The 116167-nt window shown below is 38.3% G+C and overlaps 7 protein-coding genes across 7 annotated transcripts; 3 read left to right on the plus strand and 4 right to left on the minus strand.

The window, feature by feature from the left end:
* Positions 1-1753: 1753 nt before the first annotated feature.
* On the minus strand, positions 1754-41473 carry LOC139114023 (uncharacterized protein C11orf98 homolog). The gene is made up of 4 exons (XM_070675496.1): positions 41258-41473; positions 2933-3054; positions 2296-2393; positions 1754-1949 (listed from the first exon to the last, which is right to left on the minus strand). The coding sequence occupies exons 1-4, from the start codon at positions 41297-41299 to the stop codon at positions 1876-1878; spliced, it is 336 nt and encodes a 111-aa protein (XP_070531597.1). The 5' UTR covers positions 41300-41473; the 3' UTR covers positions 1754-1875.
* Positions 5083-9673, plus strand: LOC139114021 (1-acyl-sn-glycerol-3-phosphate acyltransferase alpha-like). The gene is made up of 5 exons (XM_070675494.1): positions 5083-5399; positions 7464-7600; positions 8040-8215; positions 8606-8786; positions 9371-9673. The coding sequence occupies exons 1-5, from the start codon at positions 5185-5187 to the stop codon at positions 9541-9543; spliced, it is 882 nt and encodes a 293-aa protein (XP_070531595.1). The 5' UTR covers positions 5083-5184; the 3' UTR covers positions 9544-9673.
* Positions 12706-34551, plus strand: LOC139114022 (1-acyl-sn-glycerol-3-phosphate acyltransferase alpha-like). Its single transcript, XM_070675495.1, has 6 exons — positions 12706-13007; positions 15623-15759; positions 25337-25512; positions 26720-26815; positions 30020-30095; positions 31034-34551. The coding sequence occupies exons 1-6, from the start codon at positions 12823-12825 to the stop codon at positions 31192-31194; spliced, it is 831 nt and encodes a 276-aa protein (XP_070531596.1). The 5' UTR covers positions 12706-12822; the 3' UTR covers positions 31195-34551.
* A 1155-nt stretch (positions 41474-42628) lies between the features above and the next one.
* On the minus strand, positions 42629-51393 carry LOC139114025 (leucine-rich repeat and IQ domain-containing protein 3-like). Its single transcript, XM_070675499.1, has 6 exons — positions 50740-51393; positions 49366-49556; positions 48860-48992; positions 47758-47915; positions 46554-46806; positions 42629-45959 (listed from the first exon to the last, which is right to left on the minus strand). The coding sequence occupies exons 1-6, from the start codon at positions 51103-51105 to the stop codon at positions 44640-44642; spliced, it is 2421 nt and encodes an 806-aa protein (XP_070531600.1). The 5' UTR covers positions 51106-51393; the 3' UTR covers positions 42629-44639.
* On the plus strand, positions 49788-57244 carry LOC139114026 (N-glycosylase/DNA lyase-like). Its single transcript, XM_070675500.1, has 6 exons — positions 49788-49834; positions 51836-51946; positions 53522-54242; positions 54481-54675; positions 55396-55455; positions 56892-57244. Exons 1-6 carry the CDS (start codon positions 49803-49805, stop codon positions 56967-56969), a joined length of 1197 nt encoding a protein of 398 aa, XP_070531601.1. The 5' UTR covers positions 49788-49802; the 3' UTR covers positions 56970-57244.
* A 961-nt stretch (positions 57245-58205) lies between these two features.
* On the minus strand, positions 58206-87633 carry LOC139114024 (hamartin-like). The gene is made up of 20 exons (XM_070675498.1): positions 87580-87633; positions 81889-82071; positions 81418-81521; positions 79839-79988; positions 78825-78969; positions 77911-78062; positions 77421-77494; positions 77051-77175; positions 75210-75890; positions 71831-72623; positions 70906-70952; positions 70022-70155; positions 69214-69377; positions 68444-68540; positions 67443-67538; positions 66041-66185; positions 65471-65559; positions 65049-65117; positions 60685-62842; positions 58206-59813 (listed from the first exon to the last, which is right to left on the minus strand). The coding sequence occupies exons 2-19, from the start codon at positions 81995-81997 to the stop codon at positions 62228-62230; spliced, it is 3789 nt and encodes a 1262-aa protein (XP_070531599.1). The 5' UTR covers positions 81998-82071; positions 87580-87633; the 3' UTR covers positions 58206-59813; positions 60685-62227.
* A 1178-nt stretch (positions 87634-88811) lies between these two features.
* LOC139114027 (uncharacterized) lies at positions 88812-94923 on the minus strand. The gene is made up of 2 exons (XM_070675501.1): positions 94554-94923; positions 88812-92813 (listed from the first exon to the last, which is right to left on the minus strand). The coding sequence occupies exons 1-2, from the start codon at positions 94667-94669 to the stop codon at positions 92390-92392; spliced, it is 540 nt and encodes a 179-aa protein (XP_070531602.1). The 5' UTR covers positions 94670-94923; the 3' UTR covers positions 88812-92389.
* Positions 94924-116167: the final 21244 nt, after the last annotated feature.

Here is a 116167-nt window from a genome sequence, read left to right on the forward strand (position 1 = left end):
GTGTTATAATTTTCTCAACGGAGATTATAATGATGTCAATTTCTTTGCACTGAATGAAAATATCCTTAGTGGACTGAATGACAGCCTCGATTGCATTTGAATCTTTGTTTTTGATTAGCTGTTCAAGTTCCTTTGCGGTTGAGAAGCACAACCTCGCCCATTTTGCCGAAGGCTCGTCTCTCTGACCATCCACTATCGTTCCAACGGTTCCGAAGACCTCTCGGCCATGGTCACGTGACAGGGCCCTTTTGGAAAGACTATTTATCTAGGGAAAGTCTTTGAAAAATACCCACTGACGTCACATTTTAAGAGAAAATTGGGAAGTTGGCACCAGACGTATCTACTTTCCCCTGACGTGACTTGTTCTGGCCAATATGGACACAGAATGAGCGTGTGGTATATTATCAATATATATGATACAGTGAGAAGAAGATGCCGAGCAGAGTGTGCAGTGAATTATCTTGTATCTCTTTGTCTCTTCTATTGTGTTCTTTGCGAGCCTGTGACCTTGATTGCTACAGTTATTTGCTGCTATTAAACTTTCTAGTTTCTCACACACGGTGAAGTTTCGAGTTCCCTTAAATTGAGGAACTACATCGTGAGGGAAAAAAACAACCGCAGTATCTGCAAGTGTCCTTTTTGAGTACGCGCCAAGACCGCAAGAGGGAAGATCGTGCTCAGACCATTTAGTGTGTATACACACGTCTGGGCGCCACAGCGAAATTGCAGCCAACAAGTGACTATGCTCAGACCTTGTTCTGATAGTGACGTGATTGTGGTGGCGCGTTCGCTTTTTGGGAACAGCTTTTACTGGTTGATTTCATTCAAGGACTGACATACAAATTCCTAAAAATGAGCAAAAAATATATAATTTTCCACCACAATCACGATACGTCCGATCACTAGCGTGACTTTTTTATATTTGCATAATCCGGCTATTATAGGGGAGGCTCCTGTTTAAACATTTCTGTGCTTGAACGGAAACCAATATTTAGATGACCGAAAAGCGGACTGTGCTTTCAACTGTCTGTTCCCAAGACGATATTTGCCTCGAGCTGACTTAGGAGTAAAATTGAAAGAAAACAACCGTTGGTAGTGAACAATTTTGGTACTTAAATTTCGGCATCGAAAACTTGTTTTATTTACTAATCACGTATTTTTTCTCGTGTTTTCTATAAATTGTTTAAATAGGAACTGCTTAACGCGCATTATTACTCACTGAATATACTGTTAAAGGGATACAGTCGTCGGAACTGCGCTCAAAGGTCGTATGGGACCCGTACCACCAATGTAAACACTATCCACTGCACGATGGTGATTGATGAAAGTTAAAACATGTCTGTCATAATCTACATCGTATAATTTAAATTTTGCAGCTATGATGATGAGATGCATCTAGATATCGTGCACGAAATACATAGTTTGCAAACAAGAAACGCGCACAGGCGCAGTTCCGACGACCGTTTGCCTTTAAATTAAATAAAACGTTTCAAAGGCTTTTCCTGGCATGTTCCTATCTCAGGGACGTGTGTTTCTCTACAGTAAAATGAATATTCTCTGGGTATTCTGAGACGAACAACTGACAAAGTCATTGTCATGGTGAAAGAAGACCACGTATCCACTGGACACAGATTCGAAGCATACATCGAACAAATAATTTGGTTCAATCGTAGAGGCTTTATACATTTCATAATCTGGAGTTTCAGCTGTTCTGGAAAAGGAACCGTCTTAAAAAAAAGGCAACGGGACACGATTTTTCGACGAAGCTTTAGAAGACTCGGTTTTATTGGAAGCTTCATAAGATACAAATAGATAAGAATAATTATGATAATATCAGACGAAAATTGGAGACAGCAGAGCCAGGAATAAAATGTATCATGTCGTTTCCTTCATCTCGACGTCTGCGCTGCGAGTGGCCACCGACTTAGATTTTGGCGTGACGAACTCAACTGAAAGAAGATGGAAAAGAAAAGAATCATGGTGAGGGTGACATAAGAAGTGATAAGCCCGCTGAGCATTTACTTAGTATACAGCACAAAATGTCTATAATAACTAAACTCAAACGAACTGTTTAGGTTGTTCAAGTGAACAAGGCTGTCTGAGTGTGCAAATACCAGGGGTACAACATTTGCAAAAAAACTTAGAAATCGGTACGGACTTTGGGAGCTGAAAATATATCGCGAAACCACGATATTCCTTTCGTGTGACTCAAAAATATCAAACTTATTGTCTGCATGCAATCCAGGCTCTTACAGATATTTTGCAGAAAATCAAAACAGCTCAATGGATCCCTACCGTCCATTTCACTTCTTTCTTTCTCGTTTCTCAGGACAGCTCGTAGTAGTTTCCGCTTTCGCTTTCCAGAGACTTCGACATTGGCGCGTGGATTCGTCCTGTCATAGTCATGATAGAAAGCCAAAAGTGTTTTATCAGATATCCTGCATTGTCACGGCAAAGGTAAAAATGGCATTACACACGCCTCAAAACGGAAAGCTTTGCTCAAACCTCCCTGGACCGAACGACAATCCACTATCTTTCAACATGAATAAGAAAAATCCGAGACGACACGGCGCAAAATGTGAAATTAGAGAATAACCTAAAATCTACATAAAATTGAAATTCAAAATGGCCTAGTTGTACTTGACGTTTACCTCTATAAGGAAAATATGTTTTATCTTAAAAAAAACCCAACAACAGACGGTTCATTGAAGACTTCATTCACTCAACGGATTCTAAATTAGGCGCTTTGTACCTTTATATTTGATAATCCACGCATGCGCTCAGTAAGTTAACAATTTCGCAGTTTAAAAAAAAAACCCGTCCCGTATCTGTTTTGCTTCTGTTGTCACAGAGTGCTTGCAAACACGCGCGCTCATGTTTACATTAATATTGCAGAAAAGTTACAGAAAATTGTCTTCTTGTCGAGTCTCACCGTCTTTTCTTCAACTGTGTAGATCTGATGGACTGGTTGTCGATTAACGATTGCCTGTATTCCCTTCGTAATCGCTTCAATTCCTTTTTACGTTTCTGGACACGTTTTTCGTTCTTGTTTTTCTGCAAGTTTGGACATAAATAACAATATGTAAATGCGATGAAACGACAGCTGGTACTTGAATGCCGAAGATCATTGTTTCAATTGAGTCTGAAGTTATACCATGTAGGTAGGAAGAGATAGAGCTGGAGATACCTCCATGGTCATACTGACCTTGTACACAGTGTTTGTTTGTTTTTTGTTTTTCAAGTGGAGTTTTAGAGAGCGCTGAATACAGATACAAGGTGAAGTAAGGGAGGCAGTCGTCGGAACTATGCTCAAAGGTCGCTAGGGACCCCTACGACCGACGTAAAAACTGTATCTAGGGTACGTTGGCGATTAATAAAAGTTAAAACACGTTTGTTAACAATGAACATCTTAAACTTTAAATGTTGCAGCTATGTTGGCTTGATGCATCTAGATATCACGCATGAAATTCATTGTTTGTAACAAGAAAGTCGCACACGCGCAGTTCAGACGACGGTCTCCCTTTAAGTTACCTGGCCATCGCAAATTACTGAACAACCTTACAAGGGGAACGAGATGTGTCTGCCATGTTTACGACCACAGGTTATCGTAATGTTGCTTGGATAGTCGTTCGAGGCGGGCGGCCGCAGGTTGCCGTTTACTTGGAAAAATCTCTATTTTTTCCAAGTAAACGGCGACCTGCGGCCGCCCGCCTCGAATGACTATCCAAGCAACATTACGATAACCTGCCATGTTTACGACTGGTACGTCAGCAGTACCCCATATCCAGCCAAGTTTATCTGTGACTATCAGATCAAGTTTGTCAAGACATTGAGGCATAACATGTCCAATATGTTGCATTTCAACAAAGACTTGGACATTTGAAGGCCCCTGAAAACAGAGAAAACACATCTTCACCGACTAAACCTGCTACAGCATACCATGCCGAGTAGGTGCAGGTTCTGGCGTAACTGACCCGGCAGATGGGGAAGTGAAAGACCTGACAAGATATCGATGAGGATTATCACCGATTAGCTAATGTAAACGTTTGTCACAGTCCCTCTATCCATAGAGGGACTGTGCGTTTGTATAGGCCCTGCGTCGTCGTAACCATTGGCCTGTCTGCGGCGCATGCGCCAAATAGTTGGACATACTGAATATCCGGCACAGAACAGAGAAGCAGATGTAGTACGGCGACGTCTTTACTTACGCGGTATTCTCTCGCTGTCGCCTCAGAGACGACAGCGAGAGAATACCGCGTAATTATAAACGTCGCCGTACTCTGATTTTAATCAAATTGGGCATTAATTGGCATGATTGAACAATTTTGCCAGACACTGTGAATGAATCTGAGAATCACCATGAATAGAATCGAGTGAAGGTGTAATGTAACTTATAGCATGGTTATAGTAACAAGTGTCAAACTAAATGTCCCTTGAACAGGGGCAGTCAACAATACTCTTTGGAGAAAAAAATGGTAATCGTATGCGATTTTTTGGCGGGCGGGAAGTATTTTTCTCATATGACTCTGGGTGGGGAACGGACGATATTCATTATCTTGGGAGGACAAATTCATTCGTTTACACAGAGAAAATATCAAAAGAAAACAATAAAAACACAAACAGCCAGTGGGTGTGTATGTTATTCAAATTTCAGAGATTTGCAAGGCGGGCGACGATGAGCATTTTCTAAATTTTTTTTAGATCCGTTGTGTAACTGCTTTTCCATAATATAGTGAGCGGTGATTTTTCTTGTGTTGTATTGAATTCTTGTTATTTGAATGCTCGCGGACAAAATAAAGCACGCCTTCTTGATAATCATTTTACGCCATCGCCGATCTCTGCCCCGAGAAAACAGAAACGATTGTGTATTCAGTCATAGAATATGATTCAATAAAGTTCACAACTAACCGAAAACTCGTGTTTTACCATAGACAGTAGGAGCTAGACTGTCTGTGGTTTTATACAAGCCATATAGCCGTTGCTCTGTCTTCAGAGAGCAAAGTACTCGTTGGCAGGTATGGTACGAGCTACTTTGTTTTTATGGTACAAGTGAGGTCCGTAGCAACAACCAATGGTGTTCAGGCCGGGCAATCTTGAGAAAAACTATTGGTTTAACCACGGAGGTAGCGGCTTAACCATTAATATAAATTACGTCACTCAGTTCTCTGTGGTAGCACTGTCATCATGGCTACTGGGGTCGCTGTCACAGGTTTGCAAGCTTTATCGGCGATCCAGCTGTTCGTTGTGATATCGGCGGCGCTTCTGCCACTGGTGGTGTTCCTCAACAAGACATGGCGTTTCTACATGAAGTATTTCTTGTACAATTGGTGTTATATGATTATGGGCGTTTTGGTGGTACCGTTTACTCTGATAAAACCAGGCGACATCAACAACACACGGTGAGTACGCACTCGGTACCTGCGGATAGTTGTGATCGTGTAAGGATGACGTGGGACATCTATGTCACTTCGAGTCACCGTTTCTCATACGGAAAATCCATCACATTTCTTGACTGGTCAAATCTGATACCAAGTGACACGCGGAATTTCTCACCTTTGGAATGAGTTTCAAAGTGTGTTGACCCAAAAAAGGTCGTCTTTTATGTATCTAAAGACGGACAAATAGAAAAGGCATTGGATTGCGTCACAAGGACTGAGAGATACCGTATTAAATTGTTCAAATCACAATGTGTGAACTCTACACTAGGATGCTCTTCTGGCTCAGGAACGCCGACAATGTGTAGCATTCCCATTCTGACAGTGGGTTTGCTTACGGGCGTGCCGATCGAACACCTTGTGGCAATGGCCCTAAACATTCAACGTGCTGACGAGATTCAAACCTTTCAACCTTACCTAAAGTAAGGCCAAAGGAATTAAATTCTTTGTTTTGCGTCTACTATAAATGGGAAAAGGTACGCGTCTAAGGGGCTGAAAAACACACACAAGAAAATTAACACAATGTAATTTGATTGCAGCAAATAAAAAAATTATAACAAAATTTTAGTCCAGAAAAGCAAGGCGGTTAAGTCCTAAAATTACCAATTCAAATACAGTGTGTGTGGGTTTTTTCATGAAAACCTTACAAACCTAGGCGAGTGGAGACGCAAAACAAAGAATTTAATTTCTTTGGCCTAATATGCCATTTTATTGATTTCATTGCCAAAGTTGATCGACCAGAATGAACGAATTATTCTCCCCTCCGTTACCGTGAACGTTAAAGCTTTGTCCTAGAGCCATGTCGTGAAGTGACAACTTACAGAACATAGAAATGCCAAATACAATCGCATATTCGGTTGCTCCAGAGTGTAAAGTATGATGCAACACTCGTTCTTCTGACGGTCAAGTGGCGTGTACCTTGTACAACACTGCCCTCGCGTTCGACGCTAAGTAACACGTAGAGGCTACACCATCACCGCGTAACATCAATCCACGAGAACAAACTAAACTGTTACACCATATACTTTTTAACGTACACTCTCCACTGATAACTAATCATTCTCTTCACATTTGCATTTTGATATTCATACCGGGGGTGAGCAAGTCATTTTGAGATCCACTAGCCCATGTGCATAGCAGCCGACATGACATCAAAACTGGTCCGATTATCATATCAATTCAAGGTAAAACATTACCAAGTCCGTGAGACAATCCTGAATCAGTTATAGTAAGTGGTAGTACCAGGTGTCTGGAATTGGTAAATGTGCCCCACTATCATGCTACACCCGTCAGGATTCCTCAACATCTGCCACAGACCGATTTGAAAGATCTTATGGGTTTATCCTTGTCTCACTAGTTTAGATGCTGATGTGCCATGCCTTACACGGAAACCCTCATATGAATCACAAGCCCAACAGTATATTTTAGAACTGAGACACATACTCATAAAAATCACGAGCCCCACTCTGTACAGTCCATTGGTAGATGTTTTAACCTACATGCTGACGCGTTTAAGACAGTAAGACTTAAACTTTCGCTTAAACTTGCCTCAATGAAATTTCAATCATTCTCTTACCAAATCAACAATGAAAATTGGGGGTCACCATGCAAAGTTTGGAACTAGCTAAACAAATTCAAAATGGCCGTCATTCCTGCGTTAACTCTATGGGGAAAAATGACATTTTGGACTTTCGAAAAACTAAGCCGGTGAAAGTTTTTCCTTCTCAGAGAGCTTTAAAATGAGCCCCCAAAAGTGGTAGATCAGAAAAGAATTGTAGAAATTTGAGATTACGACTATCTGTTCCCGAGACGCGTTCTACCTTAATACTCCGTTAGGCTGGTAACCCCCTCCCCCACAAGCACACACAAAAACCCCCACTGGTCCTGCCATAAAAACTACTATCTAATGACTTTTGGCTTGTGGATTTGCTCACCCCATGCACAAAAATGAATGCTAATATACAGCGCGTCGAGGATAAAAAACTCACTAAACAACGTGAAACGTAAAATTTATATGTTCTTTTGCAGGTGGCCTTCGCTGTTCGTGAAACATACTCTGAAATACTTATTCGGAATAAAATTGCACCTGCGACACACTGAGCGCCTTGAACTGCACGACACATACGTCATCGTGTGCAATCATCAGAGCACTATTGACCACTTAGGTAGGTGGACTTTTTTATCACGCCAGTCAGGACCTCTTTCATGGGTGTCCTCGTTAAGTTAGGGGATCCATGGTTGGTGTAGTGTCAGCCTATTCTGTTGACTTGCAAGTAGTAATAATGCCAGAACATTTAGGCCTACTGTGATATTGTTCATTATCGTGATAAATCCAGTTCCGTAACATGATTAACTGTATATGTTTATGACGGATACGACAAGAGCTTATTTCGATAGACCAGATAGGAAATATTTTTCCAATAATTCACCCGTGTAGATCATGTTTCAGACTTCTCTTTTGTAAAACAGTTTAGCAAAATTATTCCGCTAAATTAACATGCGTGGTCTTTCCGTAGCTAACGATTGTCTCTTAATGCATGGCATCAAAAACATGATGAATAAACACTATAAAAATCACTAACTTAAGAAAAAAATCCTGCCTAGCGATGATGGAGATTTGGCCCCAGAGATGTACTGTTATCATGAAGAAAACGCTGAAATACGCTGGGGCATTCGGGCTGGCTGCCATCCTTTGCGGAGTGATATTCGTAGACAGGGACAACAAGTCGCAAGCGAACAGCGCCCTCAACGACACCGGTGAAACGATGAAGAAAAAGAAGGTACCAAGTGGGCGAATTCGTATCGAGACCATAATAGTTGGGGGGGGGGGGGGGATTTTCGGTCGGGTCTAGTGCATTTTACCTGATATGCTATACTGCTGATACTTTTGACTGTGAAACGTAATATTAACGGTAAATCGTGTAATATTACGGTAAATAGAGTAACAAATTAACCAATAGGCCTATTTACCGGAAATTAACCAAATGGCCGCCGAACCTGTCAAATTTATCATTTTCGATTTCACAAAGATACGCTTTATTTACTCCTTCAGCTTTAAACTGAGCCCCTACAAGAGGTAGATCAAAATAGTATTGCAAAAGTTTGAGAGTCTAAATTATCTGTCCTGGAGGCGCATTCTACCTTAACGTTTCATCTTCGCATCTATCTAGGCTAGAGTATGGATATTTCCCGAAGGCACTCGAAGAATGGAAAGGACCTCTCATGAACCCATGCTGCCCTTTAAGAAAGGGGCTTTTAATTTAGCAGTTAGCGCTCAAGTACCCATTGTTCCTGTGGTGTTTTCGTCACAGTCCTCGTTTTTCAGTTTCAAGGACAAGGAATTCACCCGAGGTACGTCATATACACCCCAAAAATCAAGTGACCCCATGCCGCGACGTAAACTACCGGCTGACATCTTTCGACCAATAACGATTTGACAAGAAGGAGACCGGACAGATATTGGCCTCTAAATATTGTCACGTGCTTAATGGCTTGTATCGACTAATTTTCAAAGTTGAAGAGAGTAAAGCATATGCGGTTTCCTTTTGTGATAATAGAAAACATGACACTATCTTCCGCAAAAAATCCTGACAAAGTGAGAACGATTTATGATGTTAAAAATACCACGGTGAAGTTCATCTCGAGTACCAAGCTACATCTAATCAATGGCACACTATATGTGTTTGTATGAGTCAGGTACGTCACAAGTACAAATTGGTACAAAATAGTACAAGATAAACACATATCGTCTTGTTTATTTATTCGATGTATGAAGTCAGCAAAGGTATTGAGTTTCTAGTACTAAAAATGCATGATCAGACAATAATCATTGACATAAATTGAGAATATGAAAATTATTTCCCGCGCTTTTGTAGTCGCTTCCGTAAATCGATCAAATTGAACGAAATTTATGACTTTGATCTCGTCACATACAGGTGAACACACGGTGACGGTACTGGACCCCGTTCTGACTGCAGGGCGTACATTGGAAGATGTTCCACAGCTAACAGAGGAAATCAGACAACAAATGATTGACGTCTTTGAAGAAACATCCACCTCCCCATGCGAGGATCAGATTGAGCAGAACAAAGACGCAAAGGAAAATTGAGTTGGGGGCGCTGCATAAGTGGAGAACGGACTGGCTCTACTTTGATCGCGTCGTCCAGTGTTACACCACATGGTCGGCATTGGAATCTACGCACCGTTGAGCAGAGAAAATATTTTGTCACATTGAAAGAAGACGTAAACGTGTAAAAAAAGAAGAACAGTACGAAAAATCACTTAAACCTTCATGAAACTTACGTATTTTTGTTTGAAACAAGGACAAAATTTCTATAATACTTTGTCATTTTAAGTTATCATAATTTTGGTTTCATATCATTTGTTACTCCATCGATTTTCAAGAATGCCGAGTGGTCCATTGCCAAATGAACTATCAATTCGTGGATGTCATGATTTCTAGTATACATGTACCAAAAAATTGCGTCATCGTAACCCTGAGTAACGGTATGAGAACAACTTGAGAGCAGGCTAGGGCAATTTTCTGACATCAGGTGTGACTGAAAAACAAATCGCGGAAACAGACACACGTGTAACCGCACGTATACCAAAATGGTAAATCGGTCGTCTTTAAAAAAGTGTATTATGCTCCGATTGAACCTGTGTTGCAATCTGTTGACTCGAGAGACGAGCACAAAATGGACGGTATTTTAGTAGAGTCATTTGGACACAAGCTGACTTGTGTGTTTACGAACTATGAACTTCAGTTATTTCACAAATTTCAAAATGAGTATACGCACAACTGAGTAGACTGAAAGATTCAGTCGTGTGCGGGCGCTCCGGTGCACTGCGACCTACGATCCTCGCACACGACTGGATCTTTCAGTCTAACAACTGAGCAGCATTCCGACAAAGTAAATTTGAGTTTGAATATCAATATGTCACTGAGGCGCACCCTTTAACTAACCTGACCTGAGGAATGTGGTTTTTTTTTTAATTTCAACAACACTGAGTGACCTACCAAACATCTTTCTGCGTATGTCTGTCAGGACAAGAATATTCAAATCTGAATGTTTTCCAGTTTTGTGGATTTACCTTAGGTAGCTCTCACTATGGAGACAAACATCATACAGGAATTTAACATGTTACATCTTTCAACGAAATAACAACAGTTTAAGACCTTTTTTTTGGTATGTCTTTTGTGTGTTTACCAAACAATCCACTGGATATCTGTAAATACATACCCATCCATCCACCCATCCATCCACCCATCCGTCCATACATACCACCATCGTACTGTCCTCACGACTTGGTTAGGTCGGAGTAGCATAGTCTTTCTGCCCTGAGAAAAACCCTTGGATAGAGAAGTTGTACAAATACGCACACATAAATGTGAATCAAAGTATACTATACATAGCATCCATTTAAACACATATTTAGATGTATGATATAAATATATACCATATCCAGTCTCACAAGCACACTCTCTCCGTGTGCATATGAATGTACATAAACTGACCAAACAAGTGAAGACTTAAACCATGGTGTGGAGGGTACCATACAGTTCCTTATAAATTATGTTTAAGTTATTAGGGTCTTATGTTTCGACATTCATTACTCATGTTTGTTATTCCACTCAGGGTAGCAATTTGTCAACTCCCTTCCTGTGTGTACAGATAAAATTGTCTGGATTACGACATTGACTCACGGTTTTGAGGCGAGTCTGCAGCTGAACCTGAATCCCACAGCATACCAACATGCTTTCGCACAAACGCTTGGATTAACGACATTATGAACGCGTGGCTTTTGTAAAAGTAAAATGCATAAATAAATTCAAAATGATGGTAACGAGGAGAAATAATATGGACAACTGAGTCATGCTCTATAAAAAGCCTACAGCGAATTCAACCATAGTATGTCGACCGAGCAAGGGTCTGTGATTGTGTTAACCACTTGGTCAGGTGACGACATGCGCGTGTGTAACATTGTAGGTTAGCAGGACCTTGTCGTCTAAGTAACAATTGGTCTTCGTGATAAGGTTATAGTGCAGTGCAATCCTTCATATCCATTGTGGCACTCACCTTTGAACAAAACAATGCAGTAACCTTGAACGAAACAACGCAGTGACTGTTCTACCGCCAGCCAAAGGTCAAGTCAGGTCGCTTATACTACGGCCATGCTCTCTCTCTCTCTCTCTCTCTCTCTCTCTCTCTCTCTCTCTCTCTCTCTCTCTCTCTCTCTCTCTCTGTACTTTAGGAACTAATTTGACAATACTTTAGCTACACATGACATGTATTGTATTACTACTCGAATATGCGTAAAATAAAGCTGAACAGCTATTTTGGAGAAAGTAATCTATGTTTTCATTATCTCCATTCCGCATTGAGCACACTACCCACCTGGAAAGACACTGGCTTAAAAAGACAACGCACACATGGAGGTAGAATAATGGATTTCGAGGAAGGCACGAAGATAAACATTTGAAAAAGGGAAGAGACTGCAGTCAAAAGTCATTGCATTATAACTAAAACGTGTCAGTCTCGTATTTGAGTCCTTTGTCAATCCTTTTCAAGACAATAATTTTTAAGTTGGGTTTCTCTATAACTTCCTTAAAAATTTATCAGCAAGTCAAAGCATATACAGAAATCTCGAGGGCAGGAGAGCGCAAAGTTTCATACAAGGATATATATATCAAGTTAATCCATTCTGCTCATTTGTGATCGTTTTCAAAAACGCAATCGAAATTTTTTGAATTTTTTGAAGCGTCTCTTTCTCACAGTTTCGATTTATTCTGTGCAAATATGATGGAATACGTATACGGTGGGCATGAGAAAGCTACCCCTGAAAGAACATCCTCTTTGTTTTGTTTTTTTTTTGGTTTTTTTGTGATATGAGTTAGGGCGAATGTGTTCACTGGAAAGTCACATCAATGTAACTCTTCACAGCAGTGTTTTCCACTGGTGAGCGCTGGATAAACCCACAACATTTAGAAATGGTGGTGATGCTTGTTCACTATTACTATCCAAGTTTTACACTGAAATGTTATACTAAAGGTCTTGCACTTCAAAAGTGAAGGTACGCCGTATACTTCACTCATAATAATATATCCCACTGGCGTGTTCTCCAAGGTTGTCAAACGTACCTATTTCCATGGTTTTGTAAAAACCTCAAACCGAACAAAAATCTCATTGTGTTTCACAATTCAGTCTGAGGAACGTCCTTCAGAAATTTTAAGTTTAGCTGCGGGTTCCACGGAGCTCCCTAGCTTACCGAACTTTTATCATACAACCGCACAGCTCGTGAGCCTACCTATCTACGGGCCCTGCCTCGGCAGACGTACATACATTAGTACATGCAACGAGACGTATGAAAGTATCATACGTCGGCGATGGAGATAAGCTGGCTACAGATTGCGGTAATCGCAGTATTACTACTGATTCCTATACTGTACGAATGTAACAAGACGGTACACTTCTATGCCAAATATATCGCGTATCAGGTGATGATTCTTGGGGTCGGACTGATCACGATTCCGCCTTCGTTGAGACGGCCAGGGGATGTGACCAATCAAAGGCAAGTTCCACACTTTAGTCTTTACTCATTGTACGCTTTGCATCTTCTACTCGACTCTGAAATCCATCGAAATCTAAGCTCTGTTTGTCACATATCTTCAACTCTGAACGGCCCAGTTCCCGGTTTTCGGCGCCGAGTGAAAACAACATGTGAAATATCGATATAACAGAATAATTACTACACCGATCGAACTCCGCTCATCTCATGCGAGTTATCGTACGTACAGTGTAGTAGTGTGCTGTGTAAGCATATGGAGGGCAGGCAGTATACTAGCTCCGTAGGGACTTGCAATTTTACCCCACGATTTCAGGGGAAAAAACGGTCTCCGAGTCAAAAGCTGGCCGCCGCGATAGCCTGACTGAATTTACTCAAAATACTATCATCGCCAACATTTTAATGCTTTCCCTTTCGTTGACACGTCGGGCAGTCGAGCCTGGCAGCATTGTGACGGATTGATATTTAAATATGAAAGACGGCGCTGTTCATTCGATTCAGTCACATGTGCGCATTGTTTACAGCGGGTCATTGAACTTTGACACAACATATGAGTGATCAGTGGATCGCCACTTTGACATCAAAATTAATACTTGTCATATTTGTTTTGCGGTGAGAATGATGTGCTTTTCATGTTGAAGGAGAAAGTCCTACTAAAAGGAACATTTCTTTTACATTCTCAAGTCAGAAATATTTGTATATAGGCCCATGGACAAACTATCACAATAAATTAAATCTAGGTCCCCCAGAAAATGATTATACTGAAAACAAGTATACATATACTCAAATTCATATATATATATATATATATATATATATATATCTCCAAGTGTACAGATGTCACCATGGAAAATTACAGTGCTCAATGCCAAAAGCAGAGGTATCATAAATAACTTCGTACTTTATTATTATTACTTTGTACTTTATCAAATGTCTTTAGAATTATAATGAGAGGCTTATGGTATGAACATTAAAATAAACATCTGTCAGTTTATAATAGCTGCACATTTACATTTTTCACTTTGGAACACAGATGTTCTGCTGTTTATTGAAATACCTTTACCAGTATAACACGTCTTATGTCAGTATTATCTCAACGACATTTTCACCAGTGGTTGGTTTTCTCTGTAAAACATTGAAGAAGTCTGTTTATATCAATTGTGTTAAAAGTACACGTGTGTGTGTGCCAGATTTAAGCTTTTTTTTTTGTGTGGCACATTATCTGAAACCCTTGTACTGTGATAGTAGGCTGGCTGATTTTGTTTTCTCAGGTCATATGTGTTTGGTTTGGACTTCTGAACTGAGAGTCAAAGTCTTTCAGGGTCATCCCAGTGTATTTAGCCATTTTATTGTTCACACAGAGATTGTGACCAGACGCCATTAAATTTCACAATTAACCACAAATTGTGATTTCCACCAGGAAACACTGAGCTGGTTTTGGAATGCTGGATTGCAGCAAATTATCTAATCTTCAGTCCACACACTGAACAAACATGAAAATATGAAACGTCTTTGCATCCCCATTAACTGTGTTGCTCCAGCTATTTATAGGTACACACAAACGATTTGTTCAAACATAAAGAATGTTTCCTTTGCTTGTATCCACAATTTTGTGAAATTTTGCAGGATCTTTCACTCAAGGGTAGTTCTAACATTAAAAAATTTTGCCGTAGATCATGAAAGTAGGAAAAGTATGATGACAAATCACACTGCACTAATACCAAGATTGGCTTGGTGACTGATGAAGGCCATTCATGATACCTATTACAAGCATACACAGATTGCAGAGAACTCTGCTCTGTCTGAAGTCTGTTTTCTTGACTTGAAGGTGAATAGTAACATGTACATTACACATGGTCAGTTTGCAAAGCACACGTGGCCTCTTGTGCTGTATTATATCCCAGTATTTTTTTTCCATGCTTTCTTGCCACTTCCTTCTGTAGAAGTCCCACTTTGCAATTGAATTTGAAAACTGTAGAATGACATATATGGTAGACCATGGAGGTGACAGCCCTGGTTTATTAAAATCGTAGCGATTTCATTGTGTCATGGTGGTGATGGTTTTTACGATGCTACGTCAGCCATTACCATTGTCATGACAGGATACAACAATTTATGTATTTTATCTAATTATGTATTTAGTCTTTATCGTGTAAGAGATTTTTGCTAAAGTTCATGGTTCCAGTGTTGCAGCCAAGATGCACCCTTGCAAAAATGTCCACAACACAGAGCCCATTAACTCATATTCTCATGTCCTGAACTATAAAATATCAAAGCAACTCTTTTGAGCTTCTTCATGTCCACTGTGTTTGGTGTCGTCTGCAAGTTATCAGTCATTGACAGTGACCTTTGTTTTCGCATAATTACTTTATGGCTGATATTTACATACTTTCGGAGCTGTGATTGGAAGTAATTAAAATGCTGGATTTGATATTGTAACTTGCTTATAGTCCAAGTGAAATCAATCTGATTGGCAGATACAGATTTTTTGCAAAGGGAAATAGACTGTTTAATTTGCAGTATCCATCCATCAGTTGATTTTGACAACTGTAAGCATCTTAAAATGTACAAAATATCCCCAAATATCATGGTTATGATGTGTATTTTCTTTTTACTCACAGCTGGGCATCATGGGCCACCAAGACATTTGTAAAACCGATGTTTGGGATTCGTATCTCAGTGGAGGATGCAGAGAACCTGAAAAGCGACACACCTTACATTGCCATCTGTAATCATCAAACTTTTATTGATTTTGTGGGTAAGTGTTTATCACACTACAGATTATCCACACTCATATGTCAAGATTGACACTTAGAGGCCCCTCTCTGTTCCCAGCAAAATCTTTCTCTCGTAACTTGTAAATGCACATTGCACATGTATGTGGAAAGACATCCAATGGTACATTACAGTTCCTGATTTATGAAAGTTTTTCTGGTTACTATGGGAGACAGCCTAAAAGCAATCATGATTGTGTTCTTCATCAGCTAATATAGATCACTTTCTGTTGCATGGTTGAGTTATTATTGAAATTCTTGAAGTCATTTGATCCATTACCAAGTTAAGAAACTTATATCATACAAGTATATTGATGGCGCAAATACAGCAATCTGATTGGTCAAAACGCGAAAAGAACCATTGTATATACCAGGCTGTTATACGTGCAAGCTCTCGTCAAGAGCAAAAATCCTTTTTTGACCTTCCAAGTTCCATGCCAGAATTTCATTATACTGTTATGATATAATAGTGATAAATCACACCCAGCGACGGTACACCACTCAATTTTGACCAGTTCACTTCATATATGCACTCACTGTTGCTCGTGCATATATGTCGTGAACTAGTCAGAATAGAGTGGTATACCATCACTGGGTGTTTTTTATTGCTAAAATGTTTTACTACATCAAAATACAATGTACTGGTACACTAGAAGACAGGTACTATTACTTTATGTAACATGATACTTTTTCGCAGGATCTTGGTCATCAGGAGATAGACTTACATTTCCAACATCAAGAAGCTCCAAACAGTTGCCTTGATGTTTTATAGTTCCAGAGCAATCTGTTCCAAATCACTTGGCGAGATGCCAGATAAATGGACTGGCCCTGTTCACCAAGTTTCGCCAGCCTTTTTCCCCCCATCTTAAATTTCTCATCCGTGAGGGATGATTACACCCTCTGTTAAACCCTCCCCTTATTTGTCGCCTATTTGAAGAAGAGTTTGGAGGCACTGTATAAATTTCAGTCAACAATTGATGTTTGTAGAACGACCTGTTCACGGTTCAGTGTCTTTTATTTTTTTCAAAATGCAAAAGGTCTAAAATGTCTATGCTGTAACAAACATTTTTAACTCTCCGTAATTCCTTCAGTAATCACTTCTATCCTGGCAGTGGCCATCCAAATGAAATGATCTAGCCTAACTTAACCCTTTGAGAGCTGTAATTTTTCCCACCAAAATTATAGTGATATATTTTACCAATTTTTATAAATTATTTTGTAATTCTTTTGAAAATTTTGGACCAGGTCGACAGTACTTATTGTAAACTCCAGTTTTTGGTCAAAATTTTTGGAAAAATCAGAACAAAATGTTTGGACATGAAAAAGATTGGTTGGGTTATATTTTATATGGGTTTGGCGCTCAAAGGGTTAATGCATTGATTTATTCCCAAGATAAAATGAGAAGTTTCTGGATCTTGGATGATACATTTATCATAATTGTGTGTACGTATACCACAAGTAGGCAAGATGTTTGTACGGAGAATGACCTCCAGAGTTCATCATGAACACAAAAGGTGTTGATTAATTCACTGTATCGGCTTTTTTATGTAAACACCTCTCACTTCAAGGCTCATGTTTTCCCCATCACAATACTCACTGGAAAAGAGAGAGCAAAGGTCACATCCCCTTTCGCCTTTGACCATTCAAAGTTTTAGCTGGTTTTGTAATACACACAATGCAGTGATGTCACACTGGTTTCATGTCAAGGTTGGTCAGGCCACAGTCCCTCCACGTGGTCAGGCATGTCAAGGTTTGTCAGGCATATTTACTTGAAGGAAAAAATTGGCCATTTTTCATGAATTTTGTTTGATGCGAGATACTAATTATATTGTTTGACATGTTGAAAGATACTGAATGAATGGGTGACTGCAGGAATGAATTAATGGTCATGACCATTAATTCATTTTCGCGATGGTTTCATTGATTGTGTCTAAAACTGGGGTGGAATATCATGGTCACCCATTCATTCAGTATCTTTCGACATGTCAAACAATATAAAAGTGTCTCGCATCAAACAAAATTCATGAAAAAAAGGCCAACTTTGTCCCTTTTATGCAAATGTAGTGTTTGGTTTGGTTTGGTTTCTTATAATATTCGGCAAATTATTCAGTACAAAGAAAAAAAGATCACAAAAGACACCTCACTGAAAATAACAATTAAAAAAAAAAACTTGCTAAGGATTACACAAGAAAGTTAAAAACTTATTCCGTTTTGGTCCTCAAATTAACATAGACAAAGAAATCCAAGCAGCTCCGATGAAAACTAACAGAAAATACAAAACTTCAAATGACAAAAACAATACAAGTAAACAAGCAAAACACACATTAAAACAAAAAGAACACCTTCAGCCTTCAAGTTTGAGTATGGGTAAATTGTAACCTTCTATTTGAAAGCCTGTAAACAATGATTTGAGTTATGTACACTACATGGAATATCATTCCGCAATTCAGGAATGAATGTTTTCCAGGTCCATGAAAACTAAAGGACGGTAATCAAACAGAATATGAACTTGATCTGGTGTTGTATGAATGACAGTTTACTGTTATATTAAAATCTTTAGTGTCATTGCATCATGTAGGCCTGTGCATGTAGTGTCTCTGTGATCAACAGCATAAACACGTATCAGAGAAGTGATGCAGTGTGCACATCAGACATGTCAAAAGTGCAATGAACTTTGTCAACCTTCCATCTTGATTCACCCTCCATCCTGATTATACATGCATTGTTTTACAGGCCAGTTGTTATCATTAGACACAAATAATGTGATTGAAAACCCACAGGGTCATCAGTGAAAGGGATTGAGCAGATTAGTCCCTAACTGTCCTGAGTAGCTTTGTTGTGTATATAAAGAGGACAAAAACGACAGTGTGTGCATATCTTTCATCATCACAAGTGAGTCACAGCACAGTCTATGGTTGTTTGAAGCAACCTTTGGTAGCTCACGGATCATCTGAACTGTAATTTGTCAGAATGATAAAGGATCTCATGATGCTAGCAGGGTATCTGACCATAGTGATGTTAATTAAGATTTCTCAATTTGACCATTGTTGTATACCAAGGTCACACCCGGTACACATAATATATCACCCATTGTTCTATTTACCATTTGATGGATTTTGCATTTTGTATCACAACTCTGGACATGTACATGTAGCTGCAACGAACCGGATTTACCTCTGAGTGTATGCATTGGTCTATTGATTAAGTTTTTCTGTTTATTTAGTATGATTTATGAAAAGTAACAAAAAAAAAGCCTACAGTCTGGGATTTTGTGGATGAAACAGATGCCACACGTATACAAGCATCAACTCAATAGTTGTTCAACATGGCAGAAGAATAATTATTCAGCCAATCTGGACAGTCTGTATGAATGAAATACACCCGTGCAGTACTTAGTATGTCTCTATAGGTTTTAATGTTTGTACCAGATGATTAATTTCATCAATATGAAACAATCATTTCACGATGATGTACTCATATAAATCCCCAAAATTATGCACACATATTACTGTACATCCAGAATAGGCACCTGTGATCAAATTTCATGAAAATTTGACTTCTCTACTGTCTATGCTCAACTTATTGGCGTCAGTACTGAAAAAAATTAATACTGATTGCTGTGTCACGGCGCTCCAGTTTCATCAGTCATACAGTAAGTAAATATTTGTACTCTTTTGACAAATTTACACTAAAAGCATAAAGTTGCCAACTCATCACATTTCTTGTTATGAGGTTTGCCCAAACCAGATAAACATGATTTATTTTGACATTTTATCTGAAAAACAACTGACAAGGATTTTGAGGACAGGGGCTGAGGAATAAGAAATCCAAAACTCTGTATTCAGGTGTACAATTACATGTGTACATGTACACAAAGAAATTGCATGGAGTCTTATAAAAGATACGCAATATCTCCCAGAAAATCTTACTGTTGAAATTAGTGGTCTGCAATTCCTGGTTCTCATTATCAGTGCTTTTTGATACTGACTGATGTGATGCTATTGCTAGTGACTCCCTATAAACATTCTCCGTGTTAAATCATTACAGTTGTGTCCAGTTTATTCGGAAATAAAGCTGATAAAAAGTACATTGGCGATGGATGAAAGTTAAAACATGTTTATCATGATGTACATGTACGTCCTGAAATGTAAATGTTGCAGCTATGTTAACGTGATGCATGTAGATATCGTGTATGAAATACATTGTATGTAAACAAACAGACACAGTTCTGAACAGCCCTTACCTTTCAGCTAGTTTCCTGTGGCAATTTTCCCTTTTTATCCCAGGAATTGATTGTAAGTGTGCTGGTAATTTAGCGCAGGAAGGGATCAAATCCCTTGCATAGTGAGTTTACTACATCCGATATCGACCAAGGAAATGGGCAATTTCCTCAGCTGAGAGAAAATATCCCAATGGCTGATATCGTATCAAGGTTCAAAGATGCTTGTTTCTACAGTAATTTCAGAGAATTGCTTGTCCATAATTATAATTCAAACATTACACAATGTAGGCACATGTACTGAAGATCTTGCCCGGGAAGAAATTTTTAGCCCTGGCTATAACTTCTTGCAGTGTACAAAATGTGTGACTCGATAACGACATTGATATTGAAATTTTTACAGGGAACAGTTACAGTATACATGTACATGTAGTTCAAAGTGGATTTTCGTATGAAGCATTGAAAATAGGACATGTCCCTGGTGAGAAAAGTCAATCAGAAATTAATCTCCTGCAGACAGAGATCACTTATCAGATAAAATGATAATTGCAAAATATTAGGAATTTTTCATTGTTACTCATCAGAACCTGCACACCCTTGCAACCCCGGTTTTGAATTGCTAAGTTCAATGTTGTCATTAAGAACCAATGGAGGTGTTCCAAAGATGGTGGTACAAAGAGGTAGATTATCATTCATGGAATACAGGTGTCCGGAAATCCTTGCTATGTGTCATCGCTGCTGTTTATCTGTGACTTTGAAAAGTACACACCATCAGTTTACACAGTGATCAGCTATTATTCATGATTACAAGGACATGTATCAACCAAAACATCCATGAATGACATAATAATTTAGGCATAATTAGTTAAACACTAAAACAATTAAAATGTTGAACAGTTACTCATGCATGTACAGTATACATGTATATGTCATTAAATGTCATATTTCACCTAATATGATATGAATACAATTTCACATTGTACAAATATCGAAACATGAAAAGATACCTGTGGATGATATTTCACATTATATGAAATATTAGAAAAAATACCGTCAATGACACTGTACCTTCTCTAATGTGTGGCCAGGTCAGGTAATTGGTTGTTGGCATGGAGTTGTTGGTAAATAGTTGATGATGTAGGGGCATGAGGTGGGATATGGACCCAAAGAACCCAAAAGATGATTAAATACATCAATCAAAAAAATTCTAAGCTACAGTATAAACTGCCTAAAGATAGTTCAATGTGGAAAAAAGTTAAATAATTCAGAAATAAGAATTAACAGTCCAAAATAGTAATGACGCACTTCCCTACTGACCTGAGTGCATGTGAAATACACAACCTGGCATCTGTAAATTAAATGTATACCAAGTGATCATTTTAAGTTACTTTTAACTGTTTTTAATGGATTTTCCAAAGAGTCCTGTGGAAATGATGAAAAACGCTTATCTGGTCTTGTGTTTGTAAAACCTCATGGCTGATAATTGTCACAGTATTGAAAAAAAAATTGAAAGTGAAGAAATTACTGTTTTTAATAGGCATATTTTCCTTGAAATACATGACCGTGTAAAGAATATATGCTAAAAGTGTTTAAGAGTAAATTTCTTTTCAAAAAATAATTAATCTGTGACCAAAGGATTTTATTCTTTGAGTTTACAAATTCAAACATTGCAATTTGTTCAATCATCTTGTCAGTGCAAAATTTATAAAATGACTGAAAAAAAAAAAAATTGGCAGAATTACAGTCTTTGTGATGTAAAATTATGGGTTGACATCACGATAATTGTTAATCTGTTCAAAGTACTACTATACTATAATTAAAAAAGAAAAGTTCATGCAGAAACGGTAACATATATTGTCCGCAATGTAGTGTTAATTTTGACTTAACATCAAAATATGCCTTTGCTGGATACCAAATATATAGGGTGAAATATTAAAATCAGCCATGTTCAGCAAAATACACACAACAGCATTGATCCTTTTCTAATTTGATTTGATTTGCTTATGTTATCCTTGTATGACAGTCAGTACAATATGGAACTTGAACACAACACAGTGAATAAGTATGCTGTAAATGAAATGGTGTGGCTGCATCCACATGCAGCAATAGGAGTGCCTTTGTCTCTCACCCCTCATTTCCACCTGTCCCATCCCTGAAAAAATAGTTTGGTCTTATATTTATAAATTTATAATTTCTGTATTTGTTAAAATGTGCGCATCTCAAAAACTTTTGATCATAAACATTTTCAGTTTTTTATAGCTGACCAGTCAGTTAACCTGTTTATTTTGAATATTTGCGCATTTTTCCTCAGTATTTGACATTTTCAGAATACCTTCTTATTCAATTTGTCATTTTCTAAAAGTTAAAATGCTCCTTTGTGTGGTCAAGCTTTCCACAAGCATCAAATGTGGTACTTCATATAGGAAGGTCTGCCTCTAGAGGGCGGGCATCATGAATAGTGTTTGTTAGTTATTTCCTCCACATAAACTTCTGATTGTACTGTAAACATTGAACATGGCCGACGTCCGATTTTCCTGTCTAAAACTTTCACTCATTTTCGTTCATATGACTCTGAAACTCCAGAAAACGATTGGGAAGAAAGAGTTATCTTGAAATATTGAGGTACTCGCCGATATTTTGCAAAATTTAATGAGAAAAAATGCAAGGAAAATGCCGACAGGCTAACACAATGACCGTTTTCAGACTCGAGTACTCAGAGGCATATGACCATCTGCAGATTATGCAACAGGCCCATATCACGTGAGGCCATGAGGGGATATCCACGCAACTCAGTACCAAACACTAGCGCACAAAGAGTGAGCAAACACAAAGTGAGTACCCATAACGTCAGCTCAGTAGTCTGTAATAGATCGTAGTCAACTAAGAACCTTGGAGAAAGGCTTAACACTGTGGCTATGCCGCTAAGCATGCTAAGTCCCTTTTGATTTTTGTCACAGCTCAAAATCGTTCTCCTGCACCTCAACCTGAACCATGAACACCCCCACCAATTTATGATATGACCCATCACAATGGCATGACGTCACGGATCTTGACAGACGGAAGTATTGACAGACGGAAGTAGTTGACACCAGCATACTGGTTTTCAACTCTAATACCTTCTCTGTCTATAAATAGACACGAAATATTAGATAAAATGACATCAAACATAGACGTGCCCTGGTGTCTGTGGGCTTAATTATGTTGTTATGAAATGAGTACAGCAAATTCAGCAAAATTTGTCTCGGTTTGATGTTGCATGAGTTGACTGAGTGCGTTCAGATCAGTGAGATTGCATAATAGCCGTGTGATCACTTGGCAAGCGCTAAACTACATCTGGCCAAAGCAAACATCTGAAACATAGTGCAGGTGAACTGTGAACGCTTAATACGAATAGGAGACTGGGAATTAATGAATTAGTGGAAAATGTTTATTGAAACATGAAAAAAACGCCAAGCGACTAGTGGGCTAGCGCATTGAAACAGAGAAAATGTCATTGACAACATGGTTTCTTTATAGAATATACATCCCTGTGTGCCCTGATATGAACAGTGAAAAATGTAGGGTAGGCTGTGAAGTTTACAAATCCCCTGAGTTTAGGTATAATTGGGCTGTATATATTATTTCAAGTATATCATTGAAACTCATAGAAATGGTAATTTTTGAGTTCATTGAATCAATTGGAGTACAAACAGTTCAAATATTGAGAATTAAATAAGGTTTCACAAAACACATACACGATAGGTGGAAGGGCATCAGAGAAATATACTGGCCTGTACGCTACTCTTACGAAGCTCTTTGTACGCTGCTGAACAGTATGATGAAATTCAATGAACCATGTGTGCAAGTCCATATTTTAATAGTCCTATTGAAATGTCCCTGAATTATTAAACAGAGAGAGCGAGCACTCAGACACCAAAAGTGTTTTTTGAAATATAGTGTGCATTATTATTATTCATGATCTGAGATCACGTACTGAAAGAGATAGAGTCCATATTTCGAACATAGGATGAAAAATTGCATTCTGGTCCTCAGTCCTTGATTCACAGTTCTGTCCGGTGATAAATTTTCATGCTTTGAAGAATTTCAGTTAGGTCGTTTCTGTGATGCATAAATAACTGCATATATCTGCATCAATGACAATAACACAGTGGATTTCGTTACATATGATAAGCTAAGCGGGGTACACCAGCTGTGTGCCATGGTAATGGTTGTACACCCCAGGCATTCCTGTAATCCATCAATTGAACTGAAATTATTTGCAACGTGTGTAAATATGTGGAAGAGGTATTGAAATTTGCTCAATATACTTTTATATTTGAAAGACAAACTGAGGCACTGCGTATTTGAACAACTGTGTTGTCAGAGTGTAGGATGCAAATAATGTGGAAGTTTGAACTTGATGATTTTTTATAACATCAATTAGCGCTTGATACACCACTTCATAACATTCACAGAATGCATTCACAGATTAAGAAATTTTCAGGATGTCTGCACACAAGTTGAAACATTTTATTTGATATGGCTCCAGCAAATTCAGACTCAAAGAGGAAACATAATGTCTGTTGTCTTGCATATTCCTGGTTTTTGGTCAAAATTCTTTTGCCTACATGTGGTGTTTGTATGTCTTGCAACTTGCATCAATCCTTTCACCCCTATTTCTGTTTGTAGAATTCCAACTTAACTTTGTAGTGCAATAGGGCTTTACCACAACTGAGTAATAAAAGGGTAGTAATCAACGACTTCTTGTTCGGTCATATAGTTGTAACTTTTGATCATTATTTTTTCACTATTATATCAATTCCAAGTTCTTGTACTTGTACTTCTTCTCCCCAAAGCGTGTTGAATCACCCACATCAGCGTTTATACATGCAAAGTCCACTGTTATTTGTCTAAATCTGAGTTCAAATCCAGAGCAGAATTCACTTGCAAGCAATAACACAGCAGTCGACTAACCATGTACAAGCAGACTTGACAAGCTGAATACTACAGTGTATCTCATCGTGCTTTTAGATCATGAAACTGTAATTTATGTGGAAAAAAAAAAAATAAAAAAAAAAAAATATCTATTAGTTGAGATACAGGCAAGAGAGTAATACAATGTACTTGGTATGTCTCTATAGACATACTATTCATATGGGTATACCCTTCATGATCATAGTCCCTCTTGCTATGCTCAAAAAGAGTGAATATACAACACCTTGTATTTAGAATTTCACGTGACCTTGAAAAGAATTGGAGCATCATGACTCACTACTGAACAGATCTCACACTGTCCAAAAATCCCTAAATTATATTACATTCCAAAATGTATTCACCAGTACAATTCTTTCTTTTTCCGCCAGGAATGATGGAAATCTATCCGGAAAGATGCACGGCGCTAGCCAAGAGGTCCTTACTCTACACAGGAACCTTTGGGCTCGGAATGTGGTTATCTGGTATCATTTTCATCGACAGACACCGGCCAGACAGAGCCAAAGAAACTATTAACAAAACTGTAGAGATTATGAATAGGAAAAATGTGAGTCTATAATAATAGTAATTAAGTTGAAAATTTGATTATCGTAATTGTTTCGCAGCTGGCAATGCCATGCCTACTGCAGTTGTCTAATGAAATAGTTTATATATATAAACAGCATAGAGTGGACAGTATACCTCTTGAATCTGTTTATTTGTGGTACTCTGACAGTATTTAAAGTCTCTAAAGGAAATTCATGAAAAATGTGACAAGATTACTTTGGAAATATATCTGCCCAAGAAAAATAATACCTGCCGAAACAGTTTTGTCTCTCATATTGCATCTTTGTGCTGGGTATACCTCGCCTCAGATCAGCGTACCAAATTTGATAGTTATTGCTATCAGTCCATCTGGCATCTTAAATACAATATTTCACCTTCCAGCCAAATATTTACCTGGTACGGGGAGGCAGGTGGGTAGTTATTTCCAAATTCCTTCTCTGTTAAATTGATTCCCCGTCCCTCTTTCTTTACTGTGACCAAAACCACATTGTCTTAAACAACCGATAAATGATATCTGTGCTGTGGAATACACGACCTGATACCAATTTGCATATACATATAAAAAATTACTGAAAAATTAAATTGTGATTCCTTAATTTTCAAAGCATCCACGATTATTGTGATGGGTGATATTTGTAGTGGAAGGTGTTGTTTGATTGGAACGTTCCTACACAGATTACTCTAAAGTGTGATAAGTACATGTAATCCATTACAAGGCGAGTCAGTTCCTGTGGCGTGATGTACCCGGTACATCATTATCAAACCCACATCAGAAACAATGGGTTGTGACGCCTGCATCACCTACTTGTATGGGATCCTATACTGATAAAGTCAAGAGTTCAAATACCGAATGATTCCAGAAAAAAAAAAACTGTATCAGTATGTAGCTTATAGTATGAAGGGATTGGGTGAAGCATAAAAAGGCATGCATACCACAAAGTTCTCAAGGATACGCACATGCTAGCTAGTAGATGTATGCGTATGTATACCTCTGTCAACATTGCCGCAACAGAGGTGCCACATACCTGGTACATGGAAATGTCAAGGATATTATATTCAGTTGTTTGCTTTGGGTGCAGGGCAAAACTGGCTTTCCTACACAAAAAGAAGTGTACATCCAAACTTCCACCCAAATACAATTATACAGAAGGGAAATGCAACGCACATGTCCTAGATTTGTCTGAAATCTAATTTTGTCTCGCCTACAGGCTAAAGTGTGGATATTTCCAGAGGGGACCAGAAACCCCCATGGTGGCCTATTATCTTTCAAGAAAGGTGCTTTCCATCTAGCTGTACAAGGACAGGTGAGATTTCAAAACAACATTGAAATTCAGTGAAGTATCTCAACTTTCACTTGACTCAGACATACATGTAGATGTGTTAATCACACTGCTTCTGACTCACTCACTTTTGATTGTGAATTTGTCGCAAGTCTTTTACAGTTTCCATGATCAATTTGCACCCACAACTAATTTGGCCGTGTAATCTTTAGAGGTGCTGTCAAAAATTTCTGACAAGTATCATTTTAGCACACAAATAATGGAACTGTCGTATGATTTGGATTCAGCCCTATGTGATTCTGAGTAACATTATTTTGCCTTCCCTGAGATTGCTGTTATACTACCGGGGGGTAGTATGCAAAGGGGAACTACTGTATTAAGGATTGATAGAAAAACCCATGTAATATTATCTGCCCATAGTGAAATCCGACTGAACCATATTATTACCGACAAAAATTCACCCATTATGACATCTGACCTCACAATAACCAATATATAATAAAATGTATCTTGCATACTAGTCCTATAAATAGTACTTGATATTATTTATCTGGATTGAAAATGAAAGAAACAGTTGCCAGAACTGCATGTTTTCCTATTTACTAGTATACACAATGTGCAGTACTTGAGTCTTGAAATCTTTGAAATCACCATCAAATCAGAAAATTTCCAACCAAAATTTGTAAAGGCGCCAAAAATGATGAACAAATCAATTAAGTGGGTCCAGCCTGGTTGCTAAACGACGTAAAATTGACAGATTGACATTTATGAGCGAATTATGTTATTTTAATGTTTGGTGAAAAATTGCAGGGTTGTTGAATGGGGGCAGACAATGGCAAATGTAATTAAACAGAGAGTTTTTGAAAAAATATGACATGAATGAGTTGTGCTGGTAGGAAATGATGTGATTACTAATATCAGCCCTAAAGGTCATTTTGTGAAGAGATAAAATCTGTAACAATAATGAAGATTAAACATTCATTATTCATGAGGTCTTGGCTCATAATCTTTGGTCACTGTGTCGATACAGTGCGAATGGTCCTGCAGTGGGAAGAAATTGAAATAAAATGTCAGACACAACAAAATAAGGAACTGCACGACATGTTTTTCCATCAATGCTAGTATATAATGTCATCCATCTCCATTGTCTATTGCTCTTTGCTCAAAAAGGAGTTACATTGTATGTAGGCATGCGTGATACGCTTTTTTATATTCTAGAAACTCAATTTTGTGTATACCATAAATAATGATTTACGTAAATACTGATGTTTGGAACCATTCCCAGAAATGCTTGTCCTTTGGGAATACTAGGATTTGTCACATGAGATGATTAATAGTTCCTGAATCCAGCTTTCTGTACTGTCCTACAGTCCCTTTGTAACTGTGCCTGCAGCACAAATAACGTGGACACTCACAACACTACTGGCAGAGAAATTTCATTTTTAAACGTGTGAACAGCATACATGTACATGTACCGTGAGCTTTCCTAGAAATGATCACTTCAGACACTGTATTTCGTCCTCGCTTTCAAATTATTCATGAGCAAACGCTATTAATCCCTACTAAATCAATGTGGTGAATGTTGTGTCCCTGTGTGCATAGCAAAGATCACCAAGGCTGAACATCAATGGATCAAAAATCTGAAATATGTTGTGCCATTTTTAAAAATTTTAAAATTTGCAAATGCGTGAGCTTATTTTTCTGCCATTGTGTAAGTCAGATTGTGTTCATATTTACCTTATTACTATATTTCCAATCATTATTATTATGAGTTTTTTTATTATGGACAGGTCAACAATAGCAGTGCACTTTACAGTGTGCGGCAGTGTATATACTGTATGATGCGCCATGACATAAACAAATTGCATGTGACGCATGCAGATTTTTTGGTTTACATGTAAAGGTATAGGGCTGACGCAAAAAATCTTCCACAATTCCCCAAATTGACGCAAATTTTCCAGAAAGACCCAATTGTTAGACTGGGCACACTGTTGTGCGGTACTTGTTGAACACAGGTTACTTGTACGTTGACAGCCTGATTGCTGACATTATATTACATCCTTATAGTGATGTGGTGCAATAGTGGTGTGATACGTGATGTGGAAATGAAAAAAAAATGTGACAAGAGTATTCCACCTTTCATCTTCATCTGAAAGTCTAACTTTACAGTAGCTTTGACTTTGCCTTCCCCTCTTTTCCGAGATTATGTTTTTACCTTTGAAAGTCAATGTTAACTCATGTTAGGTGTTAACCCTTGCTGTAATGCATAAACAATGCGGTAGATTTAGGTTTGATGAACCGAATCACGAAAGGACACACCCCTCCCACACCCAGTGAATAACATGTGACAACTACAGTAGACTTCCTGAAAGGTCCTTTGTTGTCAGAATTCCATAGTAAATCTTTCACATTTAACTGTCAATTCGATTAATGAGAATGTGATGTGATCATTCCATGGATAATTGTCTGGAGACAATGTCTAATTGCATATGAAAAATTATCCCCCACGTGTGATAAGAAAAAAGCCATTCATGTATTATATATTGATATTAAATATTGTTATTATAAATGAATAGGACTCTTGATCTTCAAGTAAGTATACAACGTTGAGAACTGACAGACAGCTCAATTTACATTGAACATTGGTCTTTTTTGAAATGTTGATAATTGTGGGTTTAACAGACATTGATTTGACTTCAAAAATTGATATACGTTGACAATGTGGCTTCTTTTTCACTGCGTTTTCAAATGGATGGGATTAAATGTCATTTGTCCTTTTGAATTTCTGTCGTGATTTTATGACAGAATGCAAAAGGATTTTAAACGCTGTTCAAATACTCCTAGCCTGTGATAACCAATACTACATTTCCTAGATGGACCACTTTTCTACAAAAATTACACACAAATGGAAATGACAAGAATTTTATTTGCTCAGGTTTTGGAGGAAACCACAGAGAATTTGGTCTGGGCTGACAAAATTACACTTTTGAACAGGTCTCAATTTAAGTATATGTTGCGGTTTGCCACTAGATAAAACCATGTGTGCATCACCGATAGCGTTTGATAAACCAGAACAACTCTTACACAAAGAAATATGGAATTCTGGCTTACCTCATGGAATATACAAAGAGTTTACGTTTGTAAATTTTTTTCCATTGTCTGACTTTTTGGAATACAGCTGACTCAGATTGACCTAATTCCTGTTCCTTTTTTATCTCTGTTTCCAAGGTACCACTTGTGCCAATTGTCTTTTCAAATTACTCGGAATACTTCAGTCAGAAAGAGAAGAAGTTTACCAATAACTGTAAGTACATGTGGATCATGGAATTAACCTGCACATGTTTTGCAATGAGATCCGATACAGTTGCAGTCTTGTCCCAGATGTCATAGATTGCTATTCTTTCCGGTAAATTTTGAACAGCAACATCGATGCTCCCCAAATCTTCTTTTGTCTGAGCAAATTATTACACCACAAGAATGAATGAATCTCTGATATTGTCGCTCGTTTTTCACATAAAAGCACAAAACAGATTTCTTAGTGTATATGAAGAGCTGCAAAAAAATATTGTCAATCAAGTCCTGTTGGATGGATGATCATGTGGTATGGTATTCCACCAATGGCTAGATAGTGAAGATTTCAACAAAGCGTGAAACTTTACAAATAATGTTGACTCATGTAGCCAACTTGCTTCAGAGAAAACACAAATCAAAGTGTTTATGTCAGTAAAAACTCCTGTATCAGGATACTGAAAACAAAGAACACTTAAACAATGTATGCAGCATTACCTTACATTTAACAATGCACGTGTAAAAAGCTGAACATTGTTGAGGGAACTTGTAGAGCGCCCTCTATGTCCATGTCGAGCGCTCTCTATGTCCATGTCATGATATTATGATCGAAATGTGTAAAGACTTGACAAAGTTAATCATGCCTTTTTTGTACTGTTAAATATGACTTTTTGAGTAGCCCAAGAGAATTCTGTCCACTTTGCAGCTGAGTAATGGTCACTCTATGTGATTTGGGACTCCGTAAAAGAAACAATATGTAAACTTTTGATTGACACACTTTACCCAGTATCTTGTGGTAGGGTGACTGGATTTGTATTCATGGTACAGAGCCAGATAAACTTGATATCATTTAATCAGTTCCGCAAGACTAACAAATGCATGTTGACATGAGCATTCAACATTGTGACATCTTTCTTCTCTCTCTCTCTCTCTCTCTCTCTCTCTCACTCTCAGTGAAATTCACAATCAAAGTACTGCCACCAATACCAACCAAGGGACTGACAGTGTCGGATGTACCTGAGCTTTTAGAGAAGACACGGCAGTCCATGCTTGATACTTACAATGAAATATCCAGGAAAGACAAGGGACTCAACGTTCCCTCATCAGACAAATAGTTTTCTCACACAGCCAAGAGATTTTTTAAAACTTATACGGCAATCACATTAAATATCAGAAGATAGATCTTTTCAAATATTATAATCTTTATCATTATGAATGGCATGTTTACAAAAATAGCTCACTGAGGCCGAGGACAAGACATTTGTATGTTTATGATTTATTTCCTCCATGACAACAGAAACTTTGCATAATGTTTTGTTCAGTTTTTTGTGTTCTGTCTATCAACGATGGTCTCTTTTTCTGCACTTGCTAAGACAAATCGTCTTCTGACAGTATTTGTCAATGCAATTTTGGCATGATTATATTTTACTGGATTCCTATCCCTAAAAGGCTTACAATGACACTGGTTCATGCGTAAGAAAACACATCACTGGTGCTGGTCTTTAGAGCTTTTTACCATGGCAGTATTTGATAGACCCTTTCCCTTTCCAATATACCAGAAGTGTGAACCAGGGAATTATGATCGATTTTTACATAATTTCATGCTTGTCACAACTGGTAATTAAAACTGCACAAATATTTTAAGTTATGGCCCTTACATGCACGTTCTGAGAAGTTTCTCAATATGTGAGAATAAAGCTATCTTGTGCATGGCTCTCCCAACGATCTTCTAAACCACAAACAGCCGTCCATAGGCTCGTGACATTGGTAAGGAGAACTGCTGTATCCCAGCACTCGTCTTCCATATGACAATGGTGAAGGCAGTTTAAACTGCATTGGACATTTGTGACATGTTATAGAATGTAAAATCACAGTTCCCAAGATCAACTCTGCAAAACTATTTTAGTAAAGGACAACTTCATCATGGGATTGAACTTGTTTCTTACACTGAAAGTACACTGCATGCAAATGGACCAACATTGTCATGTGCAAGAATATGGTGGTATGGTTTAATCGAAGTACAGTTGTTTCACAATTAATTTTACTTCTTGCAGAAAGAAATCTTCCTGGAAGGTTCATATTTAATAAAATACTTGGTGCTTGTATCAAATTTCACCCTCTGATTTCATATATGTATACTGATTACAGACAGTGATGAAGAATTTTCCTAAATGCCTTCAATTTTAGTCCAGTTTTCAATTCTCTGGACGATAAAGTATTACACTGAACAAAGGCTTGTTCAAGATGAACGGTCACACTTCTCATCGTGTTATTTGCAGCACATTAAATATAAGTGAAATTGTTGTTTGACTTTAGAACTTCATGTAATTTGAGCAGCAGTAATTAAATGTACAATCATGATGACGCTGAAAAATCGCAGATTTGTCCAAGTTGACAACTACCGTAGGTTGTTGTGTGAAGTTTTCAAGTTTTCTTTTTGAAACCTGTTCTATATACATGCATTGAAAATAATGATATTTGCCATACCATACCAGAACAAAAAACTCTGTTAAACAAATAACATATCAAAACTTTTTGTTTAATGAGATCCCTGTCCAAATTTAAGAAGAATGGCCTGGATGCCATTTGTCCTCATGTACGTGTAAGAATGAATATGTGCGCACAAGATGGAATGCTTTGAAACATGTCAGCCAGCCAAGCAATACATAACTGGAATGTACGAGGGCGCACTGTGAAAGGAAGCGACTACCTTGCCTTGGAATAACAGATCAGCGTGTATATTTATTAAGTCCACAATGCCCATTGTGTGCAAAGATATTGAGGAAGAGGGATAATTCTTTCAATCATTTCCTCATTTCCATGGTATGCACTAACCAGCAGCATTAAATTGAATTGTTCAGGGTATTTCTCAAAAAATTATGTGAGCATACACAACATGAGAGCTGTATTGCTAGAGGGGTTTAATTTATATGTACTGTAACGTATTATATGTCTAATGGTAGATACATGTACAGTAGCTGTACTGTAGTGAAAGCAATTATGGTAGAGTGTCTTTCTGCATTTATGTCTGGAGAAACACATACTTAGTATTCAGAATTTGTCTGACTGGAGTAGAGCTCAATGCTTAATTTTTTATCATGAGGAAAATGGCTGCAAGAGTGAACGACTGACTTATGAGTGCAGTGTTCTCGCCCAAGCCACTGAAGCTTGGAAAACACAAAAGAAAACACTATGACATGTCAATTACCTATTTAGGGCTGATGTGCAGCATCCCGGAAGCTGCTATCCAGTTAGGTGGCTGAATCTTACCATTATAATTGAATAATACAAATAGTACTCCCTAAGTTGCTGTGAATAGTGACAATCAATCAATCAGATATAACCTTCCGAGCACGCTGCACATCAGCAGCCTTTTTTGCCATGGAATTTTCTAGGAAGAACACCAGGATGGTCACAATCACATGAATCAACTAAATGGTTGGTCCATGTAATTATAATGCAACTATTTTTTTATTTACTTGAAAGTTTCAATTTCCAGCTAAAACTAGTTGATCTATACTAGTACTTACTAAGGGCTGTGTATACAAGTATTATCATTATATCAAACACATGCAGACTTAAAATAGATGTACAAGTTTGAAAATGAGGAGTACTAAAGGGGTGCTTCATTCAAACGCAGCCACCTCCACGCGAATACCCCCAAAGAATGATCAAAATGGTATGTATATGTGCATTTGAATCAACAGAAAACAATGCATGCCAAGCACTGTACAAATTGAAACTAAACTGAGAAATCATGAATGTGAAGCAAAATATTTGCAAGAAATTTTAAAGAAGTGTTTTTGGTATAAATATCATCTATTTTGGTTTATCTTCTCACATTCAATACACAAAATAATATTATCCTTGCAAGTGGGCTTATGGAAAAAGGATTTTGTATTTTCTGCAGAGTCAACTTTTCTGTGAGGTGCTTCAGAAAATTTTTCTTCTGAATGTACTCACTTTGTACAGTAACTGTCGAGTCTTAAGATTGAAGAGGTTTCAGATAAAGATCTACTTGTTACTATCAACTCTAAGAAGTTTTGTTGTTTTTTTGATAGGGAAGGTTTATCAAAAGAGGTAGTTTTATATTTTACAAGGACGACAACATTTGACCTTTATTTTCTTTGTAATGTCACACACACACACACGTCATGTTTTCCTTCAAGTAGCATAGTGAAAATGAATTTCTATTTCTGTTTCTCAAAATCTTTTTAGTAATTTTGAGAAACTTTGATGGTGATAACAGAAAACGATGGATAAATGAACTACTTCACCTTTATACACATATTGTACTTATCTAGAAAATTTTCTGAGAGAAGTGTTTTCAACGGGTCTTCCATGATATTGCCTATTTCTATGGAAATTACACTCATATTACTTTTCAGTGTGTCTGTAACAATGCGTTTTTTCATCAATAAATGCATGTGCAATACTTAAATACTTAAATAAAATGTTTTTGGCCAAATCAATCAGAGTATTGAGAGAATTTCCTTGTCAAAATGTCAGTATTTCTCTGTTGATCAGAGAAACTGTGTAAGAGTGTGTATGTGTGTTATAATTATTATATTTTGTGTGGGTGTGTGTTTTGTTATGGCTGGGGGATCCAAAAACTTTGAACCGGCCAGGAAGGTTGTTAAAAATTGGCACGGAATGTGGGGCTTCTCAAACTTTGAGGATGCCCAAGTAAATTCCTCCACCCTGCCCCCTTCCTTTCAGTCTGTTCAAACTTGCACCTGCAGTTGCAGTCCAAGGTCAATAAGACACATTGTCCAGTAAGTACATTTGCAACAACTAATTTAAGTTTGAATTTGCAATCATGAAAGTTATGTGAAAAGTTGCAGTTCACAGAATTTTAAATGCAGCAAAACAACATGTCAATCTCAGTTTTTCGGTCATGTGATTTATAGGTTTGCTGATGCCAGTGAGCCATCTTGGATGGAATGTAGAGTTAGTAGGAACATAGACCTTTGAGAAAGGTCTATGGTAGGAATCATATTGGAGGAAAATTAACATTGAATTATATACAAATTTGACAAAGTACAGCATCATGTAGACTAACCTGGGCATAAAAGCAGAAAGCCTAGGCACAAATAGTTACAGATGAAATTATTTTGAATTGCTTTTGTGCACATTTCAAATACTAACAATTCCACCAGAGTATATATGTATGAATGTCAAGGGTTGTTTCACCATTTTTGACAACTTGTAACCTAATGTATCAGAACTAAGTTAAGAATATATGTGCATTTACTGCAAATGAAACAGATACCTATATATCCATGCATGAAATTTAATTATAAATGTACTGGGATAGGAAAAAAGCAGCGTACCAGACTTGTACAACAGATTACACAAGTGGCTGTCAGTTGTGTTGTGTTCGGAACCGTAACTATTGTACTCCCTAATTATAACACATCAGAGACAGGGCCTGGCCTGCCTGAGGGCTACGGATCACCAAGCAGTATTGGTGAATGCTGTGTAATATAACATGGAAAATCGTAGCAAAATTACAAACACAGCTAAAAGTGTTTGGAATTACGGAGGTTACGTAGGGTCCACCACCACATCTGATTTTCGTCAATGTCACATCGATATCTGAGCAGTTACACATCATTGTCATTGTGCATGCCAGAGTGTAAATTGCAGTAATTCGGCTGATTTTCCAAGGAGTATTCAAGATTTTAACTCCAGCAGCGTACTTTGACTTCAATTAATATGCTAATTACGACGTCGCGCATTCGAACGTGAATAGTGTGATGGTCGGTCAGAGTAAAAATCTTGAATACTCCTTTGGGACCAGATATGAACTGTAAATGCTCACGTGTTTTATTATATATTGAAGTTATGTGTAAATTTGAACCTTTGCCACATGTTTGCAACTTCATTGAAAGTATTATGATCAACATAATGAACAATATTCACCACAGATTAACTTTATAGGTCATTAAGTATTCAAATACGCAATTAGCTGAAATAGAAATAGTTAATTTCTTTGACTGCTGTCATTGTATCACCTCTTTATATAGCAAGTGTAATTGCCTTTGGTCAAGTCCTTCAAAATATATATTCCAAACTTTGAAAGCTCATTAGATATGCAAACTATAAATTAGCTGACATGAAAACTTAAGTGCGAAATGACTTCCAATATTGGTATAACCTGGTATAATCATCAATGTACATAGCATGTTATGCCAACTTTGATAAAATAAATCCAAGCTATCATATATCCCTAATTAAAAGCTCATTAAATACCAAATTAGGAATTGGCTGAAGCAAAAATGCTTAATGCCTTTCAATAATGTTAGCCTTCATAAGTATCTTTAATGTACATAGCAAGTTTTATCATTTTGGTCATGTAAATTCAAATATATATCCCTAATTTCAAAAATTCATTAAATATGCAAATTAGGAGCTGGATGAAGTAAAATGCTTAGCTGACTTTCAGTAACGTCGTATCATAGTATCTTTATGTACATAGCAAGTTTCGTCAACTTTGGTCTAGTCAATACAGATAAATATCCCTGATTATGAAAGTTCATTAAATATGCAAATAAGGAATTGGTTAATGTTCAAATGCTTAATGAATTTCAATAATGTTCTATCATAGTATCTTTAATGTACATAGCCAGTTTCGTCACTGTGGTCTCGTCAATTCAGATAAATACCCCTAATTAGGAAAGTTCATAAAATATGCAAATTAGGAATTGGCTGAAGTAAAAATGCTTAATGACATTCAATAATGTTCTATCATAGTATCTTTAATGTACATAGCAAGTTTCATCATTTTGGTCATGTAAGTTCAAATATATATCCTTAATTTCAAAAGGTCATTAAATATGCAAATTAGGATTTGGATGAAGTAAAAATGCTTATTGACTTTCAGTAATGTTAAATCATAGTATCCTCAATATGCATACCAAGTTTCGTCAATTTTGATCGAATAAATTCAGACATATATGCCTAATTAGTAGATTTCATTAAATATGCAAATTAGTAATTATCTTTCACGTCACCCCTTAATAACTTGCACAGCTGATATATCTTGATGTGATCAACATTTGTAGCAAATCTCATCAAATTGTTTGCAGTCGTTCTCAATGTATAGCCATTTTTTCTAAATCATTAATTATGCAAATGAGCAAAAAGTAAGCAAGCCACACCCCACCAAAAACTAATCAGTTCTTGCCATTTGCAAACTGAATCTATGTACCAGATTTGATTCTGATCTGATGAGCCGTTTTTGAGATATTGAGACACAGAGAACACAGCACACAGACAGACAGACAGACAGACAGACATCGCTGCGACAGTATGCTCACGTGTGTGAACACGTGAGCAAAATAGATTTAATTCTTTGACTGCTGTCATTGTATCACCACTTATATAGCAAGTGTAATTGCCTTTGGTCAAGTCCTTCAAACTATATATTCCAAACTCTGAAAGCTCATTAGATATGCAAACTATAAATTAGCTGACAATGAAAACTTAAGTGCGAAATGACTTCTAATATTGGTATAACCTGGTATAATCATAAATGTACATAGCATGTTATGCCAACTTTGATCAAATAAATCCAAGTATATATCCCTTATTAGGAAAGTTCATTAAATACACAATTAGGAATTGGCTGAAGCAAAAATGCTTAATGCCTTAGCCTGCATAATAGTATCTTTAACGTATATAGCAAGTTTTATCAATTTTGGTCATGTAAATTCAAATATATAACCCTAATTTCAAAATTCATTAAATATGCAAATTAGGAGCCGGATGAAGTAAAAATGCTTCATGACTTTCAGTAACGTCGTATCATAGTATCTTTATGTACATAGCAAGTTTCGTCAACTTTGCTCTAGTCAATACAGATAAATATCCCTGATTATAAAAGTTCATTAAATATGCAAATAAGGAATTGGCTAATGTTCAAATGCTTAATGACTTTCAATAATGTTCTATCATAGTATCTTTAATGTACATAGCCAGTTTCGTCAACTTTGGTCTCGTCAATTCAGATAAATACCCCTAATTAGGAAAGTTCATAAAATATGCAAATTGGCTGAAGTGAAAATGCTTAATGACATTTAATAATGTTCTATCATAGTATCTTTAATGTACATAGCAAGTTTCATCAATTTGGTCATGTACATTCACATATATATCCTTAATTTCAAAAGGTCATTAAATATGCAAATTAGGATTTGGATGAAGTAAAAATGCTTATTGACTTTCAGTAATGTTAAATCATAGTATCCTCAATATGCATACCAAGTTTCGTCAATTTGGATCGAATAAATTCAGATATATATGCCCTAATTAGTAGATTTCATTAAATATGCAAATTAGTAATTATCTTTCACGTCACCCCTTAATACTTGCACAGCTGATATATCTTGATGTGATCAACATTTGTAGCAAATCTCATCAATTGTGTGCAGTCGTTCTCTAATGTATAGCCATTTTTTTCTAAAATCATTAATTATGCAAATGAGCAAAAAGTATGCAAGCCACACCCACCAAAACTAATCAGTTCTTGCCATTTGCTAACTGAATCTATGTACCAGATTTGATTTCGATCTGATGGGCCGTTTTTGAGATATTGAGCACAGACAGACAGACAGACAGACAGACAGACAGACAGACATCGCTGCGACATATGCTCACGTGTGTAACACGTGAGCAAAAAATCAGACGACATTTGATGAGATTTGCTACAAATGTTGATCACACCAAGATATATCAGTAGTGGGAACCATTAAGGGGTGACATGAAAGATAGTTGCTAATTTGCATATTTAATGAACTTTCCTAATTAGGGATATATATCTGATTTGACTTGATCAAAATTGACCAAACTTGGTATGTATATTGAAGATACTATGATTTAACATTATTGAAAGTTATTAAGCATTTTACTTTATCAAACTCTTAATTTGCATATTTAATGAACTTTTGAATTAGGGATATTTATTTGAATTTACTTGACAAAATTGATGAAACTTGATTTGTACATTGAAGATACTATGATATAACATTGTTGAAAGTCATTAAGCAGTTTTACTTCAGCCAAATACTCTTTGCATATTTAATAACTTTCCTAATTGATAGATAAATCTGAATGGACTTTACCAAAATTGATGAAACTTGCTATGTACATTGAAGATACTATGATATAACATTATTGAAAGTCATTAAGCATTTTCACTTCAGCCAAATACTTATTTGCATATTTAATAAACTTTCCTAATTAGATATATAAATCTGAATGGACTTTACCAAAATTGATGAAACTTGCTATGTACATTGAAGATACTATGATATAACATTGTTGAAAGTCATTAAGCATTTTCACTTCAGCCAAATACTTATTTGCATATTTAATAAACTTTCCTAATTAGATATATAAATCTGAATGGACTTTACCAAAATTGATGAAACTTGCTATGTACATTGAAGATACTATGATATAACATTGTTGAAAGTCATTAAGCAGTTTTACTTCAGCCAATTCCTTATTTCCATATTTTAATGAACTTTACTAATTAGGGATATATATCTGAATTGATTCGACCGAAGTTGATGAAACTCGCAACATATATTGAAGATACTATAAAACAACATTATTAAAAGTCATGAAACTTTTTTACTTCAGCCAATTCCTAATTTGCATATATACTGAACTTTCCTAATTAGGGATATTTATCTGTATTGACTAGACCAAATTTGACAAAACTTGCTATGTACATTAAAGATACTATGATACAGCACTTTAGCCGATTCCGTATTTGCAAATTTAATGATTTTTCCTAATTAAGGATATTTATCTGTCTTGACTAGACCAAAGTTGACGAACTGCTTTGTACATTAAAGATACTATGATACGACATTATTGAAAGTCAGCCTATTCATAATTTGCATATTGTAATGAACTTTCTGATTGGGGATATATACTTGGATTTAAAATTAATCTGTGGTGAATATTATTAGCCGGCTATTGAACCACTCTTTTTGGGAGTGGAGATTTAGCCGAGCGGTTCTGTCTGTGGCCTCTCAGCTAGGCGACTGATGCCGTATGTTGTGGGTTCGAATCCGATTGAAAACTAGCCGTATTTTCTACCCTGGGTTGGTAACACTGCTGGTGGACAGAATTGTCCCCAAGGTTATCGTTCGCCCAGTTAAAGCGATGAAATTCGTTTCTTCGCTTCGATAAAGTGTGTATGTGCGATGTATGATAGTGAGCATGCGTGCGTGAGTGCTTCACGAACTCTACAACGTGTTGAGCGGTCTCAGTCAGAAAAATGTAACAACTTAGCCGGCTATTGAACCACTCTTTTTGGGAGTTGGAGATTTAGCCGAGCGGTTCTGTCTGTGGCCTCTCAGCTAGGCGACTGATGCCGTATGTTGTGGGTTCGAATCCGATTGAAAACTAGCCGTATTCATTATGTTGATCATAACACTTTAAATGAAGTTACAAACGTGTGGCAAAGGTTTAAATTTACACATAACTGCAACATATAATTAAACACGTGAGCATTTTCAGTTCATATCTGGTATTGAATTACACTCACTTTGGTTTATTTTGCCATTCAAAGTTCCGACACAAGTGGTGTCGTCGTAATGGACCCACTTTCGCCGCAAGTTGGCCTGCAGCTATCCGTGGCGGGGTTGACCTTTGACCCGCATAACGATGCATGGTACCCCGCCAACAGATAGCTGCGTTTCAACAGCTACATGAAGTACAGTAGTTTAATACTGGGCAAAACATTCACATGGTTTCAATAGAGAATGTTGAATGTTATAACTCAACTGCCGAGAAAAACCAGGAGTCTGGGGCCAGTCTACTAGTGAAATGTGTCCATGTCCACAGGCAACACCGTAGTTGATAGCGCTTTCAGTGTAGTAGAAAGGGCGCTATCAACTACATGTACGGTGGTGCCTAGTCCATGTCAACACCATGCCATGGAGCTACCAAAAGACACTAACCCCTGTCAACAATTCTACACTCCTGTCGATCTGCTTGTACAACCACGGTCTGGAGCACATGTAGACTACATTGTAAATGGTGTATATAATATAGCAAGAGGGTGCCAACTACCCCTTGATACTATAGATTAGTACACGATCCCTCCAGAAATTTGAGGAAGGGAAGTGAGTACAGAGTAGTACACATTCGTCGACGTACCTTCGGCTTTCTAGGACGATTGATTTTTCCACCGGCTGGCATGCTTGTTGGTCTTCGCACTGTTTTTCTGAGATTAGAGACTTCGTTTTCGTTGGAACGAGATCAACCTCCCACAAAGTACAGAGTGGTACACCAAAAGGTAGACTTAGCCTTTCACTTTCGGATACACAGTCACTGTCGAGTCGCACGTGTTTCCCGTTTACCAGCTGATGCTCCGTGAACTTTCAACCCAAATGGAAAGGAAAACGTAGAGGTTCACAGAGGGCGCTTTTCATATTTTTCCAACAGGTTGTGGTCGAACCCATGGGTCGAACGGGGAAAGCATACATGTCATCCTAAAGGGAGGAGGAGGTGCGTCTCGGGGGGGGGGGGGGGGGGTGTCTTGGTCTCAGTGGAGAGGGTTCCTTATGGCCCCACCCCAATTTTTTTTCTTGGGTACGATATACAACACTTATAAGTATGATAACCCTAAACTAACCATAACGATGATTCTGAACCCCGATTGAAAAGTTGTATGATGTGCTCTTTCTATGGGGTCCTCAGTCTCCGATGATGGTGATGATGATGATGATGATGATGATGATTAAATATTTTAAAATGAAGAAAAATGAAAATATATTTGGACTCAAAATTTGTTGTTGTTGTTGTGGTTATTATTGTTATTGATGTTGATAGTATTTGCAGAAAAGAACAAAGTATGCGCTGCAAAATTCAATACAGCCTAACTATAGATATGCGCTGCAAAATTCTATAAAGCCTAAGCAGCGCATATGTACATGTATAGTTAGGCTGTATTGAATTTTGCAGCGCATACTTTGTTCTTTTCTGCAAATACTATCGACAACAACAACAATAATAATAACTACAACAACAATAATAATAACAACAACAACAACAACAACAACAACAAATTTACTGAGTCCAAATATTTTTTTTTTTCTCCATTATTTAATATTTAATCATCATCATCATCGGAGACTGAGGACCCTTTGCTTTTTCCCAAAGAAGGTCCGCAATTAAAGCGATTTCCAAAAAAGACGGGAAAAAAAAAAGAAAAAAGGGAAACTGCGTCGCTACATCACTTTTGCTGAATGTCAAGGATCAGACACAATTGTTTTTGTCTAATCTTACGCTAGTTTTTATCATTATATTATGTAACATCTATTATCTGATGCATTTGATTGCCTTATGTGCCAAAGTAAGCAAGGGTAAAGGACTAATCCGCGGCCACTGTCACCAGATTATCACCAGTGTATAACTTTGCCAAGTCAACAACAAACCAACAACCGACAGCAACCGTTGTTGAGTTTGCAGTTAATCCCATGGTAATCTGGTAACAGTATCCACAGATTAGTATCATTAGAAATGTTCTTTAATCACAAGAAAGACTATTGTTTTATTAAATTATTGAAAGTATATTTACACAAGTTTATATACAATCTTAAAACCATGACATTAAAATTTCATCAAATGTTTTATCATCTTTGAACACACACTATGTACAAGATTTTTTGAAAACGATTCTCTAGAAATCATGAACTGTGCTTTCTTTATTGGAACAGCAGTCAGAAATGATAGCCTGGTTGGTAAAGACACCTGAAGAAGTTATGAACCGATGGAACTTTCTTGCGAGGCTGCGTTAAAATTATAGCTTGTAGGGCATACGCTCTGGTTTAATGGATAAGTTTACATCTACTTGCATTGGTAGAGAATGACACACATATGTGACAGTGGACCCACAACGGAGACAAAAATTGTGTAAGGTTTTCAGAAATAAGAAACAAAACTAAATGATGGACTACAACTACAAAGTTCTTGGCACATAGTAGCTGCATGTACATCTTTTTTGCATTGTTTTAGGTGAAAATATTTTTATCAGATTACCCACACAAATCTTTCTTTCAGCAATTTGTTGTCAATCTGAAATGGTTCACTTGTAATTTTTTTGAGCAATTTGTATCTTGGGTTGTGATGTATCAAAATGTAAGATTCTGAAAACTCAATCAAATTCTTGGAAAACCTAAAGGAGACACACTAGTGTAGACCATATCTCCCCTAGGATCTTGTCAACAGGAGGGTCTTTCAAATCTTGATAAATTGAAATACAACTTTCAATAATCAATATCGAGTTGTAGCTAATTGCTTTGGCATGATAAAAGCCCATTTGGTCTTGATGCAAAAGATTTTTACAGGGACGAAGAAACTCTTTTTTGTGATATCAAAAAAAAAGGAATACTTGCTTATATAAGGTCACTCAGTGTACAAACCGACAATGGTACATAAACTGCAATAATGTCAAATATTAACCCATTGCTGAATACAAACAGATAATTTGTTTGTCACAGTGACCTCTCAACCAAATGAATTTTTCCTAATCTGAATTTCTTTCCTTTGACAAATAAACATTGCCACAATGTAAGACAAAGCTTCTATAATTATCTAAGCACCGCCGATTAAGATTTCATTACAAAAGCTTGCATGACATCCATACTTTTTGTAACAGTGTATGTCCATCCATTTATGGTGACAGTTGTACACTGAACTTGATTTTGTGGTTCAGACCATAAAATATTTCACTTAATATTCAATCTTGTCTGGCTGCAAGCAGAGTTTAAATTACGTTATCATGGACAGTGGACCAGTATTTCAGCATGTTTTATCAAGAAGTCAACAAAACATTACTTTTCATATCAAACAAAATTCATGTAAACAAGCTCTACAAAGAACAACTTTGTCCTTTTTAATGTGAGTCTCAATCAGAAATGGAAAGCAGGGTGAATATCACACTACTTCACATCACGCTTGAAACTTAGTTCGGTAGTTTTTGTATTGAGAACTTTTCACATAATCGAGCTAATTCAACTATCAATATGCTGTATTTTTCAACCTGGCAAGTACAAATTACATGCACTAAAATCAAATTTTTCTAAACATTTTCCCAGTACAACTCATATATTCAGAAAATGTGCACATATTTAAAATGCCACAGGAGAGTAAAACACTGCTGCACAATAGCTTCTGCAACTGCATTCTTTCAAATGAGACATATCAAATGGTGCCTATATACAGTCACTAGAAAACAAAATACACAAGATGGTGTCAACAAAAATAACTACCAAGTTTTTGCATTTTTATTTAGAAATTTGGATGAAAATAATTTCTAATTAGTTTCACTCTCTGTAAATGATTTCAGAGATGGTAAGTTTGATGTGCAAGTCAGGAGCTGGCCATGAGTGCTTGTTGAATAGCACTGCTGTATCAGAAAGTTCAATGTCATGTTCTTAGACCATGTGATGTTGTCAAGCATGTTTCTAACCCAAGCTGAGTAGATATCTCATTCTTTCAACATATTTCCATCAAAGTATTGTCAACTTTTTGAGTTTTAAGAGACAGCAGTCGGATGGTTTCCTATTCTTCCATCTTGCGTTGTGACGATGGCATGCCATCTGTCTCCCTTTTCAGGTTCTTTCTTAGTGTCACCTCTGGCTATTTCCAGCGACGAGGCAGACTTTGGAAGTGGATAGAAAGCCTGCACCGTTTTCTGTTTCTGTTTTTGATGAACCACTCTGTTCCTGGCCTCCATCAGCTTGTCGTTTGTCTCCTGCAGAAGTCGTGTGTCCAGCGTGGCCCGTTCCATCGCGGCGTGTGCCTGGCGCATCAGTTTGCGGTGCTCCAAATACTTCTGCACCATATCCCGCTGTTGCTTCTCATCATCCTTTGTCGTTTGTACGACATCTTGCTTGTCTTGCTGGAGGTCTTCCCGCTTTGTCTGTCTGTCATGGCGCAGCAAAGCGTTCGACACAGAGGTGTGCTGGCTGTTGAAATCCAGGATGAACAACGAATCATTGCGCTTGGAGTACGTGACCTGTGACGATTTGCTCCGCTTCTCTCTCCGCCGATCTAAATCTTCCTTCAACTTTTGCTCCTGTACTTCAAGGGCATCAGACATCCGGTTGACTTCCCGTTCTCGATACTGTTGAGCAATGGCACGCTTTTCCTCGAGGTAGCCTTTAATCCTGTGCTTTGCTTGTTCCCTCTGATCCCTCAACCCCATGACGTAGTCAATTTTTGCCGACACCTTCTCTGCATGCTCTCTGTCCTTGTATGCTTGCTGCACAGCCCGTAGGCTTGTCATTCCCATGGTCCCTTGCACACGTGAGAACAGCCTCTGATCTGCATTTGCTTTTCTCTTTGCAGTCAAGGTTGGCTTTGGCATGCTGTTCCGTTTCATAATAAAAGCCCTGTCTGCGTCCCGCACATCCCTGGCGGCCTCCCTTCTTGAAATCAACATGTCCTGCAGTGGGTCAGTATCTAAGATGGTTGGCTTCATCCCTTTCAATCTGAAAACGACTTTCCTGGCATCCTCGTCATCTGTTTCCATGTCACTGCCAAACTCAGAAGGCTGCTCCAACTGCGGCAGGGGGCCAAGCATCTGCTTTACGGTCTTAACCTCTCGCTTTTTCTTCTTTTCTTTCGGAGCCGCACCCCTCGCGGTCCTGTCAAGCTTCATCGGCTCATTGAGGACGGAACGGAGAGACTTACTGGGCTGCGTAGTTTCAAAGATGATGGAGTCTTGCGAGTCCTGGAGATAGTGCATGGTGTCAGACTGGAGTTTTGTCAAGTTTATGTGCAGGTTGGTCTTCTTCCTGAAGGGCGACTGACTTTGTGTGCGTAGTTTGCTGGGTGACTCAGAGGGTTTAACCTGAAAATGAAGAGAGTAAACTTTGTTTTGATTTTCACTGTCATGTAAACCAAGGAGTCATCTGTGTGTGCATACGCGTGCATCCTTTCAAAACCAAATTTTGATACATCAGTGACCCTATGACTTTTACTGAACACCTGAATTCTCTGAGTGGGTTCAGGACTTTCAGGAACCTAATGTGTGTCATCTAAAACTCTGAAACACGTAATCTGTGAAATTTTCTTGTGCCTGAGACGACAAACTTGTTGCAGAGTCTGCAGCCACTTGAAACTTTTTAAGGTTTTCTGTGGCAACTTTGTAATGTGGGATAGTGTTGAAAGGAGTACGGCATGGACTGCCGTGAAAATTAGCTTGCTCTCTTTGATAATTAGACTTGTGTTTATCACTCATATGTGTATAAAGACAACATTGACTGCATGATCAATATTTCCCCGCTTCATAGCTTGTGGCACTTGCGCGTCTTAGTTTCCTTGACACTATGTGGGATTCAGTCATTCAAGAGAATTCTCTGTTGCACTGCTAGTTTGCAGGTGACACTATGCCATAGCTCTATACTCTCTTCATCATCTGATGGATTAACACTGCTGTACGTACCTGCATCGATTCCTCTTTGATCGGGGACTGGACCTTGCTCGGTCTGGTGGGAAGTCTGTCGCCATGAGCTGAAGCAAGACTCGGTGTTCGTGACCCGGGTCGTCTGTTCTGCATGTAGGTGTCAAAGTCGATCCTCAGGGAGGACGAGTCATCCTGAGATGCTCCCGGTAGTGGGGACGTCGGTGGTGGTCCTGGCTCTGGTTTGGGGATCCCTTTGTAGTTTCTGTAGTACCTCTGTATTGAAACAGCGGCCCTGGTGTAGGAAGTAATGGGGTGTATGACCACATCATAATTCCTTTGTTTGTGTTCTTATGCACAATACATAAAAACTATTCAGAAATCTTATCCTAGGATAACCACACAGCAATCAAGCAAAGTTTCTCTCCCTTGCAACGGTTGCTATTTGATTAACCAACAGGTGAAGAGAGAGATTTTCAGGATACCTTTGGTTTACGCAAAACAAAAAAGCAAAATTTAAAGTCCCAAGACCTACAGATGTTGGGAAGCACTTGATATCTGAAGGAGAGCCCATTCGTAATGGTAGACAATGAAATTATGACATCCAAGAATATGTTGTTGGGCAAGAATGATTAAATTCATCGTTTGGAATCACCGCTTCCACTTCAGCCGATTTAAAATTCTTTTAAAATTGCAACAAATATATACTTGTACTTCCATAGTGCAACTTTTAGGGCATTTTATGTCATGCATATTTTTAAAATTTTTTGTTTTCTTCTGAGAGCATGTGGAAATGCTCAGAATTTGTTCTGTCAACTCAGCCTGTATATGTAGTGCATCTACTATTGAGAACAGTTTAGCTACACTCCATGTCATTGGTAACGAAGTAACTGCAGTGGGAGATTTTGCTTGTTCATAAAAAATATTCACAAAATTTTGTTAATGCTTCTGTAGCTTTGCCAAAAAAGTCAGAGGAACAATAATATTTTTTTTCTCTGGCCTGCCTTCCTGGAATTACTTTCCATGTTTTATATGGCTACTGAGACACATTTTTTTTTGACCTGCACAACTGCATAAGCTGATGAAATTTGCATATGCGGCAGTGGCGGCATATGTATTTCCATATATCAAAACATTGAAAAAAACAAGTGAAAGCTTTGTCAGCAATTTTATCAACAGAGGAGTAGAATAATCTGCCAGAAAAGAAATAAAAAAGTGACATGTTCTGTCTTTATCTTATACTGACCATATTCTTGTGTCTTGGACTAGTTGATAGCGCTTCCTTGCAAGATATCCACGGATGTATCTTTGTATGATCAAGACTGGTGAATACCTGGCTTGGATGCTAGATATTTGACTCAGAACAAGACGTACAGCTTGCATCTCAATATCATATGTACTGTCCTGGGGGAAAGAAACACAAAAATGCTGGTCAACCACAATCTTAAAAGTGCAAATATCAAGTTTGAGATTCAATAATATTTTCACAGCTGTGGTTATCTGTGTAAGTGCTCTTCATAGATACTCTTAAAATTATGAAAGTGCTCAATGAGAACGTAAAGTAATATATTTTGTCAAAAGAGTACCCAAGATGTTTTACTCTACCATGTAGATAATGTATTTGCCAGTACTACATGTATATCACAGCGCCAAGGAGCATGCAAAAACTGTCGGCTTTGAATTCTTCACATTTATCTGTCGAGAATTTTGAAATAGTTTACAGAGCTCCTCAGCAAGGACTCTGTATCCTTATCTGTTTATCATACAACTATTTTAATACTTTTGAATCAATATAATAAGTAAACTGTATCATCAATAGTTAGGTCAGAATTTCATGGAGTCTCGGGATAAAACAATGTACATTCACATCCCATAATTACAACTTTAAATTCTTAATTTACAAGCTTTCAGGAATGTTCCGTAGTATATTGTTCTGTAAATTCCAAGGTCCATTCACTGAAAGTGGTTTAAAATTCAATGACTTTCAAGGACCTTTTTAGCAATTTTCAAAGACTTTCTGAGATTTATAAACCACCATTTTCCAGATATCATTTTTACATGTATAATTTTTATACATCATTTTACTTGTCATTTTTACAATATCACAACTGATCATCTTTGAAAATTGCAGGTGGATTATCAATGTTCCGGAACTTTCCAGGACTCAATCTACTTTTCAAGAACTTTTCCAGGACCCTCCAGGATGCCTTAAAATTCAAAGACTTTCAAGGACTTTCCAGGAGAGTTATATGGACCCTGTTTGTTATCATAGTGCGACATCAAAACTGAGGAATATGACTGTGGCGATAGAAAGCATAAAGCTAAGTACGAAATGTACTTTATCTTACTTTTCTGGATGGTAACATCAGGTCGATATAAAAGTTTGGATTCAATGCCGTGTATCGCCCACCGAATGCAGCATCTTCTATGATCTCTTCATCAGATATGACATGCTTGTCAAACGCCCTCAGTGACCACACACTGTATAGAAAACAGAAGAACATGCTGAGACAACATAGCAGTCAATCTATGTTAGATAATAATGTAGGAAAAAATTCAACCTTGCCTTGGTGAACTTCCCCATTAACTTAGATGCACTAAAAATACTGTGTTTCCTTGATATTTCATCGAAAAATAACCTCAGCTCTTGAGCCACAGCAAAATACAGTACAATCAAATTTTTGCACTCTTCCCAAAAATTTCCTTCTGTTCTATATTGCTACTGACTTTGTAAACAAATATTGATACTTGGAGAGTGATAGCACCATGGAATGAACACCTTCAAAGGAAGAATAACACAAGTCTCTGGATATCAAAATCTAGTCACACAAGCAATACTGATTTTCAAGCTCACCTGTTCACGACATGATGTCTGTAGGCTTTCTTGAGACTGACTGGTGTGTCATATAGGGTCAAAGCATCAAGATTAGGACAGTGGCTGAGACTTTGTAAGTGTTCCAATCGACCAATGCTGTTGTTGTGCAGGTGGAGTATCCGTAGTTCACTCAAGCTTTGCCAGAATTCAGCACCAGGGAGCACTGAGATCTGTGAATTACATCATGAATGAATAGTTTTAGAGCAAAGATCACTTTTGTAACAGCCACACATTTGCTCTGAAATGCACACTTCTGCAACATCTAACAACACTACTACCTTTTGCCTTTCAGTGTTATTGGTAACAGATGTTGATAGCTTTTTAATACCACAAACCAGTATTCTTTCCTACTGCTGAAAATGTAAAAGACCTAGGCTATAGTACTTTCTGACTGTACCTGCTGTGGATGTGTATGCATGTACAAAAATAACATTTTTTTATATCCATGGTATGTGTAAATTTTGCATCCATACATATATGGGTTCCCAGACACTTTCGCACCAAAACCACTTCGCACCATACCATCTCGTCCCATACCATTTCGCACCAAAACAACTCGTACCAAAACCACTTCACCCCAAAAGTCAGGTCGCCCCAAACCATTTCGCCCCCAAAACAATGCCAGTACTTTGCCCAAAACTTATCGCCACCCGTAAAGCTGAAAATAACCAACAACTGCTATCGAAGTTTCCATCACCTTTCTATCATCCAGGACACAGTGAAATCTCGAAATTGTACACATTTCGAGAAATTGACATCGTGCGATTCCGTGCACGGCACCCGAGTTGTAGCATTGAGTAGTTTGCGTGTTTCTTCTTTCTTAGTCTACTGTTTATGGTTTCATGCATCAATAAATGTTTCCGTGGTAGCCAAAATAAGTTGCATGTAAAATCAACGTTATGATACATCGTGGCATCGTTGTTTTAGGACGAGTTGATGGTATAATACTTTGGGCAAAGTGGTTTTAGTACGAGGTGGTACTTGGGGCGAAGTGGCTTTGGACGAGGTAGTACTTGGGACGAGGTGGTTTTGGTGCGAAATGGTTTTGGGGCGAAGTTGTGTGGGGCGAACTGGTTTTGGTGCGAAGTGTCTGGACCCCCACATATGTGTGTGTGTGTGTGTGTGTGTGTGTGTGTGTGTGTGTGTGTGTGTATATATATATATATATATATATATATATATATATATGTATGTAGAACATGCACACACATGCATAGACATAAATGTATATATACATATATCATACATGTATAATACATGTAGATTTTATTACTTAGTACTTGAAGTAATTTGCTTATATATATATATATATTTGAGATCGGATATATACCAGAGAAAGGTAAATTGACTAACCTGATTGCTGTGTAGATCAAGTTTGATCAGTTCTGGGCAAGCGATCAAGGCATCGAATCTACTGATGTAGTTGGAATGTAGAATGCATATCCGAAGTCGTTTGCAAGTGTAAATACTCATGATGTCGCGTAAATGTACACTCACAAGTTTAACAAATTTGATATTCCGAAGATTCTCTTTTTCGCGGTCCTTGATACAATGTTCTTTCAGCATACTCTTGGTTAAAGTTTGAAGGTAGCCCTTTTCTTCTGCCTCGCGGTAGAACTTTTCTTGTCGAATCTTTTCGAACTTCGAATCGAGATTCGCCGGTTTGACCGGCGATCCCGTAAGCCGGGCGAACTTGCTCCAGTCTGGTATGCTAACCATTTTGTTCAATCGAGATGTGATGAGTTGTCTGCCGCTAGGTGCGCGCTCAATGCAGAGAACTGTCGTCGACTCGTGCGAGGAAGACGACCAACTTATCTATTGAAAATCAGCCCGACAAGGTTCTATCTATACTTGTTAAAATCCATGCGGTGGTTTCTGGCATATTAGTCGTCCAAAGTATGTAATATCGCGAAGATCGAGAGGCGCAACTCGACTAAATTCGGCGAATTTTGACAAAGAGTGAGGGGTTACGATGTTCCGTCCGCCATTATGGCGCACTGTTGCCATAGCGTTTGTTTATGTATCCATGCATATTAACTCAGAATATTCGTACCCATTTTTGTTTCTTTCTAAGCTGAGTTTTTTCTGTATAAAATTATAATATTATTTATACAATTTTATAAAGAAATGAAGTATGGTTTTTGTAAAATTATGCAAAATGTTTTGACTTAGGACGAAACATGTACTGTAGTTTGTAAGACCATGAAATCTTTCCCGAGATAGAGATTCATATTCCTGTTATTGCGAAATATGAAGTGGAGTTATCGAATGGTTAAATCCCCAAAAGTATCATTTAAACATAAGTATATGTCACAGAGATTTTTAAAATATGATGGTCTAATAATACCATGGTAAAACCCAAATATGGAGATTTAAGTCGGTCAACACTTATAAATCATTACCATATTAAACCATAGGCGCAATCCGTTTCTGTCTTTTCTATGCAAAGCCCAGTCAGTGGAAGAAAGAATCAAATGATGGGGACTAACTGGAGATCGATACCCTGTAAAATCGCCGAACTTCGCCTTGACATAGTGCTTGCTTGTGGACAGTCTTTCCGGTAGGTATTTAAAGCGTTAAACATCGAACATTTTGGGGACGTCGTCGGGATCTAGCACTGTGAGCACAGTAAGGTTACATGTAAACGCCGCAAACTGAATAAATAGACATGGTGTAGCACAGGCGCTTCGAATCGATCGTCGCTTCGCGAAGCCCGCACACGGACCGTGGCCCGCATAACCACACAGGCACTTCGATCGTCACTTCGCGAAGCCCGTGTAATCAATGCAACAAATAAGGGGCTTCGCGAAGTGACGATCGAAGTGCCTGTGTGGTGTAGCATGGAGACAGAGTTGGGACTGTGACAAATCAATGGAGGTAGTAGTGTTTTCGATCTTGTGTTTTCATCCTTACACAGTAGAGGTACCAAGCAAAGAGGCGCCTTCTGCATGCTAAAACTAGGGGAACCTCATTATTTACGCCCGCCCCGGGGGGGGGGGTCCCTCAAAAACTTGAAAGTTACAAGGGGGGTGTTCAAAATGTGGAGAAAAAGAAGAGGGATTACTCAATTTTTGGTGCAAATAGATCGAAACGACTCAGATTGCACCATATCACACATCAATTTCTCAAAATGTTCAATGCCAGAGAGAGATACCCCCTCTCTAGCCCTGCGTACCGTGCTGTGTGTTTCGGGCGTTACACGGCCCCGTGTAACGCCCGAAAAACACAGCACGGTACGCAGGGCTACCCCCTCTCATGCTCTCACCCTTGGAGTATTCTATCAGTTTTACTTAGTAGAAATACAAATGGAAAACACCTGTTGGATTGCACCATTGCACACAATAAATTCACAAAAGTTTCCACGCAAGAGTGGGGACAACCCCTCTGACACTTTCCCCGTCTGCCTTCTGAGTATTCACCCCCCCCCTGTACTTTCAAATTCTGCCCTGTCAGAAATACATTATAAGGCCTGCTTTGCTAGAATTAAAACGCAGGGGCACAAAGACCTCAAGTTCTGACCTTTTCAATTAATAAATGAATTGCATGTGAATATCGGAGTTTCAAAAATGAAAACCAACCTGATCTTCATGAACCGTAAATCGTGAGAAAAAAACAAACCTGCAGGCAGGCAGCACCCCTTCAGCACTCACCTGACAAAGGGTTTTACTGGAAGCATCTGTGTCTTTTTGCCCAAAGTGTAGTGTTTTCATCCAATCCTGTATTTATCACGATTTCCATGTTTAATCATAAATCAAGTTGGTTTTCTTTGTTAATTCGCATAATACAGTATCTCAACTCCATTTTACGAGACATTTTTAGAATAACAAAAGTGGCTCAAACATTTTCATTGCATAAGTCTGTAACAGACTATCTCCACTCATTCCAACACTCCATATTAACAAATGGAAAAATAGAGTAATAGTCATACTAAGTCATAGTAACAAGCCTTTATAGAAACCATATTCCCTTAAGCATTGCTAGTGAGATCTTTATTGTCAAGTAAAGTAAAGGTGCTACAAAAAGAAAGGAAACAAACAGATATATCTTATTCTCGTGTTTGTGTTCAGAAATATATTGTTAGTCCAGTACACATAGGTTGAATTCATCATTGAATTATAGACAATATTTCTTTCAGATGGAAGGAAATCAAGCCAGGATTGTGGAGGAGTGTTTTGGCAAAGAAAGTCTGGACCTTGAAACAGAATGATAATGAACTCTTCTATCAAATACACTGTGGTCATGAACTTGAAACACCAACTGATGATAAGCATGAAGTGAAAACGTTTTCAAAACCCAAAAAGGCACAGAAACAGGGAAACTCTGACAACCATGGGACTCGTGTGAAAAAAGAAGTTTTACCGCCAGGTGACCTTTATTTTAGCAATGCAGAAAGTACACTTTTTGACTATTTTCAATTACAAACAAGTTTAGGAGAATTGTATAAAAAATGGTCATCTGCAGATGCAAATTTTAGACAAGTTGCCGCAGATTTTACAGGCATAAGGATGCTTCGTCAAGATCCGACAGAAAATCTGTTTGCATTTATCTGTTCATCGAATAACAACATTTCAAGAATCAGTGGTATGGTAGAACGCATGTGTGAAAAGTATGGCGACAAACTCTGTGAACTTGATGGCCAAACTTACTATACCTTCCCCGACATTGCTAAACTAGCGAGTGAAAATGTTGAGCAGGAATTGAGGAGCTTGGGGTTTGGATACAGAGCAAAATACATTAATCAAACTGCCAAATATATCATGCAAAATCACAATGACAACTGGTTGCAGTCATTGAGATCTGTTTCCTATGAAGATGCGCATTCTGAATTGTTGAAACTGCCAGGAGTTGGTTCAAAGGTAGGTCTCATATATATTTTCATTGGAATCTCAGAAAAAAACAAAACTTAACAAACAGCAACCATTTTACAGGTTTTTTTAATGAGAATAATTTCTGTCATAGATAAGTGCAACAGCCTACAACATATTCTCAATTGACGCAATATGGATAAATGCAACTTTCATTTTTGAACATTTTCCAGGGATAAAAATTGTATATGAAAAGTGACAAATTACTTTACAATGTACAACCTTGCAGGTCGCAGATTGTGTGTGCCTGATGTCACTGGACAAACACTCTGCTATACCAGTAGATACTCACGTTTGGCAGATTGCCAGCAGAGACTACATGCCAAAACTTACCAAGACCAAGTCATTAACCGACAAAGTCTACAAGGAGATTGGTGATTTCTTCAGAAACTTGTATGGTGACTATGCAGGATGGGCACATTCAGTAAGTAGAAATCAATAGTTTTGTCAACACTGCGTTCGGTATTTTTGACTGTTATACTCAACTTTCCATATTTTCCTTTACATTTTGTTCCTTATAGTTTATTGTTCTTCAACAAACATTATAGAGCATTTATTATTTACAGCAAAAGCTGGTAGACTTTGTTATACCAAGTCAACAAATCAAGAAAGACTGCTATATTTTGTCTGGCTTGATATGCAGAATCTGTGTCATGCAGGACTCATTAGTATGCAGTTATGCAAATATTGCTCATAAATTAAGACATCAATCATGGTCTCCTTGGACCTTGACATGTATTTTCGACAGCAAGAAGATGATTTAAATAACAATAACCTCTAATGTTATAGGCTAATAACAACAAAATAGAACAATGACAACAACCAGATAACTAAATTCCCTATGTGTAGATGCTGAAAATGTAAAAGATTATGGTACTTGTCAATGAACTTTAAATCCAAAATTTGTTAATTTATCACTGAAGGCAATTCTAATCCATTCCTGATAAAGTTGAATTTTGAAATTATACTTAATCCAAACAATACTGTTTACTTTCCCTTTCTTTGCTTTTGATCCCTGATAAAAACACATATGTCAATTTGCTACTGAAATGCATTTCTTAATTCATTATAGAGGTTGATATGCTTCCCCAGTATTTTGCGTGGTGATGACTTTAACAAAATGAAAATCTCCCTCCAATTGCAGGTTTTGTTCAGCGCTGATTTGAAGAAATTTCAAGACCTGAAGACCAAGAAAATCAGACAGGTACGATTTTGTGAAACTCAACACAAAGAAAGAAAAGTACCCAGGTTTGGCAAACACACACAATCTGCATTGAAAAAGTTGAGTGTCAGTGCAAAGGTTGAGAAATACCAGCTTTAGCCTGAAAATCAAATTTTAAAGTCATCCACTAGACAATACCAAAAATAGGCTAGATTCTAGCAATCTGATGAAAATATAAAGTCTTTGAATTGGCCTGTTTTCATTTCCTTTGCTTTGTCTGTGGTGTTCACTTTAGATTGATTCTGGCTCTAAACATCTTCAACCTGTGCAGTAGCTCACAGAATATTCTTGATGAAGTAGTATGGGTCACTATTTAGAAACCCTAAGATGGTTCTATGTTTGAGGGGAGGGGGTTGATTAATCATGTCTTGATATCAAGAGGAAAAGGCCCCAAAGGTTACTCTTGTTAGGACTGTGGGTTATGTTAACCAACGCTAAGTGAAGTCAAAATTTATGCAGTGGCTGTTCACTATGTTGTGTCTTCAGTTACAAGGGGGACAGTTGAATTTTGAGTAGGACCAGTTTGTTGATCAGACTGAGCACCTTTCCATAGTACATGGAAAATGACTTGAAATGGCCATGATGATTTTGTACATAATATGAAGTATATAGTATGCACATTCAGTATTTAGGATACACATATTGACTGGCCATGAGGGTAACAGCATACCAGTATGTTTGTTGCCCAAGGGCCTGAGAGTCGTCCAAAAACAGTCTGTTGCATGAAGCCATAGGCTGAAGGAAACAGACTGTTTTTGGAGACTCTCAGGCTTGTGTGTATGTCTATTGTAACACACCTCATCCAATTTTCATCCAATTTTCTCATCAAAATATAAAGAAGTTCCTCAGATATCATCAATCATCTCAATTGCAAATGACACTGCCACCTTTGCACATTCTAGAATGTACACATGTATAGATGTCACTTTCAAACTTCCCCAGTCAACAGTCATTCCAAATTATTAACTTGTTAACAGTTTCGGAAACTGTTGACTGGTAACTTGCTCTTTGCATGCTCCGGCATCAAAATGATGCATGCTTCATAACTGTAAATTCAGAATGAGATGTGTGACAATATAAATTATTTGGTCTTGAATGTTTGAAAAATATCAGCATGAAAGTCAAGCAGTGTTGTCATCACATGATATTGCCTAGCCAAAGACATCAGTGCACGTGGAGCATAAGACTCTTTCTGATTGGTTAGTAGATAACCTTTTGTTGAAATGTGATTCTCTATGGTCAAAGTTCAGATGTAGAATTGCAAAAGAAAGTCATAACAAAGAATAGATGTAAAGACTATTTGTGTGACTGAATACAGTCCCACACCTGGTTCTCATGAGGACAATTCCAAGAATAATAGTTTGAATGGGGTCTTTTCCCTAATAACCAGTACTTGTATGGTTTTGTTACTTTTACAGGATACACAGCCAATAAGGAAGAAAAGACTCAATGAAAGCACCGCAAAAACTAAAAAGAAAAGAAAACAGGAAAAATAAAATGAAGTAGGCAAAACATGATGATCTTTCAGTAAGCTTGCGCGTCAATAAATTTGTGTATTTTTCAATACATATATAATACAAGAACTGTGAGCAGCAGTTATTATAATGATGTCATTGATGATGAGATTGTTGTATTCCAGACAATAGGAGCGGGATAATATTCATTTTCCTGTGAAGTGATCTGTGCTGTGACATGTATTTGCTCACAGACTCTTTAGGGATACACAGTGTGTAAGACATATCAATATAATAAATATGAAATAGATATATTATCAATGGAGTCATTTTGATGTTTCTTCAGAGTTTAGCTTCCTTTCCACTTTGGTGAATTTGTGTGTTTGTAAAACTGTGTATGTATGTATGTGTGCACGAAGAGTAAATTTTCAATATGCTCATCATCATACAAAGAATACAATAGTCCAAGAAAATTCTCTTTCAAGCACAATGGACAATTCATAAGCTTCAAGTTCAAAGAATTGTCAAGAAATGAAGAAACCAAACATGTTTCGTGGATAGTACCATGTGAACAGCTTGCAACAATGATACATTTTACAGTTGTGTTTGCAGAATTCGGCTGCCAAGTATACGTTACCTTGACTATAATAAAGTGCAGTAACTGTAATAGGAGAATGTGGTAATTCTTAGCAAAACACATTTTACTAGCATCGATTCTCATGGACATTGCAACAAATCTGAGCTGTCATGTTCGGCATTACTCATCACTATTTCTTCTAGACAGGGGGTAAGGCTACAAGACTTATATTTCTGACTGACCAAAAAAAACCTGCGACTTTGTTGTTGATGAACATTACCTCTTCCCAGACATTGGTTATGAATGTCAAGCAAATGTGAAGCAAATTCAGCATTTGATGCACGTTCATAGTTCACCAGTTTTGTAGCCTCCAAATCACTGCAAGACTTTGCCATATAAACTTTGGTTGCATCCATTCATTTATTTACATGAAGCTCTTTCAGCTGAGGTCATTATGTTAGGTACAGCCACCATTATAGAAATTTGGATATACGCATAGGGGATGTTGGGATATCATGCATAGCAACAGACTCGTCGTATGAGTCCAAGCATAGCCACAGACAGGATCTGTATGGCCTCCCAAGGGGAACATAGAAATTCCGGATCTCTTTTTTGTCGAGATTCACTTTCATCATTCACATTCATTTGATATCTATTGCAAAATCAAGGTTAATCTAAAAAGAATGAGATGCTCATTATGGTTTACATAAATGACCTTTATTGACACGACAGAAAATCGTAAACAATGTACATGCGTCCTTTTGTTAAGGAAATTGAGTGGTTAACTCCAATGGGTTAAATTCTTACATAACCTCACCAGCAAATATGAATTCCTCAATCTATCCACTTTCAATAGTATTCCACAGGCATAAAACACATTATCCCATCTGCCTTCTCATCAATCACTTATTAAACCCAGTATGACTGCAGCATATTTAGATTTTTGAATATTGAATAATGTTATCCACATATCTATTAATTTCACAATAATTTCAGCGTAGAAATTAACGTTTTCATCTGAAACACCATTCACGGCACCAAACACTTAAAAAAAATTTGCAAGTATAGATTTATACATTTGTTCAAAATATCACATCATCAGAAACCATTTTTGTTGCTTCTGAGAAGTCAGCATTGGACTATAACTACTCTTTTGCAAGGCACCTTAAAGACGGCTTTTTTCATTGGATGAGCCATGTCCAATCAGGATGCTGCTTTCATGGAATCTCAAAAATGCACAGCTACATCCTGTAAGCGGGTAAGATTTTCACAGCTTGCAACACTTAATTAGACGAAATGACCCACATTCTCTATGCATTGGCTTACAAATGCTTTCAGAAAATCCTTGTTCTATTATGCATATTTGTATTCCCTACTATTTCATTTTGTCCAAGGTTTTTGCACTATATCAGAAATGAAGCAAAAATATCTACATTAGATAAATTTGTGCAATATCAAATTTTCTACTCTGAGGATGCCTGTCTTTGGTACAGAAACATGCACATTTTTTCTGGACACAAACTCTCTGCACATGATACTACTTGCAAACTGGCAATCTTGGCATCTTATTGCTTATTGTGCAAAAAAAAAACACGAAAGCAAGCCAGATCAGCCAGTGAAATGAAGAATGTTCTAAAATGAGTTGTTTTACACCCACTTGGTCTTCCATGTTGAGATGTTATAGCTAGCTAACTGAATACTGGGGATCTCTCTGTAAGCACTGATGAGAGTATTTCTGCAGTACGTGAAACAACTGACAAATCTAAATTCATTAGGAAATAGGAAATTCATAACTCCTGATCACCTAATCCATGACAAATTTTGTTTTCTTTGTGATGGTAAGTTCGCCCAGTGAAGAGAAAATTTGATTTTGAATCTGACAAAATAACTCACATTTGATAGAATTCAATCAAGCTTTTAAACTGTTCATACACAGTAACAATTCTCCATCAGGGGATTAACAGGGATTGCTCAACCTCCTGCCTTGCTTTGTAGAGGCTACTCATGTAGAAATAGCCACACAAAAACATGGGCCAAATATAAATAGCACTGATATACTAAATTGTTCATTCTCTAAGATATGAGACCAGAGAGAGCACTGTGGGAGATTCTAGAAATGCATGGTAGTGCTTTACACTCACACACATAAAATCATTACATGGACATTATCAATGATTATTTTATAACTTTGTCAATACCAGTGAAATTTGTGACGTCATCCCCCAGGTTATAATTGACAATGTATCCCATTATCCAGCATTGTGGCTTAATTGATATTGCCAAAAACTATAAAAATAGCAATAATGTACCTCCCCCCCCCCCCCGCCCATAATGGACTCCAGTAAACTTTGCACTCCATAATGCACTCAGCTTTGCCTCGTACATTACATTGTGCAAAGTTTGCTTTCATCCATTATGGGCTGGGAGGGGGTACATCATCGCTTAAATATTTGAAAAAGCAAGTTCTGACAACATTATTATACAACATCTTGAAATAAAATTTGGAAAGAGACAAAGTTAGTTGAATTACATTCCATCAACATAAATACATGTAATAATGCCTTTAAATTATTGACTGAAATTTCACAGAAGTATACATCTTTGACGTAATATATCATACCATGAACCATGATTTGCAATAATAATTCATTAGTTAGAGCCTAAAGATATATTTACTGGATCAATGTTGCTGATATTGACAGTATATTTTCACATTTCCCTTGTAGGGAACTGAATTTTTGAAAATGATACAGAACTGTATTAATGCCCATAAGTTTGGTAAAATGTTTCTATCTATGAGAAGTGACCAGGAATATTTTAATATATGAAAACATTGAACGAGATAAAACAGCTTAGAGTTGCGTGTGTCTTCTTCTTCATTGTCCACAAACTTTGCTCAAAATGTAAGGCAGTTGAAAGGTACACGTCAGATTTTCTTACAGATTGTAAAATGAAATAAGAATAATTTTTATTGACCTTTGAATATACTGTTTTGACTACAGTGAGCACATCCATGCCATAGAATCATAGGGGCTAGAATCATAGGGGCGGCTTAAGGAAACCACTGAGATTTGGTGTGAAGTGAAGAGATATTGTGGAAGAAATATTGTTAGACCCATGTATCTGGTATTGAGAGATGCTGTGGCAAGGAGAGCGCTACGTTGGAAAAAAAAATTGTACCGTAACTCGCATTTCATTCCATAAATTACTCACAGGTAATTAATTTAAACACATGAGAATAACTGCATGATAGCTTTAGAGGTATTTGATAAATATTCACATACTGTTGCCAAATACTTTTCTTCCTACTTTTCTGTTTTTTTTTCAGGAAAATATGCATGATGTAAATGACTGTGTCACAAGAAGTCGACTATAAGTCCGAGTAACTCAGTGATTACATCACAAGTTTGCTCCAAACAGAACAAAAAATATTGGGGAATAATGAACTCATTACATACACAAACAAAGATTTGTTGCATTTTGCAAAATAAATGGTAGCTTACTCAGATAATTTCACGTTTTCACTTCAGGACTACTTTTTTCATAATTGACAATCCTTTCACAGCATTGGTAGCGAGAGAGGAACTGTGCAGACATGTTGAATGCAACACAATCGCTTGGTCTATGTGTATGTCAATCCAATTTACAAAAATTTCAAAGAAAGTAACTGAGTATTAGCCAAAATTTCACCTGAAGCTAAGTTACGCTATTTTACAGAACACATGGTAAATCAACTAGTCTTTGGAGTGAGGACACCACAGCTGTGGCAAACATTTGAAGTAGAAACGCAAGTTGCAATGCTCACTGAGGCCAAATTGCAAAGTTCACTGCCCATGTACCAATACACTGAAACAATGTGAACTGCGAAAAAGTGGTTTCCAGAAAATATGTATGAGTTCACTTTCAAATATATAGATGTTCAACCCTATATTTTCTTTGTCTGGCTTAACTTTAAGGTAGTTCATGCCTCCAAAATGAGAGATTTAAACTTTTGCCTAAGCTTTCACCCAGCAAACTTTGAAACATTCTCTTTGAAAATCGAGAATAAAAATTGGGGTCACTGTGCAAATTTAGGTACTAGAGAAGCAAATAACCCAATATTTACCCATATTTGAAATTCAAAATGGCTGCCATCCATTTGTTATCTCTACCGGAGAAAAGAAAATTCCCACTTTTCACAAAACTAAGCCGGTGAAAACTTACTTACTCCATGATCTTCAAAATGAACCCCCACAAGTGGTGGGTTAAGAGATTACTGTTACAGTAACAATTTGAGAGTCCAAATATCTGTCCCCAAGGCGCATTCTACCGTAAGTCTGGGTGTTGTACTTGTAGTGGTTAGTGTGAATGCAGGTCAACCGGTCTTGGCATGTACAAACCTCTCCATGGGAGACAAAACTTAACACATGGACTCATAATTTTCACAATGAAATTACTTTGTTAGATCATTCACAATTATGACAGACTTTTTACGAAATCTTCACGTCAGAAATACCAACTGCCACGCTGCCTGTCTACAGAAATCAGCCCATCATGTATGTGATAATAGACAGAATTTGCCTGTCTTTGTTGCAGAACAGTTTTCGCCTATTCACAATTTACCTGTCTGTCAACTTGACTGACATCTTTACTGCATGTGTGTGGCCATCCCTGGTGGATGCAAAACACACTGAGAATGGAAGAAATTCACCAGTAGCACATACTGCTGGCAGTGACTCTTCGATCACTGTGTGTCTCTGTTTTCTGAAGAGAGTTCATTCTGTGATCTGTCTGCCATCACCTTTTCCCCTGATGTCGCCATATCTTGTTTGTTGACATTGATCTTGGTGCCTGGTGGAGGGTAGCTCTGGGCCATTTGACCGCTAAGTTTCATCAGACTCGCATCGCTGGTCCTCGGCAGTGTACTTGCTTTTGCCTGTCTCCCCTGGTCCCCCTCGTGGAACTTCTTGAATGGCGATGAAGTGCTGAATGTAATTCCGGGACTGTTGATGTTGAACAGCGGTCTCATGGGTTCGATGCTCCCGGATTTCAGGTCTGACAAACCCTTGAACTTGACGTTCCTCTTGGTGGGACTATCCGACGGACTGCCACGGGAACTGCTTGTGACAGATGATGTGGTTGATGCCGATGTTGACTCCGTACTCATTGGACTCTCCCTGCCGACTGGCGAGTCTCTCTGCTTGCTGCTTGGAACGCTGTCGCTTCCACTGCGGTTTTTCAGAGCCGAGTATTTGCTGACACCACCTTTCTGCTGTCCAAGTTCGTTATACAGTTTCAAGATGTGTGCTTCTAGTCTCTGGTTTGTCTTCTTTAGTGAGGTGTACTTGGCTTCCATTGCCTGTGATACAACATAAAGCAAAGTTCTGTAAGAAACATTAGTGTGGAACCAACGCAATCGAAGGTACATTAACCCCTTGACTACCTATGGCGCCGGATATATCCGGCGCCATATTGAATTACCATATACCTAGAGTGCCGGAAATATCGGCACAGTTAAATAGGTGTATTTGCTTTGTGTTTGTCGCTAAAAATCCCGTAATTTCGGCGTCGGCACGCAGCGCAACTAAGATTGATGTATTCCGATCTGGCCTGAATGTGATTGCGCCCCGTACGTCAGAGTATAACCAAAATCCGGAAGCAAATGTCGTGACCCATGACCTCGACCCTGAAGGTCAGGCTGATCACAGAAGCCTCGCGCTGATTGTTTACAGTTTTCAGAAGTACTGACGATCGGAAGATGTTTATGGTTTTTTTTTTAATGAAATGAAATGTTTATTTATTGAAAACAAATGATTTATCTGTAAATATGTTCTATTAACAGCAATATTGTGGATAAAACTAGAGGAAATACAATTTTTTACTAAAATGAGCCATTGAAATTTTATAGAAGCCATATTATCAATATGACTGGTCACATGACCGGTCATGTGTTTGGTCATGTGATACGTTGTTTCCCTAAAATGTATTTTTAAATATTGTGAATTATTTTTTGATAAATCACAACCATTTTAGATGCATGTTTCTGCAAGGAAGACATAAAGCAGGTGTTTACAAATATAAAATGTGTTGATTTTCGAATAGAGAATCATGTCAGATGCTGATGTTTGTGGTTCATTTACTCTGCCTTTTGTATGAAAAATCTTAAATAGGTACATCTATAGATAAAGTAAAGGGTAGTTATTATTACATAGATGTAAAGAATGCCATGAAAATTGCAACTGTATTCAAATTTGCGTCATTTTATGGATTCAAAACACGTCCTGATGCTTCAAATATTGATATTCTTTGCCAACTCGGGTCACATGATGTGTCATGTGATCAGTCACGTGACCTGGAAATACAAAACTTATGTATGAAAAAGTGGGGAATTTCATGCTGATTCAGAAAATATATGGTTTATTGGTACTTACTTAATTTTTACTCTAAGCAGTGTTCATGCAATGACCACACCCAATATTTTATCAATATTTACATAAGGAGCCTGGTATATAGGAATACATTGGCCTTGGTAGTCAAGGGGTTAATTGAGGGAGCAAAATTTTACGTTGAAATCTGTCCATACAGATGCTAATGTACACAGCACATCTCTCTATTGGGATAATTGTTTTCACGCCAAAATTGACATTAACGAGACCAGTTCATTAAAGGTGGAATGCACCTCGGGGACAGTCCTCAGGGACTGCTTAGTTTTATGCAAATTGGGAATTTTATTTCCCCCATAGAGCAATAACAGGGATGGCGGCCATTTTGAATTTCAAATATCAACAAATTTTGGGGCAATTTGTTTCTCCAGTACCAAAATTTGCTCAGTGACCCCTGATTCTTAATCATAATTTGGTAAGAGAATGGTTGAAAGTTTCATTGAGGAAAGTTTTAGTCTTTCATTTTTGAGGCGTGAACTACCTTATTGAGAGCACTCCCTTTAGTCACCCAAGTGCATAAATATAAAAATATTTATATAAACAGGTTTCATTAACAAAACTCTTCACCTTTTGCTACCAAGGCAATCAAACACATGCACAATTCTTCCACTTGTGCAGAACAACTTGGATAAAGATAACAGGACTCAAAAGTTGCCCAGGAAAGAGTGTATGTGGGCCAATAATGCTTGGTGTTTGCTCATGCAATATGACATCAAAACAGGGTCTAATATTCACTATCACTCAAGGCAAATAAATAATTTACCAGGTCCAAGACAGAAATTGAAAATTGCTCCAATAATAGGGTCAGTTTATTCTTTATACAGTACCTACTGGTGGTATGAGTGTTCAATTCAAAATGGCATGCCATACCCATTACAATTGACCCAGAGTGACAAATTTAGTGTAATTTGGCAAAATGACTATTCTGACCCAATTCCCAGAATGCTGTCGCTTATGATTTGAGAAACAGCCGTGTCATACTTTGATCTTTGTATTTACCGCAGAACTTCTAAAAGGATCTGGCTTTTTGAGAATCCCTGTCTAACTAGCTTTTGTGCAAATAAGCTGTGTCTCACTGGAAAGCCTACAGTACATATGAGTTACAAGCTCCACTAATATTACCTGTAGTTGCCCTTTCGACAAACTCTTCACATTTTCGAGAAACCTTTTCTGTTCTGTTGCCGTCATCTCCTGTAGAGTGAATAGAGAAATTATCAATAGTAATTCTGGTTCATGTTCTGGACCATCAAACTTTTACAAAGACATCTTTGGTCTACCCGTTGCAGAGATCCATTATAAAGCTCACGGAGCTCCTAGAGTTTTCACTGGCTTATTTAAGTGAAAATCAAAAAGTCAATTTTTCCCAGTCATTTTGAATTTCAAGTGTCTGTAAATATTGAGTAAATAATTTCTCTAGTACAAAATTTTGCACGGTCATCCCTGGTTATGGAGAGATTACTCATCTCTTAAAAGTACATAATGACAGACATTACAGTCTGGATCTAAGCATGAAATACTGGATTTCCAACAACACTAAATCACACCTTTTGTGAAATAATCGCATCCATTTCATTGATACGAACTTTTGACGCCTCCAACTGGATTGATAAATGCTGAACTTTTTCCTTGTATGCTGCAGGTAGAATAACAAACACTTACAATAAGCAATCTAAAGAATGAGAATGTAATAAGAAAATGCAGAAGTAGTTTTAATGTGAAGTTCTCATATGTACTGCAGCGAAATATTGGATGGAACAGTATTCTGGATGAATCAAGCTTGCTGGTAGAGTTGAGATAAGCTGGGAATTTGACAGTTAACATCCAAATGGATGTTATGATAGAATGAGCTGATCCTTGCAGACAGATAGTGAAACTCTCTCACTTTTACAATACTATAACTGATTATCAGGCCTCTTTTTATGCAAATTTATTGTAATGAAAAATTATTCAAACTGGACAACATGCTATGAAAATTTTCTGGGAAAACTCTACATTGAACCATAAAAACCTAGTAATTTTTCTTTTATATGTCATCAAAATTCCTATGTACCAAGTTGGTGATATTCGATTGATGTGGGCTATGAATATCAAGCATACAAGTATGCCGTACTCACATGAAACTTCTCGTTTATATGCTGATTCTATCATCTCAATCTCATCGCTGTGACATAACGTGTTGTCTTTGGCTTTCATCAGTCTGTCTTGCAGAGTTTGTAAATACTCTCCCATCAGTACGATCTCCTTCTTCAGTGTCTTCACCTGGGTGACACAGTGTGTGAGGGCAGAGTTAGCAAATACAATCTGTACAAAGCTTACCCTTGGTCAGTGTATGTGGTCTAAAGTTTCAAAGATATGGCCATGACTAGCGATGTTAAAAGGCAAACTGCACTTCTCAGTCACTTTTTAGCCTCCTGTTCTCTCATTCCTTTTTACAGACTTACCTATACGATATTAGGCAAGTGTGACATAGTGCAATATTTTGGAGGAAATGCAGCCTAAAATTTGTGTAAAGTGCCTTAAACCAGGGTGGTAAAAGAAAGGGAAAGAGGAATTTAAGTCAATTCTGTCCTTTTGTTTTTGATTGTGTTAGCTGTGTTAATGCATTGTAAAATCACTGTGGTAGAGCTTTTTGAACTCCACCACAGTCTTAACGTTTACACACTTTTCGACCATTAGGCTACGACAATTCAAGGGCTAACATTTTGTTTGATATTAAGAATGCAATGCACATATCTTGGACGAGGTGGTACCATATTGTAGTGACACTTTTTAACAGACAGCAGTTGAATCATGCATACTAGAAGTATTGCAGAGAGCGTCTTGAAAGTTTGTGTTGTTTAATCTTCATTTTTGTGTCATGAAAAATGTGATTTTGTGAGTAACGGTGCCACGGAGGCACCGTGCCACAGAGGCACCGTGGCCCAGTGGTTAGGGTAACGGATTCACTGTCAGAGGGTGGTGAGTTCGAGCCCCGGTTCAAGACCCGGTAGGTCCAGAGTAACCGACTCACTGTTGGAGGATGGTGAGTTCGAGACTCCAGCACGGTGTTGTGCCCTTGAGCAAGGCACTTTACTCCTCAGTGCTCCGTTGGGGGTTAGTGGGTTATGCATACCTCATCCTGTAATTGGGCTAACGCCTGTTGGATGATGGACTGAATTAAAAAAAAGTGTACTGCAAAAGACTGCAAAACTCAAGGCAAAATCTCCAATGTACAATTTTCCCCTTAGGTAGGTATAGGATAGACTGCACACAGTTGCTCTGCCTGGCTATGGTGCCTTCAAGCCCAGTATTTGCAAAGAATCTAACTGGGGATCCTTCCTTGAAGCTAAACACGAACAAATTAAATGCAAATTGCTGCATAGTCAAAGAAGATATTGACATTTGTGATTACAGCTCGTCTCATCTGTAACATTCAAGAGTACTCAGATTTAGTCAGAACCTGAGTTGGCATCACTGGAGGACATTTACCAAATAATAAAGACTGTATTATTCACTTTTCATTGAAGGAAACCTTACCTCTTCCTTGTACTGGTAAGTTACAGCAACTTTTTCTTTCAGGTCTTGCAGTTCATGGGTGATGTTGGAAAGTGAATCCTTGCTGCATTTCAAATCCTGTCACAAATTAAAACATATCGTCAATGATGGTGAGAAGCTCCCTCAAGAATAAATTGTCAGTCACATAACATGGTATATGAGAGCACCATTGACCCTTATCATATCAACTTCATATTTCACCATCAGGTCAAGCTGGTGAACATCAGTGAGGTAATAGCTTGTCCCATGTGTTGCATTTCAACCCTGCTAACAAAGTTACTGAAAACATTATATGCTGACTTAACCTGCTATAACATTCCATGCCAAGTTGGTGAAAATAAATACGTTTGGCTCAATATCACATTTCACTGACAAGGGCCAAACAAAAATCACAGCGATGCCATTCAATGTGGCCATGAAAGTACAAAGCATTAGTCTGACAGATATAAAGTTTATAAAAGCAGAATAAAAGATGAAGGTGGACTTGGACTGACTCTGATAGCTTCCTTGGCACAGTTGTCCCTTTTATCTCAAAGGCATATGAAAACCAACAAAATGATAGTATTGGTGTGAATTTGTGCACAAATGATAGAGTACATGGTAAGTTTTTGTATTCAGGTAGGATGCACCTCGAGGACGGATATTCAGACTCAAAAACTTTTACAATACATTTCTGTTCTGCCATTTGTGGGGTCTCATATTTAAGGCCATGATGAAAATACACTTTCCACCGGCTTACTTTGATGAAAATTGAAATTTTTCTTCCTCATAAAGTTAACACACAGATGGCAGTCACTTTAAATTTCAAATGTCGGTAAATATTGGGTACATTGTTTCTCTTGTGTCAAATTTTTGTACACAGACTTGTAGTCTTTATCCTTGATTTCAAAAGAGAAGGGTTTCCTTGAGGAACGTTTGGCCAAAATTTAAATTGAGAGGCATTTACTAACTTTAAGTACAGTTGTATGCTAGATAACACCTACCATGGTAAGTCTGTCAACTTCTTGCATCTGCTGTAAAACTTTGCTTTCCAGTTCCTTGTTCTGATAAAGTAGCTTCTCATTCTCTTCTTTATACTTCCTGCGTTTGAAAAATAACACCTCCCTTTAATATTCAACCAATCTAATTTGATTTTTATGATCATCAAACTGCCTACCCTCATTCTGAAATAGCAAAAACACCAATCCGGGTGAGAGAGATACCCCTGCAAAAATATATGTTACCGATAGTAACACTGGCTGATCTGCAATCCAGGATGTATCATACTAGGCTTCATTTATAAATGTACTGTACATGTATTTGAATAACGGTATATACTGTATCTTACACCAACTTGTCATGTATGACAGAGAAGCTGACAGGTTATTTTGGTGTTCAATTGACTCAACTAGCTGATTTTATAGCAATATAAGCACGTAACTTTCTATAGAGTAACTGGATCCTTGAAGACCAAACTTACCATGGTAAAAACAATAACTAAGCTTGTTTCACGATAATGTATTTTGACAACCTGAAGTGGCAGAGGAATAGATACAAGACTGCAGTAACCTACGTAAGGGTTTTACTTCAGGATAATCTCAAAGCCCGAATTCCCCTAGAACAACCCTGTTAGTTCACATCTACAGTTTGCATTACAACATGGAAGTAAAATGTAAGAAGCAAGTTTTTGATCAACACTCATAAATTTCCTCTTTTCTACCCAAGAATTATATTTGTATCCATTACAAGGTACTGTTTAAATGGTTGGCAGTACCTCAAGAAATCTTGTTGATGTTTGTCCTGATCATCTTTGGACACTCGCAATGTGACATTTTCATCTCTCAGACTTCTCAGTTCAGCTTGTACATCCTTCAGTGTGGATTCCAGGAGCCTTACTTCATCCAGTCTGGCTGTTGCGAGTTCTTCCATAGCTACAGCCTTCAGGAACAAGATATGAAAATGAGAAATGCATTACCTTCGATGCAAATGAGAAGTGGGACCAGCTTGACTGGAGAATGACTCAAACATATCTGATCTATTATATTTTAAGGTAGAATGCGCCTCAGGGACAGATATTTGGACGCTCAAACTTTTTAATTCTTTTTTGATCTACTTGTGGGGTGTCATTTTGGAGCCCTTGCAGGTTCAATCACATGGATCCTTAGTAAAGCCAAAAATAAAAAATTGTGCTGTTCCAATAACCCAAACTACCCTATTTTTAGCTGCCGACCCTTGACTTTTTAGAGCTACATACACGTGGAAATAAAGAAAAGAAAGAAAAAACCCGCAAAATCATGCGTTCGTTACCTCATGTTTGATTTTTGCTTGAACGAGGATGTCTTTTATGATTTTATTCCTGTCTATGTTATGATAGGTTTTTCTGGAAATGTTGTGGCCAGTGTTTGATTGCCCTGAACCCCTGAAAAATGCGTATTTAAGAATAAAAATATTTTGGAACAAAAAAATCCCTGCCTACCTACATACCTACCTACTCTATATTTGAAAACCATTATCGGAACAGCACTTTTTTTTTTTTTTTGCCTTATACGACTGTAAATCTAACTAATTCTGACAGAACTAACTTTGTGAGTCTTGCCCAGTAATCTCCTGTTTCTCTGTGCATGCACCTCTCGTTTGTGTCTTTCATACAAGAGTTGATAGTGTAACAGTTGAATCTGTCCCTTCAGGATGTTCAGCTCATCAGCTGGTGGTGGGCCTATGAATATGTAAAAAAAATATGGTTAAGTAAGTGTTAATTTCCGTGGAAATATTACATTGGTCAAATCAATCAAGAATTAAAACACATCTCTATTGAGTGACACTAATTTCAGTACTAGGTTGTGCCCTTGCTGTGCACATTATTTACGCAACTTCCTGGAATAACTTTTACAGAATCAATATTTCATTTCCATGTTCCTATAAGTTCCAGAGCACAATTTTGTTTCAAACCTGATTGTCCTGTTCCTCTTCATGTAGATACTAAATTCTACTCGGAATAGGTTTATACTTCACTATCAATGCATGCAGGGTATATTGAAGCATAAAGCACACCCAGCGAAGGTATACCACGAGATTTTGACCAGTTCACGACATATATGCATGAGCGATAGCGAGTGCATATATGAAGTGAACTGGAAAATACCGAGTGGTATACCGTTGCTGGGTGTGCTTTATTGCTATTATATCATAACAGTATATTGAAATCCTGGCATGGAACGTCACAAAAGGATTTTTTTTCTCTTGCCAAGAGCTTGCGCGTGTGCCAGCCGTGGTATATTTCGAATACACTACAGTTCTTTTCCCGTCTCAACCAGATCGCTGTATTTATGCCATCAATTTAATGGTATGATACAATATGCAGTAAACGAGACATAAAAAATGTATGAAAAATACAGGAAAGGGCTCATGTACTGGATAGTGAGAACAATCTAGAAAATTTACACATGTAAAACACTATACATTTTACCTCCAAAGTGAGTCCAGTCTGCGGACGATTGACTTGGTAATGGCACCCTTGAGGACAGGAATCAAACAAAAGCTATTTAAAATTTGTCAAAAGGAAACCTAACTACTCAGAGAATCAATTTTCCTAAATATAAACTGGTGAAGTTGACCTTGACATTTTGCCAGTGTAGCCAGCAACATTGGGTTAATTTCACAATCAACAAAACATATACATGTACAGCTGTTCAGCGTGTTTATCTATTTGCATTGATTACATACCTGAACCTAACAGTAATGAGATTTTTTGTAATTTTTTTAACACACAGAAATCACAGAATTCATCCTATGATGTCAGTGGAATAACAAAAGGTGCTTTCCTTCATGAAAGATTGAATCAGAGTTGTTAAAAACCTGCAGTTTGGGAAAATACCATCATTTTCTGTCTACTTCGACTTCTTTCTTGTGGTGATACTGTACTGCCTTCTTGTGATAACACCTGTCCCATCCACTGCCATTTTTGGCTGGTCCCTGCCTCAGTGACAAGCACAAAGAGGCAGGTAATGGGAAACCACCATGTATTGAATGACAAAATCTGTTTGGTTGAACCATGGGGTGCTGTCATTGGCTGTTCAATTTTACTTGGAAGTAAAGCTAAAATAATCACAGTTTCAAGATGCAAACGTGGCTAGAATTAACCAAGGATTTAATAACCATACTTAACAAGTTTTGAAATATTGGCAGCTACCAGACTAGACTAAAAAGCATGCGACAAAAAAGGATGCACTATGTGCTGACATGCGCAATTAACGACTTCCGGGAGACCAAAAACTAGCACATTTCAAAACGGCGGTTTGCCTGTATATGCGTCTTGTCTGGTCACGTGAGACACAGTGATCAGCAAACTGCCATTTTGGTGACACTGCCCCCTTGTGGTGACATAAAATTACCTGCTCAGTTCCTCAGCATGTAACTCTCCACCTAACTCAATATGTCTGTCCAGTAGCTGTGCTGGAGACAATCCCATCAGGTAACTGTTGTTCATGGATACTCCTGGACTTGGGAAACTCAGATTGGAACAATGCGGTGACTGCTCCAGCTGTGAGATGCATTCTGACAGCATGGAGGGTGGCAAGACCATGGGAAAGAGATTCATGTACGCTACGGCGTCAGTTTCCACATTGGCATCTTGTACATCTGTCTGGACGCCGTCAGAGTCTTCTCGTATAGGAGCAAACCTGTTTCTAGTGCTGGTTATTGTCGTAGTTTGACTGGTCACCACTTGCGTAACGACCTCTTTCCCGTTAGGCAAACCGATATCGTCAGTGCCGATGCACACGTCCCTGGTGGAATCAAGAAGTTGATTCTCCAAGTCTCCAGTCTTATCTACTCCACTCGGTGGATCAAAAGAACTCCTGCCTGACATCAGTGATTCATTGTGATAAAGCTTCCTTTTGAGACCTTTGACCTTTGAGGTCACTGGGTCACTACTTGCTCGCATTCTGAAATCTGAATCTTCCACCGGGGTGTCCAAATCACTGCAGAAGTTGATTGTTTCTTCTCTATTGCACTGGTTTTGGTGGCGATAACAAAACCCTCCATCAGGGTAGCTACTGGGGCCCGTCAACGTTTCTGTTGTACTTTTAAAAGGTGTGACAGATCGCGACCTCTGTCGCTCAAAATCATCTGCATGAGAATGTCTTGGGGTGTTGACGATGGATGAAATTTCTTCATTGACTGCATCTGCATAAAAAAAATACTTTTTAATTTTCTCTATGGCAGTATCACAGTCTCTATATCACCAGTCCGGAGACGCCACTGGTTTCTTTGTGACAGAGCTTGATCCTTGGTGATTTTTGTGCATGTTATTTACATGTCATTTACATGTTATTTTTAACGTTTCAATTACAACATTTTCACATATTCTATGTTGCTAGTATAAAATATTACAACACTACAGGCCATGTTTCCTTCAACAGACTTCAGACTTGAATTTTGTTCCAAATTTTGTTTATATTGCACTAACATGTAAAAAGCACAGGGCCAAAGTCCCTGAAGCTACTATAGACATGGATACAAAATTAAGTATTTCCTGACTGTATGAAATTATCTCACTAAGGTCATCCTAGGGACATGTAAACCAAATATTAAAGCTGTCTGACCAGCGGTTTTGAAAAAACAAGCGACTAACAGTTGACAGAGCTCTGCTGTGTTATGTAGAGAATAACCTTTTGTGACACATGTATTGATGAAGAAGGTGGATATCTTTGATAGCTCATTTCAGGATGACCTGACCAAAAATGGAAAAAATTTCGTAAAAATACAGATTTGCATATTTCATCAGACTATATTAGTCTATAATAGTAAATAAACGAGAGTTAATTACATTCTAATTAAAGTAAACTGGACTTGCTTAAATCAAGATTTACGTCATAATAAAACAGCATATCTGTCAGGTTATAAAGAATCTTCAGCTGGTTATCTTTTAATATCAGTATTTTCATCCTATTAACCAAGCACATTTTAACTTTCAAATTAACATTGTAAGTTCTGTTGAATAAGTTGAGACTGTACGTACTCAGAGAAAGCACACTGAAGACAAATGTTTGTAACTTAAGAAGTTCAAGGTCATCAAAAGCATTATAAGGAATCATGTTGCACTTTCATTGCACTGTTTACACAGATTGCATAATTGCTATAAATAGCACGAGGAATCTTACAGCCCAGCTTTACCATAAAAACCCTATCACTTTGACCACTCTTTTAATTGACCACTCTATTTTTTTCCTCAAAAAGTAATCTTATTTTATCCTTACCAAGTCAACCATAAATGGAAATTAGAACTTTCTCTATCTCTATTTATTTGACCACCCTATCATGACAAACTATTATGAGCAATTTCTTTTAGATATCATAAATGGTAGTTCAGAATATATCGAAGTTGGGATTCAGGAAAGTTGCCTTTACATGTTTTAATCCTCCAAGATGGTAAGCATTTCACTATGAACTGTCAAAAAAAGTTGAACTTTCTGATAATTCCACACTAAAATTATTTTGGCTTTGATGATTTCCTAATTAATTCAATGATTTAAAATCATATTAATATTTTTTTCTGGGTGAATTGATAGGGTTGATACAGTACAAGAATTACATACAATGTAAGTCAAATTTTGACCAAAAATGACAAAAAAATTCCTTAAAAATACACATTTGCATATTTCATCACATTTGAACAAATCTAATTGGGTTATCCCTAGGGACCTGTATACCAAATAACAAAGCTGTCTGACTAGCGGTTATGAAGAAGAAGATTTTTTACCAAAAACACCTTTTTTGGCATTAATTTGCCTATTTTCAACAATATCAAAAATTAAAAAAGAGTTTCTCAAATAATATTTTTCATCTACGCAACAAATATCAAATCAGTGAGTACTGCAGTTCTCAAGATATTTGAGTGGACGGACGCCTCACAAACGGACATACATACATACATACATACATACATACATACATACATACGACTGATGCCGGACGCCGGAGGGATACCCATCCCAATAGCTTCTATAGACTATAGTCTATAGTAGCTAAAATGTACATGTGTAAGGGTGATAAAATTGCTGCACTGAAACCAAACACCAAAGGATGTGAAAATCAAATAGGAAGTGAGAGTGTTCAAAGGTTTCTCCCTGATGAAGTTGACCCTTTTCACTTGGTACATCAGAGAATACTTCATCATATTTTTCTGAACAATGAATCACCAATTTATCCGAGATGAGCAAGTTGTTGGCTACTTAGTGATACAAAAGCGGTGACAAATCCGGGGACCTATCTACATCAAGCCCTGTCCTTGCAGGTGGGGTAATTCACAGCTAGAACAACAGGCGTTTCAAGACCAGTGGTGGAGGGACTGTGACAGTATGCACTGTATACCAACATTTCAAAGAGGGCTCAGATTGATGCTGGTTGCAATAAATGGGAGACTACCGATGATCTCAACCATTGCCACAATCACAATGGAGGGACTGTGCCACAATATAAGACTGTAGCAAAGTGGGATCATGTGCACCTGTACTACAGTGCCACATTTATATCATAGTGAAGCAGTGTTTTTCCATAGCTTGGAAAAACAGAGGGATGACCAATTTACATAATGCATAATTTGCATATTCTTTTGTTGTGGAAATACATTCTTTTGTATAGATATTAACATATGAAAGGATCACTCCAAAAACAGAGAGTTGGCCCACTCATCAAAGTCCCTTTGTGGAGAACTCTTTGATGTGAGATTGATTGGAACGAATTTAAAACAACAAATCTTTGTTTTCCTACCTTCAAAATCTTCTCCATCATGTTCCATAGACTGGGATAAACCCTCAATAATCTTGGACAAATCTTTCATGGAGACGTTCCTATTACTCTCCACTATGTGTTCACTTTCAGGTTCTCTTTCACTTTCTGCCTGAAGTCTCTCTGACACCTTTTCTGCAATGTTTTTGTCTCCTTCTTCTGCACTAGTCGCTGCATTTTGCACTCTGTCGAGTTTCAGTTGAGCCTCATCTTTACACGGAGTCACAGGCAGTGACTGGCACTTCTCATTACACGGTGGGGGTGATGGCGTAGCAGATTTTGTGACTAAAGACTGCGTTAGCCGACTAAGTATGTTTGCTCTGCCTCTGGGTAGCCGGCGTCCAGCTTCACCATCACTCGTCTCCATGGAATCACAGTTCTCCGGGGAATGAAAGTGGAAGCTACCCGATGCTCCTGTTGAACTCAAATGTGTTGGAGTCTGGGGTACGGATTGGAACAGACTGCAGGACACATCGGCCAGGCTGCTGGTTGGAGATACTTGACTAGGAGGGGTGGACAGACCACACATGACAGATGGGCTCCAAACTGTCGATATTTCTCCGGGTATTGATAGCGGTAGGGGATGCTTTGGTGTGCTGGGAACATTATCAATTTGTTTGCGCCTTTGTTCAGTTTCTATTGATCCATCCTGAGAAGCACTCCCTGTAAAATAATCAGAATACACAACCTGTGTTTGTAACCTATGCCAAATTTATTGTACAGTAAGTTTCAGTGTCGGTAACTATCAGTGTTATTGCGTGTTGACCTTTGACAGTAAAGCCATTTCATTTACTCATAGGGAAAATAGAGCCATGATCTTAATGGCTTTTGAAAAAAATATTCCCCTAATTATCATTTAGTAAGATAGAAAACTAAAGTCCCGCATGTGAATTTATGCGCGATAATGCTGCTGAACTAGATTTTCTTCACTGCAAGGTTTACACAGCATTTTAATGGTAAAAACTGTGTATCTTTTGCATTCAATAGTAAAATTTTACTTTAAAGGTATATAATCATAAGCTTGTTCACAAACTACCAGGACTTATATCCTTGTACATTTTACCATTCTGTACTGTATGTCTATTTCATGCTATGTGTCTAAGATGATGACACATCTGTTGTAAGATTTACTCGGATGTAAATCCCTATATTTTGTGAATAACCGCTATAGAGCATCAGATAGTACCAGACCATTGGACTAGCTGTGACACTTGGGAACAAAAACGTGACTGCCAAAGCCCATTATTAACCTCAGCTTAAATGAGACAACTTGGAACATCACTTTATCAATTACGTGAAATCCACCGTGAAGTTTTAAATGTGGGCATATTTAAGATAATGTAACCAGAATTATTCAACATTTGCAAAAATCAGGGTCCATACGCTCAAAGTGACTTAAAATTCAAGGACTTTTTGTAACAATTTTCAAGGACATTTTGAGGGTCAAAGTACAACTTTTCAGCTATCATTTTTACAATACATCATTTTTATATATCATTTTACATATCATTCCTACAATATCACAACTGATTATCTTATCATTTTTGAAAATAGAGTGTGGATTATCGATTTTCCAGGATTTTTCAGGAGACGTTAAATTCAAGGACCTTCTAGGTGCAAACAGACCCTTAAAAAATTAATTTCTTACATTGTTTCAAAGTCGGGTGCAGCCTTTACAGGCCCATATGAGCTTCAAACCTCAACATATCTCCTAAATTTTTGCCTTTTAGTGTAAATATTGTTCCTAGGTTGATAGTTCACAATGCAGTTATCTGCAAACAGACAAAGTGTCATACACTGTGTGCGTATTCAGAATCACTCACCTGACTGTTTGAATGATTTCACTAAGGACCCATTGTATGGTATGTCATCTCTTGTTGATTCCAGTGTATCCAGGGAAATCTTGGCACATTCCATTACTATGTCATGGCTCTCCATCTTTCTCCATCTGAAAAACAAACAATATACATGAAACTTACACACAGAAGTTTAAAAGCTAATTTATTTGAAATATTATATAGCCTTGAACAGATGGCAAGCGGGATATCTGAAATTTGGAATACCAATGAATGGTAGAGTGATATACACTTAGAGCACAAAAAATATCTGAGAACTCAATGTTTAAAGCAAGCACATGAACATGAATCTTAAAACAGCCTTGCTATCATGAACAGTATGTCATAGGTCATTTACCTTGCTGTATCGGTTTCCATATCCTTGGAGCCAGTCACCAAGTTGGGATGCATGCGCACATGCTCTAGCATTGGCTGTGATAAAAACAGTTCAAACACTTAATTCTACAGTGACAGAAGTGTTTACAGTCTTTATTCTTTGACAGCATTTTTTCATAATTTTGATGTCAAAATTCAGAGAGACAAACTCTGGTATGAAACATAAATAAATTTGCTCTTTAGCTGAAGAAAGATGGATGAATTCACTGATTATCACAATTTCATATTTGTCCAGTGAATAACTGTAGAAATTCTATTCAATGTGACTTTCAACAAATTCAGATATATTGGCCACTCTGATTGGCTGATAAATCCCAGCTAAACTGACACAATAAAAAAGACTGACTTTTTTTCAAGTTTTGTGACCTTTCCATGGTGTCAATCTGTTTTGAGTTTCTCGCACATAAACTCAGAAACCATGAAAACTGAGGACCATCGATCCATACACTCACCAAAATTATCTGGTTGAATTCCTTGCTGTTATCTTTGCCGTATCTTTCTCTGAGATACGACAGGAAATTGCAGGGATACATTCCGTACAGTCGGTGGAACATGGAATACACGGCCACTTGTAAATGTATGATGTACACATCTGGTACAATGCCTGAAGCAGATAGATTAACAGACATTTGAAAGTTCTGCACTGAGCTTTGGACAAAAATTTCAAAATTTAACCCTCTGAGCGCCACAGTCAATTTTTGTCAGATTTTTGCCAAAATTTTGATAAAAAACTGGCCAATGAAATGTTGTGTTTACTTTGTCCAAAATTATCAGAAAAATTACAGAAAAGTTCATAAAAATTGGTAAAATGTTGCACTGAAATTTTGGTGGGAAAAAATACAGCACTCAACGGGTTAATTCCTTTGTTAATACATGTAAAAAACTCATATTTCAGCCTTTCCTTCCCTTCCAAGCAACCAAAAGTGGGTACTAAAGATGCATGCAGTCCATATCAAACCCTTCTTTCAAACCCCACCTACCAACAGTATATACACATCAACTATAACATGTGCTTACCCTGATTGTACAATAGAATACCTTCTGTGGCAAATATGTTCTGTTTTTACATTTTCGCATTTCTTTTAGGAAAACCATGACAACAGTACACAATACTGTGTAATGTTTTAATCTTTGTTCATTTGTTCTTTTAAAGTGCCCACACAGCAGAGAAACATGCTAGGTAGCTACTCAAATATTGTTGTCATCGTGGCTGTCAAATAATTGAAACAGGTAATTTGACTTTACAACTTGGCATTTGCAGAGGCAGATATTTTACCCACACGTTGCTGGCAAAAAAAATGTTCTTGTAACTCATGCACCTTGACTTCTTAAGGTCAAAGGTCACTGTTTTTAGTATTTATTTTACCTGGTGGCTGTAGTTTCCAGGAAGCCAGTCGGCTGAAGCCTTCAAAGATGTGGTTGAGGTACGGACCGACGAATGATGGTATGATAGGAAGCAAAGTAGTGATGATGAGAACTGAACTCATGACGGCAGGAATATCAACATCACTCTGTGCGTGAAAAATATAACAAAGAATTACTTCATTATATCATGTCATAGACCCTCAAATTTCTCAAGGGTCTATGATCACGTTAAGGTGGAATGTGCTTCAGGGACAGATATTTGGACTCTCAATTGTTACAGTTCTTTTTTTGATCTCACATTGATGGGGGCTCACTTTAAATCTCTTGGAGTTAGAAAAATTTTTACCCTCTAAGTTTTTTAATAATAGAAAATTTTATTCTTCCCCATGAAGTTAACACAGGGAAGGCAGCCATTTTGAATTTCAAATATCGGTAAATTTTAGATAATTTGTTTCTTTTGTATCGAGTTTTTGCACATTGACCCCTGATTTTATTCTTGATTCGGTGAAAGTATGGTTGAAAGTTTCACTGAGGAAAGTTTGAGCAAAAGTTTAAGTCTTTCACTTTCTATGCATGTATACCTTAACCTTATAAATTATTACATTTGTCTCGATATCAGACTGTTACCTTGTCTCATATAATGTAGAACACACCTTAGGCACAGGTAATTCGGACTCTCAAACTTTATAGTACATTTAAGGTTTCCTGGAGTAACTAAAGATTTTACTGGTGTATTTTTATGAAGATCAAAATTTTGATTTTTCCCATTGAGTTAACACAGGGATGGCAGCCATTTTGAATTTCAAGACACTGTAAATATTTAATTTGTTTTTCTGGTACAAAAAGTTTGCAGAGTGACCCCTGATTTTTAAGCCAATGAACCCGATTGAAACTTTAGTTACTCCATGAGCTTCAAAATGAGCTCCAACAAATGGCAGACCAAACATGTATTGTAAATGTTTGAGAGTGAATATCTCTCCAGGGTGCATTCTCCCAATGAATAATTTCCACCTACCTTTATACAGTCAAGAAGTGAATTGAAAAGCTGGGTGTGTACTATCTTGTGTAACCATGAAGGTTGTTTTCTGACGGTGTATCCTAGCAAGGTCAATGTCGCATGTTTGCCGCTTCCCTTTATGTTCTCATTGAGCTTGTCAAAGAGGTGCTGGAATTACAACATACAGGTAGACATTCATTCAAAAATAGGTTCAATCAATCAGTCAATAGCAATTGGGAGCAACTTTTGACTATTTTGAACTTTATCCCATCCCCCACCCCCCTGACTGTAAAAAAGTACCCATATCCTGTAGATTTATTTTTAATAATCAATATTATTGCTACTATAATTATTATTGGTGTTACTGGTATATTCTTCGTTGTTGGTAATGGAAAAGTAGGTACTTTCTGTGTGTCATGTTGCTATCAGATATTGGCAAATTGCCAAATTTTAGCAAAATGCCCAACATTTTTCACAATTTTGGAAAAATCAGCAGAAAAAGATTCAAAAGTGATAAAAATAAGTCTTTATGGTCAAAGCTAAAAAATCTGAAAGTCTCAATACTTTTCTTTTTAAAGGAAAAACTGACTGACAATGTTCCCATTCAGCAGACACTCTGTGTTTGTTTGTCAGACCAAAGAAAAGCCATAGTGTACTCTGCTTCTTCACACTGCTAGCTCTATGAACTGGCCACTGAGGTCAGTCGTTGTTTGGCAGTAATCTTAGACCGGGTCGTCCAGGTCACTTCACAATGCTACCAAACAGTTTAACATGGATTATGTTCCATAGTCCACTGGTTTATCATTGAATGACACCGCTCGATTTTTGACTGGCTAGTAGTGGTCAGGTAAACTATACAGTAAATGTACAGAATATATCAACTACGTGTATGTCTTTTAAAGCATAATTGCTTTGTGCGTGCATCTCAAGGTTAGGTTATAGACTGGTGTACACATGCAGGCATTGTTGAAATACAAGTGTTGAACAAACTGCCAGAAAGATTAAAGAACAGCTGACCCATACTAAGCTCCAGTACGTATACAATTCAACACTGTCTTGGGGGGTATGTTTGTGTTTATTCGCCATTAACGGCACCTTCAGGCAAGTACTGATTTCTAAAGGAGATGTGAAAAATTGCTATTCAGGTGTGCCAAAACAGGCAATACATGTACAATCGTATCGGGAATAAATTTTTCAAGTGTAATAGTCATTTCACTACCATTTTACATGACCTCACATAGCCTCATGGTGGCATGTACTTTTCAAAATTCCACACTGGGGAGAAAACACAAAATTTTTGAAACATATTGGTTAGTGTTCATGATTCAGTGAACATGAGCTATTATTTGTTACAGTTGTCAATCAAACTGGTGGATTCTCTCAGATCAAAAGTGCCAGGACGAAAGGGTATGTGTGGATCATGAAAATGGCAGATTAAAAAAGTCTAAAAACGTAAATAAATATCTAAGCACAATGAGGTTGCGGTGTGGTTGGAGGTGTTAAAACAGACTGCGGTGCCCTATTCTGCAGTGGGCAAAGTAACATGACCCCAGCCCCCACCCCAGCACGACTATTTCAGCCAATTTTCAGACTTTACCTTGTCCAAAGGCTCTCGCACAGTGGCCAGTATTTCCATGGCTCTCTGGGATCTCGATGCCATGTAGTAATCCACTAGACCATTCAACAGCCATGGCTCACGAGCTAAAACAGAAAATCAGAAATCACAAAACATTTCATGAGTTGTAACGATGCAGTGTAGAAAAATTTGCAAAATACACAGTTTTTAACTCTCTGATGGGTGCTGCAACACTGAAAGAGTATAAAAAGTATGCATGGTTGTTCAATGACAAGAGACTAACTCTTTTAAGAAAATTTTCACTTAAATAAATTCTTGTCAGGTTAGCTCTAAAAGTATAAAGTACAGAGATTAGATATTCAACCAGATTAGAAATTCAATATTCAAATAAATAAAATAATAAATTCTTGTCAGTTAGGATCTAAAAGTTCAAAGTTCAGGGATTAACTAGAAATTTAAAATAGACAGAAAATTCACAGAAGACTTACTTACCAGTACTAAGATTTTCATGGATCAATGTTTTGATCTCTTCCACGACACGTAGATCTTGGGATTCCAAGAGATTGAACAATTCGCTGGCATCAACCGTAGTTGATGCCATGTCGTGGTCTCCTCTGTGTGACTGCCAGTTGACCTATGACCTCTGTGACCTGGGACACTTGCCTGGTATTAAAGCTGGAGAGACAAATAGATCTTGAGTGAATGATGGACGGTATTTGGACCATTAACCCTCTGAGTGCCATATTTCTTCCCTCCAAAATTTTTGTGAAACATTTTGTAAATTTTTGTATATTTTTCTGTAATTTTTGTAATGGATTTAGACTGAATTGACATGATATCCTATTGGCTTCAGTTTTTTTTATCATAATTTCTGAGAAAATGTGAAAGAAATTGTTTGAGTTTCATTTTATCAAGGTAACAAAAATTGACACTGGCGATCAAAGGGTTAAAGATTGTTCAATGCAGAATTTAAGTGCCTTTAGCTGGTTTCTGTTAACACATTACTGGTGAGGCAATTTTTCATTTATGATATAGAAAACCGGATGGGTGAAATATATTTGAGTAGTTTTCTAGATACCCTTCTTGTTGTGTACTTTTGCATGCAAACTGCTTACCACAAATACAATGTACGACATTAGAGATGGACTGTTGATAAAACAAGCACAAACATTCTGAAATGTGGAGCTCGTTCTTTTACACAGTACAGCTTCACTACTTCTACTCTGCCGGTCAGTCATGGAACTAGGAAACTGGTTTTCTGGTTTGGCCATAGAGTTAGTCCTTTTACCCCAATGTTGCTGTATCCTTCATCCAGCCAAGTTCATCTGACACTATCAGGTCAAGTTGGTTACAGGGCCAGTAGTTGTAATTTTTGATGATTTTTTCCCCCCAGTTTTTGTTTTGAATCAGAATGTCAACCATAGTTTCTTGTTCTGGTCCCAAAAGCTTGTTGGGATACATAGTACTGAGCTTGTCAGAGTAAGTACATGTAAATGCTTTATTTTGTGTCTGTGTGCATACATTCTTGGAACTTTTCAGGAAAAATACACTTTTCGTACAGAATTTTCTGTTTTTTACAACATTCTGTCACAAAGTCCAGCCATTACTTTTACATGGCAAGAAAATAATTGCTTACAACAGTCATACTACAACCATTGAACCATGTGATGAAGTAAAATTTTATCCCTTAGAAGCAAACAATTACAGGAAGGCTATGTTTCAAAACTAAAAATAATGACTTAGCATACATTTAGCAGTATAATCTGTCAACAATTTTGACTGCTGTTATGTATTTATCAACAATATTGTGTCAATCTTCAAAACACAACACTTTCTGCTGTGATTTCTTTGCTTCGGATTTTCACAAAGTAGGATTTCTGGTGAACACCCCAAACTTTTGGTCTCCATTCAAACATTTTGAGTGCAAAAATCTTAATCCTGGCAAGTAAAGAAGCATAGCCAGTGGGGGACCTCTTTGGAAATCTGTTGAAGAAGATGAATTTTATATCAAAACAGACCTTGTTATTTCCACAAACTTCCTGATGTGATTAAAACATCTTTACTACCAGCACACAAGCGAGTTCTGGACAAATTTTGCAGTATTCAAGAAGTGCTGTGGCGACAAACTGGTTTCAAACTTTTGTGAATACTTTGTGACAGCAGTGAGTGCTGCCACTGAGGGGCCGCTTTGACGTCATCAGATTGTGGAGCCCGGTTTGTGGACATATTTATTCTTGAATGTTGCCTTAAAGGCATGGTTCAGGCGTCAGATTGTCTTGCCAGGAAATTTACTTACTAGATTACAATTTCAATGGAAAACAAAAGGCTATGACACCTTCGTAATCCTCTTACAAACTAGAACGACTCAATCCCTGGGTTTGAGTCCCCTTCCTTTAACCCTTTCACCACCCTGGTTTGGCTCAAACCCATTGTTATCAATGGTGATCGCCAGCCTGTTTACAGCGAATCGGGGTAAAAACAGGTTAACAGTACATGTGGACACGTATGTATACACAATGTATGTATCTTTGCATAAAGATATGTAAGAACTGTCTGATGCATACATACACAGGCTCTAGAAGGCCAGCTTTGAATGCATAATCTGAATCACATGATACTCACTGATAGAGAAATTATTTTGCAGGCACAACATGATAGACACTGGCAGCAAACCACTGTAGATGTTTGGACTAGACCCCTACACGCCTGTAAAACCATAGCATTCCCATCCCAAACTAGACCAAATTGTTGGAGTACAAGGGCACAGTAACAATAGCTAAATGTCTGGGGGAGGGAGGGGGAGGCATTTTTGTTCAGCATTTCATGCTCAGACACAATGACCCCTGACTAGACGATATCCAGTACAAACAAAGACACACTGTTTCAAAAATGTCTCTCCAGACATTCTTTTTTCTTGCTATTGCAAGGGAAGAAGAGAACACAACTTTACCAAGGTACAACTACCGTACTGGTACATGCATGACAAGGTTGGGTGCACAGCTTATCAGAATTGCAGTAATTCACAAGATACAAATTGTGTTCCGGCATGATCAAGTCTCTGAACCTACAGTGGCTTGGAATACAGTGAAGCAGATAGAAAGCTAATAGTCCTGGTGAATTGCTACCAATGGTAACCATGTTGACACCTGTTACAAAGAGCAACAAAGAGTTCATTGTAGAGAAAAAAATTGAAAAACTGTGATCTCTAGAGTACAAGGTCATAGGTCAGGGCACTTCTGAGATTTAATATGATACCAGTAATATTGATTGGGATTCATACAAAGGAACTGCAATTCCACTCAACAAGCAACCTAGCAGCTGATATAGTCCTGCTGTGATATTTAAGACAATTTAGATGATATGTGTTAATTGGCTTGTATGTCAATTACGGGAATACTAATGAAGACGGGACATAGCTGAATATCAGCATTTCTGAACATGCTGTAGATAATTTTTTTGATGGGAAAGAGTTAACAATGGATCATTTCCAAAAATCAGTGCCTGCTGTGTCTGCCGCCAGCATACATTCTAAGTGGTGCACTTTGCCTGAGTATTATCATTTATCCCTACATAACTCAAATGTCCATACAAATTTTTTTTGATCAAAACTTGCAACAATTGCCTCAAAAATATAAGTATACGACCCTACATACATATGTAATCAGACTGGGGGATTCTAAGATTTTTGGAATTTAATAGACCAAAGACAGCGACAATTGGCGCTAAAATACAGTACTGCAAATTTCATCATGATTTGAATAAAACTGATTAAGAACTTGAACTGAAAATTTGTGAGTGGGAATTAGACAATGAACACCAACGTAAAATTTCTGCAGCTGACCAATTTAAATAACTTAATACCGTAAAATTCACTTAAAACTGGCAAAAGCTAACTGACAGGTCCTACCCCAGGTCATGTGCAGCACCTGGAATGGTTGTATCTATTGGCAGATTGCAATTAGTTATAGTCGGACATTTTCATAGGAGTCTGAACTACGGCAATTCTCTGCCTGACTAGCTGTTTAGAAAGAATTCAATATGAACAATAAGTTTAAACCAGTTAATTTGCAAAAGGCTTCTAAGATGTTGCACATTTACGCGGCAACGTGCAGCAGCTCTGAAGGAATCATATCTGATAGTTGATTGTCAATTTCTGTCAGACCATTGGTTAAAAGCTTCCAAGACGCTGCACATTAGCCCTCCTACTGCAGTGTTGGTATAGTTCCTTGCTCTGAAAATTAATTTGCAAAATATTAAAGGAATGCACGATCAGTCAGGGCACCATGTCCCGCATTCCCATCATGCATCACTTCTTTGTAGTCATGACATTCGAAGTGATTTTAAGTTAAAAATAATCTGACTCTACAACCTGTACACTTGTCAACAGTAAGAATGATTGAGCAATATTGAAGTTGAGGTAGTTCACGCCTTGAAAATGAATGACTTGAAATGTTGCACAAATTTTCCACAAGCAAACTTTTAAGTTCTCCCTTTAAAAATCAAAGATAAAAATTGGAGGACACCATCCAATTTGTGATACTAATATAGAGAGACAAATTACCCTAATACCAATATTTTAAATTCAAAATGGCTGCCATTCCTGTGTTATCTTGATGGGGAAAATTAAAATTCCTGAGTTCACAAAACTAAGCTGGTGAAAAGTTTACTTACTCCAAGAGCTTCAAAATAAGCTCCGACAAGTTGTAGACCAAATACAGAATTGAAAAAGTTTGAGTGTCCAAATATCTGTCCTCGAGACACGTTCTACCTTAATGAATGGCCATGGTAATTACAAGACATCAGGATACACTGTCAACTTCCTACAGGTGAAATCAATTTGTACTCTTGTACTCTATCACCACAGTGAAAAGACAGAAGAAGGGTTCAGACTGCTCTGTAACCTGTGCCTCCTTTTCTTAAATCTCACACTGTGCCTGCCTTTAAGAATTTTCAATCAACCACTGGAAGTGTCTGATTGATAGATGAACCATTCCACAACAGCCTGCTCACTTTTAATTCTGTTTCTACCAAGATGTGTTTTCTTCCAACTGCAGTGAGGGACAGTGCTCCATCTGACCACAGGGAAAGTGCATTGCCCTGGTCCAAGGTTGAAAACCTGGACTCACTCAAGGCCAAGTCATGTGCCTCATTGACGCCACACAAACTTGAAATGCTATTGTCTGCAGTGCCAGCAGTCTATTCTGCATGAACAACACTGTCCTCTAAATGACCTTTCTTTGAATAATGAAGACCTTATGACTGAATGACGCTGAAAAGTCGGTTGCTTTTAAAAATGTTTGGCATCAACCTCACAATTTACATGTGGATTGTTGGCAAGAATTCATTGAAATATTAGACTTTACTTCGACAGATGTAAACCCTTTTTACTCAGGTTGATATTTTTCTGCAGCTGTATTAACTTTTAGTTTTCACACCCAACATAAAAGCCAGAGGAAGCGAGGCATTTTCCCGCGTAAAGTCATGAAATTAAAATTTCAATACGGAAACAGTATCCCGCATTGTACAAGCGAGACTTGCTTCTGCATGGTTACAACATGGATGTACAAATTTTTTGTACATCCATGGTTACAACAAGTGTGGTACTAGTAGGGGAAGCACAGACGATGCATGATTGGGATGAATATTAGCTTACTTGTATTCAAACCGTGGCGACATGTCCCTTCAAGAAATTGAAAGGAGCAAGTTCATTGATTTTGGTCACGAACAAGACACGCACGAACCTTGTTATCCGGTCATGACCCTCGGATGACCCTGTCTCTTGGACGGTGTAGGGGTAGGTAGTCTAGACTATTGAGAAACCGGGTACGTTCACAACGTGTCATTCGCCTGATTACATCTGATATGATGTATATTGTCGGATGAAGTTTTAAACTAGGAAGAGACTGGCGAGATCTAGAAACACATATTTTGTGCAGATCAACAGGAAAACACGGCAATTGAATATTTTATTGGTGACAGGGACGATCGATCGATCGACCGTCTTGCAATGCATTTGCATTGCCAGTCTATGGGGCCTTCACGGTTTTTCGATCAACGATTTGCATTTACATGATATCGCTTTGATGATTTATTTTCTGTGTCCGCAATTAATTTATCGAACCAAACGTTGGTTGGCGGAGGCAACTCTAAATAGCTGTCAAAAGGGTGAACACACATTCTTACCTGATCTTTCACCAGACGGCAAGTTCACGTTATGGACGCAGCCATCTTGAATGTGGTGAATTATACAGCGCCCTCTTTATTGTTGGATATGTGCCAAGTATACCCGCAGCCACATCAGCTTGGACCGGGGAAGGGGGGGGGGGGGGGGGGGGGGGGGGGGGCCGCAAAGCTGTTCCTGCCATAAAATGCTGATCGTAAGGGATTGTCAGCTTCTTCAGTCTGGAACGGTTGTCTATGGAAGGTCACCCTGTTTTAGACTTTGGTGAGGGGTCACCCTGTTTTAGAAATGCTGGGGTGGGGGGGGGTCAGTAGTATGTTTTTTTGAGTTTTTGAATTAAACACAGGATCATAATTGCCTAAAATGCATCGTCCTAGGCAATCAATCAATTCTGCGTTATCATCTTCTCAGACAACTGATCCAATTGCTTGATGAACTGTTGTTAAAAGTGGCTTTCTTGATGGGTGCAGAATGAGAAAAACAAACAAACAAACACGTCGAGAAGATGGAGAAGTTATGGAATCACAGCATTTTCAAAAGTACTTTGATTGAGTGTCCAAGACCTTGCTGACCTCTGTAGCTGTACATTCAAAATAACACAAGAGGGTGAAAGAAAAAGAATTTACTCTCTTTCACATACGTCCTAAACCGAAGATTTTGTATCTTCTTTGAAACAAAATATTCGCAAATAATTTAAATTTTCTGTTCAATATATCTTTAACTCACAAAATGAATTCGAAGACCCCTGTTTATATATATCTGCACTACTTTTATGTTACAGCCATGGTGAACTTTCACAAAATTTCCAGGCAAAATGTTCAGTGATCTAATGAAACGTGTGAATATTTGTTTGAGGCTACTTATTTATCTTATATACTCATCGAATTTTATAAATTTGTATAGTTTTTGGTGTCATGGTGTCAGTAGTCACCCCAAAATACGAAATTCTATCGTGTTTTCTGCGTAACTATTGCACTCCCAGGATCCCACGAGTAATTGGTCCGTCTGTAGTGGTAGGAGAAAACACCCAGCCTTCCCTATTTGGCGACAGATACATTTTTCTTCTATGTCCAATAACGGGCCAAAGTACATTTTATTTCAACTGACAATGTGTTTTTCCCTCTTTGTCACATTCAAAAAAGTACTTTTCAGACTTTAATCGTTTCCTTGCTATTTGACTCGGGGGACTTGAACTCATCCATGAGCAAAATGAAAACAACAATTTAATCAGATCTGATATGATGTATATATCATTTATTACAAAATATACGAATCTGAGAAGGTCATGTTCAAACAGAGTATACAGATTTGGTAAACGCATATTTGAATTGTACCGTTTCAAGATCTTATCGTGTTAACGTAAAGTACACCGGGTACAACATATAAGAAATATCTGTTGTATGTTGGACACAGATGAGACTTTGCGTAGCGAACCATGGTCTAATGATAAATAAAATTGCTGACTCCAGCAGTCCCGGAGTTGACGTGAGATACGCCCCAGAAGTGCAGTTTTATGAAATATAATGAAATATTAATGTTTTCAATTAAAACCACTTGATATTGTATAGGGTTGATGAACTTCCATTCTGCTGAGCAATACTTGATAAAATCACTGAATGTGTATGAATTGTACTTGACATTGTGGTCTACGGCGCGTCCAATATACCTTTTCATGCACGATATTGGACGCGCCGTAGACTGTGATGTCCGCAGTATAATTCATACACGTTCAGTGATTTTATCGAGTAAGCTTACTACTGAGCAGAAACGGAACTCAACCCGGATGCAATACCATGACGGTTTCATTGATAATACTCATATTTCATAATCATGATATTAATATCATATTTCTCAGATGACTTATTCCTCCTCCGCACGTGGTATGTGCCGCCCGACGTGATCTCATGTGTACATTGCCACCTCTTCAGTCACTTTTGTTGACCAGAAGCGCCGGGATGGTAATTTGGAGGCTCGCGTGGGCCACGTTTTGACTCTACTTTGGTATGCGCAGGCGTGTAAAAAACATTTTCGAAATAAGCCAGAAATACAGTCAGCGGCACATCCCCTCAACCCTATCATTTTGGTGACGTTACATGCAGTCTTACACTTACAATGAATTCTGGGTAAACACCAACATAGGTAAAATTTAGAACAAGTTAACATTTTTATAGTATGTAGAGGACATCTAATTTTTAATAAAGCATCACATGAACTGTGGTTCCTCTGTGAAGACTGAAAATTCACATGGCAATATAAGGTAAATCATACATGTCTTATAATGACAAAAGTGTGATAATCGTATTTTAAAGTACAGATATAGATGGGAATACACATTTTGTAACAATGACCTTCTCCGTTACAGTCCAGCTGTCATAGAAAAGAGTTAGACCCTCCGCGCAACAGCAATGGGCGGTACAATGGTAATACTGTCCATTTACAATGCAGTTGCAGTCTGTTTTATAAAGTGTCCAGACTCCTAGAAAACTCTGTTCGCTATATACAAATACATTACTATATTATAAAAATTCTCATCACCGTTCTCTTCATGTAGTAAGCGCCATGTCACTGGCACTTTTATCCGAGAACCATTCGCTTTGACACGTGCTTCCGAGAATTATATTATGTAAATTTGGATACATGCGGTCTCTTCCGAGTGGCCCGCTGACAGTATCCGATAAACAAAAAAGGCATTAAAAACGCCCATATTTTGGCATTGCCAGGTTTTGATAGAACAAAACCGGAACCGAAATTCAGACTTCAGAACTACGACCTTTCGGTTACATTTCCATTCGACTATATTGCTTTCGGTGGTAATCGCGAAAACGAGGCACCACGTCACTTCATTTCTGCATGGAGGTAGTCTGGCTTGCTACCACCACGATTTCTGTAGTTCTCTTCATTAAATATGCACCGCCTATCGGGTACTTTATTTCAGAGAAGTAAATCCATTAAGAAAATTCTGTAAATAATCGTAGAGCCATTTGTGCATGGAAAACGACTTAAAGCATTTCTCTAGATCCATACACCAAAGCGTTTAGCGAAGATAAGCAGCCCAACAGGCAATAGAGCAAATATTTTAAAATTACAACACTTGCACGAATCGGACAAATCGAAGTAAGACGAGATGTACAAGCATCCCGCTAAGCAGAGCTAAACTAGGCAAGGTTGCACCATAGACCCCTAGCTATGGGTCCATAGCTGTGGTGTTTGTATACGAGCTGGTTTTGAAAAACGTAATAGTCAAAACCAGCCCGTATTAAAAAGGCAGCAATTCCGTCCGAAAACACCACAGCTATGGACCCACAGCTACATAGACCCCAGGAGGGCAACTCCAGCGTCTATGATTGCACGAGTTTGAGGTCAGCTTTGCAATTTGAATTATCTTAAAAGCGACAAGAAGATTGAATTCGGTATAATATGTAAATTATTAACTGTTTCCTTGTGGTAATAGTAGCACCTGTTGACCCTTCGTGGCAGAGGTCAATACAATATGACATATTGCATCGCTGCAGTAATGTCAAAAACAAACATGAAATGTGAGTTTACATCACTGGGAACTATTGTAAAAATAATGTCCGAGTTTTCTTCTGTAGAAATATGATAAGAAAAGATTACTTTTCCAGAAAAGTGGCTTTTGGTAGTGCATAAACTGTTGACTACACAACATGTGCAAATTATTGTCCTATAGAGCTCCACAGGGACCGAGTCGCCATCCTTTGACAGTATTTTAATTTTTCCATTCGCGTCGTCAAGACTTGAATGATCAACTGTCGGTATCATTGTTGTTCTTATCTACTCTTTATGACCATCAAAAGAACTTCTATAGAGATGTGTAAAACAAGTATAAGCTAGCGGCACTGTTGCCTTTCAACAATTTCTCAGTATCTTTGTTCTTCATATCGAAAAATTGTGGGTTATTTTTGTAAGTAATAAGGTTTCTTTCTGTACTCACTACAGCATGTTCACACAACCGGTATCGTATTTGGCTTGTCGACACAGCGCGTACAAATTGACATCGTATTCCACGTGCAAAAATTCAGTGCACAGTGGTCGATCACAATAACGAACCCATCTCGGCAAGCCGAATACTGTACGTCTTACATATGTCGTAGGGAGTGTATCAATAAACTATGGTTAATAAACGGAACAAAACTGTCGAGAAAAATTGTCAAGATCAGCCGTAACCATGACTGAGATGGTTTCGTACAACAGAAAATTACACAATATGGCGACAAAAGATGGCGACTATGTTCTTGACTTAGCCCCTAAATGAAGATGAATATGTGTTCAAAGGTGAAATCAGTTTTATCACATCCTAGCATCCTTCGACTTGGTGGTATCTACAATCATCATCCCCATCTGCCTTTGAATGGGTTACGCCACTCTACGCAATACAATGGACTCAACTGTAACGTACAGGGTAAAAGGGTGGGTCAGAATTAAAGTTTTCAGGGGGCAGAGATTTGTTCCTGGGATGAGGCTCCTGAGTGTGGGAAACGATTCCTATAGTATTTGGTAAAATTGTGATCGTCAATCATACTTCAAAGCTGCTATACTAGGATTAGATTTCCAGACCAGAGTTTTAATTCAGCGATTGGATCAGCCCTGCTTCATTTCCCTTCCCACTGGGTGGAAGTGATGTGATCAGCAGTAGGGCTTACATGTAAAAAACTGAAATGCCACACACCCACAGACGGCAGTCATGTTGGCGCTATATTGCAACTGTTTCTGAGATTCCTCTTGATCCTCTGCGCTCCAAGGACCGCAGAGAGTTTTGAGTCTCTATCTCACATTATTTCGTTGCCGCACTGATCACTCGATCTGCGGCGGGTGTTCTTTCAGGTATTCCACCAGAGTGCGAAGACTGCCCGTCTCGGGGAGATTCCAGCAGACACTCCGTCTGGGCTGTGTGACGAAAGAGCGGCCCCACACTCCGTACGCTGCCTGGTCTTGCGACTTCAGCCGTGCAAGGGTGGCCGAGGGGTCCTTCGTCAGGTGTACGCACCTTTTGACGACCCTCCTCCTCCTCCTGACCAGCTTTCGGCTGAAAAGGCCTCTCCTTTTCTTCAACGACGAGCTGCGGGTTGCCATTCTAAACTTTCGGCGGTATCGCGTCATGAGTCCGTAGCCTGTTGTGCAGCCGGAATATTCCGACTCGCCCTCAGAGGTCGTGAGCTCAATGAATACAGGAGAATCAGAGGGGATCTCACTGTCCGTGCTTTCGCTTTCGAGTGGTCTGCAACAAATGAAGGAACAGTTAGAATTAATAGAAAGAACAGAACTTAGGGTTTAGAATCACAAAATATTTAAGTTCGAAACGACGCGCGTTGCCATGGCCAAAGGTGAACGACCGATAACTTGGCTAGCCACTCCTCCACTACCGGCGTTCAGAGTATAGAGACTGCCTGTGCCGTTTGGCTCTGTCGTAGATGTCCAAAATTTTACAAGCCAAGTTGCAAAAATGTTGAGTTTGCCAAAGTTTCACGCGCATACATCTTTCGAAACTCGCGCACCCACGGACATGAAGTATCTCAGGAACTCACGACCACCGTGACTATGTAGGCCTACAGGAACACGGTGATGGAGGAAGAGTGATAGGAACGAGGCTATATCATGTATAATAACCACCAATCATTGTCAGAAGCAACTTCCTATCTCTATGTAAAACGAGAGCAGCTAGCAGTCATGTCCTGTGGAAGTCCATTTTAATCCCCTCAACCAGTGCAATTGATCACAACTTGAGGTGAGAGAATTTAGTAATGCAGAAATGGTATTCGCATAAGGTAGAATCCACCTTGTAGGCCAAATGAAAAAATATGTTCCGTAGGCCTAACCCGACAAACCCTATTTAAAACCATCCAATCCTGTTTTTTCTCATTTTCAAAAAAAAATACCCATTATTTTGCTTTTTGATGGATCACACTGAAATAAAGACAATACTTTATATAACAGTGTATATTCAGCCATACATGGTAAGAGTTGTAACGACTTGGATTTCAGAACTTCGATTTTTTGGACCAGACTGTAAAATATTTCACTGAATATTTAATCTTGTCTGGCTGCAAGCAGAGTTGAGGTTTTGCACAGATGACTAGTATTTCAGCGTCTTTTAAGAAGTCAAACAACACAAACTACTTTTCGGATCAAACCAAATTCATGAAAAAGGCTCAAAACAGAGCGACTTTGTACCTTCAAGATGTCACAGTAATTTGGGATTCCCCAGGCAAATAAATAGCAGCAAAGATCTTGGTATTATTTTCGGTTAAGGGGAACTCCCGTTTAAATATAACTCTGCCATTGTGGCCGAGTTTCATGCATTACATCACCTACTCTCACAGAGGAAACTGCTAATAAAAACTATCTTATACGCTCTTTGTGTCTCTGAAATAGCTTTAATGCCAGACACAGGCACGCGAACAATTTCCTTAGCACTGTACAGGCTTGACTAGATTATTTAAGAAAAACAGTAAGATCATCAACCGGGGTACTGGACGTTTGAGTACAAGCAAACAAATGGCTGTAAACGGCTGACCTAAATACACTCGAATGACATGCCACATGCCTTTCTGTTTGCGAATTACCTGTCCGAGTTGTCCGTTAAACAGTCACCGCCAAAAGCAGATTATACTTGATAAATCGATAGACGACACAGGATTAGGATTAACGATGTGACAAATCACACAAAGCAGTTGATCAACCGACTTGCGAGGCCAGTCTTGAAACAACCCGGAACTTGAGAGGAAATATTGCGAGAGCACCTTGGCTAGCTGTTTGTAGTGTGGCTAGTGTCGACATATTGCGTGTGTACTATGGACCGCAGCCATATAACTTGGCCATATAACTTCTTTCCGAATGTTGTGTCGCATGCTTGCAAACACGGTCCCCCTATAGGGGTACCATGTCGCAAACTTGAAAACGTCCGGTCTACAGGATAGAGAGCTTAGAATTCCATTTCAGAAAGGCCCGCCGCACTTACCTCATTTTCGGTCGTTCCTGTTCGAGAGACCTATGTGCTGTGTGTGAGCCTACGTGGTGTTTACAGAACTGTTTGTGATGCGGGTGACCACAGGTCGGGGTTTTACACTCAATCATTATCGCGTCCTATTTCTTGGTACAGCCCCTTTCTCAGAAACCTTTGAACGCGGGCGTACCAGATGCAGGTCGCCGACGCGTGTCCTCTGCGCGGCGAGTCATTGGGACTGTGTCCAATTTCAGTAAATGTGTCTAACCAAATCTAAATATTTAAATGAAGAAATTAATTTCTGAATATAATTGGTTGGTGGTTTGAGGTCTCCAAAACCAATCATATATCGCAAAACTTGATCCTGCAGATCCTGACAGTAAAGGTATTATGACAGTGGAGGGACTGTGGTCACATCATGCATATGGCGTTTTAATATCCACGCCCTTTGTTATCACCTATGTGGTATAAATCGTTTCTGTGCGTGTCTCTACCTGTAAAATAATCACAAAAGACTCCCCTACTAGTTCTTTGTTTGAAACTCTAAACTGTTATTATTCTTTTATTTAACTTTTACAGTAGGCCTATATCATATTGTTGCAATGAACGAATTAAACACACCAATGCCCGCGTAACGATATGAACTCAGCCATCCATTTTATTTTATATCCGACATGCCTACAACAGTATCACAAATTTCATTTTAACACGCTGCCAGAACTTTGACGATGTCGGCCTGACTGTGCCGTGAGAGATTCAAACTGACAGTGTACACAAACACGATTTCAATGTTGTTCTCTGGGTCTACCCACGCGTCACCTTTGCAAATCTTTCACATGCTAGATGTCAGGTAAACACACATCCTCCACTCACAGCGCGGTGTATGCCAAGCCCGTATCCAAGCCCGGATGATAGGGGCGACAGAGGAACGTGTACGTGCAGATACCCCCACTCTGTATCTAAGGATTGTATGTATTGTAATGCCTCAGCATTGTCTGCAGTCATGAATCTCCCCCTTCAATGACTTGACCGATGCCCTCGTTAAACCTTTGCCCGGAGATAGACCATTGTAAGTGATTGCACGGATGACTGTCCACAGACAAAAACCTCAAGTTCCGACATATTTAATTTTTAATTGGTGAAACGATTGTGATATTCATTGTACTGCATTAAATCATTATGTTAATTTTACAATTATGTACAGCAAGCGGAAATTGTATTATTTGAATTGGAAGGTAATTTCGGTGTTCAGAGTTGAAGCACTTTTAAGTGCATGCATTGATTCGAACAAATATGACACCATTGAAGTAGAAACAATACAAAAAAAGTATACATAACCGGACAACAGGTCATTTTAAAAAGACATGCATAATTCCACATAGATACGACCGGAATAAGGTGCATGGTTTGTGGTCTATGAATTAAGGTGTGAATTTCAAATTATCATTTTGTAAATTAATCAAGGTTGTACGTTTATTGTTTAATTTTACTTCTCGGCTCGATTTTGTCTCTGTGATTTATGTTGCCAGTGATAATTGACAAAAATAGGTCGAAGGGTTACAGAGGTCAGCTAGTAGTTACCGTATTTCTGCTCGATCTCTTCTAACACTTCAAAACGAGTTCATTGATAAGCTGATAAGCATGACCCCATTTGATATTCAATAGTAGTTGTAAATTCAACGCATGAAATGAGAAATTTCATGTTTGCTCAAATTCACTTCTCTATGGCTAGTAACTAAACACGGTTACTTACAAACTAACAATGGTTAAACAGAATGTGTCCGTTAAAGTAATTATTACAACCTTAGAAGTCAATGCACCTCAGCTATGTGTAAAAGCTTTGACACACGACACACGAGGTCAAAGTTCACATTACATGAAATTAGCAAGTCATAAAGTAATATACATCATGCGCTTATGGAAGATGGATAAACTTTTTGCACAGTATGTTGACGAAAACAGCGTTTGTCCATATCGAGTAGTTGGCTCTAGTTTTTACTATTGTCAGTAACCTTTAATAAAATCAGTTCATATGGTGCAACTTATCGAGATGAATGTGTGTGTTTCACATGAATTTTACTTGGCATTGAGATGAATATATATAGTTTTTTTAACTCGTCATTCAATGGGATAATATCGGAAAACTTACCGTTGTTTTTTTTGTGGTTTTTTTTGGGTTTTTTTTTCTGGTAAGACCTTCCTTTTCAAACATCTCATCTCAGCAAAGCGTTAACTCCAAAAGACCTTATGGCCCGTCTGTAGAGCCTGTGAGGTGCTATAGTTTAGAATCTTTACATCTGTTGGGCCGTTTGCTTTTTGTCCCATTGGATGGGACGAAAAGCAAAAAAAGGGCCCAACAGACGTCAAGCTTCTAGATTCCTGGGATATCTACCAGCTTTCATGAGCTATAATGATCAAAATATATCATCTTTAATGTTTATAACTCTGGCAGGTAATTTAATTTTGTTAACTATTGGGCTTCGCATACTGAGCGAGACAAAACGAGACCGACCTTTCGAAACTTCGAGAAAATGATAGTAATTTATAACCGTCTCAAATCTTTCCATTGGCGGGGAGATGTTCTTCGACACAGGTTTGAGTACATATTGGAAACAGGAACTAGTAGGACACCGTCGACTCCAATCTTTACACAGTGTAAATTGGACTGAGAGGTCACTGATGATATATTTGCCGCTGACTTTGGGAGTTCTGTCTTTGGCCTAGCCCAGAAGGTCAAAGCGGTGAAGTCTACGTCAAATCTGGCTCAGTATACATCCAAAAATTATGCATATTGTAAATTACATTAGTGAATGTTGCACTTGTAACCTCCACAAATGTAATATCAACTACAATTGTAATAAAATCAACCATAAATGTAATAAATTAGTCAACCATTAATGTAACAACCTGCAACCACATATGTAATAAACAAATTAACAATAAATGTAATAAAACTCAACCATAAATGTAATAAATTTGAACTTGCATATGTGATCATTTGTTTATCAATGCCCTGAGTAAATAATAACTTTAATAAGACTAGTGTAATGTTATTGCACACTTTCCTGAAACTAGGTGTCCTTTCCGAAACACAGAAAAGAATACTTTGAGAACGCTATCAGAAAACGGCGAATTACTGATCAAACCATTAGATAATGGAAGTGGAACAGCAGTTTTAAACACTGATAATTACACAATGAGGAAGCGTCAAAATAACTCGTCAACCAGTGATACCACACAAAGTTTATGACAGATGACTCAGAACAAATAACAGAGAAATATAAAACCTTATAACAGAAACTTACGACACAAAACATGTTGACGAGAACATATAGTTCAATCTAGTAAAAAACAATACGAACACTACCTTGGACACAGTAGAACAAAATTAGACATCCTGGCATCCCTAGTGAAGGAACAAACTTCAAGTGGGACAACATAGGAATACAGAAAATCTATCGATTATTCCACACAATTTATCCACTGAAGACGAATTTGAGGCAATTGATTAAGAAAGTACGGCAATCTTCGAAAAAAACGGCGTTAAAGGATCGTAGTGTTATACAGTCTTCCCCACTCTGGAGTAGAGACTGCACTGACATTCACATTACAGCTGTGTTTAGCCATGGCCAATCAGTTCTGTACACAAAACAGGGAAACGTAAAATACACTTTCAAATATGCAAAACACACTAAACGCAAACAATTAAGAAATGAATGATGTGTGGAGTTGCTTTCCTTATTACATAGATCAATATTTTAGGGCTAATTCCTCAATTGCAACGAAAAAAATAGATTTATTACATTTATGGTTGATAAGTATTACATTTATGGGTGTGTTTTTTTATTACATTTATGGTTACCATTAATTACATTTGTGGTTGGTGTTTTTATTACATTTATGGTTGATTTTTGTTACATTTATGGGTGATATTACATTTATTGGTGCATTTTATTACAATTGTGGTTGATATTACATTTGTGGAGATTATTACATTTGTGGAGGTTACAGCACTTCTATACTCGAATACTGTTGGTTGAAATCCAAGAGTTACTGTCAGAAAATGTACACCTATACACAATATTTGGCAAGCAATAAATCTGAGGTCATACAATGTATGTCATGACAAAGAGTGTGTATACACTATGCGAAGCGAAACTGCCAGGATATGTCTGGATTTCCATTTCAAGACGGAACTTCCTTTCGATGGGACAAGACTTAGTTCACTTTATCTATCGACCACACAATTGCTGGTATAGGAAGAGATGATAAGCATTAATCTAGCGGTAAAGGCTAGAGCGTCAGTTATAAACTTCAATAAAACTATTAAAACATGAAAGAAGTCAACATTCTCTGTGGAATAAAAAAACTAGACATTTGGGGTCATAAGCGTTGCAGAGTTATAGCCTATTGAAACTTCTGAAAAACTGACCAAATAAGAGGAAGTTGGGGAGTCCTTAGTGTATTAACTATGGTAGAGGTCCCCTAGCTTTTAAAAAAATGTTTGAAAAGGGAAAGTCATTTTTACTGTTTTTTAGGAAAGTTTGACAAGGCAGTGCTTGCATTCAGAATGCGTGACTGCTATTATAAATGCATTTTTAGATTCTTTGAGTGTCAAAGAGGTGTCAAAAGTGAGATTAACCAAAAAGACTGCTCTTTGACTTCAGAAGAGGGGTGCAAATATGGCTTGTTTTCAACAATTTTGACAGAATAACAGTTTTCCTACATAATTTTATACCAATTGAATCCAACCTTTGAAATGAGATACGGACATGGAATTTTTACAGCCTATTAACAAGGTTACAGATAATATTTGTACGGCACAATTTTCCTGTATTTGAAGTACTTTTTGAAAAATCACATTTTGAAATTTGAAAGAATTTTTAATAATTTTTTGATATGTAAACCCATGTAAAATCATAAAAACAAATTTTATTTACAAATCCTGCCGTACAAATCTTACAATTAATATGTCAACATATTTATAACTAATTGGTAATGTAAGATGTAAAAAAATATGAAAAAATATGAAAAATTAAATTTTAATATTGATTGGTGTCATATTTCAAATCATGGCTACAAACATACAATTTTTATATTCTTTGGAGAAAGTATTATCTAAGGGAGTTATCCTGAAAATTTGAACTAAATATCTTGATTCTAACACTTGAAACTTGACATTAACTCTGAGAAAAGAATTGGTGCAAAAATAGCCTTTACCGCTACCTTAATCTTCCAGAAGAAAAGCGGAAACGTCAATTTGCTCACCCACATAAATTCCAGCGCAATCAGGGACATTGACCGGGCTTCGTGAGAAATTGTATCCGGGAGTTTTTACCTCGCCTTTTTCCTTAAAATTTTTTCCCTCTTTTTGTCACAGTTTCATCTCCCTCATCGGAATCTCCCTCCAAACATCTTAATAGAACAATAACCCTGCTCTACTTTCGGCTTTTTCATAAACTTCACCGCCTGAGAAAACATAGCCCGCGACCGCTATGAGGCGACAACATCGGATAAAAACTTCATTCGTAAGTTCTCCCCTAAGCCCCTACCACTTAGAAACTCAGCAAGCTTACATTGGCCAATCGCAAGTTCGTTCTATATAAGCAAATGATGGAGTCGAATATGAAGACTATATTACATCTTTGACGCAAAGAGTGTATCATTATTCATTGATAAATCTCAGACAATACTGAGTTTGATAGATCAATGTATACGCAACAACATAGCACTGGACAAATTGAAGATTTACGCCCGCAAGCATACACACTATTGGTATACGAAACTGACTGCGCCCGGTCAAAACAACCCATCAACTCACCCTAAATGTAGGTCGTGTAGTTCTCAGTTATGTTTCATAAACTTACTAGTGGGAAATACACAAAACGTTACACACTGATGGGCATTCAATAAATGTGTTTGGCGAAAAGGGGTACTCGGAAGCAGCCTATTGACTGGCGAGCAATCTGTTATCATCGGTAAGGATGGGAAAGTTTTATTCGCTAGCTCAGCGAGCAACTTGGCAAAATGTTTAGAGTGGGAGTCGACTGTTGAATACTTAAAGGGGGGGGGAATTTCGAGATCATGTGATTGGGAGAGGGTAATTTTTGTGATGATACAGCATGCAAAGTGTTTTTCGATTCAGGAAGTGGGCAGAGTCGAAAACTGGTAGGCGGACGAACAAAATCTTCTTTTCGTAGCTACGGGGACAGTTGCGAATAACTTTCGCTTTTCCATCAGAATTTCAATTGTGTTCAAAACACTCTTTTGATAACATACACTACTGGGTTAATTACTATCGGTTAAAATTGTTCAACCTTACCCCCAACCCCCAGTGTACAGGATGCTCCTACACACATGTGCGTTCACCCAAAACCCACCAGACAGCGTTGAAGAGTTTTCAGTTTGATCCCAGCTTCAATACTTGGTACTCGCTTACCTCCAGCGAGGAAGTCAGGAGTCAAAACAACCCTGCTACACATACATGATTACGAAAAGTGTATCAGAATACTTGACAAATGCTGGGTTGCAACAAAGGTCAAAAAGTACGCATTTTGATTAAAAAGCTTAGGGCAGTCGCAAGTAAGTTGAACAAAATCTTGCGAATTTCTCCTTCATATTTCGAATAGGCCTGAGTGTGTGTGTGTGTGTGTCTGTGTGTCTATGTGTCTGTGTGTTGTGTGTGTGAGAGAGAGAGAGAGAGAGAGAGAGAGAGAGAGAGAGAGAGAGAGAGAGAGAGCGCGAGCAGACTGGTGTCAAACTAGTTTTGAAGGCGGAAAGAGGAGCAGGGAGATTGTTCTGCTTCAGTTGTCAGTGGGCGAGAGGTCAGTCACGAAGAGTTTTCTGTTTCCTTCAAAGTTTTCACTTCGTTCAGGATATATGAGAATAGCATGTTGCAAATAAACCACTTCTGCTCACGATTTTCTAAAGAACGGTGCGTAGGCATGCCCTGAACTTTTGTTGTAACGCCTCTGTTGTTGTACCCCGCATCGGCTGTGATAGCTGTCGGGTTACGGCACAGTCTGGGGGGTATGCATTTCGGTCTCGCGAGCAAAGCGTTGTTTATTCTGACTGGGAAAGGGAGATTGTAGGCCCACTTTCTGAACTTTGAAAGATGCGGAAAGGTGCGCGTTTCAGGTTTACTCTACCGCGTGAGCTTTGACCCAGACACCCCAACACCATGGCATCCGTTGAGCATGGATCGGGTTTTTCATCTTAACGACTGGACAGCTGTCCGTTGATACTTCTATCATATTTCACCGACAAATTCGTTTTATCAGAATGAAGTTTTTGATAGAAAGAGCAAAGAAAACTCCTTAAATTCCTTACTTCGAATAAGAAGGTGTTCTATCCTATCTCTCCGCAACCTGTTGATTCAAGTATGTTGGTCGGGTTGCTTCCTGGCTCTTGGCTTGTAAGAAACATGTCACTCGGATTAGAAAGATTGCACACTACTGCATCTAAAACATTTTCAACGCACTTGCTTACGGTTGCATCACAATAGTCATCGTTCATTGAAGTTGATGGACCCACTACATCTAACATCTGTAACATGGAACAGTGGTGAGCAGCATCGACTGCTTCCACCAAATGCTGGCGGCTTTTGAACAGTATTGTTTTCTTATATCTTGCCCAGGACTTTCCTCAGCAACTCCCTGTATTGCTGTATAAAGTGGCGTTCAAAAGAACCAATTCTGATTCATTTTTTTCCAGCAGATTTTCATAACTTCCGCATGCGCATTTCATGTGATCAAGCGTAACTTTCTGTAATTTCCTACTTCCGATCGACAGGTTCACAGTATGCTATACGTATTGCCACGTATATGTGTTGTATTCTTCACCAGTGTTTAAAATTGAACCCTAAATTTCGCAAGACATTTTCACAATTGTTGTCCCAACATCTTTTGTGTCATGATTTTAATGTCAATAGTTCTCACATCCTTTGGATCTATTGCATCACCGAGTCTGGCTTTTAATTATCTAAGTTATTTATCTTGGTTTACTGTTCTTTGAAATATCCCTCCATCCCCAGCTTTGAATGAAGGCACTTCATTGAGAGGGCTCGAAGGAAAACTAATATTTTGGACAGAAAAAAAACGCATGTTTTTGTAATGCATAGTCAATGATGATCTCATGGAGGCAACTGCAGGTTTAGATAAACCAGCGTTTTCTACGATAGATGTGGACAAAGAGGGTGTTGCGGGTCCTCCAAGTGTTTTAGGCCAAGTAAAAAGGTCTTGTGGTTCAGGTTGCCCGATCTATCTTTTTAAAGCCATATGTAAACGTGGAAGTGAAAAATAAAAAGACAGCGAAATGTAGAAATTTTCAACGTTCTTCCTCTAGTACTGGAGTACATGTTCACTACGCATGCTCATTACCACACAGTATCCTCTGGTAATCAGGGTAATACAGTTTGAAAAGACTAATAAAGAAAAGCTTCAGCGGCCAGGTATGAAAAATCATAATAATTCACGACACTTTTTAACCCCATATTCTCCCTTTCTGCCATGCATACATAGTTCTCCGTGTTATCACACTCACAATTTCCACTAATGCAATTGCTGCATCGTTCCGGTGATATCGTATCGAAATACGAGAGTGAGAACATCTTCAAAATCTACAGCTTGTCAGTCAACTCCATGTATCCTATATATCCAGCATACTCGTTGATTTTTTAATTCCATGTTTGAGCTAAATTGGAGTCGGGGTTTATGATGTACATCATTTCATAAAACCACTATTGGTAGGGAGGGGACTTTATACACGAGCAAGAGGTTTTATGCTTGGGGGAGTTAGTTGATGAGAATACATTTGTCGTGTTCATTCTTATTTACATGTATGTGATCAAACTCATATGAGTGAATCATAATTTCATTAACTAAAACCTGGACCTGGTCATAGAGGAACAGTTCAGTATCTTGAAGGAGAATTGTGACGAGTGGGCTCAAATTTGATGGCATTCACACACAAACATGCACTAGTTGTACATCTTGTGTTGTGATATACAACAACACTATCCAATCTTAAAACGTGTAATAGGAACTATTCCAAAGGGAAAACAATGTCAAAATCCAAAAAAATCCTGCACTTTTACTACCCTGTTTTAAAAAAGTATGTAATTGGAACCAAATATTTTTTTTTAAATTGGCCTGATAGGAATCTATGACTTTGTTGTAACGCTTTTTCATAGAGTATTTTTGCTTGCTAAGGTAGACTTTAATGGCGAGCAATTGCATAACATCCCCTTTGCCAGGAGTTAGCATTACAAGCTCGCAGGGACGAGGAATCGTCAATCCAAAGTATTGAACTTAATGTCGGATGGACATCATCACCGAATTCACCTCTCTTAGGGAGCATTCCTATTTTACCGGGGGGTTGGAAATCGGGGCGGTTGACTTTTACAAAACTGTTTTTAAGAGGGGGGAGGTCAAATTTTACAATTAATGATGGGGTGACAAATTTTACGAAGGTTTGCACAGAGTTATGGCAACAAACACAACAACAGATTTGACCAAAAAGTGGATAAAACTGAAAACGAACATGGTGTTATTCTGTCTGAACAGGTGGTAACAAGCAGAAAAGAGCACTTTTTGTTCACAAAAATAAAATTTTTCAGTCGACCTAGAGAAATAAGTGTTAGGCCATATTCACGATATAACTTTTACAACACTTTGAATACTGGGAAAAATAGCTCACATTTTTGAAAATATAGTGTTTCATGAGGTGTTTGCAAAGATTTTTGGACTTTGTAATTACATGCATTTAAACAACAAATTTGATTTTGGAATTTCACTGAAATGTCGATTCACTATACATAATATAGTCAATGGGGAAACTATGAACAGTATTTTTCCAATGTAAAAAAGGCTAAATCTGTGTATTTATAGACACTTGATTATTGATATTGATGTACTTTATTAGACTAGGGTGGTTACAAGTACATGTGTGTGCAAGATATTTTATTTTGGAATTTCACCGAAATGTTGATTCACTGTGCATTGTAGTCAATGAGAAAACTCTGAATACTTTTTTCAAAAACAAAAGTAGCTAAATCTGAGCTTTTATAAATGTTTGACAATTGATATAAATGTACGTGATGAGAATAGGGTGTTTGAAAGAGCAAATGTGAACAACAAATAATATATTTTAATTTCACCCAAAGTGATTATTTGTACAGTTCAAAGGGATTCTTTAAAAGTTCAAAGGTCAAATCAGAAATTATATGTCAATTAAGATATCATTGATGTGGACTGTGACATCCGGGGAGGGTCACTGTTTTTTGTGCATGAAAATTGGGGAGGGTCACTCTTTTTCTTGCAAAACTTTTTAAGGGTCACTATTTTTCACCCAGGGCCTTAGGGTGTAAAGGGTTAATGAATCAAATTATATGATTCTTTTGTGGGGGAGTCACATTTTACAATTGATGAATGTTCTAGGTATAATGAAAGAGCGTAATGTAAGAAATGTTACTCATAGCAAGTGTACCATACTGCACTGGTGGCGCACTTTTACACGTGACGGCCGTCAAGGTGAGCGATTCATTGGCTACTGTTACTACTCCAAATTTTAGGGACAGTGGTTATCGTCCTATAGGCTATTTATAAAAAATCTGGCAATTCATTGCCAACTCCGTCATGACGATGATTTATTGCGTAAATGATCATAAACAGAACCCCTGCTTTCAAATTCTTTCGTAGTTACATTGGGTACAACATACACCCATATAGACCTGGTTCAAGTCTGTGATTTGTGAACGTGTCAGTGCGTTGAGCGCGATGATTTGTGTTCTCTTTTCATGTGAAACGCGTGTGACTAGGGTGAACGCGAGACTGGGGAGTTTCATCCGGAATCACAGTCCGTCTAGCGTCCGGTAATGGGCAAGAAGTCAAAGTTGGTGAATCCAGCAAACTCTAACTGAGACTCTAGCGCAGACTCAAAGGTACCTCGTTCAATCACTAGGAAAACCTGACCCGGGCTGCCAAATTTCGAAAAAATTTGTATGAAAGGGGAGAGACGCAAGAGAAACTGTAGCACATTATTTTAATTTTTTTCAAAATTCAATGACTTGAACCAAGTCTAGCACATAATATCACGTAAAGCAGCAACACATACTCATTACAAGTCAAACTTATTTTGCCATGATGGTGATCATGTTACTATGGCAACGGAATTGCCTATTTGACTCATGAGTGGACTTAGAAAGTCATTGCTGAGTTTTCCCGATGACATTGCTTTCCAATGCTCTATGAGAAAGTCCTCTAGTGCCTCTTCCCTTTCCTTAAGATTTGACTCTGGATCAAAGCCCTCCTTCATGCAAGCGGTGAAGACGATAACCGTATCCTTGTGCGGAGCGTTCACGTTGTGACAGTACTTAGAGAGAATTAATAAGGCACTGGTTTCAAGATTTTCGATGTTGTACAGCACTACTGCTTTGCTGCGTCCCCTGAGAGCCTCATCCATTAACTCGTCGAGTCGTAACTTGACATCAGCGGGGTTGGGACTCTCAATATTCTCGTTGTGAATTTCCACAGCTTTGTTGTCCGACAACTGCAAACTGTTGGCGACTTGTTGCGCTATGGCTTTTGCAGTATCACTTCTCTCTGGCCCGCTGACTATCATGATAACACTGGGGTGTAAAGGTTGTCTGGTGACGATAGACTCCAACGATGTCTCTATGACAGACCAGAAACGTGGACTTTGACCCTTAAACGTTTCTTCCATTATTTTCATATTCCTGTGCAAGATTTCCATTGTTGCGCTTGAGTCGCTAAATGAACTGTCTCCAACCTTTGGCTCAGGGTTCTTTATGCCCGTGTTCATCCAAAGACGGACGACTAACACTCCTGCTAACGAAAAGACCACTAAAATCAAAATGAAATAGACGTTGCCTTGGCGGCTGTGCTTATTAGGGTTTCCTTTGAGAGATATTTTACGATAAACATCGTCGTCGTCGTCGTCATCATCATCATTATCATCATAAAAAATGCATCTTCTGCCTGCCGCATGGACTTATCTCTTTGATTAGCCTTCGATAGGCGATATCTATTCTCTTTCTCTTTTGAGTGTGACGTTTCAGGGGAGCGATGTCTAATTCCAGATTTGCTTTCCTCTCTGCCTAAATTATAAGAACGCTTGTTAGGGTTTGGCTGACAATGTTCATCTTTGCTTGGCTGCAAACCTTTACTGACAGTGCCATCATCATCATCATCATCATCATCATCATCATCATCATCATCATCATCACAAGAATAGGTATCTTCCAGCTGGTGTGTGTGCCTATCTCTTTGACCAGCCTTCGATGGTCGATTTGCATTCTCTTCCTCTTTTGGCTGTGACGTTTCAAAGAAGCGATGTTTAATTCCAGATTTGCTTTCCTCTTTGCCTAAATTAGACGTAGGATCATAAGGTTTTGGCTGACAATGTTCACTTTTCCTTGGCTGCAAACCTTCTATGACGGCGCTGTCTGCACTTGATTCTGGTGGACCTTTGAGCTCTTTTGAACTGACCTGTTCAACAGCATCGGAAGAATCTACCAGAACGTTATCCCGGGAATTCTCCTGGTTCTCTGCCTGATCGCTCGGTGTTTGCCCCATCTTTGGCTCCTGGTATGTTAACGGAATAGTCAATTCCTTGAATTCTGGATACACCCTGTCTGGTAACAACAAAACCATACATGAAATTATGCAAGACAAATTAACCCCATGGTCGCAGGTCTTGCCATATTGCAAGGTACGCTCTCGCATAGTCTGCCCCTGCCCATTTCTACCGCTGACTGAGCAGCGCACCCAGCGGTAGAAATAGGGCAGGGGACCAGACTGCAAGTCCATGCAATAAAGCTACTCAGTCCTGAAGTAGACTTGGTTCAAGTCGGTAAATTTAAAATCATAACATCATTTGTAATAGTTTCGCTTGTGTCTCTCCTATTCAATACAAACCACAGGCGCTCCTCAGCTGGGTAGTATGGTAGAATCGTCCTGCAGGCAGCATTTCACTGCGGTTGGTCTCAAACACGGCTGATTTCTTCAAGGCGATGAGAGTAGCACGTTCATCGTGATTTTCGAGGAGATGGTTAAATTTGTGATCCAACTAGTTATATGGGAGTGTAGTTCTGAATGTTTTGTGTGAGCGCACGGCCAGTGAAAACCCGGATCGCGTGTTTTTTGAGTGATTCTGTTGCACGCCTTGTGAGTATTTAGGTTGCAGTGGCGGGCATATCGACTACGGGATCAATAGATCGATCCGAAAATCGATCTACTTAACAGATTACCCAGCTAAGGAGCGCCTGTGATACAAACCTATTTGGAATTTGGCAGCCCAAGCCAGGTTTTGCGATCGAACGCGTTACCTTTGAGTCTGCACAGTTGTGAGTTATTTTCTGCCGGTGGTGCCCACCCTATTGCTTGAGTAAAGCTGCATTCACAAATACCTCTAGAGGGGCGCGGGAGGCGATAGACTCCAAAATAAAACTTCGCGTATTTTTTCAAATGCCTCCTAACAAACAATCCGTTCAAAGCCCCCGTCTGACTTGCTATAATTTTGAAATCCCCTCCCTCAAAGGGATTGGACAGAAATTACAAGTGGGTCACATTTTTTTTGCGCAAACATTTTTGAAGGTCATGAAATTTTACGTATGCCTTTTGGGGAGGGTCACCATTTTTTCGCAACTATAGAAGGCAAAACGTGGCTGATAAAGTGCTCCGTCCTAAAATATCAAATCATAATACATGGGAGTCTATTGGACAAACAATGAACATTGTCCCATAAAAATCCAACTATATCTCTACATTTATATATGTGTGATGATTCGTGTCAATGTACTTTGCTTAAAGTGACAGGTAAAAAGTGCATGTGTACACAAAAAAATGATTTTTGATTTCATTGATAACGTTGATTCACTATACGTGGTAGTCCATGAGAATACTAGGAGTAATATTTTTTTCAATACAGATGTTTGTTAAAATATATAAATGCACTTTGTTGGAATAGGGTGGTTACAACTCGTATGTGTACAAGAAATTTGATTTTGGAATTTCACCGAAAATGTTCATCCACTATACATGGGGGTCTAAGACAAAACTGCGAACATTTTTTTCAATTCAAAACTTGCTATTCTTGTGCATATATAGACGTATGGTAATTGACATAATTGAACTTGATTGGTGGTTACAAGTGCATATGTGTACAAGAACTTTGGTTTTGGAATTTACCCGAAAATGTTGATTCACTATGCATTGGAGTCTATTATATGAGAACAATGAATATTTTTTACAATACTAAACTAACGCGGTGCTTTTATAAGTGTTTGACAATGGATACAAATATACCTGATTCTTGAAAGCTCAGATATAAACAACAATGATGATATTGGAATTTCAACTAAAAGTCATGATTATTTCACTTCTCACGGTAGTCTACAGGTAAACTATTAAATATTTCCCTGACAAAACGCCGGGAGAAGAGCCCACTACTGCAATCTGGGTAAACCGAGACTACATATCTAATATGTAAGTAATAGGAATTGTTCATTGCCCTCAGTGAGCTCGATTTACAAGCCTATAGAGTTGCCAAGGCAAGGTGTTCATATTATTCAGATTTACAGTTAAATGGCTTCAGGGAATGAAATCATGCAGCGAATCATTTTTATTTCCCAGAATATTTTTGAACACTAAAACTGCTTTTTGACAGGATGGACACTTATGAAAATCAAGTGACCCCCCTCGCTGTGCTGTTTAAAAAATACATTACTCCCCCCTTGCAGTTTTCAAATTTAAGGTGAACACCCCCCCTCCCCCGATTTTTCCGGTCCATCCCGGCCGTAATAACTGAACGCCCCCTAAACTCGACACGTTGAGTCTATGGAATCGGCAAGATTATCCGATATATTTATCGGCGATTTCGGGACTCCAATATCAATACGAGACAATACTAGAATGACTTGCCTTGTTTCTCGGCACGCCGGGTTTGTGAAATCGCCGATATTTACCCGATATTTATCGGTGATTTCGGGATTATAATATCGATACCAGACGATACTACACAAAGTGTCTCTTTCGACACGCTGAGTCTGTGAAATCGCCGATGTTTACCTGACAAATATCGGTGATTTGGGGACTCTAATATCGACACTAGACGATACTAGAATGACTTGCCTTGTGTTTCGGCATGCCGAGTCTGTGACTGAAAATTGCCGATATTCACCTCCTATTGGCAAGTGCCTTTATCTGCCCACTTTGCGTTCATGCAACCAGTCAATGCTTGCTCTGCGTAGGTGGAGGGACTGAGCTCTGCACTTTCTGATATCTAGACAAAGGATTTGTAGATGGAAAATGCTATGGTTCACTATGCTTGTTACAATGGAATATATCAACAAGAACGCTGACATTCTCTAGCAGACCTTGAGCTGAACCATTGCTTCGTTTGCCATATTTCGCACAGAAGGGTCTAGATCACATGATCTGTCACAGCCACAATACTAGTATTTGATTTTGTACCATCTTTTACAATGGGCGTAATTATAGAAAAAAAGAAGAGCTTGAGTTGGGGATTCTCGAGTATCAGTAGTAGACATTTCTTGGTCATCAACAAGGTTTCACTGCAGCTAATGTGCCAGCAGTTTTATCCACTAATGACGGGATATTTTTGCCCATTTTGGCATCTAACAAAAACAATCGGGAGCTAGACTTCACCATCTTACAGATCTTGCTAAGCCCTTCTTCCAAAGACTGACTCTAACTTCAATACCAGACGATACTAGATTTGTCAAATCGCGGGTAAATATCCAACATGTATCGGAGATTTCGCCACATTACAGATCTGACTGTAAACCGTTTAAACACGAGAATTTCCGCACAGCAGTTGCTGACAATTGGTTACAATTTAGCTCGAGGTATGACGATGGGATTTGTTCAAATCAAGTTGTATGTTTTCTTCACCCGTATTTAAAACTGACCCTTCAATTTCGCAAGACATTTTCAACATTGATGTCCCAACATCTTTTATTGTACTTGGGCCTCAGCCCAAGTACATTTGTTTCATTCCGTGGGAAAAAACTCTGTAAGGTACAACCATTCCTGGCTGAGACCAGGGAGGGCAAAATGTCTTGGCTTCATCTTTCTTGGCATAATAAATGGCGTAATGATGTTAACTGAATGGAAGTGCTGCTCTCAGCCAGTCTTGAATAAGTGAGATGTGAATATTAATGCTTCTCTATCTGAGTTTTTGCCACAAAATCTTCTGAATATAATCAAAATGTGCATCGAAATGCAACAATTAATGCACCCTCCGTTTCCTAGGCGATGGCACGACCCTTGCTACACCCACTGGACGAGCCAAAGTGGGAGGGGTAATTTCAGTTTGGTCGAACAAGAGGGCTCGAGACCAGAATTTAACATTTAAACTTGAAACATGTTTAATCGCTGACAAGATGTGGACTAGTGTTAATCGAAGTAAAATTGTGAAAAGGAAAGGTTTTATATCCCGGACACAATGAAAAACATTACGACTGGAAACTGTACCCCCAGTTGAGAATAGTAATGCCCACAGCGATGGAGAACACTTATCCTTGAGCTGAGAAAACCAGACCATCATTTCGAAATAGAGCTGCAGATTCGAGAAGCTCGTTCAAAATAGCTAGGTACACCCCATAAAGGGGTGGTTTCGAGTTTTGAGGGCAAATTTCGCCTCCTTCATATAGAAATCGTACGTTTGTTTTTCCAGGAGAACACACCATTTGACACAAAATTTGCATGTAAAGGGGTCGCCAGTAAGCACATGGTCAATCTGGCATAAGAAACAATATGAAATGTTGGGTAAAGCCAGTCCAAAATAAACTGATTTGAACTTTTGTGTTTTGTAATTTATACCACTGCAGTAACATTACCTTTTTTTGACAACATCACACAATGTAATACGTTTTGAAACTGAATACTCCGACGTATTCTGTGTCTCCTTTGCTAAAAAATACGGTATGCCGATTACCATGTAAGGAGATGATGACGTCAAGACAGATTTGTATGGTCCTGGATGGTGCACGAAGTTTTGTCAAGGTAGCTTGTGTATTTATTTCCTAAATGGGAGAGATTAGGTTCGATCTAAACGAAGGCCAAAGAATGTTATGATCCTCTAAGCGAGCTGAACTCTAACGCGAATGGTTGGATAATTTGGAGGATGTCTAGAATGATCTCGTCTCATTAAGATTATTTGGCGGTCAGTATTGAATTTCAACTGCGTCACAAGTTTGCAAATGAGTATTCCGTCGAACGGTCAACGAACGATTTTTAGAAATCTGGAGACATGGCACATCGCATTTTTATTTTAATATTTTATATTTTACAAAAGATGTAAGAAGCAATGATTTTGTCGAAAATTCTGAAAAAATATAGGAAGATTTGATCGCGAACACATTTTCACTTGGGGTCAACTAGCTCTGCGTACGATGCTGTGTGTTCCGCTACAGCTAATCGCCCCGCTCACCACAGCCCTGCAAAGACCCGTACGCGTACGTAGGGTCGGTGACTTCAAATCCATTTTGGGACTTGACGTAAAAAGCCAAATTACTGCCGAAATTCAGCGTTCTTGGCCCAAGTCGTATCCCAGCCTACCTCAGCTACTCGATCGCTTCCAAAAATGACAGTCTTTTATTCACTTCTCGTAAATAACCGTCGATGTCGGCAACTCTCTCGCTAGCCCTGCGTACGATGCTGTGTGTTAGCTGTAGCACATAGCATCGTACGCAGGGCTAGGGGTCAACATGGGGTCGCAGCCATGTCAATTGCATCAAAACTTATTTCTGTCTGCACTCAAAACTCAAAATGTCGGATATGAACCTGAAAAATCGATGCAATTTTTTCAAACTTCGGCGAAATTTCAGCATATAGACAAAATTTCATCTAGGTAAGGTAAATTTACTGAAATTTGATCGACAAATAATCCTGAGCTTGAACGTGACAGCTCGCCTCCGGGAAGTCAAGCATCCAGCTGCCCATACACAGTTGCCCATATGGCCAGGTTTATGAGATTGTTTTCAAGCGACGGCGGCAGACCGTACGGGGCTCTGGATATGAACCTACCGCCGGTGTAGCTGTAATAACTGTTGCGTTGTTTTTAGTGCCCACGGACGAAGTCCTGGGGGAGTTATAGGTTTGGTCATGTCAGTCTGTCCGTCCGTCCGTTCACGCAGATATCTCAGACATGCCCTGGTCAATTTCTTTCAAACTTTGCACAAGAATAGTACCCAACCCCATACAGATGCACGTCGATTTGTTTCACAATGCGATCGAATTTGGCCGTGTTAGAGGACTTTTTAGTTTACACCTCCATAGACTCCCATGTATAAGGCAGTTCTCCATAGACTTTCATGTATAAGGCCAAGAAAAATAAAAATTTAGTTTCTCATCGTATTCATATTGCCTAAAGGATGCAGTGACACAGTTTTTTGTCCCCACGGATAAAGTCCAGGGGGCTTATAGATTGGGTCATATCCGTCCGTGAGTCCATCAGTGAGTCCATCGGTTCACGCAGATATCTCAGACATTTTGACAAAATATCATGTGACCTTGGTGACCTTTGACCTCAATATACATTATTGTCCATAACTCAGTAACCACAAGTGCTAAACCTTTCATATTTGGTATGATGGGACACCTTATGACGCCACATATTGTACCTCATTAATTATGCGCATATCTAATTTTGAGCGAGCCAATAGAGCTAGAGGTCTGATTTTTGGTATATAGGGATAAGTTAACAATATAATTTGTTTGACAAAACGTCACGTGACCTCAATGACCTTTGACATCAAATATACATATTTGTCCACAACTCAGTAACCACAAGTGCTACACCCTTCATATTTGGTATGATAGGACACCTTATGACACCATATATTGTACCTCATTAATTATGCGCATATCTTATTTTGAGCGAGCCAATAGAGCTAGAGGTCTGATTTTTGGTATATAGGAATAACTTAGCAATACAATTATTATGACAAAATGTGACATGACCTCAATGACCTTTGACCTCAAATATATATATTTGTCCACAACTCAGTAACCACAAGTGCTACATCCTTCATATTTGGTATGATAAGACACTTACGACACCACATATTGTACCTTATTAATTATGCGCATATCTAATTTTGAGCGAGCCAAAGAGCTAGAGGTCTGATTTTTGGTATATAGGAATAACTTAGCAATACAATTATTTTGACAAAATGTCACGTGACCTCAATGACCTTTGACCTCAAATATATATATTTGTCCACAACTCAGTAACCACAAGTGCTACACCCTTCATATTTGGTATGATGGACACCTTATGACACCACATATTGTACCTCATTAATTATTCGCATATCTAATTCTGAGCAAGCCATAGAGCTGGATGTCCGATTTTTGGTATATAGGGATAACTATAGGGTAGAAATCTAAATATGCCCATCTAAATATTAGACATCTACCATCGAGAACAAAAGAAATTTGCTGTAATTTGAATATTTAAGGAGTTTAAGCAATTTCACTATAAATAAAGAACCCCTGCCTCAAACTCCACAAAAGTTGCTAGACATATTTTGCCGTTGTCATGCCATTGCTTCGTTTAATAACCAGTTAATCAAATGCCTAATTGACAGGAGGAAATTCAAGACCATATTTGAATAGTAGTATATATTGTCCTCAAAATTACTCTATCTCGGCCCAAGTACTCATTGCCTTCAGCATACTGCCTTGTTATATTTAATGTGGTAGCTCTCACATCCTTTGGATTTACAGCGCTTCTGATTCTGACTTTTAATACATCTTATTTACCTCGGCTTACCGTTCTTTGTAATCCCCAAGCGCTGAATGTTATCACTCATGGAGAGGACTTGAAGGGAAACTATGTTTTGCTAGTATTACTGTAGCGACGACAATGGTGCAAATACAACTGTCGGCAGTCTATGTTGGCTGCACTGCGATTCAGTCTAGACTTCCATGATGTTGATAACCGATGGTTGATAATTTTCTGAGAGTGTGTCACTGTGTCCCCCATGTATTGGGAAATGTTATATTAGTGTGTTTTTCTTTCTCATACTGAATTCTCATAGAGAAAACAAAAAAAGGATCATGAATTTGTCATGCTTCTCATATGAACGGCAGATTTCGTACACTTTGCATGACAGACTTTCAATATGCAAACATCCAGTTATCTCAGATACATATGTCTGATATTGCACAGTTACGAGTGTTTCGATACATAGCGGCCGCCGGAAAAGTGCAGAGAACAGCGCCTACCACTGTACCTGGCTTTCGTCGATCTCACAAAGGCTTTTGACCTAGTCAGCCGTAGTGGATTATTTAGACTACTCCAGAGGATAGGCTGTCCACCAAAGCTACTCAGCATCATCAGGTCTTTCCACTTCAACATGAAAAGCACCGTTAGCTTTGATGGAGATACATCTAAACCTTTTCCTATCTTGAGCGGAGTAAAACAGGGCTGTGTCCTAGCCCCAACCCTCTTTGGCATATTCTTTTCACTTCTCCTGACCCATGCCTTTCAATCCTCTACTGATGGTGTATATATCCACACTCGGCACGATGGTAAACTATACAATCTGGCCCGTCTGCGTGCAAAGACTAGAATAACGCGTGTCCTTATCAGGGAGATGTTATTTGCAGATGATGCTGCCCTTGCAAGTCATACACAAGATGGCCTACAGTGTCTCATGGATCAATTCTCCAATGCATGCAGAGACTTTGCCTTAACCATCAGCATCAAGAAAACTGAGGTGATGGCCCAGAACACCCAAAACCCTCCCTCTATATTGGTCAATGATTCTATGCTCTCTGTAGTTGACAACTTCAGATATCTGGGATCTCTCATTACCAACAACCAGTCTCTGGATGCTGAGATCAATGGCAGGATTGGTAGAGCAGCCACTGTGATGTCAAAACTGAACAAGAGAGTCTGGGATAACAAAAACCTGACTACCAACACGAAGCTGAAGGTTTACCAGGCATGTGTCTTAAGCACCCTTCTCTATGGCAGTGAAACATGGACAACATATACCAGACAAGAGAAAAAGCTGAATGCCTATCACATGAGATGTCTTCGCAGGATATTGGGCATTACGTGGAAAGACATGGTCACCAACTCTGAGGTTCTTAGACGCTCAGGATCTAGTACCATATTTGCAATGCTGAGCGAGCGCCGTCTGAGATGGCTCGGTCATGTGCGTCGCATGGATAAAGGTCGCATTCCCAAGGATCTACTGTATGGTCAGCTTGAATGCGGATCACGTCCAAGAGGCCGTCCCCACTTGAGATACAAAGATACATGCAAAAGGGACCTTAGGTCTGCGCACATTGAGGTAGAGTCATGGGAGGACATTGCATCAGATCGTTCATCATGGAGACATGTTGTTAAAACAGGTGTGAAAAGAGCTGATGAGGATCGTTTCCAATCATGGGCACAAAAACGCAAGAAGAGAAAAGTATTAACCACACCCAAAAGCACAGATTTTATCTGCAACAATTGTAACAAGGACTGCCACTCACGGATAGGTCTCCACAGCCATAGTAGACACTGTTCCAGCTCAACATGACTCAATCCATCGTCTCTTGAGACGGACGGAGGCCAATGAACATATT

This window comes from Ptychodera flava, chromosome 16 (assembly GCF_041260155.1).
Source record: "Ptychodera flava strain L36383 chromosome 16, AS_Pfla_20210202, whole genome shotgun sequence".
Classification (NCBI taxonomy): Eukaryota; Metazoa; Hemichordata; class Enteropneusta; family Ptychoderidae; genus Ptychodera; species Ptychodera flava.

What these genes read in the sequence shown, in the direction of transcription:
- LOC139114026 (XM_070675500.1), top strand. Translation starts at nt 49,803, where the DNA reads ATGTACAAAAATAACATTTTTTTATATCCATG. An exon ending in GCTTGTGGACAGTCTTTCCG is followed by an intron (nt 51,947 to 53,521) that starts GTAGGTATTTAA and finishes TATTTCTTTCAG; the next exon opens with ATGGAAGGAAATCAAGCCAG. An exon ending in AGACCAAGAAAATCAGACAG is followed by an intron (nt 55,456 to 56,891) that starts GTACGATTTTGT and finishes TTACTTTTACAG; the next exon opens with GATACACAGCCAATAAGGAA.
- LOC139114021 (XM_070675494.1), top strand. Translation starts at nt 5,185, where the DNA reads ATGGCTACTGGGGTCGCTGTCACAGGTTTGCAAGCTTTATCGGCGATC. An exon ending in GGCGACATCAACAACACACG is followed by an intron (nt 5,400 to 7,463) that starts GTGAGTACGCAC and finishes GTTCTTTTGCAG; the next exon opens with GTGGCCTTCGCTGTTCGTGA. An exon ending in GAGCACTATTGACCACTTAG is followed by an intron (nt 7,601 to 8,039) that starts GTAGGTGGACTT and finishes AATCCTGCCTAG; the next exon opens with CGATGATGGAGATTTGGCCC.
- LOC139114024 (XM_070675498.1), bottom strand. Translation starts at nt 81,997, where the DNA reads ATGGCATCAACTACGGTTGATGCCAGCGAATTGTTCAATCTCTTGGAA. An exon ending in CATCAACAAGATTTCTTGAG is followed by an intron (nt 68,541 to 69,213) that starts GTACTGCCAACC and finishes TTTCAAACGCAG; the next exon opens with GAAGTATAAAGAAGAGAATG. An exon ending in TGTCGAAAGGGCAACTACAG is followed by an intron (nt 62,843 to 65,048) that starts GTAATATTAGTG and finishes GTTGTATCACAG; the next exon opens with GCAATGGAAGCCAAGTACAC.
- LOC139114023 (XM_070675496.1), bottom strand. Translation starts at nt 41,299, where the DNA reads ATGCCAGCCGGTGGAAAAATCAATCGTCCTAGAAAGCCGAAG. An exon ending in ATCGTCCTAGAAAGCCGAAG is followed by an intron (nt 3,055 to 41,257) that starts GTACGTCGACGA and finishes CCAAACTTGCAG; the next exon opens with AAAAACAAGAACGAAAAACG. An exon ending in AGAAAGAAGTGAAATGGACG is followed by an intron (nt 1,950 to 2,295) that starts GTAGGGATCCAT and finishes ATCTTCTTTCAG; the next exon opens with TTGAGTTCGTCACGCCAAAA.
- LOC139114025 (XM_070675499.1), bottom strand. Translation starts at nt 51,105, where the DNA reads ATGGTTAGCATACCAGACTGGAGCAAGTTCGCCCGGCTTACGGGATCG. An exon ending in AGACATCATGTCGTGAACAG is followed by an intron (nt 48,993 to 49,365) that starts GTGAGCTTGAAA and finishes TTTTCTATACAG; the next exon opens with TGTGTGGTCACTGAGGGCGT. An exon ending in GTCCAAGACACAAGAATATG is followed by an intron (nt 46,807 to 47,757) that starts GTCAGTATAAGA and finishes TTCCTACACCAG; the next exon opens with GGCCGCTGTTTCAATACAGA.
- LOC139114022 (XM_070675495.1), top strand. Translation starts at nt 12,823, where the DNA reads ATGGAGATAAGCTGGCTACAGATTGCGGTAATCGCAGTATTACTACTG. An exon ending in AGATTATGAATAGGAAAAAT is followed by an intron (nt 25,513 to 26,719) that starts GTGAGTCTATAA and finishes TCTCGCCTACAG; the next exon opens with GCTAAAGTGTGGATATTTCC. An exon ending in ATCTAGCTGTACAAGGACAG is followed by an intron (nt 26,816 to 30,019) that starts GTGAGATTTCAA and finishes TCTGTTTCCAAG; the next exon opens with GTACCACTTGTGCCAATTGT.
- LOC139114027 (XM_070675501.1), bottom strand. Translation starts at nt 94,669, where the DNA reads ATGATTGAGTGTAAAACCCCGACCTGTGGTCACCCGCATCACAAACAG. An exon ending in CAGGAACGACCGAAAATGAG is followed by an intron (nt 92,814 to 94,553) that starts GTAAGTGCGGCG and finishes CATTTGTTGCAG; the next exon opens with ACCACTCGAAAGCGAAAGCA.